Source organism: Cinclus cinclus, chromosome 5 (genome assembly GCF_963662255.1).
Source record: "Cinclus cinclus chromosome 5, bCinCin1.1, whole genome shotgun sequence".
NCBI classification, from domain to species: Eukaryota; Metazoa; Chordata; class Aves; order Passeriformes; family Cinclidae; genus Cinclus; species Cinclus cinclus.
In genome coordinates this window covers 8,771,810-8,915,988 of record NC_085050.1, presented here as the reverse complement: position 1 = coordinate 8,915,988, position 144,179 = coordinate 8,771,810, and the positions used below count along the sequence as shown (strand labels likewise).

The 144,179-nt window shown below is 40.0% G+C and overlaps 2 protein-coding genes across 6 annotated transcripts; one reads left to right on the top strand and one right to left on the bottom strand.

Moving 5' to 3' along the window:
- Positions 1-4,254: 4,254 nt before the first annotated feature.
- Positions 4,255-10,862, top strand: TNIP2 (TNFAIP3 interacting protein 2). Of its 2 annotated transcripts, none has more exons than XM_062493333.1 (6): positions 4,255-4,704; positions 6,787-7,092; positions 8,663-8,746; positions 9,279-9,560; positions 9,929-10,048; positions 10,542-10,862. In XM_062493333.1, the coding sequence occupies exons 1-6, from the start codon at positions 4,255-4,257 to the stop codon at positions 10,821-10,823; spliced, it is 1,524 nt and encodes a 507-aa protein (XP_062349317.1). In that variant the 3' UTR covers positions 10,824-10,862. The 2 variants fall into 2 exon arrangements, with proteins under 2 accessions (XP_062349317.1, XP_062349318.1); XM_062493334.1 differs by having other exon boundaries at positions 4,309-4,704; positions 9,929-10,063.
- A 42,083-nt stretch (positions 10,863-52,945) lies between these two features.
- Positions 52,946-129,574, bottom strand: FAM193A (family with sequence similarity 193 member A). 4 transcript variants are annotated; one of them, XM_062492636.1, is made up of 22 exons: positions 129,335-129,574; positions 97,994-98,059; positions 95,625-95,870; positions 93,233-93,399; positions 92,806-92,973; positions 90,512-90,746; positions 87,124-87,248; positions 82,814-82,958; positions 78,027-78,104; positions 76,364-76,476; positions 75,969-76,211; positions 73,876-74,029; positions 73,590-73,769; positions 70,449-70,700; positions 68,311-68,509; positions 66,889-67,161; positions 66,283-66,565; positions 64,213-64,399; positions 62,454-62,684; positions 59,579-60,422; positions 56,570-56,651; positions 52,946-53,819 (listed from the first exon to the last, which is right to left on the bottom strand). In XM_062492636.1, the coding sequence occupies exons 1-22, from the start codon at positions 129,566-129,568 to the stop codon at positions 53,726-53,728; spliced, it is 4,599 nt and encodes a 1,532-aa protein (XP_062348620.1). In that variant the 5' UTR covers positions 129,569-129,574; the 3' UTR covers positions 52,946-53,725. The 4 variants fall into 4 exon arrangements, with proteins under 4 accessions (XP_062348620.1, XP_062348621.1, XP_062348623.1 ...); XM_062492637.1 differs by lacking the exon at positions 78,027-78,104; XM_062492639.1 differs by lacking the exons at positions 52,946-53,819; positions 56,570-56,651 and adding an exon at positions 57,089-57,122.
- Positions 129,575-144,179: the final 14,605 nt, after the last annotated feature.

Sequence of the window (144,179 nt, the reverse complement as noted above, 5' to 3'; positions counted from 1 at the left end):
CCTCTTAGTGAAAAGTGTTGGGACTGCTATGTATCTGACCAATGTCATGGCTTTGTATGGCTCATCCTGGTTATTTCAGCCTTACTGTGATTAAGAACAGGGGCCCTGGGACTCTTCCCTCTGCATCAAAACATCAAAACACTTTTGGTTTTTACATCCTCCAAAGTACAAACCATTACAAAAAAAATATTTTTAAAAAAAAGCAGGAAAAATCTTACATTAGAAATAAATAGACTCCATTCTCCTTCCCCTAGATAAAGGAAATATTTTCATCTGTGTAAACGGAAAACAAGACTGAAAAAGGAATGTTGTGTTCCAAGTCAGAGCCTCAATGCAGGGAGATGGTCACATACATACGTCATAACAATGAGCTCATCCAGTTTCGGGAATCCTGGCAGCCCTCAGGCCAACTTCTCAGTGAGTTTGTCATTCCAGCAGTAAACCATGTCAAACATTAAATCATCACAACATCCAATACAGTGATGTATATCAAGGATGTTTAGTCCCACCCATGGAAGAAGTATAAGCATGCCTGCAGCTCATAATTATTGTTAATCTATGAGTCACAAAGCATCAACGTTTCAGTTGTTGAGCATAAAAATCAGATTTTTGGATACACATAGAGGTCTCATGTGACATCTTACATAGCAGGGATTATGTCAGATTACTTTACACGTTATTTCCCCCCTTTTGCTCTGCATGATCTACAGCAAAGGAAATGTGAACTTATTGGTTTTTTTTAGCCTACAGCAGCCTGAGGATCACCTACTAATTCTAAGTAGTTCTGTTCAGGTAAATCACCTCAAGGCAATTCTAACACTTTTTAAGTGTCATTATGTCACAATTTACCCTCCAGGACAGTTAGTGGTGACTTAACACCATAGGGTAAACCACAAACATGATTGGCTGAATGACATCTGGAGTTCTCAAATAAAGAATACAATTTCTTACAAATTAAGCAGAAGTCACTATTTAGAAAATTACAGAACCCCCAATATGTTGTATAGTCTTGTCCACAGAGAGGACAAAGATGTATAAGATTTTCATAATGTTACAAAAACAGAACTACTACATTTAAAGGAATTATTCTTACCCCCTCAACAAACAACTCATGCTTAAAAACGAAATTTTAAATATATGTACATTTACGAATCCTTCATTAATCTAACCATATTTTCTTTCTGCTTTCCTAGGAGCAGCTTCACTTCATTTTTGTTTCTAGGCAGTATATAATCACTTTTGTTCATGCATTCTATGATGCATCTCAGACTTTATAGTAAGTTGTGACATGCGCAGAATTATTTACTCAAAACAACTTTGTTAGGAGTTCTTTAACAAAACCCGAGATAAACGTTTTCCCACGTGGGTTTAATATCCTGTTTCACCCTATACTGAGAAAGAGTTAAAGTGAACTTCACCTTATATTTCAAGCTGAAACCAGTACAATATGGAAAATAAATATGCAGAGCACACCTGTTGTTCATACAGTACTTAATAAGCCCTCATGATTGTCCAACCCCAAAAAGAACAAGTGTGCCACAGCACAAACCAGCTGCTTTATCAACAATCCGGGTAGCAGCGCTCGAGAGGCAATCCAGGAAAAGCCAGGTAGAAGGGAACACGGCTTAAGATGTGACTCATTCTTTGGCACCGTTTCTTTGACTGAATTCCCAGGAATTCCTCCGCGTTTCAGAACTGACAAAAGGAAAGAGTCATCTAAGGGCATTCCCAAGAACATGTGGGATTGGTTTCTTACTCAGCACTTACGCAGGTCAAATTTCCCCTAAGACAGTGGTGTTTTCCTGGGGGAATGCTGGCTTCATCCAAGGCACTATTAATATCGAATTTTCAGTAATGCTTAATTTTAATATAGCAATACAATACTTCGAATGTAACTGTGTTATAAAGGATTCTATTTGGCGGCTAACTAAATTCCCTGATGCTTAGTCTGAGGATATCACTGCCCCATCTGCAAACATGGGATGGCTGAGTTTCCTTATAGTTTGCTAATTAATTGGCAGGAAACCAAACATTTCTCCAGTACCAGGGCTTCATCATACGCTTTTACAAAATATTTTGACAGCCAGCAAAAGCAATCTTTCTCCAAATACTTCAGTTAGCTCTGACTGTAACACAATAATGAAAATGTAACATGAAACCTATGTGTTTTTTTCACTTCCTTTCAAATATATAAAATGACAAAGTGCAGGTATTTTAAAGCAGGAACTTTCTTCACAGCAAAATCAACATCTTAAGGGTATAGAATATAACTGTGTGCAAGTAGAATAACTGTAGAATAACTCTGTGCAAGTAAAAACCAAAAAATTATATTCCCTCAACCTCCACACAGATTTTTCATTGTCCTAAATCATTCAATATTATTTCAATATTCAATCATTCAATCAGTATTAGATGAAATAGCAAATATGCCAAGGACCTGTACCATAAACAAGTGCTTTATCCTTTTCTGTCACACAGGGTCTCCTGTGCAATAAAGTCCTATAAAATTCAGTTATGTTTTTAGAAATACCTAAACTAACAGACTGATTTGCATTTATTACTCTTAATAGTTTGGATAATTCTTACTAGAACAATTACAGTGACAAGGTGATGACTTTCCACCTCAAAAAACTTAATTGAAGCACAGGATAATTCATGTTAGGAGAAAACTCAGGTCTTTAGCCCTTACTCTGCACTTCCGATGTTTGATTACCCTTACAGAAAAATAGTTTTTCCTGTGCTTGATTGCAACTTATGTTGTTTGAATTTGCACCTGTTGTCTTAAGGAAAGGCTGAAATACCCTCTCTTGTGTTTTGTATTGTACCATGAGGCTGGTGACCATCAATTGACAGTCTCAGCTTTGACGTTTACCGTCTTTCCCTTTCATTGCGTTCTCATTTCTCTAAATTCTTCCACAGGAATTATTCATTGCAGTCATTTTACTGTGAGACCTGTTAACACAGGAGGCTGCTCTCTATTACATTGTCTGAAGTCTTCTTTTTTTTCTGCCTCCACCAGTAGAATGTAGTGATTTGCACTTGCTGTGCTTTGGGCACTTGGGCCAGAGACATCTCCCGTGATTGTGCTGAACCTTGTGCAAACACGGAACTCCATGTCGTACATGTTATGATGTACATGCATACACGTACACACAATAAATACTATTGCAAATAACAACCAAATGTAACCTGGGACTTATTTTTGTACTGGTTTAAGGTTCTTTCCTCCTACTTGCTTCTATCAGAATGGTAACGTGGACATAACTAAACCAATTCAAAATACGCTTTCTCTCAGTCCAGCTTACCATGCGCTATGAGAAATGCTACACGTGTTTCTCCCCAACAGTGATATTCCTGATTAACAAGTTCTGTGCCAATAAAAAACCATAGGGGCCCCACAATAGGGGCAGCTGTTGGGCAGCAGTTTATTCAGCGTCAAGCAGCTGGTTTTGCTCTCATTAATTCATCCTGAGAGTATAAACACTGGCTGGTGATGTGGATTTTGACGACCGAAGATTTTGGTGTCTTCGAGGTAGGTCTTTGCTAAGTTCATCTTCTACACTTGTGCAGGGACGTGCTGCTCTGCCCGGGTCCGGAGCCATCCTCTCGCCGCCGATGCTGACACAACACCAACAGAGGATTCCTGGGCGTTTCTTCTCCTGCTACTGCCCCCGGGGTCGGAGCCGCTCGGGCAGGCGGAGCGGAGATCCCGGGGGTCGCCGCCAGCGGGGAAAGTCCCGCTCCAAGCCGGGAATTCCCGCAGCGGCGCCGGCAGGACGCGGCGCTCCGGGGCTTTCGCAACGCGGGGCCGGGGCCGGGGCCGCCCGCCAGCCCCCCGAGAGAGCCTGGATCCGCCGGGACCCCTCCTCCCGCCCAGCGCCCGTCCTGCAGCCGCCTGCCCGCATTCCCCTCGCTCAGCCGGGGCTTCCCCCGTGCTCTCGGAGCCTCCGCTCCCTCGCCCCCAGGTTTCTCCCTCCGCCCCCGGTGCCGGTTCTCCCGCTCACCCCTGCCGGGGTTCCCCGGGCAGCGCTGCCCCCGGGCCCGCATCCCGCGCTGGCCGCGGGGGAAAGCGCTCCGTGCGCGGCCGGGGCTCTCCCCCGAGGGCGGAGCGCGGCGCGACCCGGCCCCAGCCGTAAGAAACGAGCGGCGGCACAGGCGGGTCCTGCGAGCCCTTAAAGGGAGCGGCCGCCTCCTCCCCCGGCAGGGAAGGCGGAAGAGCGAAGCCGCCGCGGTTCTGCTGCGCTCCGGGGTTTTATGCACCTGTCCGCGCTCCTGCTCACCCTGGAGAAGGAAGAGAAGGGAGCCGCCTCGGCCATGTGCTCGGTAAGCGAGGCAGGCAGCACAGACCCCTTGGTGACCCGCTTCAGGCAGGTGGAGGAGACGCTGGAGAAGCTGCACCGGGAAAACAGGAGCTTGAAGAATAAAGTGCCTCGGTACAACGCGCTCTGCACCTTGTACCACGAGTCCGCGCAGCAGCTGAAGCACCTCCAGCTGCAGCTGGCGGCCAAGGAGGCGACGATCCGGGAGCTGCGGGGCAGCCTGGCCCGGCAGCGGCAGCCCCCGGCGGCGGGCGGGGATGCGGCGGCGGGCGCGGAGCCGGCCCGCTCGCTGGTGGAGAGCCTGCTGGAGCAGCTGGGGCAGGCCCGCGAGCAGCTCAGGGACAGCGAGCGGCTCTCGGCGCGGAAAGTGGAGGCGCTGAGCCAGGTAAAGCCGCGGGTACCGGGGCGCAGGGTGCGGGAGTTCTGCCCCAGAGCGCTCGCTGGGTGCTGGGCACAGCTGGCAGCCCGGATCGGCGAGGGTTTGGTTTGAGCACCTTCGAGCGATGTCCTCTCCAACCCCGGCTGCCCAAAGCAACGCGCCCGTGTGTGTCCAAAGGGAGCGCCTCCCCTTGCGTTGAGTGCGAAGAGGCGAACCGTAAAAGCCTAAACCAAAAACTCAGCATGGCACTATAGATCTTCATGCGACTGTTTTCATAAGGAGAAAGAAAAACAGTAAAAAACTCCTTGCATTTATCAGACGCAACAATTTTGATCGCAAAGATAATCGGCTGATGCCAGGATTTTCTTCTGTTAACGTGTTTTGTTTAAAGTGCTCCTAAAAATGCATTTTTGTATTGACAGTGAGGTAAGCACGTTCACAGTTGAAGAAGTAACTGACAAGTCTGGATTGCGTGGAGACAGATAGTGATTTCCCTAATCTTTCTTGACAGAAAAAAAACCCATGAAAACTGCATCTCTCCCCATCTGGCACAAGTACTGTTTTGGTTATTGTCATTAAGACTTTCCCAGGTTCAGCCTGAAATTCTCAAAGATACTTAAACATTTATTTCTAGATGAAGCTGCATGAAGTAATTTCCAAACTGAGCAGCAGTACTTAAAACTGAAACAAGTGTTTTTGTCATAAGTAATGTCTTGACCTAATGCTTATACGAAACATTTTCCATATATGGCACTCACATAAAATATGTTGTAAAGAGTTCATGTTTGGAAATTTGTTATAAGAGATGATCTTACTGACACTTTGCAGACAGATGACAAGCCTATGGTATCTGAAAGTGTTTGAATGGCTGATGCTGTATATCTTTAAAGGGGAAGTTTAGTATTCAATGTGATGTGAAAGAATTCAAATGTCAGTAATAACAAGAAGTGCTGTTTATCTGTGTCAGATGCTAATATTTATTTATTGAAAAATTATTTATTTATTTAAGAAAAAAATGCTATGCCAAATCAGAATGCTGAAATAATCGGCACTAAATAATAACCAAATAAAAGATGCACTTTTGTGAAGCCAGAGGCCAGAGTGCTGGCAAAGAGTGATCCCAGTGATTTAGAGCTCTATTAGCACTCCTGAGAGCTAGAATGATATAGCTGGAATTGGAGCTGTCTCATGGTTTGCACTGGCATCCAGAGATCCTCAATTCTAGAGGAACAGTGCTGCAGAGGTTTCTGGTATCAGCATCTGCTACTTCTTGAAGGTGTGAAAAAAACAGCTTGTTTGTTTACCAAGTCAGGATGGGTGCTTTTCAGGTACATGGAACTACAGGTGGTTTATACCAGTCATTAAGCAAACCTCTTCCTTCTCAAACCACTTCCAGAGATGTTAATGCAGCTGTGATGATCCCACAGAGCTTCCAACAGGACAAGGAGATGCAGAAACAAAGTACACAGTTGTGTCCTAGGGGTGTGTCAGACCCCCTCATGTACCTGGGGGTCAGCTGTGGCCAACCTAGGGCCACTGCTGGATTTATTTTCTGCTTGTTTGTTCTTACCTTACCATTCCCATCCTTTCCTAGGTGAGAAAGTTGCTCTATGTGCTACCTCTGCTTTGTCCTTGTGACAGTGCCAGGCAGTGAACACACATCACTGGACTTGATGACTTTACAGTTCCTTTTTATCTTTTGAGGAAAAGCTCTATTCTCTGGTAGTTTAGTGTGCAGGACCTGTAAGTATTTTTCAGACTCCACAGTTATTAATCTTAAATTACTTTGTTTCTTGTTTTTGTTGCTGCTGTATAGTCATAAAATCTTCCTGAATTTTGCTGCTTGTTCCTCCATTCTACTGATTAGAAAGTGCTTGCCTGGCTGCCTGAGCAGGTCTTGACTGATCCAACAGTTCCAAGGTCTTGGGATCATACAGAAATGAAATTGATTTAGTCTACTTTTTAAGTACTTTGCAATGAGAACAGGAGCAATAAGGAGTTACTGCAATATTGCAGTCAGTCTTAGATATATTTTAACTTTTGAGTGTATTTTGCTTTTAAATAACTTCCCCTTGCCCCTCTGTTTAGGAAGTGCAGAAGCTGAATCAGCAGCTAGAGGAGAAAAACGGAGAGATACAGCAGATGATAAATCAGCCTTCATATGAAAAGGAGAGAGAAATCTTGCGACTGCAGAAGACTTTGGCAGAGAAGGAAAAGGCTCAGGCCACCAGTGATGTTTTGTGCCGTTCACTCACTGATGAAACTCACCAACTTCAACGCAAATTAGCATCCACAGCAGAAATGTGCCAACATCTGGCAAAATGTCTAGAAGAGAAGCAAAGAAAAGAGAAGGGGAGCGCAGATGACCAGTTACCTACAGAAAGATCTAATCAGGTATTCTTATAGCTACTGTGTGTGTCTTTAAAGTCTTATTAGCTTCTGAGATGTTAAATACAATGATAGCTGTAACTGGGGAATGGTGAGAAACGGCCCTTTAAGTAATTTCATGTAGGGTGTTAAGACTGCCATTGAAATGGTAAATAATTCTGCATATCTGAAATTTAGGATGGAAGCGGTTGTCTACCATTTCAACTCTGGCCATCTCATCATCAGAGGCTTTTTTTTGGAGAGGAGAAGATCTCTTGAGAGGTTTCTCCTCTCAAGAGGTTTTGTCCAACCTCAGCAATTCCATGATTACAGTTCTTCCCCTCAGTACACAGGAGACAGTACCTACCTTATAACCACCCCTGCTTCCGTGCAGCACTAGATGGTGCTGTGATTTTGAAGCTGATCTAGCCTGATTACTTGTTTAGGTATCAAAATCACAAAACAAGGTAGAGATATTTCAAAGGAGTATTTGTATTAAGGACTCTGTAACATGTGGTCTTCTTGGATCAGGATTTGAAGCTGCATAATAGGACAGTGTCAGAAATGCTACTGCAGGGCACAATGAAACACCTGGATTTTGGTGTACTTTGCCAATGGCTGTTGAGGCTTCAGTTAAAGTTCTCACCATGGGGTAAAGGTAGATCATTGTTCTGTTGTTCCAGAAGTCCTGATGGCTGAGAGTCATTGAATAATTCATTAAAATATCACAAGGAAATAACATTAGCAGTGCTGCCTCTAGTAACAGATCAGAGCATTGAGTAGGGTGCTGCAGACAGTTTGCATGAAAAAGAGTAATTCTGACTTTTGCTCTTACTGCTATACCATGGTAATGCTGTTTTTCACATGACCACTCATCTGTGCTGTTGTGATGAACTCTGTACATACCCACATCTGCTTTGTCAAACGTCTCAGAAGTGTTTCCAAAGAAAACTTACATTAAAGTTACTTGTAAGAAATAGGAGTTGAGTAGAAAGAAGAAATAAAGGACTTTTTAAGGGACTTGAAGCATTTGGCATTATCATATTTCATGTGTAATTGATAGACAGGAAACTTGATTGACTTTGATATATGCAATAAGAAGCTAACCTTGTACAGTGGGGACTTCCCTGTTGAAGAGGAGAAATTTCAGATGCCATTATAGCTGATTCTAGGGAATTTTGCACAAAAGTGTTCTATATTACTCACGTACACCGGGGTTTTTTTAAGCAGATGTCACAACTATAAAAAAGAGGTATCATTTTAGTCAATTATTTAGCAAGCAGGGTTTTTTCCCCCTCCGTAATTTCTTCCTAGTACTGGCCAAAATTGACAGTAATAACAAAGCAAGATGAAGGCATATCTGTGCCTTTGTCATGTATTCTCCCTCTCCAGACTAGTAGCTTTGCAAGGAGTTTGTGTAAACTCTTAAACTCTGTTGTCATGAGGTCTATTTAATAGCAGTACCAAGGTTGTAAAAACCTAGACGTGTGTCATTACACATCAATTAAAAAAAGATTATGTCCAGTAAACAGCACAGCCAAACAGCATCTGAGATTTTTATGTTAAAGTAACACCTAACTTTATCTGAAAATTGCAGCTTTTAGACAATGAAACTTCACTTCAAGCTCTTATTTGCAACCTGCAAGAGGAAAACAGGATGTTAAAACAAAAAGTAGCGCACGTGAGTACTTTCATTTTGTTACAGATAAATATTTGTAAAGTATTTTGTATTAGAGTAAATTTGGAATAGGTAAGGTCTGGTTAATCTAATTACATGGCAGTTTAAAGCAAGACAGTTTTTGTTAGTCCTTTCAATATGGCATGTATTTTTGTTCCCTTAGCTAAGAACAACTTATTACATAATTTTTAACATAACTGGGGTTTTATTGTTAAAAATACAGTGCAGAAGAAAATTTTCTTGTTCCTCCCATAGATCAGTATTCCACCCCAGCAGAACAGCACTAGGCCCAGGGTGAACACCAACCCCTCCCTCCCACATTATTTAATGCTGTCCCTTTGGACAGGGAGATGGGAAGGCTGCCCATGAAGAGTCTGCACAATCATCTCCTGCTCTCCTGTGCGCACCCTCAGGGCTCGAGTCATCATGCTACACTATCCCCTTGAGAATTTTGGTCCTGCACATGTAGACAGCCTATGAAAACCTGGAGTTTGTGTCTTCCTGTTCTTCATGCCTCTCCTGGATAAACTTTCAGGTGGAAGATTTAAATGCCAAGTGGCAGAAGTACGATGCGAGTCGGGATGAGTACGTGAAGCGACTCCACTTGCAGCTGAAGGAGATGAGGTCACAGCTGGAGCAGCACCACGGCACAACTCCAGCACAAAGGAATTCTGACCTGATGCACAAGGAGATATTCCGGTTAAACAAACTACTGGAAGAAAAAATGAATGAGTGCATAAAAGCCAAGAGAGAGCTAGAAGACATGAAGAAGACCAGTGAAGGAGATAATGAGCGCATACAAATGCTGGAGCAACAGGTCATTACGTTTCTTTTTCCTAGATATGTATTCTTTGTTTCTTCCCAGACCACTGAAGTCCAAGGGGGAAAAAGGGATTTATTTTTTGGACATTTGCCTGCCTGTGCACATTTGTGATACAGATAGTTAATGACACAGATTTAAAGGAAACTCAGTACTTAAAGAATCCCATGCAGTTCTGCTAACCTTAGTGCAGAATATGAAAGATCTGTGAAAGAAATATAAACACCTTTGAAATACAGATATGATAGAGAAGATAATACTGAGATTCTGGGAATAAGTAACAAAGGAATCATAGTGTCAGCTTTTCAACCTAACCTGCCAATGCTCTAATGTATAAAAAAATTAACATAATAATTCTATTTTAGGTCCTGGTTTATAAAGACGATTTCACATCTGAGAGATCAGACAGAGAACGAGCACAGAGTAAAATACAAGAACTTCAGGCAGAAATTGCATGTCTGCAACACCAGCTAGCAAGAAGACAGGTAAGAAAGCAGCATGCTCCTTTTGAAATTTAAGCCTGTCAACAGAATTTGGGATTAAAATATACTTTAAAATATATTTTTAAAATATCTTAGTATGTCTAAAACAGTTCCAGCTCAGTGCAGCTATCAAAAACTTAGATTGTTTCATAGTCAGTTCTGGTGGAGATGCTTCCCAGTTCAGAGGTAATACCAGTTTTCCAGTCCCTTTTTCTTCTACTTTTGGATCAACATAGGAAGGGTGAATTCTTGGAAGGCAGAGGACAGCCATGGCTCTTGGCATCTTTAAAGTAGTACAATGGCTGTATTCTGTGTTTTCTACAAACCTTCTTTACAAGAATATTATTAACACTACAATAACTGATTAATTTATTTACAAGTCCTCAGAGAAATATTTGAGTGGTGTTTCAGATAAAGGTGATAAAATACCACCTGTTAAAGAATGTATTTTTTTTTTTATTGCATCTTTTTCAAGAGCTCTTCTTTCTCTTTCTAGGACTCAAGAGACACAAGTAGTCATTTCAGGGCTCACGCTGGTAACCAAAATCATTTGTACGTTCAGACAAATGTCGAACATCTACGAGGCAGCAGCCCAGGACAGACAGGCACAAGAAGAACAAACTCACAGTCTGAACAAGCTTCTCCTCCTGGGGACAATGGACACTTGGGATCTGAAGGCAGGGCACAGGGTGAACTCAGATGCCCTCATTGCATGAGGTTTTTCAATGATGAACTCAGTGATGAATTCCTCAAGCATGTTACTGAATGTTGTCAGTGACCACAGGATGTGAGGGGTGTAAGTCAATCACTACTTTCATAGACATAAAACTTGCTCTATACATACCTCCTGCAGTCCTAAACCAGAGTAATTCAAATTGAGAGCTCTGGGAAATTAGGAGGATGAACAATATCTACCTCTTGCTTGATTTTACCTTCTCTTGGACTGTGCAAAAGGCTTCAAGAGAAAGCAAAGTGTTTTTCTGAAGAATTGTTTTTGACAGATACAAGGAAGGCAAGTGTAATGGAGATTCTGCTCCAAACTAAACTGAAACCCACAGTGGTAGTTTAGCTTCAGAGTGCAGTTTGACTTTATTTGGGTCTAATGCTCTACCACAGTCTGAGGCTTGTGAAAAAAAATGACTGAACTTGAAATTTCCCTCCTCCTCCTCCAAAAAATGTAGGCTGAAGAACAGGAAGGAATATTTGGCAGAAGACAGGAAAAATCTTACTGTGCTTTATGTGGATTAAAAGCGAAAGTATTTTCTTGACTCCTGATGCTGAACTGTCAGACATCTCTTCTGAAAATCCATCTGTTTAACTGAAATCAGAAATGAAGAAAACACAAAAGAGCTGGTTATTGACTAAAACTAGCCTGCCTTTTTTTGCACAGAAACAAGGTACAGGGATATTTATATTTCTGTGCCGTAAGTATCTATCCTACAGATTTGTAAATGTATATTTGTGTAATTATTGATTGTATTCCTATTTTATCTAAGGATTATTTTTATAATAAAAGTGTGCATTTGCTTTACTATATTAGTAAAGGGGTCAAAAAAATCTCTTTTGTTGTAAGTATTTAAATGTGAAATAGTAACCATACTAAGGGTTAATTAAATGTCATGGTTTCAGATATGAGTTATTTCATTACGTTAGTGATAACCAGCTTCTCAGACTATTTTCAAATACGTTGAAAAGAAAATAATATCTGAGTAGAAGAATGACATTTCAGAGGCACAGGAACACATTTAACCCCCTACCTTGCCACACACATGTGACAGTGTCAATGCTAACTTGCATTTCTTCTTATCCTGCCTGCATTGGAGACAGCTTCAACAAACAGCAGGGGACTGTTTTGAGAAGGAGTATCAGCAATTAAAGTGTACAAACATAAGAGTGCCACAGGTTTTTCCAGCCAGGTGAAGCTGAAATTGTTTTCTTACTGTGTCAGAGCAAGAGTTAAGGATGGGATAGAAGGTAAAGAAAACTTAGTTTATGTAACAACACTCAGATCTTCTGCTTTGCTTCATTCCCTGTTCCACCTCCAAGAGGAATGTGGATGTTTTCCTGGCTCTTTCCTTTTAGGGATCCTGTTGTAGCCCCAAAGGAAGATAATGGTTTATGCCACTGTTGGCTTGAGTGGGATATTACCAAAAGCAATGCCTGGCCAGTGCATGCAGCAATGGTTACTGTTAATCTAATCTACAACAACTGCAATCCTGTGATTCACTACTAGCTTGTTCATCCCAACACAGCATGCACAAAGTTTTTTTTCTTGGTTTTTTTTTTTGAGTGACCATTTTTTACATTGCCTTTTAAGGTCTTAGAGATCAGATTCAGCCCAGAAACTATAAGCTGAGAAACACGATTAAACTTCCCGTGACATAAACTAATCTTACTTTTTTGACAGTTCTCATTAGACAAGCCTGGTTACAGCTGCAGTATACATCAATATGATAATGCCAGTGATTGATACAGCAAAACAGGGACTTGATTTTTGTACTGATTTGCACTAGAAGACACTTACGAAAACAAACATAGCAGTAAACTAAGTTAGGTCTTGGCAGTACCTTTTTTAATTCCATTGAGATTATGACTGCTTTAATATGTATCAGAAGCTGAAGTAGGCTATAGGTTTCCATTTATGTTAATCCCTGTGGGTATAGTTGTATAGAATGACCTATAATAGGAAATAATTTCTAATAAGAAATAGATGCAGGAATTAGATAGGAGAATATGCAGTACACACACACACACAAAATTAATAGTGCCTATTCTTGTGGATTTAAATTCTGTGAATTAATCCCTAGACAAAGCAGAGGTTAGTTTCACACTAATCCTGGGAAAGGAGAGCACTTCAGTGCTGGGAAACTGGACATACCTCCAGCACTGGACCAACAAACAAAAACAGGTGAAGTTACAGATTAAGCACAGACTAGAGCTACCACATAAAGCATTAAGTGCAATAAATGAGGACTGGCAGATGACTCCTTGTAGCAGAAATCTAGGACAGAGCTGCTGGTTTTCTGTACAAAAATGCCTCTCTTCAGAACTGTTTGACTTCACCTCTACTGAGGCTTTTGGGCTTTTTCCCCCATCTGGTAAAAAGCATGACTGTTTCTTGTTCTGGCTTAACCAAGAAATGTTACACTATGAAGAACTACCACTGTCTTACATGCAAATGTTTGTTTCAGATGATGGGCCATAAACTAAGAAAAGCTGTCTGTTATGCAGCGCTTTGACTTTTACACTTAATTCACTCGTAGGTCTCTTGATAAAACACTACAAAATCTTTACCTGCCCCCTCCTCACCAGGCAAAGCATACACACCAAGGCATCCCCAGCAACTGCCACCACCCCCTATCTTCACAAGTCACACTTCAGAATGCATAAAACCTGTCAGCTCCACTATCCCAACACTGAAGTGAAAGTGGCTGTGAGTTTCCAGCATTTTTGAACCCTTTAAATTAAGAAAAGCTCCTTCTGGCCTCACATTGGTGCTCTCTTCTTGTTGGATGGTTGTCCAAACAGAGCGTCTTGCTTGGCTGAACAAGCAACCCAGCTCCTTTCCTAAAAGAAAGCAATAAAGGAACAGTGAGTAAGAAAGTATCTATCTGCAGTGGAAGGAACCTCAGTAGCACAAAGTCTGTGAACTTTCATTATCCATCTGTACTACATTTGTTCATTGAAACACACATCATCTGTAAAACTGCAGAAAGACATCCTCACACAAGAGACTCTTGAAATCATACAGAAAAACTGTGACTTTATGGATGGGGCTCAGTTCCTTATTTGCTGTATTGGTGACAAAATGCATCCAAGAGAAATGAACCCTACTTTCAGGCAAAGTTAATTCCTGTTCAGGCTTCTGTAGATCTCTCATTTTGGTGAGTACTGCCTGTACTAGAGTGGCTTGCCAATACCAGACAGAAGGCAGAGACACTGCAGTTCCACAGAGGCTGAGAACAGGCAGGATAACTGCCTCTTCTGGGACTTGTAGGAATGTGTCCTAACATATTAAAAGCTGCCAAGATGGATTTGTCCAGTCACCTTCAGATTAGTCCCTTCTCCTAAAATTTCTTTTTCACCAAATGACTGTTCCTCAGTTTTGTTCTCCAAACCATCCTGAGTCCAGACCCAAAGCAACTCAGCTCCTGAGGATCTGTCTCACCTCACCAGAAATGAGATTTTCAGACTGCATAATCTCAAACTGCTGGCAAGCTTGTTCTCATTTCTCCTGGACATAATTATAACGCATTTTGCTTGGGATTTTAAAGTAAAGGCTGTTTACTAAAAATCATGCTGGTTGCCATGCAGAAATGGGCCCTTGGCACACAATCACAGCAGCAGCTGTAGGCAACACTGACTCCCTGCATCTTAGAAAATATAAATGCAAGAAGTCTCAGAAGTTGGTCCCTACCCCAAAAGCCCCAAGGGAGAAAAGATCAAAAATAATGCTCTTTCCTGTAGCATGGGCAGTACAGAGCCTAAAAGGTTTCTCAAATAATGTGCAACATCAATGTCTGCTTCAGGCTTCAATGATTTAGGATGTCACATCCTTTAAATAAACCTTAAATGATGCCTCAAGATAAGGTGCTCACTAATAAAAAAACAGCTACAAGAATAAAATTTGTTAAAGAGGCAGATACCTATGCTCTATGGTTTTTTTTTAACTTCCATTTCCTGTGGCTTTACTGCATGTGTATATATAGAAAGCAAGGGAAATTCCAAACAAGATGCCGTACCATTATACTCAGAACAGCAGTGCTTCTCATTCTAAAAAAGGGAAGTCTCAAATGCTTTTTCTTCAAAATCTATGTGAATTCAAAGTATGTTGTAGTAATATTTCTGAGTACCACGCTCCAGTAGCTATCAGCTGGGACACAGAGGGTGTTTCAGCTAAAAACCTAAAGCATAAGAAGTGCTTATGAAGTACTAGGTCAGGCCAGCAGGACCTCAGCAGAGCAATGGGAGATAAGTTAAGCACTCCTGCCTTCTTACCTGATGCCTCAAATTCTTCTCTGAGGGCAGAGCACAGCCCAGCATCCTCATTGAGGTATTGATTCCTGGGGGTCAAGGCTCCAGCAAGGTCAGCTGGGGATTTACAGGGTGCTGCAGGAACAGCTTACACAGGAGCTCCTGGAAGCACCAGCCATCCCAAGTGACACATCACTTTGTGTCTCCACTCCCACTGCTGCTCAGTGCATTATTCCCCTTTCTTGTTCATCCACCTTTTACCCCTCCTTTAACACTTGCTGGTGAGAAGTTGCTGGTGCAGAGCACTTCACAATATGTGAAGGGTGTACGGTGTCAACAGGGGCCAACATCCTCCCTGAAGAGCTTGAGGTATTTCCATGGCACAAGGGGCTCTGGTACACTGAATCAGATGGGGGGGGCTAAGAGACAGCTGATTTCAAATGGGTGTTTTTTGTACCTTCTAGAAGTGTGTACTTAACCATTCATTGCCTCACCACCCTTCCCCAAACCAACCCTTCAGCACATCTGGAGACCTGGCTGATGACTGGGCTGAGCAGGGCAGCTGGCTGCTCGTGCTGACCCCCACCTCCTCAGGGTCACAGGAACTCACCTGGCCTGATGCTTTGACCCTCTTATTTCTGAAGGAGTGGGAGGGAAGAAAGAACAGCGGGACCCTCCTTCCCCATTCTGCACTCATCAAATCTCTTTGTGAAATCTGTCTTCATATAAAACAATTTTAATTTTTTTTTTTGTTTACTTATAGGCAAATACCTTGGTTATAACAAATATCACAGGCCATTGATACAGGAGGGGCACCAGACAGCCTGGACTGTGCCCCAGCAGCTCTTTGGTCAGCACTGGAACACCCCATACCTTGCTTAGCTTCTTGGTTCCTGCTGCAGCCAGGCTTCCTTCAGCCATGTCCCAAAATTCCCCTGCACAGCCCAAAATGGCATATCTGAATGGAACAGTGAATTTCTCAGCTCCACAGCAGTCTGGACTTGGGTGATACCCAGTTACCTTCTCTGCTGAGACAAGATCCTACACTATGGGATGTAGTGCCTTGATGGCACTGGGGGCAAGGTGATGAGCTGTCATCTCCCTCCTGCTGTGCCCCCACAGCCCTCCCTGGGCCGTGCCAGCTGCATTTTCAACCAGCCAGCCACCTGCACCTACCACCTGGGCCTCAGGCACACAGACCATCTCTGGGAGCAGCCCCACTGTGGTTGGTCCTGCTCACAAAACCCTGTTTGTTTCCTGCCTGGTGCAAAGCAGGAAGGACGTCTCAGACCATGCTACAACAGGGCAGGGACTCTCTCTCCATCTCTTTTAGGACTCACAGGTGGGGAGGTGAGAGATACTCAGATCTTGGACTAATTGAGGTGAAAATGAGTAAAGGAGCTCAGACACCCACAGAAGAATCAGCTCTCATTCTATCATTACCACATCTCAAGAAAATTCAGACCTCCAGAGAGACATGCAAAGGTCCGCAGACACTCTAGGAAAAAACATCACCTACCAAGAGAAAGTGGGACCTGGTGGAATGTGAAGTGACTCATACACACACAGCTGAGCACAATCTAATACAGCATCCTACTCCTCTTTCCCACCAGCTGAGCTTGCCCTTAGTGATGCAGATTCTCAGCTCCTCTTCTGACCTCAGCACTGAGCACCTGCTCCACCTTCTGCACAGCTTGTTCTTACCTCCCCAGTGGAAGGACAGAGGTTGTGTCACTGCCAATGACAGTAGGCAGATGGGAAGCAGACATCTCTGGGGGAAAAGGGATCTTCCTTTAATCCTGGCTGCTGTCATAAGGGGTGTCTCTATCCTTCAGTCTCTCTCTCCTAAGCAGTCTACTTATTGATTATCAGAGCTCACTTTTGCCCTATTCTAATCCCAGTCAAACACAAAAGTGATTCCTGGGGAATCACTTCAATGTCACCCAGAGCCTGTGACACTGGCCAGCCCAGTTGAGTGTCTCTGATTACCAAGTTTTGCCCCAAAACACCAGGAATTTGCCCTTCTAGTTTCTTTGAGTTCCTCTTCTATTGAAGCAATGAGTGGTCATTGAAAGGCATTTCAACCCCAGCAGTAATATCATCACTTTCCTCTGTGGCACAGGTGGGGTCTGCTTGGTCCTGGGCTTGGGGGAGGCAGGGGTCTCTGCCAGCCCAGGAGGTTTCTGCCATGTGCAGACTAGGAATGGAGAAGATGGCTCTGGAGCAATTGCCACTGAGCAGAGAGGGTCTGGAAAGGGGAATAAAGTAGAATTTGTTTTAAAGAAACACCAAGGCAAAGATATGGACTAGACCAGGGTGTTCTAGAGAATAAAGTCTGTGGCTGAGACCAGGAACCAATGTGGGGTGCAGGCAGGCTTTCCCCTCCCACACAAGATCCATCCTTTGATAACCAGGTATGGAATCCCCTAAACTCTTGGCATGGTGACAGCTCCTGGGGACAGTGGAAAAAATTGATGAGCACAACTACCTCATCACCCAAAGAATGAGCAACAGCTTGTTTTGTGAACTGTTTTTAGGCTTTGTTTTGTTGCACCTACACACACCAGTTGCATGGCACCACACCCCCTCCTTCAAAATGTCAGTCTTCAACTCCTAACAGTAACCACTGAGGGGGAAAATAGTGTGTGCTGGCCAGGGTAACTCCTGTGCAGTGGGGACTGCACTGGTCTGGCCTTTCTCTTCAACTCTGGTTGCCCCCACCTTGTCCTAAGTTTCCTCCTGGTGGTAGCTCTTTTGATAGACACTGGGCAAATATTAATTTTTACCTCTGTGGTTTCCAGGTGACTTTCTCAGGGAAAGTTTACTGAAGCTTTAATCTTCCTGAAATGGCAGCAAGACTAAATAACCACTTCCTCTTAGCACAGCTGAGGAACTTGAAACATGCAGTTGTTGCAAAATGGTGTGAGGACACTATCCCTCCTGCCTCTGCCTCTCCTGCCTGCACCAATGCCACTTGTTACACACACTGGGCAGTACCAAGGTTAGGAAACACTTGAGCAGTCAAAGCCACTCTGACAGCCTGGAAAGGCAGGCAAGTGCTACCTTTTACTCTTCCCTGCAGTCAGCTTGTGCCTTTGCACCCCCAGCACCTGCAAACAACCTCGATTAGGCAGTCACCACAATCTATACCTGGACCTCTTTCATAGCCTGGGCAACTGAATGATTTTGAGCCAATCCCCAAAAGGATGCACTATAGGTACTTGCAAACATTTCTGTTTTGCTGCAGTAATACAAAAATAAGTAGCAAGAACAGACAATAACTTGCAACAGGTGTTCACAAAACTGACTCTTCAGTTGCTTCTGTAACCAGAGGGGCACATAATATTCCCAGCATCCACAGAAAAGGACCCCAATGCCTGTAATAAGAAACTGAGCTTGTGTGATTCTTCAGAAGTTCTTCTGAATCCTTGAGCAGCCCTCTACAAGCTGGGGTTCATGTTCTTAAAAGAGTTAATATTAAAATGGCTCACGCTTGACTGACTTTCCAAGTTCCAGCCTTCTTTGTGCAACTTTCTACTTAAGGAAGGCAGAGGGCTATGACTTGTTCAAGTTCTCCTTGTCACTTGTTAAGTAACAACACAGGGGTAAAGTGTTTCTAGAGACGGTGCTAACACAAACCAGAACAAGCTTTGTGCAAACAGTGCAACTGTTTTGACATCATTCCAATGAGACAACCCTGTAATTTAAATGGAAAAAGCCTTGAGCTAGATACACTTAAAACTTCCACCGCAGGTTACTTGTACACACACTTTGTATTGTTGCTGGCTACAGACTACACTGAGGCTCTTCTTTCCATAGTTTTCCACAGTCTTGAACTGCTTTTCCTCCCTTGCTTCTATACCCAAGTGCACTTAGCCAATTTTTGCCAACAAGTTTCCTCCACTTGCATTTTTTGGCAGCCACAGATTTGATGTGCCCAGGCTGAAGAGGCTACTCTGGGGCTTGATGCACAGCTGTAGTTTAAGGGAGTGCCCACATTCGGAGACAGCATACTTAAATAATTACAGAGATCGTGCAACTTTTTAAATGCACAATATAAATAACAAAACTCAGACCCACACCACCTTTGAAAGCTATCGTGACTAAAAATCCCAGCCATAGAGCACAGCAAGTCTCCACTACACCCAGCCCCATCCTATCACTTGTTGTCCACTAAGAGCATGTGGTTCAAAACATGTCTTACTCAATATATATCAACACTTCATTAACACCTATTTCTAAGCAGGCATGGTCTGAATAGTGAAAGTTCAGCTACAAACGAGTTTAGGGAGCACCTGTAATGGCAACACAACCTGCAAGTCACCAACAAGCTGTTGAGGGCTTCAGTGCCCCAAACCAGTACAACCTGTAACTACACAGTTGTTTATCCCGGTGCAATTACTGCAACTTCTGATGCAATGGTTCATGAGTCACTATGTGTCTTATCTACACAAGAGGCTGACAGTCAAAGTAACAAATTCAGACTCTAGGGTAAGCAGATCCTTCACATTTGAAAGCCAGAATCTCTTCCAAGTAACATCTGTGGACTACAGGTTTGGAAAACACCACTTTGTGTGTCCTGGAGTTTGGGATTTCCACTCCAACTCTGCAAGTGAGAGGTCAAAGAGGGAAAAGGATAATATAAACACAACAAAAGGCTATAAAACCTTATGGATTTAGAAGCCAAGACTGACCATAAAGGAAGGGACTTTTTGGAAATAAATGGCACGCATGCTAGAGTACTTCAGAGAAAAGGATAATGGCATGGAGCCAGTACCCAAAGGAAATACTGAAAGAAATTTACTGGAACATCTGAACAAGAACAACAGGTCTAGGCATGAATTATTTGCCTAAGCCAAATTTTTGACTGTCACAGTCAATGGAAAGTTTTCAAAATCTACAGAATAGCAGAGCTTGGGAAGAGGAAGGTCTGAAGACCATGTAATTCAACATCCCTTACTCAAAGCAGGGCCAGATAGAGCAGGTTGCCTGGGGCTGTGGCCAGTTAAGGTTTTGACCACCTCAAGGATGAAGAGTCCACAAGGTCTCTACTCAACCTACTCCTTGTTCAATCACCCTCACAGTAGAAAAGGTTTTCCTTATGTTTAAATGGAATTTTGCATTTCAACTTGTGCCCCCTTGCTGCTCTCTTGTTTTGCCATTGGATACCACTGAGAAAATTCTGGATCCATCTTCCATACTGTCCCCACACCAGGTATTTACACACATTTGGAAGATCCCCCTGAGTCTTCTCTTCTACAGGTTGGGCAGTCCCACCTCTCCTTTTTTGATGGATGCTACAAGGCCTGAACTATCCTGGTGGTTGTTTTCTAGACTCTCTCCATGTCTGTCTCATACGGGGGAGTCCAGAACCAGCTGCTCCAGATGTGTCTCACTGGGGCTGAGCAGAGGGGAAGGATCATCTCCCTCAACATGGTGGCAGTGCTCTGTCCAACAGCTGCCACCTTTAGTACAAGGGACACACCAATAGCTCCTGTTCAACTTCCAAGACTCCTGGGTTAGCTTGAGCTTGAGCTATTTGTCACTGGTCAAGAAAGGGAGAAATGAATCTGTTTTTTATCCTGCCCCTCCTCTCTGACCCAAATCTGAGACGAATTTGATGTATTTATTTATTAACTATCACATTCAAAGTATTCAAGATCCACATGTAAATAAACAAACCATGGAGGTACAGAGAAGACACTAAAACCTCAGCTTAAACACTAGACAAAGACCCTTATCTCAGGAATAAGTGCTGAATAATCAGAAAAATCACACTTAGCATGGCTTTTAAAACAAGCACTTCTGAAACTGTTCATAAGAAAGAAAACACAGTCCATTGTTGGCAGGGATGGATGGTGAAGAGGAAGGAAAAAAATCTTCCACTTAATTTTGGCAGACTACAGAAATTCTTCAATTCAAATGCACAGGCTTATTTTGAAAACTCAGTTAACAGACTGATAGAAAATAAGAGAGCCTTGAAAACCTGGGAGGTCCAATGCAGGACTCCATTCTATAGCTAAGGTCCCTGAATGTTGAAATCCTGATAGAAGAATTCACTACACATACACTAGACTGTATGTCCTTCTGAATCTCACATGTGTCCACACCACATTTAGGACCTTGATATTAATCTGAAAGATGAAAACAAAAGGACTTGGACTCTGACTGAGAGAAAAGGACTGAAACCTGGTAGAAGTGCAGAGTTCCTGCTGCTCTTACCAAAGTCAGCTGTAATAGAGCAGAAAACACAACAAGCACAAGTGATAATAAGGGACTTTAAACTAGGTAATAATAGATAATAAGTGAATTTAAACTAGGGATTCATGGGATACATCAGGTTTTTCAAAGTAACTAGGTTGCTACTAATCATCAAAAAGTTTATAATAAAAAAAAACTGACTGAATTTTTTAAATTCCAGAAGGGGCTCCATCTTGTTTGGGAAGTAATGGATGAAACTCCACAAGCCCAGAAAGGACAAACATCTTAAAAATGGCAACAAACTAAACTTCAGCCTCCCCTCAAAGGAACAAGCAGATGAGTTTTAGGTGCCTACCTGACAATAAAAAAGTGATTTATTCTTGACAAATTCATGTTGGTTGCTACTCATGGTTGAACTGCTGACTGTTTGTTTCCTCTTTATTCAGGGTAACAACAGCCCTGGTGAGCAGAAGAAAAAGAGTAGATGCCATGAAATATAATGAGAGTTTCAGTGCCTTTTTCACATGACATTTCAGTAAATAAACTGAAAAACATTGTCCTCATGGGTGCAAAAACTGATGTGGGAGAATATACCAGCAAGGTTCCTTAAACATTGGTCCTGAACATAACAATGAGATATTTTCATTACTGCCTGGGGATGGGACAGAGATATATTAAATACACAGGCAGACTCCAAATGCAAATAAGGTGACAGTGTATAGGTGACAGGAATCAGAATGGCTTTGGCAAATAGTTGGTTTGGAAAAAGATGGCAATTCTGCAAGTACAGATACAAATTTATATTGTTTGAGGACAACAAACTGCACAATTATGTGACAAGGAATCACTAATGGGCTAATTCCTCAGAAAGGATCAGAGGCTGGATTGAGCCACAAGCTGCTGTGAATAAGCCAGACATGAAAGAGAATAAAGAGAAGAGCTGTCAGCTGGATGTGAAGAAATCCCTCTGCTCCCCTCGGGGCTAACAAAGCACAGCTGAAGTACCACACTGTGCTTTGAAAACTGTACAAGAAAAATATGGATAATAATAATAATAATAATAATAATAATAATAATAATAATAATGGACTAAGAGCCACAGGACTTCAACAATATAGTATAAAATATGACAGCAGAGCAGAAGATTGAGGGAAGTCTGGCTACATCCTTGTAGGGGGCAAGGAAACCATGCAGACTGTCTCTAGTCTTTTCGGAAGAGCAAGTGTTATTTGTTTCCCTGACTACTCTGATTAGAAAACTCCATCCAGTGTCCAGCTGGTCCCTAAAAAATACTCTACCCCATTTTCCTGCCCCTGTGCTGCGTACTTCCCTCCTCCAAGGAGCCTTTGCAGCCTGTGGAGCCTGCTGCAGCTCTGTCAGCCCTACCCTGCTCTGGGGGAGCATCTCCAGGCCAAGCACAGGCATTCCCTGGGATGCAGCAAGCCCTCCCTCCATTGGGGGGACCACATGAGGAACAGGAACATATGCATAAGCAGCTGCCTCCTGCCATCATACCCTCCTCAGACACAACTTTTGTTGTGCATCACAACATGTGCAACAAACGAAAGAGAAATGGCGCTGTGCACTCCCCGTCACCACAGCTGCTCACTACATGGCCTGCAAAGAATCTCCAAAATCCATGTGTATATATGTAGCAAGAGAGTGTATATTTGATTAAATCATAAGCATGTGTGCATCTACATCTGGTGGTAGGGCAGGAACCCATCCTGCTGCAGGGCAATGCTCTAAGAGACAGGCTGTTCAAGGATGTCTCTACCATTCTGTCCTGATGAAGATTTTCCACTACATACAGAAATCCTGACAGGGGCTCAGGCAGACTGTCTGGAAGGAGACCTGAAGCTGACTCACCTGACCTGCAGACAGGCCCACTCTTTACCTTGACCTTCTGGTTCACACAACCTCTTGTCTTTCTCTTATCTCCCCTGGTAGAATCAACAGTTCAACTGAGGATGAGTTTCAAAGAAAGCTTTTTGGTTCTGCTAAGTCAGTTTGCTCCAAAAACACCAGCTTTTCAAAATTCCAAGCTATCTCCAGGCCAGGTACTTTCACTTCTTTCAAAAATTTAATTCTGATTCCATTGATTCTTCAAATATTTTTATTTGGAAATCGCTTGGTTCCATGTTCTGTGAAATGCATGTCTGGGAGTTGCATCCCTTGCATGCATGCTCTAATCCAAGGACACAAAAGACAGAGTGAGTGACATCAGTCACAAAATGACTGGGTGAAGTTTTATCAAATCAAGATTGAGCAATATGGTGAATGGAAGACTAATATGCGCTGCTTTTCATAATGCAGGGATTCAGTATCACGTGAAAAGAAATCCCCAAAATTCTGCATCCTCATTACACTAGTCAGGACCAGAGAAATGATAAAAGCCGTGATTCTTCCAGCTTCCTAGAGCCTTCAGTTACACAGATCCAAGTTGTGCTCTCATGAAATTGCACATTTAGAAGAAGCTGAAATACCTTTGCCAGCTCCTCAGTTCCTCTTTGTGCCCACCTCCTCCCTTCTCCACCCTTCCAGACATAACCTTTTGTTCCTTTTTTCCTTGGTTCCTACACAAGCCTTTCCACTAAGCACCACCACCCTAGGGATGACTGAAATATGGGCTCCCATTGTTAGACTCAGTAATTGTGTCATTTGATCAGTTTATACCTTCCTGCTCCTTGACACAGTGGTAATGAAGTCACCTCAATATTTAATCTGGGCTGGGCTTTAATCAGTACCAATGACTAATGTAAAACAATTGGAAACTAGAAAGAGAACAGAAAAGAAAGAAGTACACTCCCTGTGCCACCCCTCTATCTGTAACAAAAAAAAAAAAAAAAAAAAAAATCCCTGATCCCAGTGAACAAAGTTCCTGGATTTTTAATGCCTGGATCCAATTTCTCAGGCTCCACTTTCTAGATGGCAGCCTCACAGCAGCTGGCTTTAATAAGAGTCTCATAGTGCTTAAGCTCCAACTGCTGCCTTAAAACACAGCTGAGACTGGAGTGTCTTAACATCCAAGAAGCCTCCACTGCCAAGGACTGCTCAACAGCTCCAGCAGAGCAGCAATGGAGTTTCACCACCCCCAGTGTGGGTGAAATGGGTCAGCATGCAGCAGCATGCAGGCAGGTCTGCAGCACCAAAATATGGGCCAGCTTTAGAGCTTCCCAGTAACCCCAGCCTGTCCAGTTTGGCGAGGCTAAAAGAGTGCCCAGGATTGCTGCAAAAAAAAAAAAAAAAAAAACCAGCAGAGAAAGGCAGTGAATTTATGGGCAAAAAGATGAGTAGAAAGGCTGATGTAGAAGAAAGGGCAACAAAACAATCCTGTCTTTGGCAGGGCTGGTGAGACCAGCAGGTCTGGCTTTACCTCCTGCTTCCCTGCAGCATAGCCCTGCCAGGTGGAGGTGGCTGTGGGAGAAGGGAACAGCCTGGGGTAGTGCAGATACACTGCTACAACCACATCCCAGCTAAGGGGAGGTGTCTCTGGCTGCAGCCAGGTGCTCCAGCTTCAAAAGCAGAGGAATGACATACCCAAAACCAGCCACAGAGCTGTCTCTTCTGATAGAAAAGAGAACACCTGCAAGAGCTGAGAAAAGTAAATTAAAAGGGCTGAGAGTCAAAACAAAAGGCAGAAAACCAAGGGGATTTTGTCTAGTAAGAGTGAGATGAATACCAGGCAAAATCTTCTAGGAAAAGAATAAAAATCAAGTGGAACAGAAGAAAACACAACAAATACATAACACTGTCTTTGTATTGCAGCCCAAATAAAATATTACTTCAAACAGAGAAACAGCAGAGGGGCTGGAAAGTAAGAAAGTTCAGCAGAAAAACACCCATCTGAAGGCTGATGTCATCTTTGATATTGTTTCAGGACCAGGGTTATAGAAAGATGAAGTCTTTCACTAGACCAACTAATACCCTGCACAGAAGTCCAAACTTGACTCCAGAAATAGGCAATGGAGCAGGTGGAGGGTATGAAACACAAGTCAGATGAGGAGCAGCTGAGGGAGCTGGGGATGTTCAGCCTGGAGAAAAGGAGGCTCAGGGGGCCTGATCACTCTCTTACAACTGCCTGAAAAGACACTGCAGCCAGGTGGGGGTGACAGGGTGTTGGCCTCTTCTCCCAGGTAAACAACAAGAGGACACAGCCTTAAGCTGTACCAGTGGAGGTTTAAGTTGGACATTAGAAGGAATTTCTTCATAGAAAGGGTGATTAGACATTGGAATGGGCTGCCCAGGGAGGTGGTGGAGTCACATGGCTGGAGGTGTTTAAGGAAAGACTGGATGTAACACTCAGTTGATAAGGTAAAGTCACAGGTTGGACTTGATCTCGGAAGTTTTTTCCTACCTACTTGACTCTGATTCTGTGAAAATAGCTATCCCTCCAGTTTGGTCTGAAATAGTATTTTTTGTTTCAGAGTAAGATTAGTGCTTGAGACTATCTTAAGTTTATTAAAAAAAAAATTAAAAGCTTTAACAATAGTACTGCAGTAATTTTCTTATATCATCTTCCAGAGCTTTCCTGGACAGCTCCATTTCTTAGCATATATGTGGATTCTCCAGTACATTTGAAAAGTGACCTGGTGCCCAAAGTTTCCATAGGATCAATGATACCATCACATATCATTGACCTTTAAATTTTCTTTTTGTTTCTACAATCCCCCAAACCCAAAAGTAGTTCAAACTAGTAAAGCCAGTGATGAAACTCCTCAGTTGTTGCAAAGATCACAGTATTTTCTATCCCTTAAGTGTAATTTTGGGAAGGCTTTTGAAATTGAATTCCATGCATGCAAAAGACATCAGACTGTCAGGATCAGTTTCCTGTTTTGTTTCAGCTCTTCTTATAATCAGACGAAGAAAGTGATTTGGTTTTGTAATACTGGGAATTATTGGTATTCTGAAGCAGAGCTTGGGTGTTTTTCTTTGGAAGCAGAAAAGAAATAGAAACAATTTTAGGGAAGATTCTCCTTTCCATTTCTTAAGAGTTTGGGAGGGGAGAGAGGGAAGGAAGAAAAACAGGCATGAAACTTGGAGAGGACCAGTATAATAACAGTGATATAAACCCATCCCCTCCCTCTCTAGCAAGTCAGCTTCTGTAAAAATCACAGGTCTTTGTCTTAACTGATATGGATTGGCACACCACTCCAAACACAGTCTGAGCTGGTGCATATAGGCAGAGTATCTCTTGTGAGTCATTCAAGAAACATTAAATTCTTGGCTGCATCCAGGTTAGTTTTAAGCTCCCTGAAAAACCAGGGCAGAGATCAGGTGCCACGACAAAGACAAAAAGCAGATGGGAATTGGGGAGAGAAACCAAAGATGTTGTGCCAATTTATAAATCCATATCTCATCACCACTATACAGCTTGGGTTGCCTTTTAATAAATTACATAAAGACAAAATACAAAATACATCATAAGGCAACCAAATAGATACAGAAAAGCTTTAACCTAAGGAAAGATTAAATAAGCTCAAACTTCTTAAGTAGGAAGAAAAATGACAGACGGGTGAAGTTTTATCAAATCAGGACTGAGCAATATGGTGAATGGAAGACTAATATGTGCTGCTTTTCATAATGCAGGGATTCAGTATCACATGAAAAGAAATCCCCAAACAAACCCAACCCAAAAAGTTATTTCATAGGAAAAGGTATAATCAGACTTGGGAACTCTCTGCCATGGGATGTTTTGGATGGCACAAGAATAAATGGATTAAAAAATGACCATGTGAATTGAAGGAAGAGGTCTATTTGCTTTTAAGCACAAGTGTGGATGACAGGATCTGGCTCAGGAAGTCCTTAAATCACTAACTGATGAAAGCCAACAGGGAATCCTCAAAGAAATAAAATTAGAAAAAGAACAAATACACACTTATCAGTAAATTATTAATTTCTGCTCTTTGTCAGATGCTGCTCCTAGATTCTTCATCAATTTTCATATTCTGGCACACACACAGAAAGGGAACAAAGCTCTGTACCTCTTCTTGTTCTGGGAGATTCCTACAGAAATTCCATCCTGGCCTGAGGGTTTGTATGATTTATTTTAGTCCTGTTCATTCTAGCTGTATCTGGAAAACTGACACATAAGAGATAAGAAACCAGACTTGTAGAAAACATAATTCATATGATGACTGCAAATCACCTGCTGGTACTCATGTAACACCACTACAGCCCAGCTACCTGAAGGATGCTCTGAAATTAAAAAGTGTTCAACATTGTGTAATGCTCTTCTGGACACAGAGGTCCCTTTACCCAACTTATTTCTGTAAAACATACCAAAAGGTCCAATCCAACTGAAAGGATAGACATCCCTATGGTACAAAGCAAGCAGAAATAGCTGGTTTCAGGCCATTCATCTACCTTTCCTCCTTCCTTTAAAATCCGTCAAAGAATTCTAATATTTATTAGAAACAACCAAACGCCTGAAAAATTACCAGTTGTATTTTCTTGATTGCAGGTGACCTCCAGATAGTTTGTCCAGCAGAAGAAATGTTTTGGTTAGTGTTTCAGCAGAGTGGTTCCTGGCACTATCAACACAAAGCAAAGAGTCAAAAAATCTCCATTTTTGTACCATTGCTTTTAAAAGGGATTTTTTGGAGGAATTGATTCTAAGAGCTTTGCTATAAGCCCATCCTTTGGTGAAAGTGCTTGGAAGCAGTGTCTCTTACAACAAGTATACTTTGACTACAGTCTGATTATCATGGAGTGGTTTGGGTTGCAAGAGATCTTAAAACCCACACAGCTCCAATCCCCTGCCACAGGCATCACCACCACTAGATTAGGTTGCTCAAAGCCCCATCCAGCCTTGAACACTCTCAGGGAAGGGGCACTCACTACTCCTCTGGCCAATTACAGATCTTGATATCTCTAAAATAAAAAGACAGGAGAGTTCAAAGATACCTGTGGCACAACACATCCCTCTCCACCCATTTAACAGAGCTGTGCAGAGTTTCTGAATGGACTAGAGGAACCTAAATCTGATATTTTTACTATGTTCCTCACATCCTCCACCCCCAGGATTTTTTCTGTGAATGCCCACTGAATAACCTGGAGGAAGACACACATATTGTGGTTTCCCATCTCTTTAGCAAAGTGAAATTCCCTTTGGTTAAACACCTGCTAGCTGTATAACATGGCATTTGCTTCACAGTGAACCTTAACCAAAAGCCACACAGACACCACAGTTGTGTTGGGTTCTCAGAACTCAACCACTGGATATTTTTACTGTTGAAAATCCAGGGATTTTGCATCTATTTGCTTGAGAAAAGGAGTTGTTTCCTGCAGTTCTCTAAACCTGCCCTCACTTCACCCCACCAGTTTTACCCGGGTACTTCTGCCCATGACACGCAGGCGCACAGAACATTCACTTCCTTCTCTGGCTCGCTGAAATTCCCTGATTTCATCACACTCTACTCACTGTGACAGCCAGGACACCACACAGGAAGCTGAGAAGCTCCCTTGTTGACGACAGCCTGAGGACAACCAGTTGCCTGGGAAATCACAACAAGCACTTTAATTTATTCAAAGAGGATTTGCAAACAGCCATGCACGTGCATGTGCATAGAACACATATTTATCATGAAACCTGGGGGGACGGACAGTGTTTACTGCCACAGCTACAAACTCTTCCTAGAACATTGTGTTCTCAAACTTTCCACGTCACAAAAACTTACTGAAATGGGGAGCCCTCACACCATCAAGCTTAATTTTTATTTGTCCATGGGTTTTCAAACCATCTCAGGAATCAAAGTGCAGCACTAGAATCCCATTAGTAATTTCAAAACTATAATGCCTCCATGTTACTTAAATTGGCATATAATATAACTGTAATAAATAGGTTAAAAAAGAATCCTTCAAGAGATTAGAAGAATCCCCTCAAGTGATGTATTTCGGTACTGACCTGGAGAAACCATCAATAACATCAGGAACTGAAATACTGAAACTGGGGCTCAGGAAACCTAAGGGTTGGGGTAGGCTGTTTTGTTATTTTGTTGTTGGGTGGGAGGTCCCACTTAACTTTAAATACATCTGCACAGTGAGTCAGAAGAGCAGGAGGGAGTCTTGAGGTGTTCATCTTTAAAAAGCAAACTACCAGCCACAGGAACCTCATGCAGAAATACCACTTGCTTGTGTTATTACCATGCTATCTACTGCTGAGCAGCTCTGCTCATGTCTGCTTAGAGAAACCAGGCACAAAATCTCAGCAGCATGACTGGGAGCACAGAGGGCCATATACAGCTCTTCATTCCTGGAAGATAAAATGCACATCTGGAAGCGTTCCAAAAAGCCTCTCTAAACACACCAAGGCAATGTAACATTGCGGGGCAGTTTCATTCACCCCAGAGAGCTAACCAAGCCTCCTCTCCTCTCACCAACCTCCTCTGATTACACGGGAACAGGAGAGGATTTCCCACATTTCCTGCAAAGAAACATGGAATGTCACTTAAATCTGTTCCCAGGGTAGGAGTAGGAGTACTGGTGTCCAAAATAAAATCATGCATGTTAAAGGCTGTTACAAAACCATCAACATTCGTGCAACCCCAACAGGCTGGCGTCACTCTTTATAACCAAGGGGACTCACAGCCATGTGGAAATTCCATCCTGAAGTCATTGACTGTGTCATCCTCTGGCAGTTTTCATCACTGATACCTCACTCATCTCAGAGTGTCCTCTTTTATGACTTCTTACAGTTCTTCTTACGTGTACAGTCTTTTTTCTGGTTCAGTGTGCAGCCAGAGGGCCACGAGTTTTTTTTCCTTCTAAGCAGATTTAAAAATTCTTCTGGGTTTTTCCCCCAGTCTCCCCATCCAGAAACTGAATTATGTACCTGCAGTCATAGCTGCCATGTGCCAGACCATTGCCTTGCAGTCATGTGGCCAGTCTCCCAGTCACATGGCCATGTGGGTTCTATCATCTCTCCTGAACAGATTTCTGGTGCTGCTTGTCCACTCTCTGTGACCAGGCACTGCTTGTTGAAAAATGCAGGATCACATACAGCAGAAGTACAAACCACAAACGGGTTTCAGATTATCTGAGATGATGTTCAGACCATCTTTCTGAGCCCCAGAGACAGAGGTGTGAAGGCTTTAGAGATGCAGGGCAGTGTTGAAGCACATTCACTACATCAAATCATACTTCTCCCACACAAATCTCTTTCTGCTGCCTTGGTATCTTAAGTTGCAATACAGGATGTGACCAGGGCTGTGCATTCTATCACCACCTATTAAAACCAAGTGGGGCAGTGTTCTTTATCTTTTCCACAACCCACCCTTCCTCCAGGAAAATATTGTCTGTTAATGGGCTATTGAATCCCACTGCATGACTGATAAAATTACATCATCCCTTTGGGAGATACTCCACCCAGGGGGAGGAGCCAAACATTTCCTACCTAGATAAAATCTGAGATTTGGAGCACCGAATCAGCCACTTTCCACTGAATTCCAGAGGAAAAACAGATCCTTCTACACCATCACTGGACCTTTGGAGGAAAACTGCACCATTCTACAGGACCACTGCTCCAACAGAACCACATCTGTTACTGCAGGAGGACTGCAGCCACCATTTAATGGGACTGCTACCAACACCTTGACTGATGGGGTGTCAGGTTGTATTCTGACTGTCAGTGTTTTGGGTTTGCTCTTTGTAATACTGTAAAGAACTGCTATTCCCATTTCCCATATCTTTGCCTGAGAGCCCCTTAATTTCAAAATTATAATAATTTGAATGGTTTACATTCTCCATTTCAAAGAGAGGCTCCTGCCTGTCTTAGCAAACACCTGTCTTTCAAACCAAGACACTCGGGATTCTCATACTTCCATAGTTTCCTTTTTCACTCTGGCATGAGCTGCTAGTCCAAGACAGAAATGTACATGGTAATGAGCTTTAACTCTGCAGAAAGTCAAGGGGAAGGATTAGGGAGAAAAAAATACTAATGTGTTTTCTCTCCACACATGCATCACAGCTCTTAAACTTCTTTGCCCCATGAGTGTTAATTGTTTTGTCCTTTTCCTCACCAGCAGAGGAGAAAACACAACTTTGGAGCTTCTGGAAGACACTGATAACTCTGGTGGAGATACCAGAGCAAACATGACACAGAGGTGAGTTCCCACCTTCTGCCATGGTGACACAAAAGAGAGGGGAGGTTGCAGCCACTGTGTGTAGAGAACATCGATCTCCAAATGTGCTGTAGCCCTGAGACAGCGAGGGCTGAAAGGTGTCCTCCAGGTCAGCAAGGTTTGTCCATGGGCTCACAGCTAATCAGAGAAGGCAAACCAAACCACCCTTACACCTCAGATTCTGCCTGTGACAAGCACCAGCAGGAAAGGCAGCCCTGCAACACACACACAGCTGCTTTCCATCTCCAGGAATGAAAGGAGAGAAGTTATGCTTCCAACAAGGTATTGAGAAACAACAGAATAGACACTAGAGAGGAAATAAACCCCTTCATGGAAATATAATTTATTCAGCACACCAGAGAAAAATGCAGCATCATAGTGATCAGGTCTTAAGAGATTACAGAAAAGGTATTTGTTATTATAGGAAATAAATACTAATTAAAAAAAGGTAGAAAAAGTCATCTGTTATGTGGTCAACACAAGCAGCAGAATCTGGACTTCCACTAACTCTCTACAAATCTTGAGAAGAAAGGATAGAGTGTTATCAGCTCAGGAAATGAACTGTGAATGTGGGATAAATCAGAAGAAAGTTGGAAAAATCAGACAAATTTGAAAATTCGGAGAAAACCAAATTAATCAAATGTGACAGCACAGGAAGAGAGACTTTCAACAGATAAACTGGAGTGTCATGCAAAGCCAATTTCTTAAAACCTCATTGTTTTATCAGAAAAAAAGTTATCTTCCTGTTCCATACAGATGCTGTAATTTCTGTGCAAATATTCCTGAATGCAAGGTTGGGGGGAAGAAGATGCTTGTTAGCTTCTGGACAAGGCAGGGCAGACATGTTTTATGTAACCCTTAGTTCCAGTTCTGACTTGGTGCTAACTTACTATGGTACCTTTTTGGGTTTTGTTCAAATGGTTCCTTATATAATGAAGGGGATCTAATATGTGATTATCATCCTTTAGTAGCCTAAAGAGTGAATACAACACAACTTGTGTTTTCTATGGGATAGGGAAAAGAAAGTTTTATTACTCGTGGTCCCATGAAGAGTTACTACTAACATCAGTGATGCATGTCTTTTTGTTTAAAAATAGTATTTAAAATGAAACAGTTTAATTAAATATGAAACCCACAATTATCTAGAAGGGTGTTTTCAGTGATCTTTTGTTTGTGCTCAGTACATTATCAGCATCTAGAGCAGCATTACATAAAATGAGAAGGAGCATATTAAAAGGTAGCATTACCTTCCAGCAGAAAAAAACCCCCATCCAGCCATAAAGGCTTGTGGAGGACAAAGATGAATAGAGAACATAATTATGGATATATGGCACACTCCCAAAGCAGGGCACCACTAGTATAAGTGGAAGGAATCCCCAGTTCTGCACTGATGTTAGGTAAGCTGACATCCTAAAAAATATTAAAAAGCCACCAGGAATGGGAAGGAAAAAGATGACCATAGACAACAAATAGCAACTTTGAAAAGGTTCTAAATGGCAGATGAATTTTTGTCCACTCTAATCAAATCCCAGCATGATTGACACATGACCTCTTCAGCACACACACAACCTGAAGAAGAACTCCTGCCCTTTTGGAGTTCACTCTTATGAAGGTAGAAGCAAAACCTCTTCTCTCCTCACCCCAGAAAAAACACCTACCTCAACACTCTAAGAGGAATTGATATGAGCTTAAAGAGCACTGGCCCTTTTTGAGGCAGTGACAGTGGAACACGTTGGGATTTCCTACCCACTGTGTGCATTCCCACTGCAAAGCACTGAAATTCTTAGGGCTGTGAAACTGTGCCACCTATGTGATTTTTGAGATGGTTTTGAGGAGGGGGGTGTGTGATAATTCTGTTGCTGTGGTTTGGTTAAAGATAGTTTCCTGTGAGGCTGAGCCTTCAGCATACAAGTTTCAAAAGAGGAGAAGAAAAAGAAAACCAAAAAAACCCAAAAAACTGACGAGTAAGCAAGACGCAAGCTTGGACTCTCCAGGAAACCACAAAATAACCCCTCTGAAGACTGCATGAAGTGCTACTTCTGTGCCTTTATTATCTTTAAGGAGACAAGAATGGAGGAGGAACGGCTAGAGTGGAGAACTGAGCAAGAAACCAGAGCTGAACACCTGCTAACCAAACATAGGCACAAAGAAAAGAATGACCGGGGAATGCCAAACCCTATTGAAGCCAATGGGAACTTCAGCAGTAGCTTCATGGAGCTGGGGCCACATACATGGATGAAAATCCTTCTAGACAGGAACAAAGACAGACACTGACTGTCAGCATTGCAGCCATGCATGGGAATACCCCTGTTGAGATGAGCAAGCGATGCATGAACGGTGTGCTGGAATTACCAAGGTGGTTTTAGCAACTGCAGGGTTAAGCCACCACAACCAGACTGTGGTTGAGGGATGCTGTTATTTTAAGCAGGTCTTCTGCACAGCAGGGAAGATAAATGAGGTGTGGAAATTGTTAGTGGGATACCATTGGTGCATTAGCTATATGAGCCATCACAAGTGTTTGGAAACCAAGTGGTCGGAGATTGGCCTCAACCCCGGCTGTAGCAGAGACGTTCTGTACCTGCTCCAGCTCAAAAGAGAGCTGCCACTGAGAGACACTTACCTTGGAAATGTAACATGGGAGTATGGCTCATCTGCTTCCTCTTGGTTTTAACACTTTAAACTGAGCAGCACTTCTAAAAAAGATCAGCTAGGAGAGGGAAAGCATTGTTATGAGACTAATGGCTCTTAAATGACAATGACCTGACCTTTGCCTCTGCAATGCCTTATAATTCAAATTAATTTTCTAGCAGTGAAAAAAACCAAAGAATACTGCATTCATTAGGTTGAACTCCAGCTTTAAATGATGCCAGTGCTTCTGGAAACCATGGGCATTAACAATCTTCAAATTGTTTGTTCTACTACACATTGGAGCAGAATCCAACCTTAAAATTTGAGAGATAGCTGTTTAAAAGACCATCTGACCAAGGCAAGACAGTGCCTTGCTGGAAATTATGAGAAAGCTTTCCCCCATAATTTCCAAAATATTAAATAAGAAAAGCTCACCTAAATAATGAAGTCAAAATATAAAGTCAGAAAGTCCTCTGTAGCAGGTGACAGATCCATGCTGTAAGAAATGAAGCACAGAGCATTTTTCACCATAACTAACACATTTCTTAAACATCTGTTTTGAACATTATAGTCTTTCAATTAAATGACTGCAGTTCCAAATGGATTCATGTTTTAGATTTGACTTGCATGAAGTTTTGTTTTAAACTCATATTCACAACTGTATTATTGATAGTAAGGTAACCTCTCCTTTTTAAAAAATCTTTTGTTCCAAGTGAAACAAAGCTGTAGTGGGGAGAGAAGGAAAAGTACCTTTTTTTCTCATAACAGGAAAATTCTCCTTAGGAATAATGATTAGCCCATATTAACACAGATAGCACTAACTTGATACACGAGCAACCTCTGTGTTTCAATACTGCTACAAAATTATTTAGTCCGTGTTCAAATGGGTCTCTGGTTTGAACACAGAGGAATTCATTGATAAGACAGAGATGCTCCATGCTCTGACACTGACTACTGCTTTCAGCTAGTCATTTAACTCTATTTACTCTCCTGTTGACCTTACAAATGTCATGCGTGCCCTCAGCATCATGTGTGTATGAAAAGTGTAATCTAAGAACGAAGCAATCTTATCAGACCACTTCTTTTTTGGTGCTTGTTTACTAGCATGAGCTACACTGAAAGGTTATTAGGGTTCCAAGTAAAAGCACTTTCCAAATTAAGAAATTACTCTTCAGCAAAGCATCAGTTCAGCTCTTTCACACCCATGTTATGGCTGCTTTTTTATAACCATATCCTAACCAGGAGATTCTTGCTTCTGATTCTGACTTAGCTGGGGGGAACACTGCTGCAGTGAAGGCGACATTGGTACACCAGACATTCCTCACATGGAGGCATGCTGCAGAGAAATAAGAAATCCTAGGGAAAATCCTTCCTCTTTGCTGGTTTTCAGCTCCTGAAATACAGGAGATGTTTTCACCTCCTGTACTTTCCTCAGCTGAGGAAGAGCAGAACCAAGGCTGAAGCACAGGTATATTGTACCTGCAGCAGAAGCCATCTGGGTTTGGGCCACCTCTTTATTCCCTTGGCCTCTCAGTGTGGGGCTCAGATGTACTTCCCATAGCACTGATATGTTCTCTGGCAGCTGTGCTTCCTTGGCCCCTGAGGAGGGGTCATAAGAGACGGGACAAAGCAGAAGCAGCACACTGAGGAGTAAGGCTCTACCTCTGTGCTCCTCTGCAGAGAGAGTTGTGACAGGTGGGATCAGACATATGCACCCCAAGTGCCAGGCAGGAGAGGAGGTATACACATGAGACATACAGCTAATGCTCCAGGGGATCAGAAAATGCAGTGTAGCTCAGAGGATGAAGGTGGCTAGGCAATGGAGGGGTAAAGCTTAACTTAGCAGTGGGTGGGGAAGGGTAAGTGTGCACACGAATGAATGAAGCCAAAGCTTGCTTTGATAAACCTGGGTATTTAAAATTACTTTGGACCAAATACCCTGTTATCACACTATTGTCACCATTAATGCACACTGTGACTTCTCAGGTCATATTTTAAGGAGTCAGAAGTTTAGTAAAATAGATAAAAACATTACTCAAAGAGGAAAGAAAACAATGGTTTTCACATAAAGTCTCAGTGCCTGTATATAGAACATGAGACAGATAAGGACAGAGCATTCTTTACACCACAGACCAGAAAATGACCCCAAAACACTACTCTGGAAATCTTTAACAACAGAAACAAGAAAAAACCCCATAATTATGATTTCATCAAAACATACATGCCCTTAGATAAATGGTAAACTGAGGAAATTACAGTAAGATATTCTTATCCTGTCAAAGCATGTGAAAAGCTCAACTCATTGTTGAAAAGGCTTTCACTAATATAATATGATGTTTCCATCTTCATGTGTGCCTAGTGACTGGCTGCATTCAATAGCATGACACAGCAAGGTACTCCTTCCCAATCTTTTAGAGCTGCCACCAGACTCTGATCTATTTTATTGCAATGTTTTCACCACCATCAAGCCTTGCAACACACACTCTGCTGGATACAGACAGGTACAGTAAAGGAGAGAAGAAAGCTCAGCAATCTGCTCAGAGCAGCTCCATAGCCCAAGGACATAGCACAGCTCTAAGAGTCTCTCAAACTAAGTACAGTAAAATCCCCTCAAAGAGAAGTTACTAAGACACCTCAGCCAATGAGCACATCGTAACTTCCACAGCTATGGAGAAGTGTTCAGGGGAAGTGTACACTGAGCTCCTAGCAATTGTTCTAGGATAGTTCCTCTTCAGATAATTTTGGAGGTATCACAGCCTGGGTGGAATTCACCTGAAGAGCCCTGGACATGAAAAAAAATTACTTCTAATCATCAATAGCTGCACACATCTGAGTAGAGATGAGGATGTGGGAGGAGAGAACTGCAATCTTCCAGCTTCTGAGAAGGGGAGGAGGAAGTACAGGGCCAACGCCAGCTGATTCTGCTCCCTTAGTTGGAGAGAGGAAGAAGTTACTTCCATTCTTCCTCACTGGGGACTAAATCTCAAATCCACTGTGGGACATTCATAATCCACTGAACGGAAAAATGCTGAAGAAAAGCAAACTGCTTGAAGAAGGCTGAAAAAAGTTATCATAGAGACAGAATGTGTGTTTGTGCAAGCGTACTAAGTAGGTGAAAGAACACATTAAAGTAAATCATCTGGAATTTAGAATATTTGAAAACAATCATAAATAGTGACCAATCTCTAAGACGTAGACCAGCATCATTCTACAAGTACACAAACCTATGTCACAGAAGCTGAGTACAAAAGAGCTGGATTAGAAATGCCTGTATCTCCTACTGTGTTCCTCACTCCCTTGTCCCAGGAAGGGGTTATAAAAGGTTTTTTCTCAGGATTCACAGTACCCAGGAATTACATTCCTGACATTTCCTACACAAGTGGAGCAGCTTCTTTGCTTCACAAAAGGATTAACATCATGACACCAGAACCTGTTCCACAGAAAAGGAAAATTAAGGAACTAATAGTAGCCAGTGTCCCTACTCTCTTCCCAAGACTCTACCTTTCCCACCCTCCAGGTGTGGGCTATCTCTGAGGGGCCTGTACACACAAAATACTGCAAAACAGAAGAAACTGGAAGTCTGTGTGCAAGCACAAAGCCGTGATACTTTTAGGAGCTGAGATATGGTGAGATAGTTTACATGATTGCATTGCTGGGATGGATGGATGGATGGATGGATGGATGGATGGATGGATGGATGGATCGATCTCCAGGAAGGTAAAAAGAGAGAGACCTTGGGACCATGTTCTTTGCAAAGAAGTGACCTTAATGTGCAGAGCTCTGCAAAGCAATAGGTGACACTCCGATTTAAAGTCTAAGGGTCAGGATGAGAAAGGAGACCAAAAAGCATAATAGCACAATCAGTTAGCTACAGGCCATCAAAACAAGGAGAAAGTTGTTGAAATCAGCTGTCATCAGCTGGGAGGAGAAACCTTTTGACTGCAGGCCCTATTTCTCACAGAGACAAGATAAGTGGACAGAACCTCGAGGTGTGCCAGGCTGGGCATCAGGAAGAATTTCTTCACTGGAAGAGTGGTTTAAGCATTGGAACAGGCTACTCAGGGAGGTGGTGCAATCATCATTTGTGAAAGCATTCAAGAATTGACTTGGATGTGGCAATTAGTGCTGTGGCTTAGTTGATGGTGGTGTTCAGTCAGAGGTTAGACTCCATGATTTTGGAGGTCTTTTCCTGCCTTAATGATTCTGTGATTCTCTCTGGGGTGTTTCACCATGCCAGCACCTCCATGGGAGGGCAACAAGGAAGAGTGTAAGTAATCTCAGAGAGCTATCCTGAAGAGCACCTTCTTCACAAAAGTTATAGACAAGTCAGTTAGGAGAGGCTCAATCTGCAGCTCATTAATGTGAAAGTTATGAAAGCTAATTACAGCCTTGGCTGCATGATCTTTAAATTATGCAGGTGATTAAAAAATCCTGAAAGAAGTGAGGTAGATGGGCAGCAGACTAGAGATCTTGCACTTCAGAACAGTGGATCTATGCTTGTGCAGGGAACTGGCAGGTAGGATCCCACTGGAGCTAAGGCAAAGGGACCTAGGAGGCCAGCTGATCTCCAAGAACTACCACTTAAAGCAGAACAGACCGTTCTGATGTGCAGGAAGTCAAGCAAAGGTGGCAGGCAGCCAGCTCTGCCCAAAGGGGAATTCCTGACTGAGCTCAAATTAATAGGAAGTGTATAGGAGGTGGAAGTGGGGACAGGCTACTTGGAGTACTGAGACAATGCCTGAGCACATAGGAAGGCAGGAAAATATAAGTTTATCTGGAGTTGAAACATGGAAGGTGTGCAGAATGCAGCAAGAAATATTTCATCAGTAAGGAAAACAATGACCACGGGAAAAGAACACAAAAAACGCCACCGCGGTATGAAACATCTATTTGGCTGGGAAAGTCTGCTTTCAGATCTCCCTGAAAGTAGGGGCAGAGTCTATGCAAGTGCAGCATGACCCAAAGTAGAGAAAAAGTGCATTAGGGGCCACTTCAGCAAACGAAGCATCACAAAAGGCAGCAGGAGGCTGGACTAGATGGTCTGTTGACCTCCCTTCCAACCTGAATTAGTTGTGATTAAAATTCCCAGGGACCACCATTAACTCTTTTGCTATCCAAAGAAACAATGTAGAAATGCCATTTCAGTGTATCATCTTAACCACTCCTATGTCAAAGACAAAAAAACCTGTCATATTTCAAGACAGAAGACATAACAATGCATACCCAAAATGGTGATTCTAATTTCACTGATAGTTCTTCTCCATATACTCTACTGTCAGATGCTGACATTGCTAGAGTTATGTTTTCAGACAGCAATATCTCTGGTGAGAACAAGATGGGGCCAAACATAGTGCTGCCCTCTAAACGGTACCAGAAAAGCTGATAAGCTCATTGCTTCCCCCCCATTACCAAAGGAGTGACATCAGAGATTTGGTGGCTGAAATTTAATCCTATCATAGTCCAATACTGAAAGGTCCCCAAGTGCCTACAGCACATCAGAGCAATCATTAGAACAAAATAGAGGGGGAAAAGCACCTACAGGGGCACCTCCCAGTGGAGCACAGTAACAGTCAATTTGAAGGAAAAATACAGACGAGTATATTAGCCTTGTGAAGAGAACAAACCAGTAAAATATTAGGAATTTAAGTAAAACCAGTATATTATCAGGTCTCTGTAAAGGTTCCTTCAGTGAACAATCAGCCAGGCAAGTTCTTTTACATGTTCCAAATGCATTTTTACCTTGCAAACACAGAAACCCACCGTTTTAATTACATTTTTTTAAATACAGCAAGGTCAAGCACTAAGGCAAGCCTGCTGCAACAATCAAATACGAACTACACAATTAGTCCAAGAGCTACAGCAGGAGGGAGCTGAGCAGCAACAGTCTGTGCCTTTGGACTATAAAGCTTTTGAAGTTCAAGCCTTTATCATATCCTTCTTAGAAGCTGAAACATTCTCAGCTGAGTACATGCACTCATAGATGGTCACATTAATGAACTGAAAGTGTCAACTTCCCATTGGTGTGTCAGATGGACTTTTTCTCAAGCAGTGGAAACAATTGTCTAGGCAGCCCTTGTGTGGGGCTGCAGACACCACTGAGCTGCTAAAGTACCTATCATAATAAATTTGAAACTGTGAGGAGAGACCATTCATTCTTTACCTCTGAATCAGGAAGTCCACTCATTCAAGCAATCACCAGCTCCTGTAGTAAAACACATTACATTCACACCATCTCCACCGCTCCTCCTCCAGACATTAACTCACAAAAAGCCACTCAGAGGCTTCCTCAAGCCCACCTGGAAAACTGTCAGGGGCTTTTTGCAGATATAGATTATGGTACTCTAAGATCAACAGCAAATTTCAGCTAGGGAAAGCCCATTGCCATTTATTTATTATTTCCTTAATGTAACTTACACAGAGTGAGTAGGTTATAAAGGGCACCTGACAACTATGATGCAGCCAAAATGAAACAAGGCTCCCCCCATTAACAAACCATCCTGAAACAGTATTAACAAACATATCACATCAAGTCAGGTTAATAAAATATTCCACCACAAATACAATTGTTACAATGCCTACACCATTATCACCACATAGTGGAATAATCTGCCACAGAAACACGATCTCTGGGCTGAAGTAAACCAGGTGCTTCACAATGGCAATGCTGTTTTGTTTCTCTTTGAAACTCTTGAAATGCATGGGTTAATCCTCACTCCCTCCCCAGCATTTGCTTAGGGGCCATAAATAAGCTGTCTCCATTGGTAAAAACAGAGACATGAAAGATGAGTCTAAAGCTAGAAAGTAAATGAACAATAATAACAAATAGAATGCCAACTTAAGTAAAACCAATAAATCAATGAACAGACTGCCCAGAGATGTTTCACTCTCTCTTCTAAAAGGTTTTCGAGGTCAAACCAGAAGAAGACCAGAGTAACCTGATCCCATTTCAAAGCTCATCCTGCTTAGACCAGGAGACTGGACTGGTGAATTTGTCAAGTACACTTTGCCCTGAATTATTGAGTTGCATTCCTGCTACACAGCTTTCTTGGGTTCAGCCTCTGACTAAAGAGACTGAATTTCCTCAAGTCTGGCAACATAGACATACTCACATGCAGTCTTCAGAACCAAAACTCCCCTTGCAGGTTTCTCCAGCCTTTAAGCATTCAAGTGAGAAAGTCATTAACCCTCCAGCCCAGTAAAACTGAACTATCAACTCCATGATCGCCTGTTGCCAGACGGTGCAGCAGCTTAGAGTGCACCAGCAAACTGAGCCCTTGAAACAACATTGCAAAGGTGCTAGAGAGTATCTAGAAGGATGGCCAGGCTGTAACACATGTGTACTAGATTGCACTACCCTGCCAGATTTCAGGGCTCACTAGAAACCACAATCCCTGTGAAGTTTGCAGCCCACACTTCACGTCTGTCCTTGGCTGATGTACCAGCACAGCAAGCAGGGTGGCAGCGTGTGGCATCTTGCAACTGGTGTGGCCTCAGTCTGTCTCCTGGAAGTGTCAAACAAGACTGAGTCATACAGAATCTAACTTTGAAAGGGAAGCCAAAGACCTCTGCAAAATGCCTGATAATTGGTGGCTAGCCCTCCACTGAGTGCAGACCTCCTTCCCTGACTGCCACCTCGTGTCTTCTAAAAGCACAGCCAGCAGGAGCAGGATGCTGCATCAGGACTTTTCTCTAGAGCTGTCAATCTTTACTCTGCCAAACATTTCTTTTCTTAGCCAACATAAGGAGCAGTGCAATTAAAATTTAAGCCAGACTTGTAAAACGAATCTGTCATCAGTTTTTTAAATCAGTTCCTGGCTAGCACACCACAGGCAAATTGCCTTAAGGAGTCACAACTCTCTTTGAGGATCCACTGGTTGTCAAATTTATCTTGACAAGAACAGTATCAAAATACACCTGCACTTTTATTGGTATATAAAAAGTCACCACCTTTTTTTTCCTTGAGAGTGCAGCTGAGTTCTGCTTCAAAACCTCAACTGTCCTTCTGAGGTATGTCCACTGAAACACCACCCATGACATGCCAGGGACAAAACTGGAAATTATTTAAAATTTGGACAGTATTTGAGGTATTCCTGATGCTGATCCCTGAACAATTAGTGTTGGCAATGCAAAACAGCAGTGGAAGACTACAGTGAACATAAAACAGGAAGCCTACTTGGCCACAAAGCACAACTTTTGTACTGGCCATACCACTCTCACACACAGAGTATTTCCTTTTCTGGGTGGCTTTTCCAACATGGGACTGCCAGAATGCCACCATAAAAGGGAGCAGGGGTGTTTCAGTGACTCACCCTAGAGGAAAAGTAGAGCATAACTTCCATATTCCAAAAGAACAAGAGCCACACAAATTATTTTTGTTTCCAAGCAGTGAAACTTAGATGTAGTATGTTTTGAAAGCTGGGTATCCAACATAACCAAGCTTCTGCCTTGCCTACACAGAAAAGGGCAAACGAAATTGCACCTAGGTAACAATACCCTAAAAAGGCAATTTAACCTTTCAAGTTAAACTTTTTGTCTCATCACCACTAAAAGTAGTTACATGTTTTACAATCCTGGCAAAGTCCACTTCTAGCTGAAACACAGCAAGTGATATGACTGATAATCTTCTGCATAGATAATGGCAACTCTTCAATGATACAAAAGTACCACACACTCCTTACAAAAATCTAGCATCCAGTATCCTTTCTTGTTGGTTATAAGGAGGATTATTTTCTCACCTGAGGACCAAGACATGAGAAACTGGTAATTTTTTTCTCCAATGTCAGATTTCATAGTGAATTCTCATTAAACAGCTTTAAGAGGCAACTTTTCATTCTATCAGAAGTTACCTCACCAGACCAAGATGCTTAAACATACTGGGCCAAGCTCTTCACATATAGCTGCTATCCCTTCTGTGCACAGATTATTTCAGCTTCCTCTACACTTCTCAGCAGGAAATGGCATGTACTAGCTGAATTAGCTAAACCCATTCTGAGCTGATCATTGGAAATCAGCTCACTCCCATGCAAATAAGTACATCTGTTATGAGACAAGGATCCTCATTCGATGCAAAACTTGCTGTTGCTGACGAAAGCTCTCAGTTTCTTTCTATTAGCAAAAGTAAAGTGAACAAATAAGTCATGTGCTTTCCTGGAAATTAATTTCAAGCAGGTAGAAACCATTGCAATTCTACACAGCCCACAGTCAGTGCTGCAGATCATTTACACCATAGCTGACCTACACATGAGGTCTTTCATATTTAGAGTTTTTTAGGCATAAAATATATAAGCCAGATGATTCACTTCCTCATACATCAGATGGTGATACTGCACCAGGTAGCCAGTCCATGCAATAGTGACCTCAAAATGCAACCTAAAACATTAATTAGCATTTAATGCTCCCATCACTTCACTGATTAAATGTTTCTGCTAAACTTCTATATAACACTGTTCTGATGAAAATTCCCCCCATTGGCCTGTTCCATGATCTAAAGACCAAACACCTTTCAGGGGTACAAAACAAGTATTTAATAACAACTGCCATTATTTTAGAAGCACAAAAGTGATACTCAGTTTTAGGATCACTTCACAGTTCCTATTGCCTGCAAGAAATGTGGTCATGTACAATGGAAAACAGCAGCCAGATTAACCCAATACCCTGATATGGTAAAAAAAAAAAAAAAAGACTGATTTACTTAAGCCAGAAGAAAGAGGTGAGACCATAGAAAAGTGAGCACTAAGGGTTTGGATTACAGTCTGGCCATCACTGTGAGATACATGCTTCTTGATTTATGAGAATCTACCAAAAGATTAGTACAGACCAGGAAATCCACAGCTCCTATCCATCCCAGGGACTGCTTCCTCCAGCAGAGGACGTGCTGTATTGTGGCAGGAATGAAAGAGATAAGAGAGAAACACCATTCTCCTCTTTCTCTCACCAAATGCTGTTTAGAGAACAAGGAGGAGTTTTACTTTGTTCTGACCCCACCAAGGTTAATGACGACATGGTCTGACTACAGCACAGGGCACTCCAACATTTTCAGTGATGTCACTGCTCACACACAGGAAAAAACACTACAGCACGGTGCTGGCACTTGAAGCATGCATGAAATAATATCTTAACTGAACAAATTAAGCCCCATAAGATTAACTCTGAAGTTCCAATGTTAAAAAGCCTGAGGAGAATATTACTGCTTACACAACCCAATTGCTCTTCAGATATTTCCAGGGAACCTCAGCCACAAGGTCTGTAGGAGCAAGAAGGACCAATGTGATGCTCTGGGAGGTGGTGAGAGTAAACATATGAGAAGAGAATACATAGTACAAAAATCACCACAAAGCAAGAGCATAATGCTTCCCAGTGCTTCTCCTCTCTCTTATCCAGTGACAGCTCTTGTCTAAATCCTCATGACATAAGACAGGCTTGTAATACAGACTTAAATCTCTGAATGTCAATGCTCAGTTTCCAACTCCTTTTCAGAGGTGCACTGAGGCAAAGCTGTTCCATCTCTGTGCTGATGCTTCTTTTGTAAAATGGAGTCAAGCTGTAGTTGCACCACACCTTTCCTGTCTCACCTGTTCCAGTTGTACATCAGTGTGGGACACCAGTGTCAGCCTGGAGATGTCTTCACCACAGTTCAGATCCTCATCAATAATCCTCCTAGGAAGGACCAATTTTCAGTGCAGTCATGAAGCTATCGTGTTGCTTGGACCACAATAAACCAGAAATACTGTCAACTGGTTAGGGCAAAAACTATTTAAGAAAGTGATAGAGTCCTTCACCCAAAGCAAGTAACACATTTCCAAAGAGTCAAAGACACAAAATCTTGTATAAAAATTTACAACAATTTTTTTATATGCTATACAAATCAAGTTTAAATGCAAAAGGGATTTGCTAAAAGCCGTATAATGAAGAAAACAAAATTTTTAAAATCTACTTCAAAATAGCAATTTTTTTCCCCTCTTCATTTACCCTCAGCTACCAAATAGCAGTTATCATACAGGATACAGCAGGTGAAGTTATGAAGAGCATAATTCTTGCTCAGCATAGCCATGAAATGGCACAACTTATGAAGTTAAGCCTATGAAACACTACCACAGAAAAAGAAGTATTAAAGAGGAAGTAGGTCACCTCTGTGCAATGCTTAAGCCTTACACAGTTAAAACAATGGTACCTTTAAGGCCAAAACTATTTTAGATCATTACATTAAAACAGTGCCTCAATATTGACACATGTAACTGAAGTAACATGCTTGTTTTTCATACTTAATGCTGCATTATTTCCTGCAATCTTAACACACAGAATGCATTCCAGGCTATACCCCAAAAGAATTAGGTTTTGTGGTGGAAGTTTTTTTTCCACTCACAGTAATTTCAAAACTCTATCACTTCCACAATTTCTCAACCAGCTGCACTGTTTCCTTATTGGGCGACTGTTGTTTGGGTGATTCTGTATTACAGCAACATTCAGGATTGCTTAAGCCACCAACAGCCAAACATTATGAAGTGCCAAGTGACATCAAAACCAAATCCAAAGTAGAGAGGATAACTCCCCATCTAAATACATATGAGGTGCTGGGTTTTTTTTTTGTTAAGAAAGTGCAACAAAGTCAGCCAGCCAGCCAGCCTGGAGACTGCAATCTACAACTGTATTTGTGTTCCAACTGGTTTTAATAAATGCTTCACCCACATCATCAGACCACGTCATGCTCATATATTGATGGTATGAGAAAAGGGAACTGGCAGAAAGTCATGCCAGACCTCCTCTCTCCCTACACCACATCATTTAAAGGATTTCAACCCAAGGACTAACATACCTTCATATGGAAATGACTTCAATGTTTAAAGGCTTCTCTTCCATGTTTATTCTATCTGCATGCATCATACAGATTAGCATGTCCTAGTCCAAGGCACTGCCAAAATTTATTGCCAGTGCCTAATCCTTTCAAGTCCCTTACTCCTACACCTAAAATGTTCCAAGGCACGCAGCAATGACATTCCTGTTGCACAAGTGTAAATTAGTGTCCAATAAAGACATTTGCATAAAGAAAGAGAAAAAAATAAATCAGGCTATACTGGTTAACACTGCCAAAAAAAAAAAAAAAAAAAAGAGAGAGACACAAAGTTCAGACCACATGAGAATGAGAATATGCAAACTCTCTCCAGTAACTCAGCTGTGACCAGTCTGGTTTGACCAATTGGTAAGATGGGCTAAAAGTGGATTTCAGAAGAGTGATCACAGTAATCATCACAACTGGTGGTCTCTATGTGAACAGAAATGAAGAAATACCCTGGAAGAGATTAACAGTCTTGATGTGGCAAGATGACTGACTCTCACAGTGCACAATCAGTACTCACTGACCTGCTTAACTCTTGTATTTCCACTCACCTCCTTATCTATCACTACAGCCCCAGCTGTAGCTCTGCAGCAAATTTAATAAACATCTGAAAACTCTTATGACTTTATACATGCATTTACATAACTCTTCCACCAGCTCTCAACTACATGTTATGGTTTTGTACTGCTTATAAAAGCAGCAAAAGATAGTATGGAGAAGCTAAGTGATGTACTCAGAGCTTTCTCTGCAGGCTGTTAAATGAATTACTTTGCTTCATGCTAAACAAAAGCTCTCAGTTAGAATAAGGAGCATCACATAACAGACTTAAGCCCTTTACCTTGCAATTATATTCTTACTGTTCAGTTTACTAAGCCAGCTCCTCCCAGAATTACACTTAAACACTGCAGGCAGTCCCAAATCTTTTATTACTACTATTATTATTATTTTTAATAACCTGTCCCCCTCCCCCAGTCAATACACAATTTCATATATTTTGACTTGAGGAACATAAGTCATGACACAGAAAGGTAGGACTTTACTGCAAGACTGCCTTCAGAAAGCTTCCCCATCTAGGGAAATATGCAAGTATGACCAATGTAAATGACAAAAAGTCTCACAGGCAGTTGGGGAGAACGAAAGAAAAAGAATTTCACTTTAGACCACAAAATGGCTTGGGCTAGTGATATGCACCACAATTACATTACTGAAAAGGTTCATTACTTCTTCAAATGGGCTTTTCAAACATAAACTCCGAGTTTAAGAAAGAAAGAGACATCACCTTTTAAAGTTTTTAAGACAGATTGATGGCAGAAAAAGGAAAAGGAAAATGCCAGCAAACTGCATTTTCATTGCTCCCTTCAAATAGAAAAGTTGTTTTTTTACTTGCTAACTAGAACACAAGGCCTTTATCTGCAGACTGATACAAAAAGTAAGAGTACACCCAATTAAGAAACCTCAGAGGTGACCCTGCATTAAAGCATAAATGCAACAGCATTGTTGCTATGTTAGGTATTAGACTACCAGGGCACACTTCTCCTCCCATTTTCAATGCTTGCAGCCATCACATCTTCCAGTCAGCAGGTCTACACAACTCTGGCTCTGCTTCCAGACTTGAAATTTCACTCAGAAAAGCAAAGAGCTCATTGCCTGATAAAAACAACTTATGTAAGTGAAGAGGCTGATGTCATGTTACTTAAAACTTGGCTTTCCCTATTGCTCTGTTAGGGCTGTCCCAAGAGGACCTATCTTGAAAGCTGGTTATATCTAATTTGCTCTTAACTTATACAAAACAAACCATCCAAAAAACCACAAAAAACTCAATTTAACTGCCTTTAGCAATACTGTGGAATTTATTTAGTGGTCAAGCAATAGTTGGACAAAAAATTGTATCAGGTCTTAAAGACAGACTGTATGAGACAAGGTATGTATGGTCAAATATTTGACTTCAAGTGACTTGATTCCTATTTTTTTTTCCTTTTGGAAGAAGAGGGCTTTGCTGTTTATAGGTTTCCATCTGAACCACTCTCCCAAGAGCTGACACAGATTAGGGGATTGAAGCATGAAGTCTCCTGATTCAACAGCAGGCAGCAATACACCCATCTGGTCTGATGAGTCCGACATGACAGCTTATCTACTCCAAAACCCTGGATTCAAATCTTGCGTTTCAGCCACAAGCAAAACAACCTCGGACATCATGATGCTTGCATGCAACTCCTCCACTCTCCCTAAACAAGCACAAGCCATTGTAGCAACTTGAGTCAACAGGCTGTTTAAGGGAAACCAGAATAGGAAAATAAGTCCAGACATCTTTCCCTCAGAAAATTCAAACTTGTGTAAGCTGGTTGAGTGACATACTTGGTGTGGAATGCATGCTAGTTTATGCAGTACTAGTGATAATTGTGAGTACAGAAGTACAGATTTTTATTTACTCTTTCATTTCATACACGTCTCCTTCTTCAGAGATATTGCACCTGCCCACTGCCTCCTGTCTCCACTGACAGCTAGTTGGTTGTAAGTATTACTTACAGTGAAAACTTTACATTGTCATGTATTCCTTCCCAGTTAATGAATCTGAAATTGTCAGTCTGTGAGTATTACAGTCTGATCTCGCTGTCTGAGATCTTAATTTTAGTTTTTTGTTCAGCTTCCAGACACAAATGGTCAAGGAAAGAGAGGTTAAGAGTTGATATGAAATTCCCAAATGCTCCTCACTGGCAGAGGGTTTGTCTTCGGGCAATTTCTAGAAAAGAAGTGTCCAGCAGGTCCCTCTATGCAGATTTATGGACTGCTGTACTTCTGCAACACAGACATACTGGAAGGAAAAAGTAGGTTAAAGAAACACCCAGACTATACACCTCTGCTCTCCTGGCAACGCTGCCCAAGAAACCATTAACAACACAAAAAAAAGACTGCATATTTCTCATTAAAGAACAATATTAAAGGCTAAGGACCTGTGATTCAAGTGTGAAAACCTACTTCTAAAATGAGACATTGAAATTAGTAGGTTTTAAACCATCCTTGAGAAGATCCTATCGAAGAGGGCAAAATCAATATAACTCGTTTGGTTTTTCAGAGAGATAGAAATTGACAACATCTATTTTACAATTCCATTTATACTTATTTCTATAAGCAAACCACTAAAAAATCTCAAAAGTAGTTACAAGAACACATAGCTTTATCTGGCATGTTTTTTGACATGGGTATATGTAGATCCATAGTTCATCAATGAGTTTCTTCCACATCTCTAAGCACTGAGTTAGGAGAGCAGTGCTAAAAAGCAGCAGCAAAGCTGAAACTAAATACACAGACCTGTGTAAAACAGAAATGAGCATCCACTCCTGAAAAAAAAAAAAAAAAAGGCTTGGCATTGCTACTTCTTTGTTCAGTCTGGAAAACAGAAGACAAAAACATGTTCCTTTCAATGACAGTTCACTTACATATGGTGCTTGTAGAAGCAGTACAATATTTTTATGATTAACAAAATGACAAATGACAGAGTAACAGCTGACAGACATGCTGTTGGCCATTAGGAAGGCACTGAAAATCTGGAAAACAGGAATTCTTCTTAGAAGTCTTTTCTGGTGGGCAGGAAGAAGAAATGACAATGTCAAATCAACACTTCTGTGACTTCATTGCAGAGAATTCCCGTACCAAAGGTTTGAGTCTTCAGATTTCCTGGAGGCTTAAGTAGAAAGAGCCAAAGACAACAGAGGTACTGCACACCTAATCTTGCTCAGATGCATGTTACAACGGAGCAAGAAGAGCTGGTTTTTTTTTTTTTTTTAATTGCTTCTGCAATTGCTGGTTGCACACCTTCATTTCTATGGGGAGATATGTGAAATTGTGGATATTAATGTAAACATTTACTCCAGTAACCTGATTAGATTTCTCCATTATGATACAGCATATGAAAGTGAAGGCAAGCTAATCTTTCTCTGAAATCAAAAGGCAACTTGCAAAGCCCTTTTGAATAGCAGTGAGCACAAGTGCCTACACACTTGACAATCACAATATGAATTAATTTTTAACAGGTTAATCTTCTTTTCAGCCTATAGTGAGATCTATGTTGCCAGCATGCTGAACCTCAGCTTCACAGTTTTATGTACCAATGATGCCACACCAAAAAGACATGCTGAAGATTTTTGAACTCTTGGTTACATTGCCTCAGGAAGCAGCAGTACTGAATGCCAAGCAGAAATCAGACATCCCTGTTTAAGAGTTGTCTTAGAGCATCCAAAATAAATACTGTTCAAGATACACACATTTTGTGCAGTTATGCCCTCTTCCATTAAGGAATGCCTGACAGTACCACACCCTCAGATTCAGCAGCAGCACTGTTATCAGCAGACAGGCATAAAATAGATATGCCACTAGCAACCTCCAGAACCTAGATTCTATCTTTCATACAGGGTAAAGTGAGTAAGGAATAGGGGCATAAACAACACTACAGCTATCAAAGCAGGCCACTCCCAAACTTGAATTATTTCCCCTTTCAACTCTCATGAGAACTCAACTTAGTCAGTCATGATGTATGATTTACAGAGGTCTCCTCCACTCAAAGTCAGCTTGAAATGTATTTTATCTGAACTACACAAATACCAATGAGGTTGATTTATACTTCCAATAACTTGTACTTCTCAACAGCCTTCACATAGCTACTTACTTAATTTAGGCATTAAGAAACAAGCTGGTAATTCAGCAAATCCTTAATAAAAGCACTTAATGAATGGAGTAACAGTAACTAACTCATTTGCCCAAGGCCACAGCCACAAAGTGGTAGAATTGAAGCCAGTACTTTTCAGACTCATGGAATCATTTGGGTTGGAAAAGACCTCAAAGATCATCACGTCCAACGTTGACCCAATCACTGCCACATTACCACTAAACCATGCTCCCAAGTGCCACATCCAGACATTTTTTGAATATTTCCAGGGATGGTAATTCTACCATCTCTTTCACAGACTGTTCCAATGCCTGACCACACTTTCAGTGAGTAAGTATTTCCTAGCACTGAACACAAACCTCCCTGGTGCAACTCGAGGCCATTACACCTTACCACGTCACTGGTTATAAAGGAGAGAGAGAAGAGACCAACCACCACCTGGCTACAACCGCCTCTCAAATTTCCCAGACTAAACCATGCTTATCTTCACTTAATTATGAAATTATCATAAAAAAGTATTATTTGCCTTTAACATCTCGTCAAGGTGCACAGCGTACGATCCATGGAGACTCATTCTTGGTGCTTTCTGTTTAGTGTGAGAGCACATTACGTGTACCAATACACCACAATGGAGCACATGGCAAATATCTTTGAAGGATATTATAAATACATACCCTCCTCAAATGCAAAAAGTACAACTTCTGTTGTCTTCACCCAGGATCTTAAAAAAAGGAAAAGCAGTCATATTTATGTGTCACTCTGCTTTGTTAATAGGGAACAAAACCAACTTTCTTACTCAATTCCTAGTGAAAACAAATGGTATGAGTTTTCTAGCACCGTTAAAAATATCAGTACTTTCAAAGCATTCCAACTCTAGAGAAGGTATAATTGGCAACAATATTCACCCATGTGACATCAAACAGATTTCCCAACCTAGGTCTCAATTTGTTGAGACCATTGCCATACTGATGACATGCACTGCCATCTTGTGTTATGGCTTAGAATTGAAACCATAACAGAAGAAGCCAGGTTTCACACAAGCTTCCAGCTTCTGCTGGTTTAACTTCCATTTCTTCCCCAGCCACTGTTCCACATGAGGAGTCTCTCCAGTAACATTTTATATATACACATGTATGTATGTATGTATGTATGTATGTATCTTAAAAGCCAAGATCTAACTCAGGCTGCAATCGATTCAAGCCTCCACAATCCCAAGGAGCCAAGTACATTCTTTTCCACTGATGCAGGAGTCTTCAAGAGCAGAGTTTAGTTTTGCTGGGACAGCTTGTACTGAGTGGCATGGATATCACCTTTTAGGTTTGAGATGCTATTCCTCCAGCACAAGGAAACAAATCAATTGACAAACACTGCATTGACAAAAAAAATGTGAGTTTGAGATATTAATCCCTTCAACTTTAATCTGAAGCAGCAAAATAGAAGACGTCCCTCTTATGTCCCTGAATTATATTTTGAAAACAGGTGTTGTTCTCAAAATCTCCTCTGCAAGAAGAGACTGAGAGTTCATTTACCTACAGTGGCTGGGTATAAGCTGAGTAACTATATTGTACCAGGAGCATACACTGGCATAGGAGCTCCAGAACAAAAAAGAGAGATGTGAGGTTGTAGATATTTCAGTCTATTCAGATATTTCAGGTGGTCTGCAGCCAACCCAATCCTGCTACATCCATGTCTCACAGGGGACATGAAAGCAATCATCTGCCAAACTTCCCAAGTCTAAAGCTGAGTGTAATGACCTTGTGACTTTCAATTCAGTCCCAAGCCCGGGGGTGGATCACAGAAAAATATGTTAATAAGAAGAAGAAAGAAAACTGCAACGATTCTGGGCAAGGACATTAATGAGCTCTGAAGCTGTATTGTACTTTTAAATATGTGTCAAGTGGAAAACTTGCTTTCTTAAAAAAAAAAAACAACCAACCAAACAACAAAAAACATAGGAAGATGCCTTACAATTTGGGTATGGTCATCTAGAGTAAAAAGGCTTCTGTTGTCTCTATTCTGAACAGAGTATCAGAGAATTTCTATAAGTGTGCTGTCTCTACACAGCTCAAACTCCTAAATCATTCATCTTCTTTCTCACTGGGCACAGTATGGAACTGCAAACCACTATTGTATTGTTAACCCATTTACGTGACAGCAGCACTGAACCTACTTACTCCACTACTGCACTGCTATTAAACTGGAAATTTTTGTAATACCTTGTTTCTCATACATTATCCACTGAAACAGAAACGTGAGAGTAATGCACAGAAACTTAGTTCCAGCAATCAGGCTTCTTCTTGCTCTAGGACATGGTTTTTCCTAAGGTGTGAGTTGGCAAACAGAAACTACGTTAAAGGTTGATAAGCTTTCACTGACTAATTTTGACACAAGCTGAAATTCAGTTTGCAATTTTTTTTTTGTTTCTTTCTTCCCTTTCCCCGCCCATGCAGAAAAAAGCAAGACACAAGTCATTTGCCATACTAATGTATTCCATCTTTCAAAAAGAAAGACATGATTTTAATATTACTTAACAATATGTTAAAAAAGTAGCCAGTTAGGCTTCAGTGTTAATACAATTATACACTCTATAACAGATTTGATAGTGTGAGTACTGTTCTTTTTTAAATTTTCTCATTCTGCAAGTATTCTTACACAAGCTGGCTACAAGTCAGGAAGAAAAAAAAATCAAAACACAAATAGCGTAACTTGTACACTCTTAAACAGTAGATTGTGAAAGAACTGAGGGAATACTTGTCCCATAGGAGCCTCTTTTTCATGAAGTCATGTCAGGAGAATTCTGGAGCAGATGAAAGCACAACTGACTAGGTCCATTCCTTTGTCAGGAGTCAGAATGACAAAACATAGCTAGATGCAGAAGTGACAGGAGCCACTGCAGATGATGCAACCTAGTATTTTGGCCTCCACCCAAGCCTAAGCAATTTATAGTCTCTGAGGCCAAGGCATTCAGAAGGAGATGGAAAAGAGCTATTGTTCCAACTCCCAACAGCATACAGCTACAATCAAGTAAGTCTCACTCACAGACTACAAGCACACAAGCTAACAAATTCAGGTAGAAAGTGGCAATTTTTCAGTCCGCAAGAATTATCAGGCCAAAGGGTTCAGTGCAGATCCACACAGCACTGGGGACAAGGCAAGGCAGCACTGGCTCAAAACCAGATAAGCTCTCAGCACAGCAGGACAGGTAAGTGGAGTTGTCGTTCATTGATTCCTGCAGGGTTCCCTCCCTGTATTGTGTCATTTCAATGTGCAGCAAAGGTGGTTTTTTTTAAGCTAAAATTGGACCAGTTGATGGAAAGTCTCTGCCTTGTCTGTCTGGCAGAATCCAAGCAGAATCTGAAAAGAAAAAAAGCAATAAAGTGAAAACCAATATACTTAAAATCAAACCTCACGTGTTAGCCCTCTTTTGGAGAAAGGCTCTCATTCAGAAAGATAAAACCTCTTAACAAAACAAAATCCCTTTGTCCATCACTCAAATACATAATAAAACCAGTTATTTTTAACAACACTGCATTATCAGGATTAAGTGAAGGAAGTAGTAAAGAATGCTGCACATTCAGCAGCATTCAGAATCAAGTTAAATGTCAACTAGAAACAGAAATGGCACTGCTATATTCATCAAAAATTTTGAAAGCATAAGAATGAGTGGTAGATGGTGTGTAAAGCAGGATCACCAATGGCATGGGACACTGCTGCTTCTCTTTTTAATACAGCAAAGCTACACTGGAGAAAAAGACCTAGGGAAAGATTTCTTTACAATACAGCAGATAAGTAGTCCATATGCCTGAAAAAAAACCCCACCCCTAGAACAAAAATCCTCTTCTTCGCTTTCACTGACCACAGTTTATGGAATAATTCTAGAAAAAGTTGCCACATGCAGGCCTTTCAGGGACTGTTAATCCAAGGTGAAGAAATTTATTGAGGTAAGGTATAGCTTGTTGAGGTTACAGGCTGTATGACTGCCTCAAAGCAGTGCAAACTTCTCTCTCTGGAAGGGTACACTGCTTCTGTAACAACTGAAAGCCAAAAAAAGGGGGGCAGACAGAAGGAACACAATAAAACAGGTACAATGGAAGGTTACAATCAGACTTTTGTTCTTTCTGTGCTAATGTCAGAAGCAGCAGGAAATATTAATCATGGTATCAGGGTGTAATTAAAGTAGCCATCTATTATATCACTACAAAGCAGGAAGAAAAGATGTATAAACTACAAGTGAAAAATATTAATTCAGTTGGCCTATGCAGCTCATTGCCGTTCAGGGTTACTAAAAAAAGCCATGCTACTAGCCTTCCAAGCATTATGCTGGGAATTATCAAATGGTAGGGAACCTAGGCATTAAAGGTCCCTTAATAGCATTAAGTAGCTGTTTTTCTCCCCTAAAACAGCAGCTATCAGGGCTTTTCAGATTTTTCTAAACAGGCACCCATAAAAAACTAGACAGTTACACACACTTCCTAACAGATGACAGTGAAGGAGTAGAGTCCATCAACTAGTGAACAGATTACAAAACAGCATGCTTTAAAGTGCTATCTCTTCAGTTGGAATCACATTTGACAAAATTCAACTGCACCTCTACAAATGTTTCATCCTGATGTTTCGTACACTGTTTCATCCATCCTATTGAGAGTAAATAACTGATGAACACAACTTTTCTATTTACTGCAGACACTGCAAACCTGAGAGAAGCTAAAAACATTCCATAACAAAGGCTTATGCTATATCAATACTAGCAGTATCTAACACATGCCATATTTCACATGGAAAGCCTATATTTTGATTTTAAAAAATCCTTTAATTAGCACCACTCAAAAATAATTTTTAAGACTGGAGACCATGTACCTGTGATAGTTCCATTGTCATGCACATTGTGACTCCATAAATAAACAGATACCTGTATTTTGTAGCAATAATAAGCATCAGTTGCACTCAGTGCTTTTCAAGAACCAGATATACGTTACATCCCAGGCATGTAGGCTATGAAAACTACATAAATTTAGAAAAGAAATCCATACTGAAAGTCTTTTCTTGTAACAGATGGGTTGTGTTGCTTTGTGAAATATTACTGTTGAGTCCTCAACTATTTAATTGCAGGAGACAATTATTTGTGACATTACAGGTTTGGGTACCATAATGAATAGATGTATTCATGGGGAACCAGCACAACCAGACATTAATGAAGAACTAACTTGAACAGATTTCAGTATTATGGAAGAACATGTGCTATACTATTTAAACACTAGCTGCCTCCTCATATGCGAGGAATTTAGAGGTAACTAATATCAGAGAATATTCTGATTTGGAAGGGACCCACAAAGATAGAGTCCAACTCCTAATATGATGCACAAATCCCAAAATCAACCAAAAGGTACAGAAGAAAAAAAAAAACTTTCCCAATCACAGCTTTATATTATTCTTTTACTTCCACTGTACTAGGGCAACTTGTTCTAGTGGAAGGTGTTCCTGCCCCATGGCAGGGGGTTGGGACAAGATGGTCTTTAATGTTTCCTCCAGTGCAAACCATTCCATGATTCTAAGACAAGCATCTCCTCTTAAAGACTGGCATAACACACCAACCCACAGTTATACACTTCTACTTTACGTACAGTATAAAATTCCCAACTAACAGCTTCTGTAAACAAGGAAGAAAACAAAACGAACAAACCTTTAAGCATCTGTTTGGAAATTTAAACCTAATAACTTATTTTTTAAAAAAAAACACTAATCACTATTGGGCCTGTGGGGCTAATAAAGGAAATATTCACACAAGCTTTGCTTATAAATAATGGTAATTGAGAATATTCTGAACGCCTTGATGAGAACCTGGGGGTCACATAGATAATTCTTGCACACGCTTCTGAATTTGGACACAGTTTGTAGCTGAATAGCACACAGATCATAGCTTTGGTGATTGTTACAGTGTTCAGAATGCCAGTTGTAACAGAATTTGATGTGTTACAACACAGACTTTTCTGCCAGGAGTCAGCTATTAACTTGTGGGTTGGTGTAGTGCTGCTTCTGCTTGTTTTACAACCACAACATATGGAAAAACAAAAACGGCTTTATGCACGTGGATTACAGCACTTTACCTTTTAAAATACTCCACTTCTCGTTCTGTTTCATCCATTTCCACACTGTCTAGATCAATGTCTTTGGGTAGAAACACATCATCTACAAAGGAAAAATGATGACACTATGTTAGATTCCATGAGGAAAGGGGAAGGAGAGAGGAAGAAGCTGCATTAAAGATGTATTTGGAGAACTGACTGAACCTCATGGACAATTAATTCATATAGACTTATAATTAAAAAGACACTTCTCAAAACCCCTATACTAGTATCTTTGCCAGACTTGAAGGAGTTACACTGGTAAAAAAGAAGAGATGATTTAACAGTAAATGTACTCATTACATGGGCTGCAAAAGATACTGTAAACCTGGAATACACATAAGAGTAACCAAATTATACAGAGGGCTTGATGAATCAGATAGCTGTTTAATGCCCGAAATTTCTGGTCTTACTAGACGTAGCTAAATGTAGCTCTAGAAACATTTTTAAACAGTATATATAAAGAAAAATACTTTGAAACTTCTGGATTGTAGAGTTGCTGTACTCCCTCCTGGACATGATGATCAGGCTGCATCTGCAAGAGTTTAAGTCATGCTAGCAACCATTAGATTTTATTTTAAAAAAACCCAAACCCAAATATTTAACACATTAATAATGTATGACTTGAATTGTATGCCCTCAGCTATAGCAAAGAAGTCACCATAGATACTGCTAGTATATTGTACTATCTCAGCATATGGCTCTTTTGGACTTTAAAAAGAAATGCATCAGAAACCACACATTTTTGTAGAAACCAATTTGAACATTTTCCTCTTGAAGTTTCTTTCTGACTGCATATACACGCCAGTCTCATTTCTGAAGCAGCTTCACAATACATTCCAAAAAACAGGTGAGACAAAGAAAGTAATTAAAATCACCAAGTACACACATAGACTACAGAATCCTTGAGATTATGAGAATAGACAACTCATGGTAAAGACTTTTGTGGCAGTTTTAACAGTTGCGTGTATTTGCTATTCAACTTACTTCTGAGGAAGCAGAAAGCTCTACAAACACAGGGCTTCCCTAACACTCCTGGGCTTTCTTCAACCTTTTTATAACAAGGAGTAAAAACAGTCTGCCAGAAGAAATTTCTTTAAGAAACCGATCTCACCAAAAGCAGTAATATTCACTGCTTTAACACCTCATTTGAAAACTCAGTTAAAGTCCCCTAGCTTTGTTTCCCTCTTCATGTTCTCTCAATTACCCTAGTTCTACTTGCTTTTTTTCTCTGTTCAACTTGTGTCTTTGCCAATTTAGTACATCAACCCCGTATCTTAAAAAAACTATAACTATGTGAAAAATCATGTATTACAGTACCTTTGTTGTAGCTTTCAAGTGAGAACTACTTAAATTAAAAATCCAGTCCCAAGTCTGAAGAGAACAACACACTTTTCTCTTGACAAAAAAAGAAACATGTCCCTGCATTTTTTCACATTTAAAATTAACTTTTGGAAATTGTAAGTACACTTGACTTAAGCAAAAGAAAAAAAAACATAGCGGAGGCAGGGAGGAGGACAAGATGCAGGAAGGTACCTGCATTTCCTACAATAAACACCCTCTTCCATATTTTCTCCTTCAAGTGTCACCAATCTTCGCTTTCTGATCCCAGTTCTGGAGTTCTGTCTTGCTCCAATCACTGGAGTGCATTCTTCTCAGTAAATTAAAAGAGCCAAAACCCAAACACACCAAAACAGGGTACGCACAAGAACTAAGGTGCCAGAGGAAATGGTTCTATACTGCCTTGCTGCTCGACTGACAGAATGGAAATATTAGGCATCAGATTCAAAACCAAAGAGAGTGGGCTGACCCAATCCAACCACAAAATCACTAGAAAACCACTAGCACTTCCTGCAACCAGGAATTAGCTTTACATTTTTGTGACAAAGCTTAACAAATGTAAGTATTCTGACACACTGGTAGAGACTGCCAAGGCATGAAGGTCTCCTGCCTTGCTGTGCTTACCAGTCAGAACGGCAGCGAGAACTGGTGTACATTGAATTTATGCAACATTACCACTCAGCTACCAGGTGATCCCAGGGGAATGACAGGGTGCTCCGAGCAGACAGATGACCATACCACAAAACTGCCATCCCAATTGGTAGTCCCAGGTGGGAACAAGGATGTGCAGGAATAAAGAGGTGCCTGAGAACAGCAGTTTGACTATTGTCCTGACAAAGTCAATGGGCCAAAACTCTGTGTGTGCTTCTCAGCTCTGGTATTAGCTGCTGGATGTGTTCAGGCAAACAAAAAAATAAGTTGGAAATAAAATCATTCAAGTGCAACTTGTTTCACTTAACCTTCTACAGTTTTATTATTCCTGAGAAATAAAAAAATAAAAAAATCTTTACTTTTTACTAGAATGAGCTAATATGGAAAACACACTCAACTTCATCAACTAAGTAACATCCTACTATAACTTTTCACTCTGGAAAATAAAAAATAGTAAATTAGTTTCTGTGGTCATTCACTTACCTTTTGATATAATTAATAAAAGAAATTAATTATTTCCACTGAAAAAAATGCATATTTGTGCATGAATGGCCAGCCTTTGACTGCAGAATCCCCTTATTTCCCTTGCCTAAAGAGTAAGACCAACTTCATACTATACTCACAGTGCTATGAGAAACAATCTTGCTTTTAAAAGAAATTCAAAATGGATTTCAACATACTATTGAATTAAACAATATATTTATTTTAAGCAAAAAATGAAAACCAGTCTCCTGGAAAGCCTAACTGACAAACCCCCTACAAAACCTAGAGCATATGTTTATTCATTTGCTTTTGAAAGCATCCTACACTTCCTTTACTAAAATGCTATCCATCTCTTAATGGTTGTAATTCCTATGACTTGAGTTTTCCTGACACCAGTTTTTCATTTTCTCTGATTTACAGTGGCAGGAATGCCTGAAGATAAATATATCAGACTTCTGGAATTAAATGGTAAGAACAAAAAATAACCCAAGTTCTTCAACGTTCTTACACACTTACCAATGGAATTGTTGACTTTATCCCCTTTTTTCTTCTTGTTTTTCTTGTTCTTGCCTTTTGGTTGAGGAGAATCTGCAAGTATTAGCTTATTATTTTGCTGCTGTTCACTTGGTGATGGAGATTCACTTGTTACGGGTGCTTTCTCTTCCTTTACATGGTTCAACTGTTTTTTGTTGTTATTGTTTAATTTCTTCTCATCTTTTTTAGGTTCTGCAAGCATTGGGAGCTCTGCTGCTTTTACTTTGGATTCTATTTGGTTTCTGGTTTTAGTCTGAATCTCAGCTGCTTTGGGGGATTCAATAGGCTTTTTCACTTGTTCAACACACTGTTTGTTCATCTGTTTTAGTTTCTGTTTGCTGTTTCCTTCTTTATGTTGATGCATAATATCAAGCAGAAAAGAGAGGGGCTCATGCTGCTTTACACTGCCCTCCTTCTGATAAAGCAGCTTTGAGTCTTTAGTGTTTACAGGATTGGACAGTTCACAGCCTGTCTCTAGAACTGGCCTCTGTTCTGTGTGATTCACATGTCTTGACAGTGAACCAGCTGAGGTTTCTATCTTTTCTGATTGCTCAAGGGTACCATTCTGAATGTCTTCAGGTGCATTTGGGACAGGTTCCTTCACTGCCTGGCAGTTCCTAGTGAGCAGGTCTGCCTTTGAACAGTCCTTACTTGTTCTCTCTTTCTTCTTTTTCTTTACAGCCCGCAGCTGCTGAAGCTCTTGGAGCCGTTGTAATTCCTGTTTCAGTCTCTCTTCTTCCTCTTCCTCACGCCGCCTCTGCTCCTCCAGCAACTGGTGATGCTCCCTCTCCCTGGCTTCAGCTTCAAGTCGAGCTTTTTCTTCAAGCTGCAAAGCAACAATAGATTTATTGAAAGTGACAAATATTTTGGAAATTAAATTTTAGGGATTATTACTACTTTTCTTGATGAACATTATAAATCCTAGGATGTGAACGTATGAACATAATATGTAAGACTGCAGAGCAAGCAAATACAAAGGCTGCCCTTTTAAATACATTACAATCCTTTCTCTATTCACATTTTCTGTGTTTCTGTAACTCATTTGACCATTGTTAATACCAGCTGTTGATCTTTTCTTCGCTACAGCTAAGCCTAACTTCATGTCAAAGTTTTCTGTAGCCACAAAACATGCAGCTTTCTTCTCAAAGACTGCATGTATTTCTAAGGTAACTCAAATTTCCATCAGGTTGTTTCATTTACCTGTTCTTTTGCTATGGTAGCAGAGTTGCTCTGTTTTAGAGATCAGGAATGTTAGGAAGAAAAATCATTAAAAACATTCTGCACCAAAACACTAAGTAAATAATAGTTACATTAAAAGTTGTCAAAAATTCGAGGATGGCAGTTTTCCATTGTCAGCCATTAGTTCATTAACCAAAACAAAGACATAAGGGATTTTGCCAGCCATTACTGCCAATGCCTAAAACTCTGCTGTGCAGCATTGATCTTGCATCATTACCAAAATGAAAGTCATACAATGAGAACCACCATGACCATTTATTTTCTTGCACATTTAGAGGTCCCTGTACAGCATTACTTTTTCACAGTTACACAAATCATTCAAAAATGATAATTACTCATGAGAATGACTCTATGGGAATTTCCCACTTCTTACGCTCAAACTGCACTGTAAGAACAAAGTGAATTTTGCATTGAAAATTTTACAAAGTTAATTTTATTTATAAATAATCCACTAAACCCTCAATATGCTGAATAGTGCTGCAACATGAACATGAAGAATTCAACTTAAGAACATTAGGTCTTCCAAACCCATGGAAGCATTTAAAAAATGCTGTAGTGGTAGAATAAGTAGTGCCAGTAGAAAACACACAAACAATAAAATATTTACAGTGTGATCACATAACATGCTTCCCAGAAATTAAAAATATTCAACAACCAATCACATTGAGCCTTGAACTTTACACTTATGGCTGATACTTGAATTGCTCTAAGAAAAGGTTTCCTGCCTGTTCCAACTTACAAGAAAAGAATATTTCCTCTGGTATTCCTCTTTCGTATTTCCTCTATATTATCTTCAGCAAATACTGTTTCCAAAAAGTAATTTCACTGTTACACATTAGAATTTTTTAGAAATCTTCTTTGCCAGTTTTCATTTGAAAGCAACCTGTGGTTTTTTTCTTCCCTGCCACCTCTCTGCAGCTTGCCACTCCAGCTTGGGACAACTCTTTGTGTCATCATGAGGCACAGCACCTAACCTCTCTCAATCAGAACAGCAAGATGTTCAGTGCAATTATTCTAAAAATACCAAATCACAACTCTTTCTCTCTCATAAAAGCACTGACCTATGTTTCCTGGCTTCCTACAGAGATATTTTATCAACACCATTATCCCAGTACAGAAACACTGCCCTTCTAACTTTCCCCGCTTTTAAATGTCAATGCTACAAAACAATCGCATTTGTAACATTTCTGATACTCAGAAATAACCTTCTGAAGTGTGGGAAATTCCAATACAAAGCTGACTTGCACCAAAACACATGACAATGGCATTTGGAGAAATCCTCCCAATCCAGTACATAACTCCTCAGGTAGCACCAGAGCAGGTAAGCCAGTTGTATAAATAACAAAAACAAAAAACCCAAACAAACAAACAAACAAAAAAAAACAAAAAACAAAAAACAAAAAAACAAAAAAAAAAAAAAAAAAAAAAAAAAACAAAAAACAAAAAACAAAAAACAAAAAAACCCCAAAAAAAACACCACCAAACTGGCAGTGTACCACAAATCACACAGAAAACAATTACAGCATTAAGATAAATCAGTATACAGTGGCATACTTAAGGGGAGTGCACAGATTCAAAAGTGTGAGGTCAACGATAAACATACTTTCATGAGCCTTACCTTTCTCTGCTTATGCCTAGCTCGCTTGGCTGCCCGAGAACTGCTTACTGGTTTGGTTTCAGAGCTGTTTATAAATTGCAGCAAGTCTTCCACCTTTCGATGGTCAACAACACTTTCCCTTTCAGAGATCTGATCTGGTTTCTTCGGCTGCTCCTCTTTCCTTTTTGTTAAACGCAAACGAAGCTTTTCTCGCATCTCTGCATAATTTCTACTGGTTGGTGCAGCTGGAGGCTGAAGGACACACAACAAAAATTCAGTGACTAAAGAGAAAAATGTCACTAACTTAATGCTTTTCAGACTTTTAAATTTCAATATACTCTCCCTTGAAATAACATGGGAGGGCCAAATCTGTCTACTATCAAACTCATCGTTTGCATGTGAGCCCAAAGTGTATTTAACAGGCAACAGACCTGCCAAACTGGGAGCTGGCTTCTGAACTACATTTTCCAACTGAAAGAACAGCTGATCTTGAAGAGGATAGCATAAGTGAGAAAACAAAGAAATAACCTCTACAAGCAAGAAAAAAAATACTGTGAATTTTATTTCCGTATTCTCATGTGATTGGTATGCTGTGTTTGAAAATTTCAAAGGAGCAGACATTTGTTCTATTTTTATTTCCTATGAAATTGTTTCAGAGGTTGAGCTACACAGGCCTCTGGGCTGTACCTGTGAAGGGCACAGGTATCCTGCACTGAAACCTGCCAGCACACCCTCCAGCAGAGTCCCATCAATAACTTAACACTGCTGCAAGTGGAATCCTTGCATCATGTTCCATATCTATATTCCCAACTGCTGCTCCTGCCTCTCAACTCCTCATTGCTTCTCCTCTCCTGAAGCCTTACCCCTCTCTGTTCCTGTACCAGACCTGGTGCCCATCTGTTCACAGCTACACCAGTCCAACTCACTAAACCAGCAAAACAAAGCCTAATAACTTAAAAAATCCTGTTGTGTTCTGCCACTTCAGCCAAATGAGTAACTTACTGTGTAGCCAAGCAACTATGGATGTGGTGGGACATGGTGGGAATGTGCAAGGAGAAATGGGATCCCCTCCTTGGACCCTTTAAGTCACAGGGCAGGGGCTTTCAATTCACTGGAATAACTAAGATGAAACTAACCTGATCAAATACATGGCAAATAAACTGAGCTTTTACTTCAAATAGGAAAAATGCCGGTGACTCAAACTGTACCAGTGAACTGATTATTAAAACAGGCCATACATAGATTTACAAGTTAAGAAAAAATTAATCTGCTATATTTTAGCTAAGAATCTAGATTTTTTCTTTTTTTCTCCTTTTTAAAAAAATCATATTGAAGTGAATACTCAGAGGACTGCTATTTTTACAGATTGCAGACTAGCTCATAAATTGCCATAAAGATTCAAATTGATACCCTATATAAAGCATACTTTTACCCAACCTCATCATATTAATTGTAACTACAGTACTACAGAGGAGTGAATTTTGTAAAGTTATTTAAATGGCTCAATTCCCCTGTTTGCAGTTTCAGTCAAACACAGCATCTATTATCCAAGCTGGATGCTTCCTAAATCTTTCAGTCATTTTTATTGCTCTTAAATGCTTTGAACTGGAAAGGTTTATTTCAATCCTTCATTTCAAAGAGGAAAATTACTTTTCAACTCCTTTTACAACTTCTTGAGTTCCAATGCCATCACTAAGATGCAGTCTGATAAATCACACGCAACCAATGATGAGTAAGTGACAAAAAGAAAACAAAAGCAATTTAAAATACAAAAACTTACTCCTCCATGGCCGAAGAACTCACAGTAACAGCAGTCACAGTATTTTCCTTCCTTCTGATTTGTGGAAGTTGAGGTACTGGAGCTATGCTCTGAACAGCTATCTTCATCCTGGCTCTCCTCTCCATCATACTGCTGATGATCATACGTGTTACTGTTCTCACAGCGATGGCCCTCACAGTCAGGATCACTACGTCAGATTACAAAAAAAAGCTTATAAAAACCAAATGAAAATAAATAAGGACACTGAGGATGATGAGAACAATAATGTTTAAAAAAATAAATATATACATGTTTCTGCCTCTACTAGGAACAATGGCTCTCAAGCTGGGATATCAGCCACCAGTGATGCATCAGACTCTGAAGACTTCATCCACTAGCTTGCAAATGAAGACATTCAAAACCAAGTATTAGGATAAAATGATACACAGGAAAATGATCAACAAAAAACAAATTTAGTGACTCCCTGAACAAGCAGCCTAGAGAATGAGTTTTGGAACTGTTCTTCCTGGCATTAAACAGGTAAAGTATTTTAGAAAAAGTGACTCTAGCTGTTTTAAATGGAATAGTTTTGAAACTGCTGCCCATCTCACCACTTGTGGCATCAATACAGTTTCAGATGCAGTTGCAAATGTCCTGGTCTTAGATTTTCAAGCTCTTGACTTAAATAAAAAATCCAATCTCAGCTAAAACCTAGAAGTTCCCATTACCCTGTCTGCAACCTGACTTTGAAGAGGAAATACTAACACATCTCTTCAATAAGCAGGCACATGGCAGTTGATTCCCCCAGGGATCTGTGTAACTGTGCACATACCATTTCCACTGCCCAGGTCTTCTAAAATTGAGGTGATTTTGCTTCAAAAGAAAGTAGTATTAAAAAAAATAATAATCTCTCTCTTTTCTACCATTAGTATTTCTTTATTCATGTTTTAGAGAGGTGAAAGCAGGCCATAGTCTGACTTAACTACAGGATATCTATAAATCTTCTTTCTAACCTCACTCTCCCTCCCCAGAATGCAACCACTGCTTCACTGTTTCTGGTCTCTCCCAGTTAATAATTTTCTTTTACAAACTGAAAATACCATGTTAGCACCTGGAAACAACAATAAAAAGTTGGATTTATACTGTGTCCATATTCAATTATGTCCCTGCACTAGGTAAGAAAAAAATCCTTACAAAACTGCAATAATTTCTCAAATATGAAAGAACAGTTACTTGTCTTGACATACCATCAATAAAACCAGTTGATAACAAAAATAAGGGCATTTTTAGAAGTGTTTGCCAAACTCTAGCTAAATCTCACATCATCTTCTGAAAACTTAGAGCAGCCAGGAGACTACATTCATAGCATTCATGATCACAGCCCTACAGGCCACAGAGAGCTTAGAGCAATGACTCAACTGCTTTCTGTTGTCTCCACCTTTCAGACACATCAAAGGGCTGGCACCACTGTCAGCCTGCCACAGTACAAACATAACCAGAAGACAGCTCCAAAGTCCTTCCCACCTCCAAGACCTCTGAAAACCTTCAGAAATCACAAAATACTTCCACACTAAAACCACTGTATAAATGGTAGGACTGATATCTAAGAAGTCTTAAATGTAGTCAGAAAAATGTGTCACTACATGGCAGGTTTCAAGACCATGTATGACCTCATTATATTTTGAGCCAAATTACAGAGTAAGTTTTCACAGCTTTCCATTCCTGCTTGCCTTACAATGTCAAAATGACAGAAAACAGGTATGTTATACAAGAGGTTTGTGTCACAGCAGCAGCAATCATTACCCAGTAATCAGAGTAAGAAAGAACAGTTTGACTTGTATATCCCAGGTAACATTTCTAAAAGTGAGCAAACATTTGCTTCCAAGCCTCTAAATTCAGTAACTGGACTTCACAATGGAAATCATATTTGTGAAGCCTCACACCAAGTTACACAGTAAGTATCTGCACTTGGCTTCATTTGCTGAACACAAACACAGCTTTCATAGTACAACCAGTGATAAAGAAGAGGCATCTGTATTTTAATTTCTTTTCTGTTGTAAAAAGGAATGGCAAGAATAATAACAAACTTACCTGCAGACACTTGGTGGGGCACTTACAGAGCTGTCTGTGGTTGAAGTAGGAGGTGCAACTGTAGTAGGACAAAGACCTGAATGAGGATCCACAAATCCAGGGGCTGTTGCAGCAGTTTTGGGGAAAGAAGGAGCTGCAAGATTTGGAAGATGTGGTGTGGAGGCTGGAGACAGTGCTGCAGGAGACAGTGAAGGAAGGGATGCTAAACTGGTAGGACTATTTCGTGGTGCAACTGGTGCAGAATGTCTATGGTCCTCTTTATTAATATTGTGGAACACTTCACCTAAAATGGGGGAAAAAAGAAACCACTTACAGTTAAAAATAATTAGTAAGTCCTCATAAACTATGCATAAAATCATATGAAGTACTGTATATTCTCAGCTTCTATAAAAATAATTTCTACTACCAGTTTCAAACCCTAACATCAAGGTTTCTCATAAAGTTCTCCAATCCAGAAGTACAGAGACTAACTCAAGAGCAGTAACAGAAATTAACAAAAATCAAGATGCGGAACATTACTAAATGAAACACTTACACACATCCTTATGGTTAGCTAAATGTACTTGAGCCAGTTACTGAAGCTGTATGTGAGTTACAAATCTTTACCTATGGATGAAGGCCGCTTGGATGATACTTTGAACTGGTTGCTGCTTGACTGCACTGTAGTTGCTGTGCAGGAGACAGAAGAAGTGGCAGAAGAGGTTGCCATGACAACTTTATTAGCGTCCATAAAGGCATCCTGGAAATTGTACAGACATTTCTTCTTTGCAGCATTTTTTTTCTCTTTGCTGTCAGTAACTGCTGTTGTTTCATTGCTAGATGTAGTAGGAAGTGCTTCAGGTCTTATTTCTGAGAGTGCCGGTGCTAATATATCACTCCCTTCAATTGAAACACAGAGTAATTAAGAATCACATAATTACTGAAGTGTCTTTATAGAGTTTAGAATTACACATTCAATAATTTAGATGCAGACACAGGATATGTTGTTAATGTTGCCTTAGGATTAGTGAAGGGCATCTTCTCCTTTTCCCCTCCATCCTCTCAAATAAGGTAGCTGTAACAAAACGTGCTGGGAAGTCTCAGAGTAGAATCATAAACCCTAAGCACAGAATTCTAACAATGCTACTAAATGTGTTAACAAGTAGCAAATGTGCTACAGAAATCTTCACCCATTTATAATTTAAAAATTTAACTGAACAATATTTTACATGCTAAATGTATGATCTCCACTATCTGAAATCCAGGTAGGACACAAAAATAACACAAGATGGAACAACATATCATTTTATCAATATGAAATTATGAACTATTTATTTATTTGAAATTCCAGTTAACAGAAACACCTTTGTGATAGACCTTCCAGATGAGTCTGCCACCAACCATCTGCTGGAACAGCTACCCACAACTACATTTGTAAATGGATGAGGTGTCCTACTGGGGAAGTTTTCTGGACGTTTTTAATGCCTTTCTTTTTAAATATCACTACAGTAGCTTGAAGAACTGTGAATGGAAGGATTTCGCTCTCTTCCTAATATTCCTTTTTTGCTCTTTAACCATTAGGATTTCCAAATGCTCCCTGGCTTAAATTGATCTTTTCTTAGATTTATGCCTCTGTCTTTCTGAATGATAATGCAGTTATCTGTGTGCATTGTAAAGTAGGACACAGTGCCTCATTACCAGTGCTCTTACTACCCTGTAGAAATAAGGCAGGATTTTGTGGAGAAGTTCAGAAGTTATTTAAGTTTTCCTTGACTTGCAATTTCTTTACAATAGTAAACTTCTGAAGACAAACATAACTCCACAATGACCATAGATGAAAACCAGCATGCTATTTGTTTGCTTTAGCATCTTCTCCCCAGGACATAAGAATTTATTTTTCAATTTTCAGCCCAACTGAAGTAGAAGTGGCAGCAAATCTGCCAGAATCCCATCTTAAAAAATCATGGTGATAAAACCCAGCATTCCTGAAAAGAAACATAAAACATAAGGCTTTTAACTAGTCAGTGTGAAGTAGTAACAAACCCTCACCAGGAATTGTGTCAGGCAAAAATGTAGCAGGATTCCAGTTCTTGTCATTCATCACCTCTGAACCCCAAAGACTTATAAATTTAGAGCTATTCCAATCTGGAGTGCTCCCAAAACAGCTTGGATAAATATGATCTTGGAGAGATGCATTGAATACTTGATGCTTGTTTGTATGGTTTTGAACTGGAGCTGGTGGTAATGCCTGCAACAAAAACAAAAGAGTATTTTCCCCATTAACATTCTGTTTGCTTACACAGTCACTCCAACAGCAATATTCAAATCATAGTGTTTTAATTGGGAAAAGCACTATCAAAAGCATAATAGGATATCCCAGAATGATAGAATAACTGATTTGTTGATGCATACATTACACAAATTGTATGTTCATGTCTATATTTTACACTCACAAAGCATTGCTTTTCGAATCAACTAACTGATAAACAAAAAATATCCAAATTTCAAAAAACTGTTGTATTAATAAATAATTAAAAGCAGTATTTGTATGAATTTAGAACTTGATAGGAATTACTACCTTTCAAAGCTTAAGCTGCCTAAACAAATTCATCTCTAACATGACAATAATTACCACTTAAGACAATTGTGAAAGAGGGATTATAAACACTTCAGCATTGAAAATAAGGGAAGAGAAAAAGAAATAAAATACATAAAACAAAAGTTGATTATTTTCTTCCTTTTTTCATTTTCAAGTATTAAGTAGTTCCTAACTTAAAATTAACAAGCAAGGAGTATGCCCTTTCCTTTTAAGAACCAGCTGGGGGGGAGGGGAAGGAAGCACATACTTCTTGTTTTATAGAGACAAGTTGCTCAGGCTCACCCCATTTCTTCTGGATGAAATTGTTTATATGCATTCTAAAATGACCTTTCTCTCAGAGACCTCATGCAACACAAACATTATATTCAATTACTGCCACCTTAAAAAAGGCCAAGGGAAAAGCAGGTTTGTTCTCTTTTTATACTAGATTTGATGCAAATTAAAAGCTATGCAGAAGTAGATATAGATATTAAAACTATCCGTTGAAGTCCAAGGACATTTCAGACATGAAACTCATGGCCAAACAAAGTACTTATATACCTAGTTTCCCTTTTTTATAAAGAAGGATTTTCATTATCTGCCTAATGGTGAATGTGGGAGGGGCTGGAATAACCTGTATTAAAAGAAAAATTGCATACATGGGTGCAAAGAAACATTTCACATGGTTTCAGAAGAACAGCAATGGGTTGTTGCTGGCACTTTGCACCTACGGAACAGAAGTAAGGAAGAGACACCCAAGACAGGAAAACCCAAAGTGGATGTCAAGATGGGCAAAAAGAGCAAGTAAGAGTCATCTTGGTGGACTATTCTACTCTCCTTGCAACCTTGATCACTGGATCAAATCAGGAGATGACAAAGATGTACCTAACGACAAAGGCTTTGGCCCTCTCAGCAGCACCCACAGTTCAGCTACTTTACTATGTGAAACAACATCCCCATTAACAGGAATGCTTGGTTTTGACTCATATTTCTGAAAAGCTGTCACTTGGTCTCAATTCTTGTTCCACACCTCATGTTTATTACTTGTGAGTTTAAGGTCTAAAGAACTTTGCAGAAGCTGCAGAAATGCAAGTTCTCTTGAGTGACAAAAAAACCCTTACAAACAAGAAGGAAGACTCCTATGTCTCTGTTTTGTCCAAAAAACCCAACAAACCCCAACCAAAAAAAAAAAAATTTCACAAAAGAATTTAACTACAAATCTCAGAATATTATTGCCACAGTAGAATACTAAATCTTTCTGATAAATATGAAATGAAGATTTAATACTTCTTGTACACTGACTGTAGTTCCATCACTGCTTCCACCATGCAAGACTCATTTGAGTCAATGTGCTTTCTAATGACAGTGAAGAAATTATCAATCTTTCTGACAAAAAAAATACCCTCAGCCATTCTGTACGAATCTTCCAGTAGTTCTGAACGTGTCTTACTCCCTGCCCCTCACCATTTCTTGCAAAAGGAATATTATAACCAAACCACAATTTAAAGTAACTGCTCATGTTTCACAGATACTCAATCAAGCTGGTTTATACAGCTGTACAGAATTTTTCCTGGGATGGGGATGCATCCATCTCCTTGGTCAGGCTTACCTTATTGTGTGTGAAGGGAGAAGCAGTGTACAAGGTGGGATGGATAAGTGGACGAGGCAGATGAGGAATCGTATGCAATGGTATATGTCCATGGATGTGAGGATAAAGATGAAGTGCAGGATGTGCAGGTTTTTCAGGATTCATAAACTGGTGCCCAGCAGGCAGGCGTCCAGTTGCAAGTGCAGAGACTGTTAGTCCTGAGGCTTCTTGTTTGCAAACGTGACATTCACAAGCATTTGGACCTTGGTCAGCCTATAAAAACCCCAATAAAACCCATTAAAAACTCAATCTATTCAACATACATAAAATCTTAGTAATCAGTAGTATTATTTCATTTTGCATGCATCAATTAGTATTTTCAGAGCATCCATAGATTTTTTTTTTCTAGTACCAATAGAAAAGCCTCATAGTGAAGCAAAAGCACTAGTGAAGACTCTTTATCATACTTAAAAGAATACCCTAAAACCTGAGAGATTTCCTATCAAATAGATTTAATGTCCACTATCAGTGACAACAAGCAAAATACTGATACAAACCTTGACAGCATTTAATCATTACTAGGCAATTACCCCAGTATAAAAAGGAAAAAAAAACTAAATTAACATTTTCCACAATTTTCCAAACACATTGGAAAAAACAGGTGTAGGAAGGATTGGTAAGAGTTGTTTAGCTGATAAAATTGGAAGCAGTCCTCAGCTGCATTAGGAGCATCAGAGCACAAGCAGCATGTCAAAGGAGGCAATCCTTCCACTCTGCTCAGCACTGGTGAGACCAGTCAGGCTCAGTTCTAGGGTCCCCAGTATGAAAGAACATGGACACACTGCTATCAGACCACTGAAGGACCCCAAAGATGGGAGCATCTGTCAAAGAGTGAATGAGAGCATTAGAACTGTTCAGCCTCAACAGGAGGCTCGGTGGGATCTCACCAGTGTGTGTTCCCTGACTGGGTGGGGAAGAGAGGAACAGAGAGGAGCGCCAGGCTTCTCGCAGTGGTATCCCATGAAAGGACCACAGGAAACGGACACAGACCAACATACAGGAAATTCCACTCAAACCACTCACTTATGAGTGTGGCTGAACACTGGAACATATCACCACCAGAAGTTCTAGAGCCTCCACTTGTGGTGGTACTCAAAACCCAACTGGACACTGTGCTGACCATCTCTCTCTAGATAATCTTGCTTTGATCAGGAAGGCTGGTCTGGATTATCTGCACAAGCTTCTTCCAAACTCAATCACTCTGTAAATGTGTGAGGCTGACATTTCTCATAGAAATTTCACAACTGCACCAATCATGAAAAATCTACACTTCAGCAAGTTGTACTAGTCTCAAGGCATCAGCTTCTGTTGTCTCAAAAGAACTGAAGACTTCAGAAGAAAAGCAGCCTGGGAAAGAGCAGCTCCATTTCTCTTTCAGCTAATTACTTTTTCCTGCCACTGTCACCTGACATTTTACTGGTAGATAATTTGACCAGAAGCAATACCAAGAATACTTCCAAATTTCTTTTTCCCACCAATGTGGCAGTTCACATCTTCCAAAAATGTAACATTAAGTATTAGCTTTCTAGAGAAGAACTGACAGTTGATGATGCTCTTCTTAAATATCCATTCCTCTCAGAAAGTAACTCATGATTATCACTTAAAAGCATTAGAGCCTTTAACACAAGGTACATTTTAACAAATAACAGATTTCATAAACCAAATACAATGACTGAATTAATTTTGTATATAAAGAAAACAAAAAAAACCCAACTTTATAATAAAAACATTAGTACTACACAGAAATTAATGTTAATCTACTAACATATGAATACTGAAAAAAAATTTCAAACAAACTGATGACACTCAAAACCCAATTCTGACAAATTGGGTACTGAAAAGGAATCCAAGAGAAACAAAGATACTGAGTAAATTAGCAAACCCAAGGGGTAATGCCAGAAGAATCTCAAACTCACATGATATGCACCAGTGAAATAGATCACTTAAATACAACACTACACTACTCAGCTCTGATTAGAACATCAGACTAAATAAAGTCATTAGGAGCTCCTCAGAATCATTCTGAAAATATTCTTATTCCTCAAAGAAAATAAAAAGAGAGAAAGCCTAAATCTATCTTTTTATCTTGCATTCTAGTTTGCTTCCCTAAGGCAAGCAGACTTATATAATCTCATTTGATTTTCCACAACAAACACAATCTCTTCACCAGTTTCAAACTAGTCTGACAGAGGTTTCACCCCATGTAATTTTTATGGCATTGGTCAGTCATGCATAGAAAAACCTTTGACATATTTACTGAAAGAAAATTAGTTTAATACTCTTAACACATTAGAAAATACTTTCAGTAGAAGGTCCTCAAATATCCTAACCAGAGGACAACATCTGCTAGAAGATAATTATTGTCAAAGCTCTCAAAGGTGCACCAATATAGACTCTCCCATGCAATAAGAAATAAAAGTGACAGTCTCTCTCAAAGCTGTGAGCCTGTCTTGTAGCTGCAGGGTAACTCAGATTGCAATCCACATGGTTACAAAGACAAATCCATTGGATACTTGGCTTTGGTGCTCAGCTGTTAAAGCAACCACCACTACTTGCAGAGCAGACAGTCCAGGCATGGTTCTCCAGGTGGTCTGATGAACTCACAGTCAAGAGCTTCATAATCTTAAACCATTAAACATCCCAAGACCCATGACTTTAAGTCATGCAACTGATTTAAACACACAGGGTTTAGACAGGGAAAGGTAATCCTCAAAGAGAACATGAAAGAAATATGTGTTAACTAAGTATTCGTAACATCCATCGCCCACCTTAACTAATTTCAAAAAATGTAACACTAATATTTAGCAAAGGCCAAGTTGATCTTCCAAACAGATATGCTTGTTAGTTTCTCATTTATAGAGGTACGAATAAGCTTTTTCCCTTATCCTGAAGCAACTTTCATAATAACCAACATACTTCAGGTTTTGACTAAAAGATTATTTGACATGACAACATAACAATTAGTTGTTTTAGGTGTCATACTTACCTACTGACAATTTAATATTTTAAGTTAAAAAATTAACTGATTATGTAAATGTCTTCTCATTCAACAGCCACATTTCAGAAATTAATATACTACAAGATGCTTTTAGATGACTGTACCTGCTGACTGGGGTAAGAAGGTGGTGGACTATCCATTTTTGTTTCATCTTTCCTTAATGCCCTTTTTCCTAGAGATATTTCCTCCTTCTGAGTCCCTGGTGGTTCACCACTGCTCTCCCCATCTGCTTCTTCATCATCTGCTTCTGAGGAACTGCTGCTAGTACTGCTCACCTGAGGAGACTGGACAACATTAACTCATTAACATGGGGACATTAACAAGGACAAGCATCTCTCCAGTGAGCACATCCAAAAACCAGAAAAAACTAGGACAAGGTAAATGCTGTACCTCATCTTTCAAGGCCATGTTTTCACCGCTGCCGTTAAGCTCACTGTGGATCCCATTCATGTTGGCTACAACCTCTGCATCATCGTAATTATTCAGTGGGTAGATATCAGCAAATTTTGCTGATAAAGGTGCAACATCATCATCATCACTACCACTGAGGGGAAAAGAGGCTTAGATAAGTCACAGTGCTCAGTTACAGTGAAAGCAGCTAGAATACCAAGATGAAATAAAGCTGAGGGCATCCCTTGTATAAATGTTCCAGTTAGGAGCCAACGGATGGACTTCCAAGTTGTTCAACTGAATTTACTTTTTCAAGCAAGTAAATCAAATAATCTGCCACATAATTCTACTGAATGTAGCAGTCATGTGCCTGAATGACAGATTGGATTGAAAATAAGGTTCTCTGCTGGTTTAGGGTAAAGTGTTTTTCAAACACCATTTTTTGACCAGAAATTTATGGAATTAATAATTCCAGAATATTGCTGACCTTTCATTTGATGAAAGAAGCCTTATGCCAGTGTCTTCACAGAAATTGCAAAGCGGAAAAATCCGCAATATAAAATTTGAGTTTTTCCACACGTTAAGTGGCACACCAGTAAAATGGAACACTGAACACATCACAGTAGCTCCTAAATTTCTCAACAGCAATTAGTTTGTAGACAACTCCACATCTGCATGCTTTTCAGAATCTGCTCTAAAATTCTTAGTGGAATTTTTCTTGCCTTACAGATAGATATCAAAAGGGCCTGAATGTTTAATTACTCACTCCAGGGAAACATCGCAAAGATTGGTTAGTTCATGTTGCTACAGTAATCCAGAGCTCTTAAACTGTGCCCTTTTATCTTGTTGCATTCCATAAAATACTGAGCCAAAATTTAATTACATGATGACACCATTAGGCATATTTCAAATGTGCAATGAAGAAACAAAACACAGCAGATAGTATGAGACATAAAATGGCACTTCCCCAAGGTGTAGTGGCATTTCCCTAAAAATAAACTTCTTCCGGTAAATAATACTTGGATTCAACTGAACTAGTTTCTGAAGAGACAAATTGAACAACTTTTGACATTTTAGCACCAAAATTAGTGAGAGTTTATAGACATGGCAAAGCACACATTTAAGAATATATAGCTGTTTTCAAGTGCTCCCCGAATGAGTTCAGAAACTACAGCTCTGTAATCAAATATTAAACCACTGGTGGTAGTAGATAAATGTTTAGAGGAAATAGAACTTAGTGACTGACAGTCACCGAAAACATTCCACACATCTGCACTGTCCTTGTTTATCACAGAGTATGAACATGGAACACTACAGCAAATTCCCTTGACTCTGCCAACGGAAGGTATTTCATTATTTCACTGTCCTCACCACACAGGTAACTCAAGCTTGGATTCTTTTAAAAATTTCTTCAGAATATCACGTAACAGAGGAGACTCTTGGTTAGCTGTACCTATACTGAGTACAAAAGCCAGCCCACCAAGCAGCTTTGCCTCTCTGGAATTATGAAGGGGTGGAAGTCCACCATGAGACTAATGTCTCAAATCTGGCAATCACTTTGATTAGCATCTAAGAAATTCAGTGACAGATACTTCTGATAGGGACAATAATTTTTGATGCAAGACATATTAACACAGGTTCAACAATCCTAAAAGTGATATAATGAAGACTTTTTTAGGAACTAAAGCAATTCATATGAAATGACAATCCTTCAAAGAAACGAATTCTTGGCAAGAATTTCTGAGCAAGTTCCCTTGGTCACTTTAGGAAAATCTGACATTTTCACACAATGCTCTAAAGTAGATCAATATCGGATGTTGTTGCAATTGCAAAGCAGGAAAACACACACTACAAAACCTTCTAGCAATACTGGCAATACAGCATGTTGAGAAATTTTCAGAAATTTGACAGCATCTTTAATATATGTATGTTTGCACAACATACAGCTGGAGTTGTGGCCAGCTGAGTACAGTATCATTATTAAATAATTTTCTGAAGGAAAACTAACATTGCATAATGACAGCCTGCCAATGTCACTTGCCTGCTTAAGTCTGATTCACTAGAAAAAATTTAAAACAGAAAAATGAACTTACAAAGTTGGTGCAGAACCATTATCTGCAAGGATGAGTCTGGGATGTTGCTGAATTGTGATGGGTGAGCTGGAACCCGATCCTGAACTTGCTGAAGACATACTGGGTGGGCGGATCTCAGATAAATAATCCGGAGCAGAATCAATTTGTAGTGGTAACTGGTTAATGTGGATATCATCCGTTATGGGAGAATCCATGATGCCACACGTCAAAATGTGTGAAAGGCTGCAGTCATCACAAGTACATCTGTTCCAGAATGAAATCACAGATTTTTATGACCTTGTTTAACAAGCATTTATTTAAAATAACCACACTCTTTGTTCCAATAATGTATTTTTTTTTCCTTGAACAGGAAAGTAATGATTTATTATGATTTCATACTAAAAACATCAGCTCACCTTCTTCTATAATTACAGTTGGGACAGTCAGGCATGCTCAAACGTGATGACAGCATGTGTCTCATTGTGTCTGTGAAGTTGTTCTCTCCAGATAGTGCTTTCTTGTTATTAAGCTGGAGTAAATGGTAAAGGCAGTGTTTTAGTAGTGCAAGTCTTCCCATTAAAAATTCAATGGCACATAATGACAAGTTACATAATCAAAAAAATTATTCTTTGGGCAAATAAATTAAAAGCAGAATAATTCAGAATAATTTCATGATGGTGGCATTTTGATCACAAACAAGGAAGTGCAAAGTTAAAATGACAACATTCGGCATCAATACTCTTCAAATAAAGCATGTCTCTTCTATGAAACAGGAAAGGTGACAAGTCCATCTCCTTGACTCATACGTACATCTTGCATGGTATTTCTGCTGATGCATTCTGAACTTGAGCAGTTTTTGTCTTGTTTCATGATATGTGCAAAAGGATGCTGCTGACAAATGGAGAAAGCAAACTGACCCTTAACTTGCAAATTAAAAAAAAAAATTAGGACTAATTTGCTAGCTGCAAAGGTATAGAGTCAAGAGTAGTTGCCCAAAACAGGACTTGACTGCATTAGTGACAAAATACAATCCAAATAATCTCCACCTGACAGAGGCCTAATCCTGAAAGCACCTAATTTCATTAGATACCTACAAGCCTTAGGTTAAACAAGGATGTGCCTAAGCTCCCACTTCTATAGATGCCCAGACCTGATCCTTACCTAAGCAGCCATGGTCTTACAGCTCACTTAAGGCCAATTAGGATCAAGGAAAAAGAGGATTCTTCCTCAAGTCCTCTGAGGAGACCTGTATACCAGATGTTCTGAAGACACGGTTAACAAAGGCTTATGTTCCTTACAGGAAAAAGTACTTACTGATGACTGCTTTGAGACATTGCCAATTTAAGCTTAAGTTTATTAAAATGTACTATCATACTCTCTCTGGCTCATGACTAGCGTTTCTTTCTGCATACTGGTACAGGAACGGAGAGGTTCTCCATCCAGAGTTGACTCTAGCCGAAGCGCACTGTACTCTTATGGAAAGCATGATGCACACTTGAACACTTCTAGGCTGCAGAAAAGAGTACTGAGTCTTAAACAGCAGTTTTATAATAAGGTAGAAACTACTACTGGTCTCTCTCTGGTTACAGCTTGAAAAAATGAACACAGTTCTGCTCAGCCCTTTCCCCAAAAAGCAGATGCAGGAGTTATCTCTGGAGTCTCAGCAGGTGGAATCACCTGCCCTGATACTGAGGCTCATACTACATATGGCATACGTTAAACTCTTGAGAACAATATTCCCTACCATGTATGTCCAGACAGCTCCACACTCAATGTATTGGCTGTTTTGGATCCTACTCTAAGGCAATAAAAATTCTCCTTTTGTTTGGCACAAAGACTTTAAACACCTGGCATTCAGTCCTAAGACTACAGTGTTTATGTTTTACCTTGTAGTAAAGGAGATTACATACTTTCACCTGTTCTTCTTGGATCTCCCTTTTCTGTATTTTAGCTGATCAAATTTCATAGTTGCAGAATTAGATTGCACAGATCTAGTACAACATCCTACACTCATGTTTGCATCTTACAAATACATGTGTAGCATTAGTACAACTCAGAATGGTATGAAAAAAATCCTACCTGCTCTTCAATAAAACGCCTCTGTTTAAAAAATTCCCAGTCTTCCTTTAGCATGCGTTGTTTTGTTTTCATTGCCATCTAAAACAGAATTTGAGGAAAACTCAGTGATTTAACAATAGAAAACCTACTTTTTTGTCAATTTGCCTGTTTCATTAAACTTAGCTTAGCTATGCTATTCTGCAAGTACTTACACACTTAGTCAATATGAAATATGTTTTATTTGCTAGTAATTTGAGTCACTTAAACAAAAGATTTTATATTCATTTACATGATTTTTCACTTGTATTTTCCACTTGGATATTTCTACTGTTACTCTTTATGCTAGTATTTATTTTCATTAAATAGTTTAATAATATTTTTAATGAACAGTGATTGGCATTAAACACTCAGCATCTCAGATTCACTATAATCCAGTAAAATCTAGAGATACTGGACTTATGGCAAGGCCTCAAAGTACCACATGTGGAACTAATCAGCTAAAGAGTCAAAAGAATCAAAAGTAGTGACCTAGACAAACACTATTCATTCCTCAAAATTTTTCACGCCACTTGACTGATCTAGGCTGGAACAATGCTTTATAATTACTTGTCTCTCAAATCCTATCACCACAAATGCACATAGAGACCATAACTTTTTGTACACAAATGATATTTTTTTTGATTTAGTAAATAAATTGACTCTGAGGGAACACAAAATCTTTCACGAACTATACCACAACAAAACACAGGAACAAAACTCCTCCTGTTGTACCTTAAGACATTTTAGCAGCATTACTTCACCCATGAGGAAAAATAACTACCTGGGTTATCTTTTACAGCTCTTTTTTTAAAGTTACCTAAACCACAATCACCATCATCATATTACATCATCTTATAGAATATAAAAAATTGCTTCATAAATTAGGTTAGTGAGCCAAAGATTAGTAGGTTACACTATTAGCAACATTCTTTTTATCTTCGAAAGTATGCCTCCAGAAATTCATGCTTGATAAAAGTTTAAAGTCCCACTACTAAGCTAAGTAAAATATTGCTATTATCATTATTTAACTTAGGAAGATGAAATTTTAAGCTGGGGATCTGAAGCAGTATTAAGTAAAAAAAAATTGCCTAATTAATTTCTGAAACTACCAGCATCATATTTTAATTACTACTGTAGATTTGGATTTCCTTTGCTCCAATGAGACAATGCTAACACGAAAAAAACAGTTTACTATGTCCATGTGTGTTTAAAAAAAAATAAGAAAAAAAGGTACCCATGAAATATTCTTAAATCACTCATACAACTTCTAAGACACACTGAAAGGTACTGCAGAGCCTGTGGCAAACAACATCAGAAATTTCATCCTGGATGAACTATCAGCTTCTGAGAGCCCTTGAGCTATATTTAAAGGCAGTAACACTCCCTGATTTGGGTGCCCTGACACCTAAACCCTCAGCATCCAAGTCAGCCACTTCCATTCACTACACTTTGTAAGAGAAGACTTTTAATGCCAGAGAACGACATTTAAAACAGCCAGTGCATTAACTGGGAGCTGCCTGCTCAAGCCTGCCAAGAAACTGTCACAGTAAACAGCACGGGATAAGTCCTTGTACCTGAGCACTAATGGGAACGGGAGCTGACTCTCAAGTTTTCCTACTTCCCCTTTGCAGCCTTTCCAATACTCCATGTCTACAAGTATCTTAAGTTATTGATTCCATAAATAATAGAAACCCACTTCTCTCCCTCCTTTCTTTTCCCCAGTGAATATTTATTTCACCAGAGCAAAGCAGATGCAATACAAACCACATAAATCATGCCCAAGAACTCTCCTAGGGAGTGAGAGATAAATCCAAATGCCATCAGAAGAAAAAAAAATACACTTCATTCTTGCACATCTGGACTGAATATTCTACTACCGCTGCCCAATGGAGAAGAGAGGGCCACTACCACTTTCTTCCTTCCCCCCTATTTATTTGAAGCTAAGAAGTTTTTCAGCTCCATCAGACAAGCAAAACAGACAGGTGAACATGTAGTTTTCCATTCTGAAATAGATCTAATCATGAAACGAAGCCTACAGTCTGGTCAGAACAGAAATGTAACATTAAATCACTGGCAAAAACTCTGATGTCCATACATATATCACAGGATGCTTGTTCCTTCCAAATTTTCAAGTCTGCACCAAATGTAAATCGCACATTTTGAACTTCCCAAATTCCATGTGTGAATCAATTTTCTTAGACTATTTCACTAGAAATAATAAAAATAATTCCTCCTATCACAAGCTCAGCACACAAAAATAGTGACTGCTTCAATTATCTACACAGCCACCATAAAGACAAGAAACAATTTATGCCCATGCTGTTTTGTCTACTAAGTTGACCAGGACTGTAAAAAAAAAATAAAAATCACACATTAATATGGAGAGACAAGCAAGAAGCTCTGCCTGGGCAAAAGCAATTCAGCTAAAAAAAATTTAAAAAAAATTTAAAAAAAAATAAAAAGAAGGAAACACTCTTTGGCACAAAGCACATATGACTGTCTAGCCATTACTTGAAATAACCCAGGACCTCCTCAGGTAAGTGTAGTGTAACTTTAGTAAGGAAATCAGGATCTGGATGTATAGCCTGCATACACTTAAAATTCTCCTGTACTCAAGATACTCCTCAGATTTAACATATATTAATACAGGCACTGATACAGATTATTCCTTATTCTAAACTTTATCACAGCATACACACATGGCCCACCAGTGTATTAAGTTATGTCTGTGCATGACACAGCCACCTTACACGGTCTTAAACAATTAATATGTGTATTGCTTGCAAGAACTATTCCCTTTTTTTACCAACAAGAAACATAACGCCGTGGAAGATTCATCAATTATCTTTGCCAATGCCCTGTTTTGGATATAGTTCCACAAAACATATAAATGAGAACCATTCTTAAATCTCCTTTGCTTTTTAACCTTTCAAACACTACCAACAAAACCTCACAATTTTGCTGAGCCAAGAATCAAGCAACTAATGAACATGCATTCAATGGTAAGATCCATAGTTTCTATAGTAGCGGGGTTTTCTGATTTCTACTTTGTTGAAAAAAATATCACTGCAAATTCAGGTATGATGGTTATACTTATTAATGTATTCCTGTATTTTAGAGTATAACCACAGGTTATCACCAACACAGGGTTTAAGGCATGACTGTGAAAATTATTTTTCCTACAAGTAAATACCAATATAAATATCAGTATCTTCTTTAAAATTTGATGGTTTAAGTTTTACAATTGTTTCCCCTTCATGCCTCCCCCTCAACCTCCCCACCTTTGCAGGTACTTTTTGTCATTAGGAAATAAGTCATCACATTAAATTGCCCCAAGTGGGAAAAGAGTGCCTGTCTGCATAGGCTACAGGCTTCATTGAGCAGATTAAAAAAATGCTACAAGACAGGACTTGTAACAGCTGCATGGCCACTTGATAAAAAGAAACACAGAAAAGTCAGTTATGAGCCGATTATCAAGTGGTGCAGAATGAACAGTCACAAACCAAATATGAATGTGGCTCCATAGAAATGCCATTAAAAAAATAGCTGAATGATGGCAGTGAAGTGGACTCCTTTCTTACTAGAGAGGCAATATCAGACAGCCTGACACCATGGGAAAGATGACTTCTAATAGCATAAAGTGTGAGATGATGACATTTTACTGAGCTGCAATCACATATATAGGTGCACAAAAGCAGCCAGACCAAGGGAAAACTTTTTAATTCAAAGCTCACAGATGCAGTCCCCAAATACAGAGCAAACTCTAGAAATAAAATTAGTTATATCCTGTCTCCATCATTAAGGCACTGGAATTAATGGTAAAAGTTCACTTAAATCTTAAGACAGGGAACAACTTCTAAAGGACATTTAGAGTGTATCCTAAGACTAAAGTATGCTTGTTATCTATAGAAGCAACATAGCATTACTGAATCTCAAATTAATTCTCCGTATTCCTATTGCTCATAAAACTTCAAAATAGAAGGAGAGTTCTATAAAATTCTCTTATCTTTAGTTATTTCCAAGACATTATTTCTTCTAGAACACTTAAGATTGAACTAAACAGATCAACTTCACTCTTTTCGTAAGGTGTTTTTAAATAATTAAGTTTTTGAGCATGAGACAAAAGCCAAATGAGAAATTTTTGAAGAATATGAACCTGCAAAATAAACAGCTATTTTTCTGAAAATTAAGCTCTCAGCAATGTAGGAGTCAGCACAAGAACATGATTGTTTTCTGAAACATAGCACAAATTCAGAAGAATAAGCTATCAGATCACATACTGGATTAAAGAACTGCTTCAGAGGTGCAAATATTTAGGCATTGAGACAAGATGCAGTTCCCATTTTGACAACTGTACCATAATCATCACCATACTATGGCACAGGCCACAATTTTTAAAAGCTACTTCTTCCTCTGGATTTCATTTAGCACACTTCCTGTTTTAAAAGCTTAGGGGGTTTTGTGGAATGGGTTATTTTTATTTCCTGTGGCTCATTTACTGGCTAACATAATTATAAAATGTTCTAAGACCATCTCTAAACAAGAACACAACAATCTGCTTCAACAATTTAAATATGCCATTGTACAATCACCACTAAGTCTTGCTAAGTAAATGGTTTTCTATTGTGAATGACTAACATGAATGAAAAAACTTACATCTTGTTGCTTCAAAGCCCTGGATAAAAATACCCAAGAAATTATTCTTCACTGAAGGCACAGTCCTGCATGGGTTGCTCCCTACATAATCAGACTATTTGCATGACTCTTACCTGTTCATCAACATAATCATCTATTCTTTTCTGGCATTCAAGCCATGCTTCAGCAACTTGGCCCATTTCCTGTTCCAGCTGATGATACCTTTGTAGCAAGGTACTATACATATCTTCACTACAGGAATCTTGTGTTGTTCCAAGCCTAAAAGTTCAAATAGCACTTGTTATGGAAGAGACATTGCACTGAAGAATCGCACTTTTAAGTTCTGCCAGCCAAAACGAATGTTGTAAAAATGTGATTATTGACACACCTAGGCCCACAAAGCTGCTTCTAACACAAAAACTGAGTATTTTTAGTATTTTTCCAAAAACTGTTCAAACCCTGCTTATTCCAATCTTCTGTAAGCAACAATAGCAAGAATGTGGGAAGCACCACATTGCTAGAGCCTCTTTCCCATGAACAACCAGATGACAAATTGTTTGTTCAAATTTTGTTGCTTGATATATTTATCCTTTCAAATTCTATGGGCTAAATATACATGTTGACTATCCACTGCAGAGCTACATCATAAAAATAAAGCCAGAAGCTTGTTAAGCAGAACTCTCATGATCAGTGCTAAAAAGATTACTAGATGAGTTGGAGCTCCAGGTGGGAAATGTGCTGTAGAATGAGGCAAGTGAAATACAAGCAGTTATCTACTATCACTTGAGCAGCACAGGATTCAAAACATGGGTATGCCAGTCACTGCTGACTGTCTCTGAGGAGCCCCAGAAATAGGAGACAGACTTACCTCCCTTCCTACTGCTGCCATCTTTGCACAGCATAATGCTTCTGAAGTAAATATGTCAACTCCCAATACACTGACATTACAAATAACAAAAGACAAAATTCTACTCAGTAACATGTGTTTAAACCACACTGAATTGTAATGACCTGTCAATTGACACAAACTGAAGCTTTACAACATTTTTCTACTCAGTAATTAAACTGTGTGACAATTAATTAGTCACAGAGGTTGTGTAGCAAATCAAAGCCAATACCAAAAAAAAAAAACAAAATTGAAGCATCTCAAAACATGATATTTTCCCAGTTCCAGCAGTTCAGGGAGGTATGTTATAGATTTTCATTGCAATAGGATGTCAACCCAGCCTCAGAACCACATAGCCCTGCCTGTCACCTGGCAAAGAACTAAGCCCTTAATTTCAACTTGGCAATTAAGCATAATGAAGAGCAGAGCAAACAGACAATGCAGTAAGCATCAGGTTACAGCTGATAATGTGTTTTTGCCAATAAATGAGAATTTGCTTTGTTGTTTTTGCCCAGAACCTGCAACACAACCACTTAAGAAGGATGCACAAGAAAATTCCACATTAAAACTTGGGACGTCCATGGGTTGAAGAGCACAAAAATTAGTTTCAAGGGATACAGTGCCTTTGGGATACAAGACTTCCCTACTATTAGTGCAAACACTGTCAACTCCTGTTACTAGACCACAATTTACTACTGTTTTTTGGAACCTCTGCTTCTGGTATTACGTAATTATGTGAAAATCAGATCCTTACTGTACAAAAATCAGTCATTTGTTGTCATAACTGCTCATGACTAGTATTATTCTTTCACACAGTAGTTGTGCACAAATTACTTTTTAAAATTTGCTCAAGTCAAAAGCAAAATAACTAAATTTTAAAAAATTTGTATTAGCAATGCATTTACACTCTAATTTTTATTTTAGCTCCGAGTAATGCAAATTTGATATTAGAAAATACACTTTCACCCTCCAAGGCAAGTATAAAGCAACAATTTAGTTAATATTTCAGTCCCCTAAACAGAGGTAGAGTATGTTCCTCAACTGCAGTAAAAAAAATAATAAAAAGGATAACACATACATAAAATTTTACAAGAATTGCTCACCTTAAAGTAACTGAGACTTCCAAGCAATACCTGTTGACAAACTGTATGACTGCATATTTTGATCAGGAACACAACTTTTTGGACAATGGCATTTAACCAAAGCAAATATCCTCACCACTGTCCCATCCCATGCTGGGAAAGCAAAGGGGACATAGAAGCCCCAGATGTCACTTCATTTGTCACCACATGCCAATAAAGCAGTGTGGTAAATGCAGAAGGCATGTCAGAAGCTGCATGTAATCAGAAGCATCTTAACCCAATCAATATTATTTAGCCTCTAAGAAACTCTTCTTATTGACACCTTCATCAGGAAGTATTACCCACTGACCTTTGAAAGAACTGGATTTCCTCAAATACTCATTATGAAAATACAACCTTATGAAAGGCTGGGTCTGACCTGGAAGCCCTGCTGGCTAATTAACTCTTGCTAAGCCATGGACAGCCCTTACAGCTGGTCTGCAGAGTGTGCAGCTGAGCTCCTTCCTAAACAAGCCACAGATGCTGACTGTGTAGCCAAACAAGATACAACACATTAAGACCCTGGTAGTTTACCCCAGCAGATGTCCCATCAGCTGTGGAATACTGACTGACACAGCTGATCCTATACCAGCTAAGCAAACCCCACTTCTACAAGGCTGCTCTTTAAACCTGCCTATGTGAACACCTTTTCTAGGCTGACATCTGATAAGCATCCTTGGAACTAAACACAGAATACTAACTACATAGTTTGAAAAAGCCAGATATATACAAAAAATTTAGCGTTTTAGGCAAAGGATGAAAGAAAGGATGAATGCCCAACATCTAAGCAAAGCTGAGGTGTCAAAATGCCATTTCACATTTATCTTCAGGAAGAGAAAATACTGAGGCCAATGCTCAGTAGAGAAACCCTGGCAATACTTTCTCTACTGCACCAAAGTGATTCTCCGTTAACCGAATGTCCAGAGGACTAGTCTGATCTCTGCTTTTCCATATGATGCTTCTGTGATGGATCACTTCTCCATAAATTTCCAGTGGAAGTCAGAAACATATGCTTCCCAGAGAAATCAAATTCTGCCACTTCAAGACACAGAACTCAACAGTAAAATCCTAAGAGTTCCATGAATGCAAACAAAACCTATGTTTATCAAAGAATAACCAGACATACACCATATAATCTAGAAATGGGAAACTTGTGCTGAATCTTTCCTATCAAAAAACAATTCATGTCAATCAAACTAGGCAAAACCGTAAGTTCAATGGCATTTCACATCAACTACCTAGCAAACACAAATGCACTGGAAAAGGAACTCCTGCAGGAAGAGATTCTGATTCCATCGTATTTGTAAGCTTTGAAGGTAGCTGTCACCACAGTGACAGCAGAAAAACAACTTCTGCTGCTCTGACTTTAATTGCAGCAGCACAGAAGAGGTAAATCAAATTAAAAAATGCTTTTGTTAAGAAATAACCATAAAGTTCACCAAGACCATTCTCAGCTCTGAAGATAAAGGCAATATAAAGTCAGGATTGCAGGAGTAGAGAGATACAGATAGGCCTTGTCAAAAGCCAGGGACATGATGAAGGATAGTCATAGAAAAAGAAGCCACCGATCACTGGAAAAATACACAATTAAACAACATGCTGTTGAGCACAGCAACAAAATAAGCTGTTGGGGAAAGAGGAGAAAGGCTTTCAATATCAACCCAGTTTAATCTAAACAGATCAGGTAACTTATGAGCAACCTCAGACTTCTTGCTGAGCCTGCCAACAATTCAACTTCTTTGTCTCCCCTTTTACCTTTCTAGTATCTACTAGCAAAAGGAGGACTTAAAAGATGTTTTTTTATTCACTGTACACAACATATCTTGTAACAGAATTAGTCAAACTCTTCTGGTACCATGGAAAGTTACCCAAGACAGTACCTTTAAAATGTGTCTACACAGATCATAAATGTGTCTTCATCACAATCAAGACTGAGAGGTCAAACACTTTGGCAGTACATAAATTACAAGCAGAGCAACCCAACTACGAAAATACACAATTTAATGCCTCAGGAGCTTTAAAATCATGAGACCTACAAGCAAGGGGCTTTCTCCAATGAAAAGATGTCGTAAAACTCCAAATTCAATTCTGTTGACTATGGGAAGTAGAAGGAAATGAGGCTTTAATTTGCTTGTAGAGCTGTAAAAACAGCAGCAATGCCTGATAATTAAAAACAGTACTATTCACTCACACCATCAGTATTTACACAGGATGCTGTCATTTTACTGGGTAACCTACAACTAAGCAAATTAGGGTTGTAATTCTTCTGACAAGTAAATTATGACAGCAGCCTGCTCAACCAATAACACTTTTCAAGAGAGATCCACAAAGATTTTTTTTACCAATTCAATTGTAGCAACATATTTTTTTTAATGCTGAGGCTGCAAACATGGGTTTTCATTTCTTCTTGAAACCACAGAACAAAGTTAAACTCTACCTTAGCTGTGACACCAGCGTTGGTAAGCTATTCTGCAGGAGTGGCTCAGAAAATACCAGATTTTCAAACAGATGCTTGTTGTGCAATTCCCATGTCACCTGAAATTTCTTCAAATGTTCATTTTCCTATAATGATAAAACAACCAGAAATAAACCAAGGTTAAGGAAAAAAGCCAAAATTCTGTACAAGGAAAGAATTTTTTTCTAAAGTCTGATTTCCAACCTACAGGCTGTATGAACCAGCTCAGAACCCTCAGAATTGAAGCAATTTTTAATTACTTAAATAACAATAGCATAATTCCTTACAAATTGTCATGAATTTAAGAAAAAAATCAGTTAATTAAAAAAACAGTCTATATTATTCAAAGCTCCCATTCATTTCTTCACCAAAAGACACATTTTATTATCTGAACCTGTAATTCTCAGATTTCCTTGTCAAATAATTGTCTACTTAGGATTATTTTTCAGTTTTTTAAACCTGTCTAGTATGAGACACATATGCAATATCAACCTGTAATCTTTATTCAAAACTGACATAAAATCAAATAAGCAGTTCTCCTCAACTACAGCTTAAAGAATGAAGTCCTCTGAACAGACCAGACCAACAGCTTACTTCTCTAGTAAGCAGAGCATTATTGTATTTGAGGTTATTTAACACATAATTGTATGTAATTTCAAGAGCTAAACCTTAAAATCATGATCATTAGAACACAAAAACTCACAACACATATAACACACTTTTCAAGGCAGCAAGTTTTCTTACATATAGCCAGCAATATGCAGGTTTTCTATACCAGGACTCACCCACACAGCAGAATTAAATGCAAGCATTCTGGCTCTCACATCAACAAGTGGGCCTTAAGCACTATAACTCCAAGCACCCAGAAATACCATTATACCCTGGAATTTTGAAGTTTTGTTAATAACAGTGGGTTAAAAAAAACCACAACCAAACATATTTATATCAGACCTGACAACAAGATTATCAGCATTTAAAAAAAAAAAAAAAAAAAAACAAGTTGAAACTATTACTCTTAAAAAGGGTGAGTGCTGGGGTGTTTTTCAGTTGCACAAGACACATGTACTTTTTCATTTTGAGTACTGGATGTCTTCAAAATATTTTAAATTTCTATAAAATGCTAATAATTTCTCTAAGTTCACTGAGACAGTTGATTTCTTAAGGAACATCCATAATATGCTGTGAACAAAACAAACAACACATCTACAAATTCTTGTGTATCAGTTTGTGCAGATTATGGTTTTTGAGAGAATTCTCAAAAAGAAATATCAGAAATATAGCATTTTCTTCTCTGGTCTGTATGCTGTGTACTTGAAGGCCCTTCTGTACTGACCAGAGTCTTTCCAAATTGCTGTCAGTGCAATCTGTCATTCCCTGCACTGGTGGGGCACAAAGCTTTAGTACCTGCTCTCAAAGTCAGATGGATTCCTTTGAAAGGAAGGACAACTGTTCATAATTTCATTGAGAAATCAGTTTCTTACAGGTGGAGGTTCAAGGCATTATATGCCTTTCTACAGTATACTACATGCAAAGCTTTCATCCTTAAAAGGAAGGCAGCACTAAGTTTAGAGATCTTGGCTGCCTGTTACATATTTTAGCAGAAAAGATTCCTTCTTCTATACTTCTATAGTGTACTGGTATCTCGAGACGAAACATCCATGCACACTGAAAAAGCTAGTGACCCTACTACCTGTACTGAAAGCTGTGACATACTACTCCATTTATTAAATTTTATTTAATAAATCTAAGAAATGTATGACAAGAGACAGTATCATACATTCTCACATTTCAGTTTCTCAAGGCCATAGCTTAGTAGAAAGATGCTTTCAGTACTGACCGGGATGCAGAAGGAAAAAGACAAGCAAAAATAGGTGCATTTTGTGTTTTCTTATGCTTCCTTTTTTAAAGAAGGAGAAGAATTTGATTTTACTGTTAATTTTGTCAGGAAAGAGGTTGACTAGGGACTTCAAGCATCTTCTGTTTTCTCATGGCTATTATTTCAATTTCCCATACCTAACAGTTTTCATGACTACTAGTTCACAGTAATTGCCAGGAAAAAGGTATGAAATAGTTATTTTCTGATCAGCTGTGTAATTCTGGCACTAATGGGTTCATTACTGCCAGATCCACTCTGAGAAAGCTAAAGGGCACTGCAAACCATTCCGTTTACAGCTGAGCAAGTTGCAATGCAAATCAACCTCAAGAGCAACCTTCTCTCAAGCACCTTGTTAGAAACTTAATGACTGTTAAAAGCAGCCAATAAACAGGAGATAGCAGTGACCTCACATCTGTATCTAAATGATAAAGCTGGGAAAGATAATACAGACAAATTTGCTCAGCAAATACAGAGCACTGACAACAAAAAAAAAACCCCATCAGATACACTCAAGTTTCTTAGAACAGACATCTTCCTTTGCCAATTTAATTTTACTGACTTACTTTATTAGAGCCCTACCTCTAATGAAACCCTGCTTCCTCTCCACTTTATATCCTCACCTATGGCCATCATAGTGTATGTTCCACCTATTTTTTCCTCTCTTTACCCATCCAGTCACTTTCACCTAACTGGCAACAAAATCCAAATTCCCCATTTTAGCCACCTTTTTTTTTCCTCCTTGCATGAAGCTTACACAAGAAAAGGGATGGACAGGATGAGGACATTAACAAAAGATGCACAAGAAAGGATTAATAACAAAACAGGATTAATAACTTTTTAGGACCTTAAAACAATACAATTACAGAATTTGTTTAAGGTATTACTTACCTGATGGACAGTTACTCAAGAAGAAATTTTTTAAAGGCTACTGCCTATTTTATACCCAAAAATGTAATCCCAAGTCTAACATCATAACCAGTTGACAAAAAAAGCATTTAAGGAAGAACTTTAGAAATAATAAGTCACATTGCAGATTAATTCTGAGGCAACACAATCTCTTCAAGTTGCCATCCTAGATAGCAAGTGAAAAGTTGAACACGGAAACAATACAAGTTAGTGCTACACACAAGTTGATGTCACTTAATCATAGCTGTCAAGAGACCATTAAAGATTAACAGAGAAGTGTTTTCCACATTAGGATATCTAATATTTTGAAAGTCTGCTTAAAGATGTGTTTCAGGGTAAGTACCACAAACAACATCCCACCTTTTTCTTTGTGAACAAAAAATAATTTCATCAAGCCACTGTAAGAGATGCCTGCTTCACACTTCTGAATATTTAACTGCATTTTCAGAATCTCCCTGTCTCTAAGGATGAGCACAAAAAGAACTTTATAATTTACAACGACAGAAGACACCTGAAAGAGCCCAGAAACAACTCTGTCAGCATTAGCCCTGGCAAGCAGGAGCACAAAGGCTGGTTTTTCAGTCTTACCAGAGTAACTAGGAAGGCGCTGATTGTACACGCTGCCTGACAGAGTGCACTGTACTCTTCAAGTAGGAGTGAGATGAACTGCTGTGCCTGGGGTGGCCCTTCTGTTGCTAACGTTGATGCAACCTTAGATCCCAGGGACAAGTGTCTGAGCAGACGAACCTTCATTTCAAGCACATATTCCCTAGCTTGCTGTTCCAATCGTTGGTAAAGCTGGTATGGATCTCTTTCACAAAGCCTTTATTTTTAGAATTATTTGTGATGGAAAAGAAAAAAAAGAAAGAGAACATGTAATCAACAGTTTTCATTTTCCTAGAAGTATTTACCAGTTACCATTATCTTAACCAAAAAGAACCTCAGTGGCTCAGATTTAGAGAACTACTTTAAATCTCAGAGAACACAGTCCAGTCCCTTACTTCTACACTTATGGGATGGAGCTCCTGTGTCCCTTTAGGACTAGGATGCCCACACACCTGAGGACCAGACTGATTTAGGACTTTACAATTTCACTTCAACTTGTGAGCTCAAAATCTTAACTCCATTTGCACCCTGTAGGCACCCAGACACTTCAGATATGTTTCTTCACAACTTTTCCATGTTGTTCTTAACAAGAGATAAATTTGTGTCTACAGAAGAAAAAAAATGAACACAATGGCTGCTTTGAACCACTTGAAATAATTCAATTTTACCCTAAATTTCTGTGCATGGAGTTTAAGCATGCACAGAATGCTTTTTACAGCACAGGGGGGTAGGAAGAAGAAATGGGGTAAGTACTTAAGAGTTAGGTGAACAGAAGACTGCAGTCTGCAGCTGTCTAATCCATGCTCTTCCCTCACCACTCACAAAATAGTCCTATCATACTGCCATCAAGTATTCCAACATACAATAGGGATATTACTCAGCACCACTACTTATTCCAACAAAGACAACCAGACACTCCATTTTCTGCCAGCTGTGTCTAACAAGAGCAAAGCATGGAAGTGGGAATTTCTGCCTTTCAAACAGAGTTACTCAGCCAAAGCATGGTCTTGTACATGCTACCTAAATGGAGGACTTTTTTTTTTTTTTTTAATGCATTCAATACCTGCATTGACTAACTTTGCAAAAAGTTCCGCATGATACTAGCGTGACAGACTAGACACACTGGTGCTGCCCAAACTACATCCTTGTGTTGTTTTACATTTTATAGAACATAAGGAACTCAACTGAAAAATAATCCAACTGACATTTAAGGGTTCCTCCTTTGAGATCCTGGTTCTGTCTTCATATCTTAATTTTCTCTCTCAGAAGTGAAAAACAGTTCTGAGTAATGAAAGCTCCTGAGTACATGAGAAAGTTACACAGAGTATGTTCTGATTTCCAAAATTTTTCCATTAAGGAGATGCATAACATCAATAACCATTTTAGCTGTGATTCAGTTTTAATTACCAACACACTATGAAACATTGAAACATCTTTGATTTCCAAGTCTATATTGTTTATTTAAGTGAACAAAACATGCAAAGTGTGACTAATAGGGAGGGACACTATATTACTCTGCTGTACACAACTCATGTTCGAAACCAAACAAACAGTCTTTATACAAGCAAAGTGCAATATGCTGATTTAATTATTTATTAAAGCCAGTTCAGATGTACAGTCATATTAAGAGCAGTGCTAGATGAATTTCTCTTTCAAATGTGTCTTTACCTCACCAGAACTTAGGTTCAACCAGAAATTGCACATGAGAACTACAACTGGTCAGACTGCTCAGATCTCGGTACATTAAACACATATGGAAGCAAGGAGAACAAAAACTCCTTGACCACACATTCAGTTAGAGAGAAACTGAGATGATCCAACTGGAGCCCTTCAAGGTTTGCCACACTATTCTTAAAAGAAAAAAACTCACCACTGTGGATCTCATCAAGCCCATTTTCACTTCAACACCTACAAAAGCTACAGTTGTGACTTCTAAATGAAATTGGAATCTACCTCATCTACTGATTGATGTCCAATATAACTTTTTTTTTTTAAATTTCTTCCAGGTGTTACAATCACAGTAAGATGCAACCACTAACTACAACTACTAACTCAGGCTAGTTCCACAAGGTAAGATTTTTCACGCGGGGCAATTCAAACTTAACACTGTTTTATGAATAAGGCCTTTTGAAGAACAACATTCTGGGACACTTTCATAATTATATATTCATATTACCATTGCAAACAGCATATGAATTTAATAGCTTCCCACACATTCAAACTAGCATTGAAAAATGCTGAATAAAATAGAATTAATATTCTTTTAAGTAATATACCTATCCACCAGCTCTTTCATTCCTTCTTTATCTGGTACCAACGACTGGTCTTGGTCATCAGCCAAAGGGGTCCCAGCTTGACGGTAAATACACCGAACCATGTATCTGACTTCAGACCAGTAATTCTGAAGCTGCTGGGGTTCACGTTCAGGCTCTGCTGAATTTTCTCTGCATGTGAAGACAAAAATAATTACCCTCTACTTGTACACATCACATAGGTGTATTGATCGCTACTATTTCAGAAAAAAAAAATATATCTGAAAATGCCTAAAATAAAGTATGATACCGGGTGAATATTGCCACTCAGAAATTAGTTACTGTCAGACAACCTGTTTCAAGAGTTTAAGCATGCACCTACAAACAAGCCAGAACACTGCCAAAATCTGACAACAACCACCGTGCTACTGAGGTTGAGTTCAGTTCTTACCTGCGTTCATTACAGGCCTCACAGTTGCATGCTATGTCTGAAGGAGAGGAATTGCTCAGATCTGCAGCAGGCACTGTCTGTGCACCAACAGTTATTCTTCCTCCTCCTACAGATTCCTGCTGTGATCCACTGTTTCCAAGAGGCATGTGCAAAAGGAAATCTTGGCTCTGAAAAAAAGAAAAAAACAACCAAAAAGGTAGCCTTCAGTTTGTAAGGTCTGAGATATTATTAGGCAGGCAAATATTAAAGTGGCAATTCTTCGGGCTGCATATATTCTGGGAGGACACTCAATCAGGAACAAAGAATTAGTCTTTCAAAAGCCTAATAAATGCAAGAGATGGAAAGAGACAACCAATGATACAGAGCTTCATTTCTAATGACCAAAGTACACTGGTTATAATTATCACCTTTATGTACTCCAGCATAAACAATGAACTAAGCTAAAGGAAGGCTTGCATCATCCTCACTCAAATCATAAAGCAGCACTATCTCCTCAGTTCCATGTAACTAGTACGTTTGGCTTCCAGAGTTTAACAACCTCTTCTAGTAAAAATCATAACATCTTGTTTGAAACAGCCAGACATAGTATTTCATAGCAATGGATGTCAGAAAGCTGCTGCCATTGGAAATGGCTCTCCTGTGCACAGTGCTGTTCAATTCTAGCAGATGACACAGACACTCACCCAAGACTGCTGCTATTTTCATCTCCAGTTTCTCTCTCTTCTCTGTGCTCCAGCCCTAGCACATGCCATGCTTCTCTCCTGCACCCTTCACAAGTCTGCCACCAGATTTCCCTGGCACCAGGAAGAGACCTCTCACATCAGTACTGTGACTGAAGTTGTTTTTTTTTTTGTGCCCCAAATCCTGGATCAAGGTGCACATAGGTAAGAACAAACCTGCATGCAGCTGCTACCAAGCAAGCTAATGAGAGCAATAGCAGTCTGAACACAGGAACATCTACAGCAAACCACCTGTACTTGCAGTCACTAGTAAAAATTTTTTTTTAGCTAACTTTGGCTTTTTTCCCAGCTTGCTTCTCGAATTTGACTAGTAACCTAATTCATATAGTTGTGTTTTTAAGTCAAGCTTCCAATCTTGGAAAATCGATTTGCTGTCTGCTTTTAAAAATTCCTCTTAAAAAAGAAAACAGTTGCCAAATTAAAAAAGCAATGTAAATTTTCTTTCTACTACTGAAGTATCTGTAACTTAAAAAAATGTGTAGGAAACAAATCCTGCCTTCCTGGCACACCTAGGACAGTATTTTTTTTAACTAGTTTCTTAAACAGAGCTTAAATGTATCTAAAAATTTGACTCAATTGAACCATAATGTGCCTTGGTCTTGCTGTGCTTTGAACTCTAGGAGGTGTTTGCCACCCTACTACCCCTATAATTCCCTTAGATGTAACCTCTCTTGATTAGTTTACTACCTTTGTTACTAGCAACATGATCTGTACACACAAGTTGCATACAAGTCATATACTCTTAAGTTTTCCTTACAGAAAAGTCCTTAACTATACTTTTAACACAAGCTTAACAACACCCTCCATACAATCTTTTTTGACAGTGATTTACTGAAATAAAAACGTGTATGTGCCCACGGGTGTGTGCACAGCCTGTTAGCTCTCTGCATGGAGATGTCAGCTGCAATCTACAGTACCTTCCAACTATCCCAAGGGTGTGACTTCCCAGGACAGCTGTGAAAACTTGGTTCTGCAGTAACAGTTTACCTCTAATGTGGTTTTACTGGACCTGTCAATGAACTTGTGGTATCTTCCTGCAACACTAAGCACAGCTCTTACATGAGGTTGAATCCACAACTTGAAATATTAGCACCACATATTAATTTGGTACTTGCAGTGCTACCAAGACTAGGAAACTGTTGCATTCATGCTATGCAAGGTTGTGCTTCTTTATTAAAAAACACAGGAAAGAAAAGACAGCAAAACTCAAATCTGCAGGGAGGTGCCAGTGCAAGTGCAGTGACTCAAGAAGCCCACTGAAAGAAGGAAAATTCAGATAGTTTACTTCACGAAGAGAGGAAAATGCAATATGAGCAGGCAGAATACAAAAACGTTTAATGAGTAAGGTCATGTTGGTAAAAGTAGAAATTGTAGTTAAGTACAGGGGATAAGGACAAAGCTTGAGATCCAGTGAATTAAAAGCAAAAAACTCAGTAAAAAACAGATCCAAACCTTGCTCTCCTTAAGACTCCACAACTCACAGCCAGAACTCCTTACTTTTGGAATAACTTCCCTGTTCAGTTTAAATAAAACCAACTCAAAATTGCCTAAAATGCTTTTTACACATTTTCAGTTCTACTGGTTCCAAAGCAAAAATGACATGCAGCCCATAATTAAGCATCTTCTCATTCTACTGAGGTACTTGAACTTACCACAAGAGACTGCTCTATTGTAGCATGCCTCTCCTCCTTTTCGACTGTTCTCCGACAGTCTGGACATACCCACAGTGGAAGATGCAGCATATTGTTTGCTTTTGGAGATGAGGAAAGTGCTGTTTTGCTAGAATTTTTTATTCCGCTCTCTGAAAGCGAAGTATCTTTTCGTTCACTTCTACAAAGAAGACAATGCTCGCCAGTCGTATATGGTGCCCTTTGGCCCAAGCCAAAGGTAAATGGTGTCTGCAAACAAATGTTTTGATAGATAACTGGTTATTCACAGAATACATATCAGAAAAGCTATTCTGATATCTGAAACAGAAAACAAAACCCCCAAATAAGAGAAGATTACTGGAACAAAATATCATGTAATGGCAGAGTCATGGATTTGCCCAATTTTATTACAACTACCAAGTCTGCCTTAATTAGCAACATCTTCTATATAAGCATCACAATAGTTTAATTCTTTGTCAAAGAAAAAGCAAACTTTAAGTAATCCAGGCATTGCTCTTGATGCTGCTTCAATCTCAATACTAACAAAAAAATACAGCTTTAAAGATCTTGTAAGGCTGAACTGCACAAGCACAGCTGAATAGCTCTTTAGTGCAAAGGAGCAGTCCAAGCTAAACCATAATTCACTCTCTTCTTGTCTTTAGAGCAACAACAAATAAATTCTCTTCTGCTGACATCTAAAGAAAAACAGCAGAGCATTACCTACTCTGATTTTTGTGTTCTTCACATTTGTAAAACTCACCTATTGTAAGACTCTGCAATATGGAAAGGAGAACTAAGAATTTTAGACATAAAACCCCAAAAGACACACCAATTTCATCTCCACAAATATCTTCCTATCTTTCAAAAGTTCATGAGAAATTTAACAGATTTAGTAAGAACAGCTAACCCTTACTCACTGCTGCCACTTCTAGAATTTGCACTAAGCACTAAGGCAGGAAAAAGAAGACAATCTTTCCCAGAGTCTACTGCAGGTTTTAAGAAAACCTTCTCATGCAGGAAGACTCCCTCTGCCAGCTGAAAGGTCAAGACTGACCAACTCTTTTATAGGCTCTACAAGCACCAACAGATTTCCCAAGTTAGACATTCCTCTTGGCTGACCTGCACTCAACTGAAGATCTCATTCATGCCTAAAACCCCTGCATGCAGGAGGCCATGGCTGCTTATCCGTTAGCCCTGAAAGTTTTCTTAAATTAATTGTTTTTGAAGCCAGATTAAGTCCCTGTTGGGAAGATGACATCTTCATAGCTATCTTGCAGGCAAATCCTTATGAACTTCATTTGCAGGACATCTTCCAACAAGTAGGAAAAGAAGAGGACAAAAATGTAAAAGTTCAAAAGCTAAGACAACCTGACACTCTTTTGCAAAGGTAAAGGTCGTGGCAAACACAACCACTCTGCAGGGACTTGTAGAAAAGTTCAGATGTGTGTGTGTGTGTGTGTGTGTGTGTGTGTTTGTGTAGCTTGCTTAAAGCTGCACTACAATCATTAAAAAGCCATGGCAAACACAGCAGGAACAACAGTCTTGGTTCTGGCCAGACTCAGTAAAACCCTAACAATCTCCCCACTGGGCCCTTAATAACAGATGTGAACCTCACATTAAAGCCCTTGGTTCCTCGAGCACAATGCAAATCAAGAATGAAAGTTGCAACTCTGACAAAATCTAGACCATAATCATAATCATACCTGTTATGAATTTATCCTACTAAAATGAAGCTATAAATTGCAGTGTCTTATTTATTTAAAACATGAGAATGCAGTGATTCTTCATGTGACCATTTCAACAGGGGCAGTAAACTCCTGCTGGATTAGGAAAGCTCACAATTAGGTTGCATTTTTATGTCTCTTCAGTGTCATCAAAGCAAAGTGCATATTTTGTGAAAAGCAAGATATTTTTCCAGTAGTCAAGCTTCAAAGAATGTGGGATGCATCTCTACAAGAAAACACCAAGTCTCACTTTCTCTCTGAAACATGTTCAGATATAACATTCATAAATGAAAGCTGGAAGTAGGACAAGCTGGAACAGAAATAACTGCATCTCTGCTATGTATTTAGATTTATTTCCAGGAATAACTCTATTGCCATAGAACTGCATAGATTTTTTTTTTTTAACATCCATATCCAACTTCAAGCATACTATAAGAATAAAATTTCACTTAAAAAAAAAAGTTTCCAATGCTTTTTAAAGTTTGAATAGGAAATAATCAGAAACTGACTTCAATTAGCAATATGCCAATCTCACATAGCAATCTTTCTGAAGAGTTTGATTTAGTACCTTTAATACTGTTTAATATCTTATCCCATTAGCAAATAATTCTGCCTTTATATATACCCACAAAATTTGACAGCACATACCTGAGAAACACCTGTGAATTCTGATCCAACAGAACTGTCTGTAAACTGTGTACCATTCAGTGAAACCTGGAAAAAAAGTAACAACAGACTGGTGACAATAGCTGAGGTAATTGCTAGAAGAGCTTTATAAAAATTAAAATCATCCTCAGTATCTGAAGATTGATTCAACAGCTTTTGAAATTTGAATCATTGTTCAACTGCGAAGATGGTGAAATCTCATTTTCTTTTGTAAAAAAGTTCTACAGATGCTAAAGTTTGGATTTTAAACTTTTGCACTATAGCTGTTTCAGCAGCAACTTTGAGCTGAAAACAGAAAAGTCATAAACAAAACTACATTCTTCCTTCACTATTTGATTGTTTGCATTTAGCTTTTAAACTTGTACTGTAAATCAAAACAATTAACAAAGATACTTGCTTTTTGAAAGTTGAATACCATATTGCTTAGAAAAATAAGCAGTATTAACCAGAAGAGTATTCCACAGCAAGCCTCCCAGTGGCATTCAGCTATTCCAGTGCAGCAGCTTCCCTCCTGCCCCGGGTTATAACCCACACAGAAACCTCTGAGATCTCTTCTACACAAGTGCTACACAGACTACACCAGACAGCAATGAACTGCCCTTTACAAGCCCCAAGTGTTCTCCCACAGCATTATTTGAGGACACTAAATCAAGAGGAAAGTCAAGACAATGTGAGAATTCAAGTCAGTGACAATGAAGAGCTCTAGATCATAAGAACTTGAAGAAAAGACATTTCTAAAACGGGAAAAGAGAAATTTTTGAAAAACAGGAAAGGAGAAATAAAGTCAGTCAATTATTTTAGTCTGTTCTTCTTAACCCTTGGTTGAGCTTTTGCATTTCAGATTTTCTCAATTCTCATGCCTCTGTTCCACCTTTATCATGTTTTTGCTAAACTCTTTTTTGCCCTCCAGTTTCCCACCTATTGCTGTTGGGTATTAGTGTTTCTAAGACTACTCTACAGACCATAATAAAACCAGTCTATCTGACCAAGAACGCCCACATCTTATATGTTTGTATTGACAGCATTCAAAAAACATTTCTGCCCTGTGGCCAAACCATCAACTCTAACTGGAGCTGTCCTCAGTGCAAAGGAGCATCCTTCAGTTTATACATCTCACAGCATTCCCACCTGCTCAGTTTAGAGACAGGGAGATTATTGCAAAGACACTGCCTTCAGGTGAATTTTTCCAAAGGCAAAGTGGGGGACTGCCAAATCACTGCTAGAAAAAATACAAATAAGAAATCACACTTCACTTCCATACCCTATGCTATCTTTCCAGAGTAGATATTTAAGAAAAAAGACCTCATACGCAAGTCAAGCATCTCAGGTCTAAAATTATGGGAACAAAAATACTGATGTGGAACAAGTCCCCTGTTTTTATTTAGACACCTTCCAAAAGAATATGCATATATAAAAAAAAATAAGGGTTGTTTGATTGAAAGAAGTCTTCTTCATCAAGAAAAGAACATCCTCCAGTCTGGAGGTCCACTGATTGTTGACATGCATAGACATTCAAAAACAAAGAAACAAGTACAAAAGCTTAGAATGAAATAGTTATCTGCAGTTAAAAACACATTTTTGGAGAAAATAAAAAAAAAAGAAATTTATCCAAAGGCATTACTTATTCATTAAGGGAGTACATTTACCTTCTTTACATTCAAGACAGTGATAATGAGGAACACATGAGCCATCACATTGAAAAATGCAGGCATTGAGTGACCAACCTAAAGGTACTCAGAAATGGTACAAAAGGCAAAAACATTGGGAAGTTTTTTTAACCACTAAATGTCACAGGAAGCCAAGACAAAATACTGAATATCAGGAATGACTGCATCATGGAACAAGCTGTCAGAAAAGACATCCCTTGATCCTAAGCACTGTGCAGCATTTGCTAACAAATATTAGTGTAACCCATCCCCAGAATTTAATAGTGACCTAAATACCTGCAGGAGGAACAAACACCAAGGAATTTAAAAGAAGGAGTTGGACAAATAGGAGGAAACCAAGAGAATAATCAAAAACTGTCTGTAGGCAATGAGATAGAAGACATTGTATGAGAGGCCTAGAGGAACCATAAAAATTACAGAAAAAACATACTTAAATGGGGATGAGTAATGACATGACAGGCAAGGAAGGAGGAAATGGATAAATAACATATTAGAAAAAACATTAGAAGAATCTTGTAAAAGTTGTCCAAATGAGGCTCAAACAATAGCAAGTTAAAAAACAGAAAGAAAATATGGGACAGTCTCACAAATAATTTAGGGAGAAGCAAGGAGGCTCTCAGGATCTGTAAGGCTACAGTAAGTAAACAAATAGAAGCATAAAAAGAAAAAGAAAAAAGCTTAAATAACCTAAAGTCAAGGCAAAAATCACCAAAATTATTTTTAGTATGTTTATGTTCATGAGGGAGGAACTTAAAGATATTCTCCCAGTAAAAGGCCTTTATGGAATATTCATTAGAAGATCTGCTTCAAAGCAAAGCACTGCTAGGAAAAAAACAATAGAGAGAAAATGGACAAGTGAAAAATTAGCAAACCATCAAGAGTAGATGAGATTTAGCCAAGAGTCCTCAAGGATCTCAGAGTTGCACTAATAATTTCAGTATGTTAATGCTTGCTTTGTGCTTCACTAGTACTAGAGAAGAAAATTATTTTTAAAATTTATATATTATGCTTTCAAAAGACAAATTACAGCCATCCGAAGTCTTTAACAAGAAAGTGCTTGAGATGACAAAGTTAGCTAATAGCACTAAATTCTTCATGTAACTAAAGAGACTGGCAGAAGGACCTTCCAATATCTAGTTACTGTGCCATATGTTGACAGATATAACTCTGTGGGCAGAGAATTCAAGTGGAAGCGACAAGCTAGACAGCTGTCACTTCTGGATTACCCTAACTTTTTATTTCATTTAAAAAGCCTTATTTTTTAATTCCTGAGTATCCTTTTAAAATTATTTTCATGTTTTGTGTTCTAAAAAGCTACTTTGTGAAGGTAAATGCCATAATGAAGGCTGACATGGATGATGAAGAACATTTGAATCTCTGCAAGCACTCTTCACCATAATGAAAAGTGTGTGTATGAAGTACTTCTGTTCTTAGTATTAATTTTATCTACAACAGAAAATATATTGGGAAATACATCTTGTGTTTCTTGGAAGTTACTGTCACACAAACCCACCTTCTCCAAAACTGGACAATAAGGCATGTAACATCCTGGCAACAGCATAATTTATACCAGAAAGCATGAAGAAAGAGGGAAAAAAAAATTAAACAATACTGCCTGATTACACTGGAACGACCTTGAAGAACCAGTTGAGCAATTAGAAAATAAGTACTCAGAGACTGCCATAATTTGCTCTAATAGCCTGTCACTATTGAAATCAGACCTTCAGGAGGCTGAGTGACACATTACTAGACAACACACCCCCATCTGTCTCGCAAGTGAAGCCTTGTGAAGCCACACAAACATCATGAAAGTGAGAGTGATGCAAGATCTCAGGAGAGCTCAAGAAAAGAAAAGCACAGGAAGGAAATTTAGATTCAATTCACCATCACTGAACCCTAAACTGAAAAGGAAAAAAAAAAAAGGCAAGATGGAATCAAAATTCCTCCCAGAGGAAAACAGCAAGGATAAATTGCACTGATTTTCCCAGGTGCATTAGGAAAGACAAATCAGAAAAAAACCCTATGCTACCAAGAGACAATTACAGCTCCACTTACTTCTACAAGGTCCTAGTATAATAATTGTATTCCATACCACTTGAATCAATTATTTTTATATAGGTAGGTGAAAAAATAAGTTTGTTGAAATGTCTGTCAGTATCTGAGTAACCCTAAACAAACTTAAGCCTGCTACTCCTCCCAAAACCCATCTAGATGTCTTGTCCATGCCACTGGTTCTCCTGCCTGCATTTTCAAGCCAAAACCCATTTGCCACAGCTCTCTCACAGCAGTGCCTGGAGCAGCTCTGCCTTGCTCCCACTGCCATCGCCCACCACCACTCTTTGGTGGCAGCACTGTCAAGTCCCACTCTCTGCTCAAAACCTCCCTCCCTACAGCCCCAGTGAACCTCCAGTCACAGCCTGAGCTGTTTCTCTCTTCTCCCAGACACAGCTGAATTGGTGAGAGAACTGCTGCTGGCAGCTGAGTGATGCTTTCAAAATCCTAAGTGACTTGCAGATAGGAAGAATAATTTCTTTATGCCTTTAGTTCAACAGATAGCAAATGATCTGATTTCAATAAGAGAAAATGTAGGATCCTTCCTCCCTAACCCAAACTGACTTAATGATAAGCCATTGTACAAGTCAAATGTCTGGTGGATGAGGGGAAAGAATGATGATAAACGTATCAGAGACATTCAGCAGTAGGTAACAAACAAAATCTGATGCAGGACACCCGGGGACTGGTAAAACCTCCAAAGGCACACAGGAAGATTACTGTACACGTGCACTGTAGTCCTCCTCATCCTCTAGAAGCAAACACTATCAGACAGGACAACACCGTGGCCAGCACTCTAGCACAGCAAGATTTTGGGGTTTGCTTAAAACACTGCTCCTTAACACAGGCAGGAGTGACTGCAGCCTCTGCAGAGACAGTAGCCTCTGCAAAACAGCACATAGATATTATGATGTAAAACACAGCAAGTGAACTATCAACACTTATCCCTTCCCTAATCCTCTCCTAAGTCCACATTATACCCAGTTAACATCTGGTACAACCCAGTTTTTCAGAGGAAGAGCACACTGAAACAGTTCTACTTGGCAGTGTCATCATTCCTGCCTATGAGATTTATTTCAACATAATCACTATTTTTCATTTGCTTTAAGAAACCCATGAGCATTTTTAAAGGCATCAGAAGCACACTACCAAGAAACTAAGCAAAATACTCCCTGGTTTCTCACAGAAAAGGTTGTTTTGGTTATATTCTGGACACACCGGTGCCATGCACCACCTGAAAGCAAGAACTCCTGGACCAAAATGCTATAAGCCCTGCAAGATATTGGCTACTGCAAAACTGAAGCAAACCAAAGCATACACCCAATAAAGCAGAAGATACTCCAGAAAAACAGGTATATTACATTATTTTTTCATCAAAGTACTTGTTAAGTACTGAAATACGATAATAGTAATAATGAATTATGGAAGTCTAATATTGAAAGAAACAGTCCAGGGAGGTCTTGGAATCAGATGAATGATTACCCAGAACTACACTCAGGAATCCTCTTGGACATGATGACCACATCCACATACTTATGGTCAATAACAACATGACCAAGAAATGCAGACGTGTCCTCTACCACAGCATGCCTGGGCCTGCTGTGCTCCAGCTGGGCTGGCCCAAGATCACTGATGGTCCCTGTCCACAGTCATGAACCACAGTCTGACACCCAAGTGGAGGTGAACAGGAAACTTTTCTAATAGAAGGGAAGATAAGAACTTTGCAGACTTCTTAGTTTTCATTTTTAAATAACCCCCCAAAGAACAAGAGCCTTTGTAGTAGGAAAGCATGACCTCTAAAAAAAGCATATTAAAATGGTATTTGTAAAAAGATTAAAGGTAAGAGTATTCTTCCTAGCACTGGAGCAAGAAGAATGCAAAATTAGCAGGCCCAACAGCAGGCAGGAAAATAATCAGTAACATGCAACACAATTCCAGGCTCACTGGCACAGCAACATTCAAGCAGTTATCACAGTCTATTATTATTGGATTGGAGGAAAAAAACCCAGTATTTTGCCATCAGTTTTACAAAACTTAATTTCAAAGACTTTTGAATCAATAGCTTGAAAATAGGTAAATGTTTGATGGGCAAAAGGGAAAAGTTTAAAGGTTCCTACTCTATAGGTAGCTATGGTTTAGCGTGAAGCAGTAGTGAAACATTTCTCAATGGGGGAGGAATGAATAAAGTCCACCAACTAGTTTTATTAACTATAAAGATAAAAGATGAAAAACTACCATAGTATCCCTCCCTGACCTAGAAGAAAGACTGCTTTGCTTAAGAAATGGGCAAATATCTAAATTTTTCATTTCATAATCACACATCTCTAGTGACACTGAACAGAACATAGCTGTACATCCAAACACAGACTTGCTTGCCAGGGAGTCCCAGGATTGTAGGACAGACACTGACAGATGAATTACTGATTATCTGCAACAGTCACCAACAGGGAAAATTGTGAAGGCTTCCTATGCAAAAAGATCCTTAATTTTACTAAGGGTGCCAGAGTACCAAATAAAAACCAGCACAAGGAAAGGCAAGGTGATGATAATTTAACTTCAAATATCCCTATTAAGGCAGCCAACACCTGATTTGGCCAACTGAGTAACTCTGCAGACTAGCAATTCATTTTACCAAACATTAACCTTTCCCAGCCTAGCCTGAATTATTCTAGTGTAGTCCACACTCTTGAGACTGGAAATGTTTTAATGAAGAAAAAAAATACACCTACGTCAGTGATACCACAAGTCAGCCCTTGGTACTCCTTTGAAAAGCTACTGGACTATACAACTTCAGAGAACATTTAAATCTTTATGTCAATTATCAGGGATATAAAAAAGTGAAAGCTGAGAAAGAAAAACCATTACAAGGAGAGTTACAAGGCTTTTGTGACTCCCGAATATAGATAAACCAGCTTTTAGATATGAAATAATTTGATGAATAATATGAAAAAAAAGCAGGAAAAACAGAAGTTGCCAGAAGCCGAACAACAGTCAAGAGAAAAACATTCATGAGAAGCTTGTCAGAGCTCCAGAGGGCAAAAGCTCTGCACATGAATACAGCCAGCATGCTGACTCAACCCTTACTTACACTGATATCTAGTGTGCAGCACATCTGTGTTCAACAGTTGCAGTACTTAGCAGAAATCATTAAGAAGCAAATTTGCTGCAGAACACCACGAGACGCATCAACTAGTTCTGACAAACCAGCATGTTATGATTCATGTACCATCTTGTGTACATGCATTTGGATGGGGCAGGTTGGAAATCCTGTGACTGTAGAGCCCACTGGCCCTTTGTACCATGCTCCCTCCACCATGCTTAGCCAGAGGGATATCACAGTCAAGGGCTAAACACAGGAAATTACCTATAAAGATGCAAAGAGGAAGAGAGACAATGCTGGGTCTAAGAAAAATGGTTCATCCAACTTGAGAATTCACACTTGCTTTGTTTGCAAAGACTAGCAAGAGACAGAAACATGCAGAGCAGAGAGCCAGTGTTACACTCAATTACAAACCTAGATACTTGCAAGGAGCTAACAAGGCTGTTGTTGAAGTCACTCAGTTTAGCCCTCCAACAGATAAAGTATGATATTACTTCATATTAGGGACAATATACTAAGATAAAGATATCTTTGACAATAGACACTCATCATATTAAACCAAAATTAGGTACTCTGTATCCAAGCATCTTCACGGAAAATACTTATGAGCAAAACTGTTCCTCTCCCTTTTGAATTGTGCTACTGCCAAAATAACTTTAGTAAGATTCCAGGTTAAATCCTCTTTAGCCAATATAACTAATAGTCTTCTTACACAAAAAATGAGGAAAAATACAAATAAAATCAACATTGTGAGATTTCAGTAATTTTAGTGACATTTCTATGGCAATTTTAATCTATTTTATGTAATAACATTGACTTCCAGTGTTTTCCTTATTAATCACACCACTACAGAATCTGACTAATCTGCAAGACAGGTTCTCGGAAGGCTTCCCTTCTTCAACAAGTTATATTATTAAAACTTATCACTTAGCTTTTTCATAGTTTAGTAAAAGTTTGTCCTAAAGTAAATTGTTGATGTCAAGCAAGCCAACAAGCTGAGGGTGGGGAGGTTTAATCTAGAAAGTTCCACTACCTTGCATTGTAGGTTATGAAGCAAGCGTACCATGAAAGGCTCAAATCCCCAAAATTATTCCTCTCCCCACACCCCCAAGACCTCAAATCTGAATTGCTTCTTTTCCAACAGTGATATCCATTAAGACCTTAGATACTAAGTCAACATGTCAATGGAGTTTTCAACAAACTGAAATTATTTCAAAATTATACTTTTTCCAGTTTAATTCTTTGTTTTATAGAAGTTCAATCAACAGAGAGGAATTACAGAAGTACAGGTAGTTATTCATATACATGACTTGGTTGAAAACACCAATACTTTCTGGTTCAGCAACAGTTAACGAGTTAAGAGTGAGGTCAGGGTGAGTGGGGAGGCTGCCCCCACCCCACCCATTTGGGGGAGATATCCTAAATGACAAGATAACAAGATATCCAAGATTACAAGTGCCTACTACCTCCTGCTAAAACTTAAGTCTAAAGATATTTGGCCAACAAGACTTTTTCCCAAAGAATTTTTGTAAGATGTAAGTATATATAGGCCTATGACAGGGATGGGGGAGGAAGGATAATAAACCACCTGTAGAGCTGTTTTTCAAAATGAGGCATATTAGTAGGCTGAGGAAGTTAAAGGCATCTTTTTCTCCACAGTTTGCAAGAGTATTCATCATGCACTGTCAGCTTCTGTTGAATCAAATACATGGATGACTTTTTAAAGTCTGCACAAAAAGTATACATAATTAAGTTTGTGTTGTGTTCTTGTTTGCCCAGACATACACAAAACCTTCAAAAATAGAGCAGGGAGGAAGGAAATTAGACAGCATTGGACAATGGAGAATAAAAAAAAAACCAAAACAGTTCTCTCTCTACTTCAGTTCTGTAAGACTCAAGTCCTCTGAAAATTAAGTAAAATCACCACCTCTGGTAGATTTACACAGAGCCGATCATTTACCTGCTGTATTTATTTTTACTTTGGATCCTCAGTGCCAAAATAAAACAATTCTACTGTAGCACAGTAATCAGAACAGACAGAAGTCTAAATAGCTATTTAAAATTAACAAACCCATCAAACCTGGACTGACAAAAATCCATACTTGGAAACACAGCCATCTTAAAAGACATGATCTACGCTGCAAAGAAAGAGGCATGAAACTCCCCAGTGAAAGTTATTTTTTTCCTCAGTAGTACCACAAAGAGACAACTTTGAAGCAGTACTTTGAAAAGAACACAGATACTCATACTCACATAGATACTGTTACTCTGTAATGAGTTTTAAGGAAACAACATCTATATTCTGTGCCATTCCTCCCACACGTTTTTCAATAGCTCACTCAGTTTTCTTTTAGCTGAATAAACCTAAACTACATCCTTCAGGAAATGAGCACCTCTTAGGAAATAAGTTCACAGGTTATAGTGCCACAACACGAAAATGTTAGCACACACAAAAAAAGCCATGGTCTCTACAGGAATTGGGAAGAACTCAAAATCCAAAATTAAAGAGATGAAATTCTGATTTGTAGCCTCTTACAAGACAGAACAATCTACATTGATGTAACTGTTTAAATGGAAGTTAAAGCAAGGTTGTACTCAAATAAGTTCTTATCTATTCTGCTTTATTGAACAAAGTCAAATGACTTACTTGGTCGTTAGTTTGAATGATGCCAACTTTAACTATTTCTTCCATGAAACCCACAGATGGTTATATTCATCCCTGCCTCAACCACTGCCATAGAATTCACCTCCCCTGGTTTTTTATTTTAAAAAGCTTCATGTGACAAGTGATGACTATCAAATAATACCCTAAAGGAAAAAAAAATATTAAGAAATGAACAGTTATTTTATAGAATGGAGAGTACAGACCTTACCAGAAGTCCCTGCTCTGTTCCGTGGATACTCTTGAGTTGAATTCCACCGCTAAAACCAAACCTAGATAAGCTGTAATTCAGAAATGCATCTAAGCACTGCCTGGCACATGATCTCACAAAATTTGTCCTGATAAAGGCCAAGGACCTTCCTGAACTAATTACTGTTGGATCCTTTTTCCATAAGATATGATCTGGCATAATCCCTATTTAAAAACTGCAAGTAGCAAACCATCTCTAACAGAATTCATCTAGGCCCAGAATCAAACATCAAATGGTGCTCTTCAGCATTACTTTTATCCTGTTATGCATTCAGATGCTTTTTTCTGATGAGCCATCTTCTCCTTATGGTCCAAGAAACTGGAAAGGGTTAGACAACAGGCCCTTGGAAGTGAGGGACACAGACAATTACATCACTCTTCCTACAAAGTACTCACAAGAACTGGTAATTCTGGAAGAAATCCCTGCCAGACACCCAACAACCTCCCACTTGAAACCACTGTGAAGAGATGAAAGGACCACGATAATTTTAAATTTTTTTTTTTAATTCACAGAATATTGTGCACCCAGACAGAGGTCATCAGCACAGCCATCCTAAAGGTGACTACCAAAGGCACATGAAATTCAACAACACTTCCATGAATACTGTTTGCAGCATATGAACAAATATTGGGTTTTGTCAGGCTCAGTGTTCTGATTATCCCTCTCTGAATCACTGTATCCCCTAGAAGCTTTATCAATACAATTTTATGTTTTCTTCCAACACTGCACAAAAGAAAAACAGCATTACCACAGTTCCCTAAAACCCACTAGCAAACCCATTACTGAAGGTTTTCCATGCCAAAAAGCTGGATGATCCATGTCATCTGGGAACAAAAATACTCCTATTGCATTTGAAACTGAATAAGCTGAAGTCTCCCTAACTTTTTCAAAAGCAGTGAACAGTAGGTGCAGCACAGGCCCACCCTGAAGGCAGAACTGCCCAGCTGTCTCCATGTCCCTTCTCAAGGAAGACCTATGTGTCCAAGCAAGGGTTAATAATGCCCTACTGATTTGACTGCTGTCTCTGGTGGTTAATGGTTAATTGCCTTCCAGGAGAGAAGGATCACTACAGGAGAAAGCAACAGATCCCTGATGCCATGAAAAGTGCCCATGCTTGCAAATCCCAACTTGTCCTTTTATCTTCCTTTGAACCTAAAACCATCTGTCTTATCCCACAAAACTGAGAAGTATCAGAATTACAATTTCTACCATGCTCACATTTATAAACATATATTAGAAAAATATATAATATCTACCATACAGAAATACATACTGCATTGCAAGAAAGGAGAGATTTTGTCCTTGGAGAGCAGGAGGGGGAATTAAAACCTAAACTTATGATTTTGCCCAACTGTCAAGCTTTACTTTGCAAACTGCAGCACCACTATTTGTCCAAATGGAAGATGTATCTGATGAGCCATTTTCTCATACCATCAGAGGAAAAATTCACTTCCATGAAAAAAAAATATTTGGTCATTAAAAATAATTTTTAAAAAAAATCTACATTGAAGCTTAAGGAATTAAGTTAAAACAGAACTTAGCACAGAAATATTACAGCCTACTTAGCATAATGAATAATGACACTTCAGCAAAGAAACTGTGAAGATAGTAAGACTCAAACCCCCACATTTTGAAGTAAAATTCAAATACAAGTCAAAAAGCTGCACTACATAACATAAGCTTGTGTTCATCTTTTTTATGTATTTCTTTTTCTCAAAGAAAAATGTTTTTAAACAGAAAAAAACTCAACCAACTCAAATAAGCATGAGGCTATCAGCTCTTCAATTGTGTGACACCAAGACAATACAGCAGGGCTATACTTGGGCAACCAATGACCTGGCTGAAGAAGACCATTTATTGAGATTAAAGCCAATAGAATTAATATCCTTATCTTCTTTGTGTTTTGCATTGCACTGATCTGAGGTACAGCATGTAAATTAAGAACACATTACTAGAAATGGTTATTGGTTATTTTTAAAGTATAATCATGCAGATGCATATTTAATTATTTGTATTGATGATTCCATAATTTCTTCTGTTTCATTACAGTCAACTCATTAGTCATAGTTTACATTTCCACTGTCACAATTTTTAAATTCCCATCTCCTAATCAAAAAATTGCACATCTTAAAGGTGCATTAACACTGAAAAGCAACTCATTCTGTATTTGCAGCCAAAGAGCCTCTCTCACATTAACTTTCTATCAGGATTGGGAAGCAAACAGGGATTTTGTTATACCAATGGCTGATGCTCATCACTGCAACTGTGAAAAGGAAACACAATTCCAAGAAGCGCGACGCTGTTTTCAAGAGACACTAGGAAGGAAGTATTAGTGCTGCTTCACAGCCCACTGGAGGAGACCTCATTTGGTCAACCTCCCTCAAGAAATGCCTAACTGGAACAGACATGGTGACAGCCAAACTCGGTCGGCAGCAAGAGGCCTGCCTCGTTCAGCTTAGCAAAGCAATGCAGTTCTCTGTGAAGGTACTGGGGATGGGCAGAAAACAATTAAACTGAGGACACGGAAGCAGAGTCATGTGTCCTGGAATGCACTTGACCTGAAGGACAAGACTATCAGCATGAAGGACATGAAGTAGAATTGAAGATACGGACAGTGAAGATCTATTTCAAATTAAGTTCAATCAGCTAGTGAAAGGCATTTTACATATTTCTACAGCTAGACGGAATCAAAACAGCTGCCCCGATCCCTTCACATTTTTATCGCCATTCACATGAAAAAGCTTGCTTTGCAGTCACCCAAATACATCTGCAACCCAATCGTAATATAAGAGCTGCCTTTGTCTTCTGGGTGTTTTTTTCAGCAGCAGAGGAGAGGAAATTTGTCTACAAGAGTTTTTACAAAGCTCTTACATACCTTTTAAAACTGCATTGAAAATAAAAAGAAAAAAAAAGTATTTTGTGTAAAGGTATGGACAGTTGGCAAAATAAAGCAAACTTGAAAACCTGAAACCAAAATAAAATCATAGGGGAAGGAAATCTGGTCTTTTACTGGTGGATGTGCTGGAATTAATTGTATTTCATGAGTTTCAGCACAGCATTAAATGCTATCCCCTAGATGACAAGTGAAATGGCAGCAAGTATATAAAATAACAGAACTAGCTTTAATGCAGACAAGCTTGAACTTGACTGAAAACATAATTGTATCTGTAACACTTACACATGGAGCTACCAAGAACCCAGGCTTTCCAGTGAAAACAGGGAGAGAAGGAAATTTTATTTTAATTACGCACATTACGAATTCTTTAGAAGCACATACCCCTTCCCACATGCAATACTTCCCTTCTTTGGAGCTAAATATGACACAGCAGAACACAGCCAATCCACCTCCTACCAGGATTCTGTTTTTTCTATTCTAGGAATGTGTTCAACATTTCCCAGTGATTTTGAAGCCACGTGCTAAAAAAAGCAATCAAAAGCTAATAACGAATACAATTAAAGCATTCATTTTCCCAAGGACAATGAGCAAAGTGTTCTGAGCAGGTAGTTAGAACACCTCAAAATTCTCTTGACTAGCCCTAACAGGTAACAAGCATGCACAGAATTTTTTTTCCTGGTCAGAGTTGTTAGAGTTTTAATCTGTTGTTTCAACTTCAATCCTGAACAGAAATACATAAAATTAATAGGACTACATAAAACCAACCCAACCCAACCCCAAGATATGCCAGCAGTTTCCTTATGAACAGTAGAAAGCACTCATGCAAAGGCAAGTTTAAGACCTGTAAGACAATATCTAGGAAGTAACTACCTGATTATGTAACTTCAATGCTGCAGATGCCCTGCTCCAGGAATTACATTATAAGAAAATGACCTCACTTGTTAACTGCTAAAGGGATAAACATTCATCCTTCTGACAGCAAAATCTCATAAAGCATTAAGTAAAGCCACATTCTGGACATTGGAGAGGCCATTTTCAGAATGTTCTACCAAATGCAATTTCTAAAACTATCCATGTTTTCCCCTCAACAGAAAAAAAAGGTAATGTAGAGCAAATTACATATGTTGTACTAGGATATGACACTGACAGTACAAGTCAGAGAAATAATCCTCTATTTCTAAGTCATTTCAATTCTGCAAAAATCAGCATCAGTAAGAAGCAGAGTCCTAGTTTCAATAATTAAAAGCAATTCACAAAATTACAGAAGATGCAGCAAGTAAGCTCTAGCATCAGAACCGCATTCAAAGGCTGTGTTTCTAACAAATCATTACAAAGTTAATAAAACTCCAAGTTAAGCTAATACCTACACAAGATTACCTCAGTCCTTGTACTTCATTACCCTTAAACTGCCAAGCTCTCAGTGCTCACCACACACACACACACACACCACATCACTTATTAATTTCTTACGACCACATGAAATACACTACTCACACAGACCACATTGTTTGCTTCAAGTGCCACCATGGGAGGGAGCAGACATTTACTGAATCAAATGAGGAAACATGTAAAGCTTGAAGTCCTTTGACCCAAATTTACACCTACAACTCAAGAATCAGAGATCAGAGTGCCCAGGAGTCTATTCAGCTACCCCTCACCAAAAACGCAGGGCTGTAAATGGCAGGAAGACAACCATGACTCCAACACACATAAAATAAATTAAAAACAAAACAAAAAAACCCCAAACAAACAAATAAAAAAACAAACAACAACAGCAACCAAAAAAAGTGGCATCTCTAAAACTTTCATCTGAAATGTTCCCTGACCCAAGGATGAAAAGGTTATAATGAGACAGTGAGACAAACTTATGTCTTGGACTTTATTTGCCTGTATTTCCGATACTGAGGAAGATTACAAGGAAAACAGAGTGATCATAGTTCTACATTACAGATTCTAAGAAAGAGGGTTTGAGATTTGGATTGTGGGTTTGTTTCTGGGGGGTGAGGCATTAAAAAGTAGCAGGAGACACCTGAACCAAGACATCTGTGACTGCAAAGTCTTTAAGGCAATTCAAGAGGAGACTACAAAAGACAAACCCAAGTGAACATCTGTATCAGAAAAGTCACCATAAAGAACAAGCTGTATACTGGCCCTACTTTGGTGCACACTGCTCCAGATGTTCTTTGCCTCTCTTAGACCCAAGAAAATAAAAGCTGCTCAATGGTCATTCACCACAACAACTACTCCTCATGGGTATTACAAACAACAATTGAGAACAAATAAGAAGTTCCCAATCAGCTGTCCTCACCCCGACACTGTCAGGAACAAGCTCTCTTGCAGACAACCCCATGAATTTCAAAATGCTATCAAAGGACAGCTTTGGCTTCTCTGACCATGTGATGAGGTTCTGCTTGCTGGTAGGTGAGAATGTAGAAGATTACAAGGAATTAACATACAAAAAAAAAAGCCTTTCCTGGTTGTTAGCTTGAGGGAAGACTTATTTTTCACTAGGATCATGAGCAAAACATCAAGAGTTCAAAAATTATACACCAGGACAAGAGCCTAGAAGTAAGTACAACCAATTATCCACAAAAAAATCCAAGTTATAAAATCCAAGTAATCAATCCATCAGTCTTAGACAAATAGACACCAATGCATAAAGCCTAAGAAAAGCTGTCGAGTTCTCTGAATGGGAATAACACTATGATCTACTCCATAAGAGTCCCTTTCCCACTGGAACACTAACAGAAAAAGGATCCAGTCAGTTCATCACAAAACACAACAAAAACTTAAACATGCAAACAAAAACCCAAACCAAACAAATCCAAGTGTTGAGGAGTGTTATGCCCTATACTCAAAGGATACAAGCAATACAAGTGCAGAGTTATCCTGCAAGTCTGCAAATAATAAAACGAGGAAAGCACATGAATGTTATCAAGTTGCAAGCTTACCACAGACTATCAGAAAAGGCCAACAGACAGATGTTATCCTTTCTGAAAGGGGGAAAAAAACATAAGACTTTTTGTTACAAAGAGATAATGGAACCTAGGCACCTACTGGGAATGACTTGAGGAATGTACATTTTTAAAACACAGCAACTGGAGACACTTCCTTTAACTGTAGCAGCAAGAAAAAATAGTTGACAGTAAACAGTAAGACAGTTCATCAATTCAGTGGTTACTGAAGAGGGAAAGGAAGTAAGAAAAGCACAAGATAGATCTCACATCACTAAATAAGAGCTCAGACGACAAGTATATGGCAAGGAAGAGTTAATTCTCAAATGACACAGTAGAAACAAACAAATTCAAGAAAACCAAGCACAGCAAGAGAATAGAAAACATAGCAAGAGAATAATGACTCAGAAAAAGCACACATGAAGGGAGTAACAAGAATAACAATGGCAAGAGAGCAAAAGTGACAAATGAAAGGCTAAAGGCACAAAACGAAATAATTCTTACAAAACAGCTTGAGGCTACTAAGAAATAATTCTATCAGTATACTACTACTGGAATTCTCCATTACTAAATGAAGAGAGAAAACAGACTGATGAAGAACAAGTCCTCACCAAAGAGCTTAACTACAAGCAGCACAACTAGTACAAGCAAATGAGCAAAAACATCCACCCAGAATCAGCTGACTATTGGAAAGAGCCATACTTATATTTTTTCCAAGTAGGCTAGATCTGATAACAATCAAGAAACTTCCTCAGGAAATCCTTTGAGCCACCTCAAAATCAATAATCCTATCTCTGAAAACTCATGAAGGATGTCTTAGATAATCAGAATCTTAGAAAAAGGTGAACTATTTAAACCCTTTCTTTAAAACAAAGAAACAATCTTGCTCTTCAAAGAAAACCCAAACCTCCACCCCCCCCAAAAAAAAAAAAATTAAAACCCCAAAAACTGAGGGAGGGAAAAAAAGAGAGTGAAGGTAGAAACACCCGAGGAATGGATTGTCTTCGAGTTCCCAGAAAAGTTAAATATACCCAAACAATCTTTTTAAACACTTAGATGATATGAAGAGGAGGAACAGCCACCTTGGTTATGTCAAACCAGTAAAATTTTCTTTAATTAAAGAATTACACAGAGGAGGAAGAAAAAATGTCATGATTTACTTGATTAATGTCTTTGACAGCCTTAAGTACTGAAACTTTCTCATGACCGAATTAAATAGCAAGATCTTGACATTACCATGAATTTCCAAATAGACTGAAGTGACTAGATGCAAAAGAGGAGTCAACAAGGTCAGACTGATGGAAAAACTAATGCTACCTTGGGATGCATAGCTTATGTGACACAGGACATAATCCTTTCACCTAATACTGCTACAGTAAGAGGGACTCAGAGGGACAACTGCAACTCATTCTGAACACAGGTCTTTGAGCCAGACAGGAACAGCTGGAGAAAAGCCACAACAGAACTACCACTAGACACAGCCAATATTACCAGCCAGGAAAGGCTCTGAGAACTGGGGACACCAACCCTACAGATCAGAATACTGAGGGGAGAGGAAGAGTCAGTTCTCTCTACCCACAGCAAACAGAATAAGCAACAAAATGTTTGAACTGCAGCAAGGGAGAACTCTATGCAACAGAAAATTAATAGCAAAGTAGTTAGAGTAAAAATAGGCTGCTTGGTGAGGTTGTGGAATGTCCATCAAATATGCAATTTTAAGAGCAGATTAAACAAACAAGTAACAACAGCAGAATCAGTACTGTCTCCATTGACCAGAAGACAGATGAATGAGATAAAAATAAGCATGGAAAAACCTTGAAGTTAAGACTTCAGAGCACTGATAAGAGACTCTGGAATATTACAATCAACTTTGGTGTCAGATTTAAGGAGCTGGCTCACAAAGATGGTTGCTTAGATTTTTGTCTACTTCCTAGAACACAATAAAAAAAACGTAACTACAACAAAAAAAAATTAACAAAAAGCCACAACATAAAATGATCTTAAAATCAATTATATTCTTTGGACAAATCATCTACCTTTTAATATGTATTAAGCTATATAATTACAAATACTAAATGTGCTTTAACATTTTAAAAGAAGACAAAGCTCAGGGATTAGTGGAGTCTACCTGATATGATTCACAGAGGGGAAAGAACAGGCCCAAAAAGCTCAACTCCCTTAGAAGCTCCTGATACACTGTGGTGGTCAGACCACCTGCCTGCTCAAGGCCTGCTCACCAGTTACCCACACACATGCTCTCTCTCATAAATGCACAAGTGTGATTAGGAAAATGGAAAAAAAAAAAAAACACAGCCTAATTAGAAGGATAAATCCACACAGTAGCAGTGGGACATTGACATCCTTTTTGCCTCTCCCCCTCCACTTCTGGCAACATAGTGTAGTTGTGACCCCATCCAGTATAATTTCCAACTAGCCAGGCAGTCTAACCACAAGGACTGGTTTTCCATAAAGAGGAGCTACTAATATCCTTCCTGTTCAGTAGTGTCAGTCAAATTTTGCTTAAGAGGAAAAGAATCCCAACATCATATTGGAAGGGCAGACACAACAGGCACCAGAAAGACATCTTTCATCTCATGCTTTAAAGACAGGGATTTGTGCTCCACTAAACTCCAGCAAAGCCCACTAAGCAGAGAAACCTAAAAAAGACATAACCATCAGACCTAACACCTTTCTGATCATGTAGTAACACTCATTAATAGATCACTGCTATAGCTATGCAAACTCTCATGTCACAAACATCACCCTACGCAATATCCATTTTGGTGAAAAAATTAAGACAAGAACAATTTCTAGTCATAAAGTCTCTAAAGCATCAATAAAAGCAGTCCATTGCATCAACTATTTTTTGCTGATCATGAATTAATACCAACACTAAAAAAACTTTGCCTGTAACTTTGAAAAGTTAAACTACTCAAGCACACTATACAAAGAATATATTTGTGACAGAAGTGTCAGAGACAGGACAGTGCAAGTAAAACAAAACAGTGAAGACTAACTTCCTGATATAAAAAAGAAGGAAATACATGAGTAACAAAGAAACCACAGAATTTTTCTTCCATCAGACAAATTCATCCCTAACTTGGGAAAACAACTAAAATGTAAAAATACAATTACCTGGGAATTACTTTTTAATGTTAGGGCAACACCTCGCATACTGAGGGTTGGAGTGGGAATGTTGGTCTGCTGGAGGGCGGGAAGGCTCCACAGAGGGATCTGGACAGGCTGGATCAGTGGTCCAAGGTCAGTGATCTGATTCAACAAGGCCAAGTGCTGGGTCCTGCCCCTGGGTCACAACAGCCCCTGCAGTGCCACAGGCTGGGGTAGAGTGGCTGGAAAGGGCCCAGTGGAAAAGGCTCTGGGGTGTTGGTTGAGAGTGACTGAACATGAGCCAGGTGTGCCCAGGTGGCCAAGAAGGCCAATGGCACCTGGCCTGGAACAGCAGTAGTGTAGCCAGCAGGACCAGGGCAGGGACTGTCACCCTCAGCACTGTTGAGGAGGCCTCACCTCAAGTCCTGGTGTTCAGTTCTCAGCTGTTCTTTACAAAGAAGTCACTGAGGTCCAGAGGACGGAAATAGAGCTGGTGAGGGATCTAGAGGGTAAGTCCCATGAAGAGTGGCTGGGGGGTTGGGGGTGCTTAGTCTGGAGAAAAGGTGGCTCAGGGATGATGTTACTGCTTTCTACAACTCCCTGAGAGGAGGCTGTAGCCAGCTGGGGCTCAGTCTCTTCTCCCAGGCAAACAGCAATAAGACAAGAGGAAATGGCCTCCAGCTGGGCCAGGTGAGGCATAGGTTGGGCATTAAAAGGAATTTTTTTTTATAAACAGTTGTTAAACATTGTAATGGACTGCCCATGGAAGTGGTAGAGTCACCATCCCTGAAAGTGTTCAGGAAATGACTGGACATGGCACTCAGTGCTATTGTTTAGCTGACCTGGAAGTGATCAGTCAAGGCTGGACTCCAGGATCTCAAAAGTCTTTTCCAACTTGACTGACAATGTGATTCTGTATCCTCTACTTTGTAACATCGTACACTATGTATATGCTATTCCAACAAGTTAAAACTTCATGGAAAAAGCGAGTAAGGATGTTGACTTTCTCCGGATTGTCACAAATATAAACAGGGTTGGGAGTAAATTTTTTTTTTTTTTTTTTAGTGTTATCAGTGCAAGGGAGGTCTAACACCAGTTAGGATCCTCTAGGTTTTAGCAGAGGAGACACAAACTACCATCAACTTTTGCAGCTTAGCTGTCAAATCATCAGTAACACCCTACTGACTGAGAGATGAGCCAATCTCACCAACAGGTAACATCAAGTGCAACCTGCTGACTTCAGAGTTTGTTTCAAAACTGGCTCCAGGTTTAGACAAACCCTCATTGCTGTGACCTTAGGTAAAAGCCACAAAGGCAAGCACACACTCGGACTACTGTCTGAACGTTCTACTTAAAGAATACATTACCACAGGCCATTTCTAGCAAAGTTTTAACAAGTCTCTAGAGGTTAGAACAATCCCCTAAACCTTACACAATCACTAGATTTTTTTCACCTGAATAAAAATTAAAACACAGGCTCAGAATTACTTTAAATATTGACAGAAAAATGTTTCCTCTTCACTGTTTTAAGATGCAGCCACCAAGTTCACAAAAAACGTTGAACAAGAAGACTAAATAATATTCAATGTGTGATTGTCATAATTTCCACGTAATTCTGAAAAGCAGTAAGCTAGGTCAGGACTTCCAAAAACATTAAATAATAATTAATATTTAACTTAGTTACTATGCAGTGTTTCTCAGCACAAAGTTCCGTATCCTCCTACATAAGATTTTGAATCTGTAACTAGTGGATACTGTGTAAGTATGGCAGCCTATTTTCCAGACAGAAAAGCAACTGTATTTTTTTTTCTTTTGAAAGCATAGGAATCTTTTCTGAAAGCTTTTTTATAATATCTAAAAATTATGGAACTAACTTTATCAACTTTTATTCTTGTGGTTCAGACTTGTATGATGCTAAAAAAACCCCAACCTAGTCAGCTTCAGGCTGCTGCCACAAGCAGTCTCAAATCACAACAGACACCAGCACAATTCCCTGCAGACTTGCTGAAAAGAAGTGCAGAATGACAGTATAGTGGAGACAAATCTTAGGAGTATCCAGGAAATAATGCAAAGATAAAATAAAGATGATCACAGAGATAAAACTGCAAAGTTTCTTTGACAGTAAAGGAGAGTTCTATCTCTGGCTGGGTGACAAACTAAAACTTTTAATTCATTTGAGGCCTATTCCAGTGAAGATTGGGGTTTCAACTACACATTAGCCACAGCCACATAGATAAGTTAAGGCCATTAAAACAAATTTGTGAAAAACTTCTAGTGAACCTCAGCTAAACCACTAGCTTGCCATCTGTTGTGGCAGAAGCTTATTGAAGATAAGCAGCCTGGAAGCATTATGGCAATTAAGAAATCTTTTGGTCATTAACTCCACACCAATTAAACACTAAAGGCTGGCAGAACTGCACTGTGGCTCAGAACTGCTTTTTAAGGTGAACTCTTCTGTTCCCAATGACTGGTTTCACAATGAGACAGCGTGGTAAAGAACCTTTAAACATTCAGTCAGGCACTTCTTTGTCCATTGGCAGCCCACATATGTGTGTATTCTCCTACTCAAAAATAATTTCCATGCACACACACAAAGTATTTACTTCATTCCTACACTTCCATGGCAACCTCTTTAACCCACATTCAAAAACACCATGTTTGAAAAAGCCTCAGCACATGGGGACACACATTCTCACTCATGCACCTGTCCATGCAAGTGTCTCTGGGCTTGCATCACCACTAGTGTTATCCGAATTCAGAGTGTCATTTCTATCTCGGTGAAATATTCCCTACAACACATTTGAAATAGTCAACTGTTGAGCTTAATATGGTTATACAACTTGGAAGATGTTCCTTAACGTCCTTCATTATATATAAACTAGCAAAAGCCTGCCTGTGACAACGTGTTCTACTCAAGGCATTTTTAAATTAAACTACCCATCTCACTGGAAAAAAAAAAACACCTAATATTAGAAATATCTGAACTACCTGTTCAGCCTCAGGAAGAAGAGAAGACAGAGTACATCTTATCAATGTGTATAAGCACCTGAAAGGAGGGTGTCAAGCACACAGAGCCAGTTTCTACTCAGTAGTGCCAGGCAATAGGACAAGAGGCAAGAGGTGGAAACTGATGCACAGGAAGTTCCAGCTGAACATGGGAAAGAGCTTTCTCACTCTGCAGGTGACTAAGCCCAGGAACATGCTGCCCAGAGATGCTGTGGATTCTTCCTCACTGGAGATATTCGAGAACTGTCTGGAAAACATTTGGTGCAATGTGCTCTAGCAAGACCCTACTCAAGCAGGCAGGATGACCCCACCAGTGGTGCCATCCAATTTGAGCAATTCTGTGTACAGTTCAATGGTATCATCACCTTCCTAGTTTAGGAAGACATGCTCTGAGAGCTAAAGTTTCTATTTCTGAGCACAGGGAAAGAAACAAACTAACAAACCCAAAACCACCAAAAACCAGAAAACAAAAAAGCTTTGGCATTAAAAAAAAACCATTAAAATCTTAGTTTAAAACCTTAATTATTTTAGCTCCAAAATACAGAAGAAATCAAACTTTGCAGCGCCCACAGTTACTGCACTGACTTCAACTACATACATCAACATACAGCTGTTTGTAATAGTTCTCTCTTTGAAAAGAGCCTCAAAGAGAGAAGTGGGTGGCGGAGTGTATTCAAGTCTGGCACCCCTGCCTAAAGCCACATCTTTGGCTGCTAAGGAGCCATCATTGATGCAGTTTGACAGCACAAAGCTGAAAGCAGAACAGGGGTCAAGGTAGAGCCTTATAGCACTTTACACCACCACACGTACGTTATATTTAATACAGTTTCCAAAATATTCCAACACTACACATAATGAGATACCCCCTAATACACAGACTTGAGAGTCATGGCTTGCACTAATTAAAAGACTGCTTTTAGAAAAATGATTCAATTGACAGCTTTCTTTTCCTCCCCTCACTTTACAATCCTGGTACCAAGACATTGAAAACCTGAGGCACATGACCAAAACTTCTCAATCAAATTCAAAACACAAGTCTAGACCATGCCATGCTTAGCTAATGCATTCAACAGTCTGTCTTTCTTGAATTCACTTGCCCATTTCAAAAGGCCAAGCATAATTCACGTACCATCAATAATGTTTGCTCTTTTACAGCTTTCTCCCCTCCTTCACATTAACTCATCTACTTCATTCAAGAAGAAAAAAAATAATTTTAGTCTTATTCCATCCTTCCAGAGACCCCACCCTCATTCACTACCCACAGACTTCTGTTAACTTACCAAGCCTGTAACTGCCACCTGTTTCTTCTGACAAATGAGGAGAATAAAAGCGGACCAAAAAAGACCAGTCCCCAAGAAAGCAGTGTTTTTCTACATAAAAAGGTGCTGCTTCAGGGTCTTGCTCAGATGTCAGTCTAGTTAGCAAATATGCATGTTTAGAACTGCTAAGTGATTGCTGGTGGGCAGGGCTCAACACTGAGATATCCTGCACTACCTCTGGCAGCAGCCAGCCTTGCCAACACACAGCTGTGCTAAGTTGACCTGAGAGGCAGATTACTACCATAAATCCAGATCATATATTAGCTTGTATGACCAATTTTTGATAAAAACTGGCTCAGGAGATAGATGGTCCTAACACAACATGCCATATGCACTTCCCCCCTTCCCAACAGCCTTATGAGTGTTATAACTGAGATTCCCAGTACTGTAAAACATCCTTCAGCTCCTGATGCTGTAGAGAAACATGCCTACTAATCTACTCCTTATTTTGCAGTACCCTTTCTGAGGACTAATTTCCGAGGTTACTTCTGCTATGCCTGCAGAAGGTGAAAACTTAAGGGGGAAGTAAAAAAGATAACGGCACAAAAATATATCTTGATTAATTCACTGTTGTCCACAGGAGTCTAAGTAGTAAAATCCTTTGAGTGGACTTCAGTTGCCAGTGTTTCTATTCCTGATTTAGAAAATTACAAATAGTTATGGGTCCATGGAGGTCTTTGCATTTTAAAATGACATCTACTGGATTTAATTGCTACAGCTAACTTATCCATCATATTATTTAATAAACTAGATATCAATCACTAGAGTATCATATTCTAGCAAGCAGATGTTAATACCCCATCTTTAGAAAGCTCATGTCTACAGCACATGCACAGGTTTGTGACACAAACTAAATGCTGCCCAGGTCTCTACAGTTTGGTCTTGCTTTAAGTAGAGAAGCTACTATTTCCAAAAAGAGCAACAACTCACTTAGGAATCAAAGTGAGCAAAGCTGACATTGCAATGCAAGCCATGACTAAACAATCACTTTTGATATTTTAAGCATAATTAATATCTAGAAGATCAAAGATGGGCATCTGAAAATTTACATCTAGAACAGTGAAGGCCCCTGTGCTGCCAGCCAGACACTTCTATCCAGACTGCTACCTTTCCCTGGAGAAGACAAAAAACAGCTATTTAGAGCAGCAAACACTGCCCCAACAGCTGATCACATCCTCCATCTGTCTGCAGCTCAACACAGACCACTGAACTGCTGCCAAAGCAGTTAAAGGGGGGGGAAAAAAAAAAAAAAAACAAAAAAAAAAACCCAGCAGCTTTTTCCTAAGAGCAACTGCCATCCATGAACCCTCCCAGAAATTAGTCCTCACTGCCTATTGTGGCCCCTCCTGGACCACAATTTACCTCCCACAGTAATATACCTCCCACAGTCACGTTCTAAGAGGAATAGGAGATGAGTCCATAAGAGAAGCCCCAAAATTCAGATTCCAGAGGTGACAAGCTTGCTCAAGATCCAGGCAGTCCACAGCTCTAGACTTCAATTACTTTTGTGACCTTGTCAAAACTTAATGATTTACGTGGATGATTGTGGTCTCATGTTTTTGAACATCCTTCACAAGTAACCACCTGTCAAAGCTACTACAAGCCAGTTCAACAGATTAGTATGTGAAAGGAGGACTAGCATAAAGATCTACTGTGCATGAGGACTTTGTGATGTTCCACAGTAAGTAGCAATACAGAGGCACCTACAACCTATTGTGGTTTGTTCCTCTAAGCCTGAGGAGAGACTATGCATAGGACTATGCCATGGAAGCACACAGATCGTCTTCTAAAAATGTACAATGAAGTAAATATTTTGTTTTCTCCTTATTAATGAGCAAAGTTACTCTTCAAGATCTAAGATATGACCCAAGGGGGCATGTATCATAACCTGTTTGAGTTCCAACATTTTTTTTTGTTTATTTTTTAAGAGGAAAAAAATATAACTGAGTAGGCAGGTAGAGGCTAAGCATGGCTTCCTGTATAGGTTTTTCACCTTATCCAACTTCAGGCACTCCGCCTGTACCAAAATCTCTCCAGATTTCTTTTAATAAAGAGTGGAGTGAGACACTGCCTCCACAGAGTGATGCAGAACAGGAATGCCTTCCTCTCAGATGCCTGAGTGGGTTCTATCATTACTAGGAATTTTGAGACGGAGACAACAACCTTTGTGGCTTTTGCAAAAGAAGGGGAGTTGATTATTTAAGAACATGGTTAAAGTTCCCACCCCAAGGAAGTTTTTCACCAGTGCTATCACCAGTCCAACATGACCAACTTCAGTTCAACACTTTGGAAAAGGCTCACAGGCAGCCCCATTAATTTTCCCCCTAAAATCCACTCTGCAAAACAGTGCCTAGATTAACTTCTGCATCATTAAAGCACTGTACATTTGCTACTAAAAAAAAAGTAAGTAACAAGAAAATATTTAGAAAAAAATATTTCTCTCAGGTAAATGCTATGTTGCTCAGATATATCTTTAATAGTATTTCTGGTGTGTTTCCTCACAAGCGAGGAGGTGAAGGTCAGTAATGTCATAGGCTGCCTTGAATTTTTACAACACAAAATTAAGTAATTGTTATGTCAAAAAAGAGGCATATTTATTCTACTGCATTCTCACAAAAATCTTAATTTGGGCGTTCCTATAATACCATTAAGACTAACATCATAAATGTCATTTCCCTGTTGAACTCTTCATTTGCAGCAAAGAATGAACTGAACTGCAGTATTCTTCTAGATTCAATGTATTCTTTAACTCAAATGTTTCATTGTGTTTTAATTATCCTAGGAAAACTCCACATACAGAATATTCTTTTTCATTCTTTTTCAAAACAGACCAGTCCACAGCTACTTTGGTCACTATTAAAATAAAATAAAAAAACCCAAACAAACAAACAAAAAACAAAACAAAAAAAACAGCACAAGAAAGGAAAATGTAGGGACTGTTTCCATTATCTTAATAAAAGAGGACATATGACCTCCTTTACCACCAGTGAAGGAGCCACAAAAAATATTAAACTTTCTTTGATTACTCAGATCTATACAAACCCGGAACACTGCCTAGCACATCTATGAAGTCCTGTACATGCTAAGCAAAGCAAGTTTTTCCCAGTTATTTCTCCCAATCACTTCTCCAGAACATGTCTTCAGTAGGTCTGTATTTGCTCAAGACCACCCCTGTTAAACACACATATCAGATGAATATTAGTCTCACAGGCACCAAGAATCCACTCAGCTCTCTTTGCCAGGCCACAGGAGAGGCTGACTGATCTCTCATTGTAAAGGAGAAAGGACCAAAGACTCCCCCCAAGATGGGATACTACTACGACAGGATAAATGCCATAACCAAGAAAATAATGTAACGCTAAATACTTAAATAAAGCTTCAAGTACTGTTTGGGGTCAAAAACCAGCAGGAGAAGAACTGGACAAGAACCCTGAATATTCCTGTCAATATACACCTATTTCAGAACTAACTTTTCAAACTAATCTAATTCCAAATTAAATCAACAAGGTTTTGCTTACACACTCAAGAAACAAAAGGGAGGAAAGGAAAGGAGTCACCATGTTTTTTAGAGTAAAAAATTTCTCTCTCTCAATCTTTCACGTTTTGCAACCAATACAGCAAGGGAAAAAAAATCCCCTGCCTTCACATCTGGAATTGAATGTCTCCTCACAAAGCCAAAGGAGGATACTTAGCTTACAGGGATTAGACACCACTGAACCATATGCCATTTTTTTGGACACTCTTTTGGTATGTTCCATTTAACAATTCACAACTGATTATTCTCATTATCAGCTGACCATGATTTTGCAGGTGCAGTAGGTGGGGGAGAAATGGAATGCTCGGGGATTGGATCTACGTCAAGGTCATGAGTACACACAGGCACACACTTCCCAGGAGCAGCATTATGAGATCTGACCCTATCACTGGTACTGTGCCTCTGATCACAGGTCTGTTAGCTGAAAAATGCCTTAACTGAGCATGGGAAGAAGCTATGAAAGAGCTAATAATGTGAATGTTATGCAACCACTAAGCTTGTTTTAAAGTTTGAAATGTTCTGTTTAGATTCTGCTTCTAAATTAGCAAGTTAACCATGCCATCTAAAGCAAATCCTAATAGTTTTATCCCATTGTGTCTCCTTTTGTTATAAAAAGCAGAGCATAAGCTCTTCGGGGTGGGCACTGCATGAGTATTACCAAAAAAAAAAAAAAAAAAAAAAAAAAAAGTGAACTACCTCCTTTAATCAGAGGAACAAATTTACTACCTGACTGTCACAAAGGCTTGTACTTCTTCAAGTTGTAAGTACAGACTGCCTCAGCCTGAGGAACAGAGGTTATGATACTGTTTTATTAATTGGAGTTTATCTAGTTTACCTGAGCCATGACAAAAATTGGCCAAAATAAGTTTGCTTTCGCAGAGAAGGCCCTACATAAAAGCACAAAAGCTAGCTATTTGCTGAACTTCTGAGCTCTTGACAAAGCTAGTCTTTTGAATGTTTCCTTCTTTTTGAATGTTTGAACCACGGAAGGGAAAGAGAGAACAGGGGAAATTTGAAATCACAAATTAAACATAGAAGATATCACTAAAATACAAGCAACAAAGCCGCTGAAGAAATTGGCAGTGTACATTCTGCTATGTATAGAATCTCTATTTAAAAAGCAATACCCCATAATAAATAAGTCTGCTGAAGTACTTAATGAAATTCTAAAACAGCTCTCTCAAATATAAGAAGATTCAATACATTACTACACTTGACATGCAATACTTTGAAAAACACAAGTGAGAGAATTGTAAAATGGCTACTAAATTATTGCCTTTAATTACACAAGATGGGTCAGGCCTGTAACAAAAAGTATTTCTGTAGCTGATCAGCTACTGACATACCACTGTCCACTCCAAAATACCTGAGCATACTAACAAATAGCCAATTTTGCTATATTATATGTATGAACTATGCAGTGGTTGCTAGAGATAATCAAATGGCTCTCACATCAATAATCCAACTGTCTGTCAAAAATTCATAGGATCGAAGTAAGAAATCCTGATGCAACAGTTCACTGAATTAAAACAGAACAGAAGGCAAGATCTATTTCCATAAATACACATATTAAAAAGAAAAAAATCTTAGAGAAGTCCTGCAACAGCACTAGACAACATGACTTGGTGTCCAGTTCCAGTTAAAGTTGATACAGATACAGGTTTTCAAGACAGAGACTCCTTTGCACAGATACACTGCCAAAGCATCCTTTATTTCACTAGCACTCTAAAACATCTAACAGTGCTTCAGAGGACAAATTCAGATGCTATAAAACATGTGCATGGAGTAACATACCTTCCAGGAAGATTCTGTTAGGAGTTGCCCACTTGCATCCCAGAACAAGACTTAGCATGTACTCTAATGCAGAATTTAGCCTACAGTCTCAAAAAAACCCTCCAGATAAGATGTATAAAAACCTCAGCTCAAATTTATTTGTTAGCTCTAACAGGGTTAAGTAGAATTTCAATACTGGAACGTGAGCTTTTAGTCTGAATCATAAAAACATTCATTTTTAAACTACAGTCAACCTGTTTCATAAAATAGGTTCAAAGTATACGTTATTCTGAACAATTACTGACACACAGGAATGTGGACCACACACAGGATCATTCCTTTAGCATCTTGTTTCATTCTGTCTTTTAGACAAGTTTTGGAATAAACAGCTAATAGAACACTAGTAGAAGGATGTGCCCACCCCATCCAGAATGGCTGCCCTAAAACCAGGTAAGTGACAAAAGTCAGAAACTACATGAAAGCAATGAGAACAAGTAGAGGATGCTACGCTGTGCAGCAAACACTAAACTGGGAGGGGGGGCTGGTGGTTATATATTACATCTTATCAAAGATTAAACATTTAAGTTTCCTCAGCAGAGAACTAGCTGATTATTTCTCTTATCCACCAAAGGGAACTTCACATTATTCTGGGTAAGATGAAAGTAAAGCAAGCCTGGTTACTACTTTACAGCTATTAGTGTGCTGCTTACTCTCCATCTAGTGAAAAGAAACATTGTACCCAATTTAGAAGTGATATGTCATGTAAAAAAAAAAAAAGTTTTCTTTCTCAACTTAATCCAGAAAAAACATCTGCTAGTCTTTCATTCAAAAAACTAAGTCTTGGTCTTACCATGTATCCTAAACTATCAGATTTTTACATACCATTAAGGTGATCCTACTTTCACATCAGCAAGAGTCATGCAATGATGCTTTAATATTTTACCTTTGCAACAAGATGATCAGTGAATTTTTAAGTACTGGCAATTTTCATGTCACAACCACTGGAAAGCTATTGAAAGTGTCAAAAAAAGAGGTCACTGAAACCACTATGGAGGAAGCAACACCAGCTTTAAAGGAGCATTATGGGATATAAGCATTTACCTTTCAAAAAACTGAGCACAGGGATTCACCTATCCTCAAAACTTCATTCCAATACATTTATTGTTTGATTGATCAAGGCCTTTGCTGCAGGTTTTTTCTAGTTTAACTAACTGATCTGTTTGTTTAACTGACTTAACTCCCCACTTGCCCATCAGTCTTCAGAACCACCTGTATCACACTGCAAATGGAAATAATTTGACAAATCACATACACATCCAAGAGCAGAGGAAAAAAGAAAGACCAATTAAGACAAAGTTACAAATGTATTAAATCACATGTCGTGTACACTTACAAAAGTATGAATAACATGTAAGCAAGTGTAACAAATGTATTCTCCCAAAAATTTAATGCTGAAACACAGTATTTAATTTTCAAGACATGACAGACTTTCAGAGAGACTGAGCAATTTTATTAGGAACTACCTAAACTGAAAGAAATAAGGAACACGAAGTAGGTAGACTAGCAATGGTTTTGGCTTTTAAGACAAATTTCAGAAAGGTCTCATACACTTTGACAAGAACCAAAGTTCTAGACTACACATAACCACAAGACACAAACATCAAAACATTAGGGGTAGTGGAGCCACACATCAATGTCCCACTCTAAGCATCACTTCATTGCTGGTTTTATTTGCCTAGGCATGATAATGTTTAGCAGCATCTAGGAACCTGAGCCTGTAAAGGCCTGTGATCTAAGATGTAAAACAAAATGGGATTGATCTTCCTGCTACAGGTTTGGTTAGAATAGTGTTGAGTGATGACTTGCAAAGTTGCAAATAAAAACTTGCACACCTCTTTGTCATTAGGCACATCATTCTTCTGGATATCTAAGTCACTTATAGGCTACTGTCCCAAAAGGAAATTATGTATAAAGTTAAGTATCAGATTAGGACAGACATACAGAAACAATTAATCTAAAGTATGGTAGCCAAGTATGAAAGTGTGTGAACCCAAGTTTTAGAGAGAAGGGGAAAAAAAAAAGGTCAACCTACAATCATGAGATTGATTGTCGACCCAGCAAAATAGATGGGCACAAAACTAGACAGAGAACAAAATGAACCCACTTGTTATATCATGGTAATTCAGACATGCTACATCACAAAAGCCAATTCTTTAATTTCCCCTCCACGTGCTCAACAAGTTTATGAGAGCAAGAGGAAGCAGAGCAGGTGGTATGACATGCACATGGAAGTCTGAAGATGCTGTCAGCAGGAAATGCTGCTGTAAATATGATACCTGAACACAAGCACTGTGTTGATAACAAAAAACTTGAGGTAACCTTTACAAGAGAAAGGAACATGAACTTATTTGCTCTTTTGCTACTAGAACCAACAGGACACCTTTTTAAAGGCTTAATTCTTGAGTATTTTTTCTTGGAAAAAAAAAATCAAGGAAACTACACAGTCTGCTCTGTAGTGGTTTTGGTGCACCAATTTGAGATAAATTTCACCATAACATGAAATAATGTAACAGATCTGAATCATTCCAAGGCACCAGAGTGCCAACCACAGTCCAAGCTACAATGAACCTCCTATGCTTAATAACGAAGTTGGCTACTGCAAAAAGGGCGTAATGGAGGTGCCTTTTTGCTTTCTCAAGGCCTGCCTGCCTGTTTCTTACAGCTCCTCCATTAAGGTGAGACCCCGCGGATGGGGACGCAGAAGCTGATTTCAGGACAAACCCCAGGACGACACGGCCCGGCGCAGCCCTTCCCCCACAAAGGGTGGGGAGCTGAGGACGCTGCCCAGCCCCGCCGCCCCATCCCCGCAGCCCCAGGGCCCAGCCCCGAGACCCCCGCCGGGGCCCGAGCGGCCCGGGGGCACGGGGGGGATGTCGCGGCGCAGCCCCCGGCTGCCAGCGCGGGTGTGCGATGTCACCGCGCCCGCCCCGGCCCCGCTCACCTCGCCGTGTCCCGCCGCGGCCCCGGCGCCGCCCGGGGCTCCGCTGGCGCCGCCCGGAGCTGTCAGCAGGGCGCCCACCGCGCCCGGCGGGGCGGGGGCCGCTGCCGCCGCACCCCCGGCCTTGCCCAGCCCGCCGGTGCCGCCGCTGGGTCCCGGTCCGCCGGTGCTGCCGAGGCCGCCGCCCCGCTTGTTCTTCCGGCGCTTCGCTCCGCGCTTGGCGTCGGCCGGACTCATGGTGCTGACACCCGGGCACGGGAGGAGGGAGCGCCGGGGAGGAGGAGGAGGTGGGGGGAAGGGGCGCGGGGTCGCGCCAAGCGCCCGGGGGTGGCGAGGCCAGACGGGGCCGGGCGGGGCCGGGGCTCCCCGGGCGGCGCGGGCGAAGCGGGGCTGTCACGGCCACAGGGACTCGCTCGGCCCCGGCGCCGCTGGGCAGAGTTACCGTCCAATATGGCGGACACAAGGGGAAAGTGATCCCCCTTTACGTTGGGGGGCTCCCCCTCGGCGCTGACGGGAACCCGTCGCGCGCGGCGCGCTGGGAGGCGTAGTTCCGCGCCGCGCCATAACCCGCCACCGGTACTGACGTCGGACTACAGTTCCCAGCGCGCATCGCGATGCCCGACTGGGCGCGGCGGATGAGCTCATCCGTCCCCGCGATGGCTACTGGGAACTGTAGTCTCCCCGCCTGCCGTTAGCCGCGCCAGCCAGCGTTGCCACCCCGGTCAAGGGACTACAGCGCCACCCAAGAGCCACGTGACGCCTTAAAGGGGCAGCAGCGCTAGGGGAAGAGGTGTGGGGGGATGTTTTAGGCAAAGCCCCGAGTAAGGGGCCGCAGCCCGCCCGCCGTTCCGGAATAACACAGCCCTTGAGTGTAGGGCTGTTTTGTCATTCTGTCTTTGTGCAACCATCCCTCGGAACCACACAGGTACCACCGTACCCAAATCCCACACAAGGCAGGCTGAAAATGGAGGTTACATCATGCGCTTTGGGGCTGAGGGCGCTGCTGTGCCCTGAATTGCCGTGAGGTCACTGTTTGAGTCACCATCCCTGGAAGTCTTCAATAAACGTGTAGATGTGGTGCTTCGTGATGGTTTAGTAGCTTGCCACGTGGTCTAGTGTGGGCTTAGCAGTGCTGGGTTAATGGCTGGATTCACTGGTGTCAGAGCTCTTTAGCAACCTGAAGGGTTCCATGATTCTGTGTTGTTCCTCACAGCGCACACTCACATGCAGGCCCAGGAAAGGGAAAATGCTGTAGCTCTGTGTGGGTGTCTGGGTGGCGCAATGCAAAAAAATCATTGACGTGAACGCATTAAAACTGGTGTTAACTTCATAGGGTCACAGAATCCATTAGGTTGGAAAAGATCTCTGTGATCAAGTCCAACCTGTGACCAAGCATCACCATGTCAATTAGACCATGGCACTGAGTGCCACAACCAGTCTTTCCTTAAGCACCTCCAGCGATGTGACTCCACCACCTCCCTGGGCAGCCCATTCCAATGTCTAATCATTCCTTCTGTGAAGAACCTCATCCTAATGTTCAACCTAAACCTCTGCTGACACAGCTTGTGTCCTCTTACTCTGTCATTATCCTAGGAGAAGAGGCCAACCCCCACCTGGCCACAAGCTCCTTCCCTGTAGCAGGGATGGATAAGGTCCCTCCCGCACCTCCTTTTCTCCAGACTGAACATCCCCAGCTCCCTCAGCTGCTCCTCATCTGACTTGCGTTCCAGACCCTCCACCACCTCCATTGCCCATTTCTGGATGCAATGAAATGCTTTATTTTTTGGTGGTGAAATGCAAAAACTGTAGTTGTAAGCGCACCTGGTGTTTACTTAGGGCAGTCTAAAATCTCTTTTACAGCGCTAAAATTGTGAAGGCATTGCGTGGTTGTGATGGTGGGTCAGAGGACAGTTCAGGAGCACCGGCACATTTGCCTTTCATTCACTAATGACCATACACTCTTAAAAGATCATGGGAAAGACAGCCTGAGGAGTTTTGGGAGACCAATGGAAGAAGGCACTAATTTCAGCACGTCCTGATGAGTGGTTGGCAGTGCCAGTAGAAGCTGCCATCCACACTGAAACTATTCCAGGTTTAGTTTGCCTCGGTACACGTAGAGGAGCTTTGCCTTTTACATGCAGACAGCTGTGAAAACAGGAGAACATGTTTGTTCATTCTCTGGTCTAGTAAATAGAAAGCATTTTTTGTGGCAGGGCCCTGGTCTTCATAAATGCATTCAATGCTCAGCACACACAGCCCTGCATAAAATAGCAGTGGCAAGAGTAGCTGTGTGCCCAGAAGTGTACGCAGCCTTTTGCCACAAACAAATAACTTCCAGATCCTGAAGTACAAATTTGAGGTTTACTTATCTTTGTAATATATAGCATTATTTTCAGAACTAACATCTTTCACTTGAAATGGTGACAGTCTTATATAGGGCCATCTTCCTTTCCAAATTATATTTTCACTTGAACCCTCTTCATTTAACACCATACTTCTGAAAGAAAGATTACAGCTCTGTCAGTCTCTCTATCCCCTATGTATTACAGATAAAAAGCATTATTATGCGAAACTATTATAGTAAAATCACTCAACCGTACAGGAGCTAAAGTAATGCTACTTAGTCTGACATCACAGTAATTCTGGTAATCTTATTGAAGAAACAAATGTTTTCCTTTTAGACTTCAGAAAATAAGGGCCATCCTGATGATTTTTTTTTTTAATTCAGCTTTCAGTATTAAAATTCTCAGTGCAGGACAGTAAGTTTTTATAAACTGTGCAGGTCAGGGTCTTTTTTTAAATTTGCAGATAAATACAGTGGGAAATGACGTATGCTTATGGGTTTGCACTGAACTTAGCTACCACACCTTGTTTTTAAGTTACAATTAGCTGCTGATCCAGTAGGTTGTTTTAGAAATGAACTTGCTACTTTGATGGTGGATTTGAATGTTTGTATGAACGGGAACAAAAGGCAGGAGAAATTAATTTGACTGCTGTGGAGACCTACGACTATGTTTCTTGTCTTCACTTGAATTAAATTACTTGTAACATTCCACCTCATCCCTAAGAAAATAAACTCAGTCATTTGAACAAACTAACTTTAATTTACCTCATTGTTAATTTAAAACATGGCATGGTATTTCAAAACCCTTTGGGGGGAAAAATTATTTATACTCTGAAAATTTTTCACATTTTCCAGGGATGACATATATAAAAACTCACTGCATAAACAGTGCAGATCACTGCAGGGCTTTCTCATGCTCTTCCTTTAAACCAACCCAGTTTCAGCAGCATTCTAATTTTCCCTGTGAGCCATTAAGTCAATAAAAGGCTGAATAGAGAGCTCAGGTCACAGTTACCTTTGAGTTCTGCCTTCAGGATGTCAGGGTGGCTGGAAAAACTCAATATGGTTTTACCACCTCACCGGAATGTTTGTACTGGTCTCCTGTTGCACAGAGAATGATATAAGGAGTCTATACACTGAACTGCTGTTATAACCTCCAGTAAAAATTAAGAGACCTGTTAGTCATTACTGTTTCTGAAACAACAGTCTCTGTGCCAGGGAAGTTAAAATTTATGGTTTCTCTAGTATCAAGGGGTTCCCAATTTTGCATTTAGTTCCCAATTTTGCAGGTGGAACTTCATGACATTGGTAATAGACTGAGCTCAAAGGAGCAACTCACACACAAAGCAGTGCCATGGGCAGTTGAAAGCATATACTGTTTTTTTTTTTAGGAAGAGTCTGGCCTGAGTTGTACATGCTGTGAGGCTTCCAGTTAAATTCTGACAAGTTGAAGTCCTCAATAAGGAAAAGGGCAGTTGACCTAGAGGTGTCCATTGGCTCCTCAAAGCCTTATTTCAGCATCATCATCCTGGCTGTAGATCTATGGCTGACTCCCACAATGACATCCAGATTATTTGTTTGCCATGTGCTTGTAATCCAGAGGCTCTCAACTGTGCTATCACCAACTGTGAGCTCCATACATTCTAACCCTTCTATTCCATACAGTGCCACCCCTCTGCCTCTTCTGCCCTGCCTATTCCTCCTGAAAGCCTAGAAGCATCCCCAATGGCACTCCAGTAACAGGACTCATCCCACCAGGTTTCATTTATGCCAATGATGTCAAATCTCTGTGGCTGGGCCAAAGCTTTGAGCTCCTTGGGTTTGTTCCTTATGCCTTGTGCATTAGCATAGAACCATTTCAGATATAGTACATTGTAGCCAATACCTTCTAAAGCAGATTAAGGGACCCCATTAGTGCTCATTTCCTCAAGTTTTGGCACACAGCGCCATTGCTACTTACTGGTGAGCCTGGTTTTATCCCTTTTCTCCTTCCAAGCTAGTTTGAAGCTCTGTCAAGGAGCCCCACTAGCTCCTGTGCTACAACTCCTTTCCCCCTCTGAGACAGGTGCACCACATCAGTGGTCAGTAGACCAGGTGTTGAGTAGATCATCTGGTGGGCAACAAACTCAAAATTTTTCCAATTACACCGATCATGGAGCCACATCTTGACCTGATGGATCTGCCTAACAGTATTATTCCTTGCAACTGGAAGGATCAAGGAAATCAGTACCTGTGCTCCTGATCCCTCTGCCAATTGTCCCATGGTCCTGAAGTTTCTTTTGATTGCCCTCAGACTTCTCTCTGTTATTTCATTGCTGCCAGCTTGAACAACCAATAGCAGATAGTAATCAGAGAGCCTTACTAGGCTGCAGAATTTTCCAGTAATGTCCCTTGCCCAAGATCCTGGGAGACAGTAGAATTCTGTGTGAGTTGGGTCCAGTCTGGACGACTTCAGCAACATCACACTGATTTGTCTATGGTGTCCAAAAAGCTTCCATTTTAATAGAAGTTCATTTTCCTCTACAGGAGAGTGAACATTCAGGTGTGTAGGAATAGGGAAGGATGTACTTACACATAAATGTGCAGCATCACAGCATATATGTACACTGATTGCCTTTTAATCACCTTACCTCTAGTTCTCACACTTAATTCCAGAGTATCTGAGCTCCTTCCACGTACTATGGATATTGACAGCAAGCTCCTGGATGGCCATGGAGTCTAGGTACTCCCTCCTTTTCAAAGAAAGCAAATGTTCTCAGGGTGAGGTTATCTATTTATTGGCTTTGGTTGAGAGAGTTTCTGGTTGCTTGGTGGGACTAAGCTGAGGAATAATGAAAGTAGCATCATTCTTCTAGCAAAGCTTTTATAAAGCAAAAGACTGCAGGTGTTCCTTTAGATAGTCAAAATTAGTTTCATCCAATCTCCTCTGGAATTTGTTTCACAGCCAGATGCCTCAGCTGAGAAGACTTTATCTAATGTTGAAGAGGTTTAGAGCAAAATAAAAGGAATCTCACATGCTGGATAATAAAACTTCATTTCAGGAGCTTAATGACCCCTTTGACTTTATGGTGCTTGGGTTTTTTCCTAGACAACCTTCACTAGTCCTTAAACTATGTGTTTTTCAAAACCATAAGCACTGAAGTTTTGCAGAAAGTCAGACTCACTCCAGAGCACCCACCATGAGAACAGTATCCCAGGGGAACTTTGACTTGGTGCTTGCTGTAGCTGGGAAGATGTGTGATTCCAGGCTTCTTGTTCTCAGTGCCTGTGCTGGAAGGCTCCTGTGTTCTGCTGAACTTATAAACAGTAAATGCAGAAGCAAAAAAACAACAAAATATTTTTTTTTCCTTCCAAATAACAGCAAAAAAAAAAAACCTGAATGAAGGTCAGTTTCTTGCAATGGCAATGCTAGAACATATCTCTGGTGAACTGATCTTAATTCAGCAACTTTATTCCAAACATTCCTTTGATTCTCAAATTTTCCCCATTTAGAGTAGACACTTTCAGCCTGTTCTGAAGAATGCCTTTTGAAATATAACTTGTGTTGTATAAAGAATTACCACCTAATTCTGGCCACAGAAATATGGGTTATGTCATGTAGTGTTGCTTCTCTGCCAGCTGGCATTTTGCATAATGAAATACATTGCCTTTTTTGCATTTAAAAGCAACATTGCTGTCCCCTTGTTGCCCTTGTGAAACAAAGAAACATTTTGCACATCAGTACTAAGGCAGCAGGTGAGACTGTAGTGGTTCCAGTTCTTCCTAACTGGCCAGGAGGTTATGCCTGTGTGAGAGAAAGGCTGTGTCTGCAGCTTACTGGCACACAGCTGGAGGATGTCCTTCTACCAGCAATTCCAGCAGCAGTTCAACATGAAGCAGAGCAGCTCGGACAAGTCTGCCCTCAGATGCTTTCAAACCCTTGAAATACAGTGTGTAGGGAATGATGTTTAGTCTCTCAGCTAGCATTTGGGAAGAAAATCCAATTTCCACGTTTCAGAATAGGTGTTAACCTACACATTCAGAGCTTTGATGGTGTGCTGGGGGAGTGAAGAGGATATTTTCATAGTGTGATCTTCTCTATTCACAGAGTTGCTGTGCAGGAAGAAAATACAGCAGCAGTTTCCTTGCTCACAGTTTTCAGCCCTGCCTGCCCAGCCAGCTCCCTGCCTTCAGGAGCCCAGGCTCTCCACTCCCTCTGAAAGCCACAATCACCAGGGATGTTCATTTTTTCCTGCCTTTTTCTCTCATTAATCCTTAAAATGAAACATTGACAGCTATTCACTGAGAGGTCTCCCAGCATTTTTGGTTGGTTCTGTGTGTCAGGTTCAAATTATTCTAGGAGTCTTCTTCCTGTTTCCAGCTACTGCATTATAACAAGGTTTGGGGCTCTTCTGACCCTTTCATTTCACCTTTTAAAAGATGCCAAATCCATCCATCAGTTTTAATCCAGAGTATGATAGCTGAAAAATCAGAACCTGCCTTCTGGCAGTCATTAGCACCTACAAGCACATATCCAATTTCTTTATGAGTTGTACCAACAGAAACATGTTCTGCTTTTGCACTCCTTTCATCTGGAGCTTTTTAACATTACCAAAATGAACAATGCAAGTTATGAATCTTTCTTATTGTTTATTTTTCTGCTTTGGCTTTTAAGTGCATGATCATGGGTGGGGGGGGGAGAGGGGGGAAGAGTATCCCATTGCTCTTCTGTCTGCTATTTCTTCAGCACTTTATTTTTCCCTATCACTGAATCATCATTTTAGTAGCAGATTTCTTCATAGCATGTGGAGACAGAGCTCATGCATTACCCAGGTTTCCACCCTATGTCTAAGAAACCCAATAAAGAAAAAGGATAAAAATTTCCTGTTTGCCTTTCTTCATCTCTGAGTAATCAAGCTAATAAATTTTAATTGACATTTGTAAAGTAGTTGAACCCAGAGTAACAGTGGGGGAGTTTATGGGTTTGCATCATCTTCCTCGGGTGTCAGGAAAGTCCTAGATAGGAACATCTCCACAACAACAAGATCTTGGGGAATTAACAGCAGTCTCAGTCAGCATCTTTTGTCCATCCTGACACAACAAGGTGGAGAACTGGGCCTTGGGATGCTGTAGTTAGATCTTTTAAGCCTGGACAAACCAAGTTTGCCACACCACCTTCAACATAATCCTTAAAATTATTATTGGGATGGCCCCCAGTCAGTTTCTGGATGAAAATGTTGTCCAGAAGATGTCTGGAAAATGCCAAGTAATAACTTATACAAGTATTATACTATACACAAAGGTATACAAATACCTTAAAAATACCAAGTAATAGAGGACATGTGGTCACATGGCACTGTTTACTATGGCACTGGTTTTTATGGTGCCCTGCTCAGGGTAGCAGGAACTCAGATGAAGCTGATAATCCTGTGTTTCCTGTTCTTGACTTTTGCCTCTCTTCCCCAGTCTTCTGCAATGTGGCAGTCCCCATTTTTGAGCAGTCTGAAACAGAAGAGGTCCATCTAAAGCCTCTATCTCCTTTAGAGGAATGGAGTCAAACCCCCATGAACCTGTCATCTTTGTGCCCTAAGCTGTGATGCAGACACAAACCATGGTGCCCCAGCTACATGGCACAGTGGAGGACACAGCACCAAAACTAAGCATTGCTGCTTTTACCTCTGACACAAGGTTAACCTGGTTCACACAATGCCATGCAGTGAACAGATCCCATGTTTGGAGTGGGGTTTTTGGCAGCAAAAGAACATACAAGTTAAAGCACTAAAAACAAAAACAAGCTAGGAAAGTAATTTCTACACGCTGTTTATGCTGTAGTGTGCAAAGAAAACAAAATCAGTGCTACCACCTTGTCGCGGTGACCCAATTAAGAATTTTTTAATCCACCAATCACTTTCAGTCCCATTTGACAGAGGCAGTGATCCCACAGGTATGCCATTCTATGAGTTTTAGGCAGATACTAGCTTTCACATCCCAGGGTAGTCCCACCAAGGGAAAAACACTTCCAGTCCCTTATCAGGGAGGCGAGAACTCACTGGTCAATCAGCCCATGTCTGCACGGCATAAAAGATGCTGCCTCTTGCCTGGCCAGGCAGAGAGGAAATGAGAGAGCTGGGAAGTGGAGGGAAGAACTGTGAAGACTCAGAGTCCAACCCCATGGGGAACTTCATTTCCACCCTTCATAGAGCAGCCTATTTCCATGGAGACTGAGATTTAGAGGTGGCCTGTCAGATGTCTCCAGGCCTGGGGTGTTATGGGCTAATCTTGGTTCAAGATCAAAGATACCAAAACCGTCTGTAAAATTACATTTCAGACCAAATTTCTTACCAAAATAAACATCTGTACTTCAACTTAAATATTTGATGAGATTATTGCAACTGCCTGGGATTGCCCCTATACTGTTGAATCATTTTCGTCTTGTCTCCTAAAGTCCAAACCTGGTCTTTAAATCCTCAGAAAATGAACAGTTAATATAATGATGTCTTCCAAAAAGATGCCAAGCACCAGAAATCTCATAGCAGCAGGTATAAATATGTCTGGTTTCAGCTGCAGGTCCTTTAAGAGTTACCTGTTATTCTAACCAATTCACATCATTTGCACAGTGGGGCTTTTTGCTGTGTTGATAAGCAGTTCTCTGCAAACAACCATTTCATGGTATTTATATGAATACAGGGTGCCGTAATTCTCAGCTTCTCTCATCCCTACAAGAGAAATTATTCAAGGAAATTCCCCAAAGGGCAAGTCACATTTGGATAAGGCTGGCATCACTCCAAGAGTGTGAGATTGCAAGAGAAGGGGAATTTACTTGAGGAAGAATGAAAATATAGCACTGTTTACCAGCTAAGAGCTCTTCCTGCAGGGAGCGGAACATCATCTGCCTTGGTATCAGAGGAGACTGGGGCCGTTCCACATCTCAGACCCAGATTTAATAAACACTGACATGTTTGCACAGTATGTGCTTGGAAGAGGCATTTCTGTAAGTGCAAGGAAGCAGTTTGTGCATTAGCAAGGCTGGCAGAGGCATTTTCTGTGCCACTTCAGTATCAGAGTTGTCAAGTGCACTATCAAAAGCTTCAGCAGTAATGGGCTTGTTAATGTACACTGTTTCAGGGCACAAACCATTAGCAGAAGGCTACAGTTGCTGGGTTTGGGAGCTTTTACTAGATTATCTATCATCTATCTATCTATCTATCTATCTATCTATCTATCTATTTTGAAGTAGTAGAAATTGCATGTGAACTGACTTGCACATGAAAGAAATAGGAACATTTAGCACACGTATTTGAGCATACCATTATTTTGAATCTCAGAGAGAAACCAGAGATTTTAAAGCATCCAGTTTCAGAGAATGCCTTGTACCATCAACCATGTGCCTTTTGTTTGTGAGAAGGATAAAACAAGGAAATATCAGGCATTGCAAACATTGCACCTCACGCAGCCCTTCCTTCCTTCCTTCCTTCCTTCCTTCCTTCCTTCCTTCCTTCCTTCCTTCCTTCCTTCCTTCCTTCCTTCCTTCCTTCCTTCCTTCCTTCCTTCCTTCCTTCCTTCCTTCCTTCCTCCCTCCCTCCCTCCCTCCCTTCCTCCCTCCCTTCCTCCCTCCCTTTCTCCCTCCCTTTCTCTCCTGCACTAGTCCTTTTCCCACTAGTTCCAAATCCTCCAGGATGTTGTCCAAATTATTCAGAACAACAGTGAGAAGCCCTGCAACTCTAAATAGTCAGAAATTATTTTTCAAGCATAAACTCTTCTCATCCTGGCTAAATGAGTCAAGGCTGATTGAGAAATGATAAATTGTCCCTTCCCCCTTTTAAAATGTCTATATTATCGTCGACAATCATGCCAACTGAAGTCAAAGGATACAGACTATGGTTGGGTTTGGTTATGATAACTTTATTTACACTTATTTCTATCACATTTCAGCTTGCACTGAACCGTATAACAGCTCCCTGTTTTTGGCTAATGAAGCAGTTCTAGTCATCTCATTCCAAATTAAAAATATGGCATTTCTGCTGTGCCAGATAAGATATGGGAGTATTTTCCTAATTATTTTATTTCTTGGTGACTAAATTGGAAACAGGCTGAACAAAGAAGAGATATTTCTTTGCATGTCTGCAAATAAATGATATATATAAAAGCACTACATCATATGCTTCAGTAAAATAACTTGCTGCTGTGAGAAATACTCTCTGCTAAAGGTTTACTTGAAGATCCTGCACTTCTCAAAGAATGGTTACTTCTCTACATTTCAAGCAATTTTATTTTCTTCAGTGTGCAAAAGAAACAAAAGTGGAAAAATCTTTTAATTTAAGAGTATGTGGTAGCCAAATGCATTGTAGATGAAAATAATGGATAATAACTTGAATCCAGAAGGGGCAGCAGATTCGGCCTGAATTAATTTTAAAGCTTTGTCAAAGAGAGCAATTCATTTCTAGCAGCTTGAAAGCTTAGAAAGCTGGTAGGGGAAGGGCTGCCAGAAATGTGTTTCTTGGAAGGAGACTTTCTACTGAGGATCCCCTTTAGAAATTTAGAAAGATCTAACATGGGTTACCCACAGATGCTGCTCGTGCTCTGGTTTAAGAAGTACAAGGATGGGTGAAGTTTCCTTTCTTCCCAATCCTTTCCATGATTCTGACCCTCTATTTAACCTCCTTGGGTTCAGTTTCCCAAGTATTAAATGAAAATAAAACTCATGGTGCAAATCTTCTTTCTGTGTCTATCTGGCATGATACCTTTCTGCAAGGAGTATATAAATCTGATCTATAAATTAGATTCATCTCTAAAAAATCTGCCATAGTTGACATTTTCTCTTAAAAACCACAAGACTAACATCATATAGAAAGTCGGTGGAATTACAATGGCATAGAAAAAAAAAAACCAAACACTGACCATATTTTAAGTTCTGCATAAAATTTGAAAATGCTTCCCCTGGTACTGTTGAACTGCAAGAAGTCTCATCTGCTTGGCCTAGTTAGCATGGGTGAGTTTTTACAGTGTTTTCCTGATGTTATCCTTGGAGGTCTGGTGCAATGAAGACCTTGTCTAACCCCAGCTGTAATTATTGGAAAGAGCAGACATAAGAGGGAAAGGGGAAGAGAGAAGAGAAGGGCATCCCTTAGGGCAGAGCCCACCCGTGACACGTAGGACGTGGTGTCAAATAGCTGCTGGTTGTGGATCAGGTTTGGATTTGCTTTCTGTCTCATATGAAAAACCTGATCTAAGAGAAGAAGGAGAGGGAAAAGGTGGTGAGATCAAATCTGTCTCATGTCAGAAGAAATAAGGAAAAAAGCTGTTTCTGACTGGCAGCAGTGGGAGCAAGCAGCTGCCAGGCCCCCAGCTGGCACTGGACCAGGGCTTGGAGGTGATGAGGAGTAAATGAAGGAAACACAGCAGCTGTGGAAGATGTACCCCAAAAAAGGCCAGGAAACTTGACCTCACAGAGCTGCGAGTCAAGAAGAGCTAGGACTTGGGCAAGGAGAGCATGTGAGTGTCCCACGGGTGTCACAGGAAGAGAGGTAGTGACTGCAGGCAAGACAGGAAGATGTGGATTTTTAGAGAGGTTTCTGGGACTTCTTTTGGACTGTTTTGGACTTTTGGACTGTTTCTGGACAGCTGTGGTGAGTGTCTCCTGAAAAGCCTCCAGCAAGCTTTTTTGGCAGCCAAGGGGAGAAGGGGTGAGGGTGTGCTTGCAGAAACCAGGAGAAGATGGCACAGAAAATGCAGTTCAAACAGAAGAACAAAAGACAAAAAAGACTAGGAAAAATGTTGAGGTTTTGAGTCACTCTTTCTTTCACTGTATCATGCCCATGTGCAAAACCAGCTCACAAGCAAAGCACCTTTGCAGATCTGTGCACAGCAGTTAAGTGTAGTGGCAATCTGAAAATGCCCCACTGCAAGATGTGTGCTCATTCATGTTCTCTCAGCGCAAGGGATGAAGCCTCTTTATTAAAAAAAAAAAAATCTGAAAATTATTGTTTAGGGTACATAAAAATTACTGTAACCTCCTGCTCTTTCTCAGCAAGTCCAGGCAATACTAAACACCCATTTTCTCTTTTTCTCCTCCATTTATGATCACTGTAAGGGAAGGAAGTCCTGGTTCTGCTTTCCCCACTGGGGAAGGCTTTGCATGGTTGCACATGTCTTCAAGCTCAGGCCTTCAGCTGAAAAACCAAAACATTTGTAAATAAAAACGTTGTCTCCCCCTTGTTCATAAAATAGAGCTCTGTTTTCCCCAATTACAATACTAATTAATGGTTTTCACTTCATTCCCACTGTGACAAGCAATCACTTCCCAAAGCCTGAGGCCCCGTTGGTGCCTCCATCATCTTGAGATGCAGGTGAGCTCCTTTTCCCAGACTCTCAGCAGCACTAAGACAGATGTTTGTGTTTTTTCATTTGCTTCACTCTGTGAAGATTTGATTTTCTCAGCCTGAGGCAGTCTTCAAGAGTTAAGGTAATAAATTAACCTGTCTTCTTTATGGTTTGTAGCCATCCTGCCTGGCTGCCACATTGCTCTACGTGGCCACATCTTTCCCCTGAGGCTGATGGAGATCCAGAGGGACCACCCTCCCACACACAGCCCTGGTACATCAGCTGGTGACAGACTCTCCTGGCTTCATCTCCACTAAATTGAGTCCTGTTTGCCTCCATCCATGGAGGAAAATTGTGTATTGGGTTTTGTGTGGCCACAGGCACCAGGAGGCATTGCCTTCCTCTGTGGAGAGCTGGCAGTGCTGAGTGTTGAAGGCTGCATGATGTAAGCTCCCTAGGTGGACAGTGAAAGGAGTGAGCAGGGAAAATCTTGGTTTCCACTCCAGCTGCAGCCTCTCCACCTTTGACCCAGGTGACTTTTCTGTCTCATCAAGACCAAACATGAAGGCAAATGTCTTCAGTGTCAGGAGTGTCCTCAGTGTGTCTTACCTTTAGTGAAAGCATCCTTCTGCCTGCAAGCTGAGCTCATTATTCCTACAGCATCCCCACATTACCTTGAGAAATAAAGGTGTGTACAAATATCACAGGTAGCTGACAATCTGAAGACAATTAGTGCTTACTCCTTCTGTCCCTCAGTCACACATCCTCTGTTGACCTTCTGCCTTTTTTCTAGCTCCAGTCTCATCAGAATCCCCAGTACTGTGTTTTGCGGTGTAAAAATTACAAAGAGTAGTTCAGATTACAATAAACAGTGCAGTCAGGAGCACAAGTAGCTTTCATGTCACTGCAGGCTGCGAGACTCCCTCAGCACAGGGCATCTTCCCCAGCACTCCATCCTTCTGCACACAACAGCTCTTGCCAAATTCCCTAGTAATGAGGTAAAACAAGCAGGATCCCCTTCGTTTGTAGCAGGACAAATGTTGACCTATGCCTCAGGTGCCTTCCCAGGCCTTGACTTTGTTTTATCTATGGCTATGTGTTGGAAGGGGTCTCTGTGGTAGCCAAAACATCACAAGAGACTTGGCAGCTGATTCCGTAGCAGCCAGCAGAGCTATTCCATGTGCACAGGGTGAGGGTGTGTGACAATACTGGGTTGTTGGGATAAACTGTTATTAAAAGAAGATAGAAACAACAGCCTGACTTCATTCTACAGCTCTGTGTCTGTGTAACTCACCTATTTCTTTTCTACAGGGAATGCTACTGGTTCTCTGCTTTCTCTTTTATTATTACTCCCTTTCCACATATGCATGCATTTTGTCTATTAACAGCCACAGATCTGCAGGCAGTGTGGCCATTCCTTTCCACAGTGACATCAGCCAGTGGAGGATGTGATTTATTTTAGCAGGATGCAACTCCTTGTAATCAGAGTAATGTTGCTGCAGTGGTCAGAGGCTCCCTCCACAATGCAGAACATTTTGACGCAGTGCAAAGACTCCTCCTTGCGATAACAAAAGAGACATTGAGAGGTGTGATCTCCTCTCAATTGCCAGAACCTCCACCACTGATATTAACACAGGTCTGGGAAACAGAATCCCAGGCCTGGGTCCCATGAGCTGTGCCCAAACTGCAGTGACCCCACTGTCCCCCTGTGCCCAGGGCTGTGGAGTCAAGGCTGACTGTGGCAGCATCAGCCCACGTCCATCTGCCTGCACCTGGGTACTGCTCCTGCAATAAACAACAGATCCAGAGCTCTATGGAGAAGGGCAATGCCTTTTCCATTTCTCTGCAAAGCATCCCACTCTCCTCTGGACACTGCACAAAGCTGCTCTGCCGTTTCCAAGGTGATGCCTGGAGGTGAAGCCTGTTATGTATTCTCTTGCAGGTAACAGCAGCTGTAGCTGAGAGATGCCCTTGGATGGGCCATTGTTTGAAGGGAGGTAGGAAAAATACAGAAAGAAAAGACCTATTAGTAACCAATTTTTAAAGACTGATAAAAAAAAAAAGAAGGACATTTATTTTATCAGATGTGTATTTTCTAATGCAGTTCAAGTTCTTGCACTTAGGAATGAGCATTGTATCTATGTTGTAAACAACAAAATCAATCATTTTTTCCTGGTTTAGTTTTGTTCTGTAAGTTAATGGTTA

Bases quoted from the DNA above. Each gene is read 5' to 3' on its own strand.
- FAM193A (XM_062492636.1), bottom strand. From the start codon at position 129,568: ATGAGTCCGGCCGACGCCAAGCGCGGAGCGAAGCGCCGGAAGAACAAG. The intron at 68,510-70,448 runs GTAAGCCTGACC...TTTTTGTTGCAG, and splicing joins CTCCCTTCACACACAATAAG to GCATTACCACCAGCTCCAGT. The intron at 64,400-66,282 runs GTAAGTTTGTTA...AATCTGACGTAG, and splicing joins GCCCCACCAAGTGTCTGCAG to TGATCCTGACTGTGAGGGCC.
- TNIP2 (XM_062493333.1), top strand. From the start codon at position 4,255: ATGCACCTGTCCGCGCTCCTGCTCACCCTGGAGAAGGAAGAGAAGGGA. The intron at 8,747-9,278 runs GTGAGTACTTTC...ATAAACTTTCAG, and splicing joins TAAAACAAAAAGTAGCGCAC to GTGGAAGATTTAAATGCCAA. The intron at 9,561-9,928 runs GTCATTACGTTT...ATTCTATTTTAG, and splicing joins TACAAATGCTGGAGCAACAG to GTCCTGGTTTATAAAGACGA.